This window comes from Magnolia sinica, chromosome 13 (assembly GCF_029962835.1).
Source record: "Magnolia sinica isolate HGM2019 chromosome 13, MsV1, whole genome shotgun sequence".
NCBI lineage: Eukaryota > Viridiplantae > Streptophyta > Magnoliopsida > Magnoliales > Magnoliaceae > Magnolia > Magnolia sinica.
The window spans coordinates 48,004,934-48,149,112 of NC_080585.1; the positions used below are offsets into that span (position 1 = coordinate 48,004,934).

General features: G+C 40.6%; 1 protein-coding gene across 6 annotated transcripts; it reads right to left on the reverse strand.

Moving 5' to 3' along the window:
- Window positions 1–6,749: 6,749 nt before the first annotated feature.
- LOC131223736 (uncharacterized) lies at window positions 6,750–86,184 on the reverse strand. Of its 6 annotated transcripts, none has more exons than XM_058219228.1 (15): window positions 85,886–86,184; window positions 56,893–57,020; window positions 56,477–56,609; window positions 51,606–51,762; window positions 51,393–51,471; window positions 48,008–48,048; window positions 47,753–47,869; window positions 47,517–47,597; window positions 30,203–30,265; window positions 30,056–30,107; window positions 28,652–28,726; window positions 9,138–9,185; window positions 8,860–8,895; window positions 8,637–8,686; window positions 6,750–7,176 (listed from the first exon to the last, which is right to left on the reverse strand). In XM_058219228.1, exons 1-15 carry the CDS (start codon window positions 86,046–86,048, stop codon window positions 6,765–6,767), a joined length of 1,635 nt encoding a protein of 544 aa, XP_058075211.1. In that variant the 5' UTR covers window positions 86,049–86,184; the 3' UTR covers window positions 6,750–6,764. The 6 variants fall into 6 exon arrangements, with proteins under 6 accessions (XP_058075211.1, XP_058075212.1, XP_058075214.1 ...); XM_058219230.1 differs by having other exon boundaries at window positions 6,978–7,176; window positions 8,637–8,711; XM_058219229.1 differs by lacking the exon at window positions 47,517–47,597.
- Between the last annotated feature and the right edge of the window lie 57,995 nt (window positions 86,185–144,179).

Here is a 144,179-nt window from a genome sequence, read left to right on the forward strand (position 1 = left end):
CCATTGCATATGGGCCCACCAAATTGAAAATCAACGGTGGAGATCCTTTCTCCACCAAACTAGAAGGTCTAGATGACCATATTCATGCATGAAAATAAACATCATGATGGGGTCCATGGAGAATGGCCCCATCATGGAATGATCTTAAGCATCAAGGTAGGCCATTAGCCACATCAAGGGTCCAAAGTGAGATCCACACCATTGATCGGTAGGCCTCACTTGGCCCATCATAAGAACATGAAAATCTAGCCTATAGAAACACCCACCGGTCAATCTTCTCGGTCCGTTGAAATGCCGATCTCCTTAAGCTTCACTTTGATGGTTGAAGATGAGAAGTGAAAGGCTAGGATGGAGGATTTGGGATGGGAAAGTGGGCCACACACATGCACTCTCTCACATGGAGAAGCTTGGACGTGAGCTCTTTCTTTGGTTGCTTGGAATTGAGTTGAGAAATGAGAAAGAGAGAGGGAGAGATGGGATGTAAAGAGAGAGAGAGTGATGGATGTGAGTGATGGGTGAGGTGATGTGTACTTGACTAGCATGGGTGTGTAAGAGAGAGGGTGAGAAAGGGTTGACTTTGGAGAGAGAAAGCATGGGGTGCTTATACTTGACATGAGGTGATGGATGGAATTGATTGATGGGATTGATTTTACATATTGTAGAGATTCTCTTGGGATTGCAAAGCGCTGGCGTTTTCTTGAAATAAACGCCGGCCCACATCTTCTGCCAGGGTATCGGATCGGTGCTTAAGACGTGGAACCAAGGAGGCATCCTTTGGACATGCGCCAGCTGGTGAGGTAAGAGGAAACTTAGAGATTGGACCGGGGGTGCCCCTTGCAAGGTTAACAGGGCTAGATCAGGGAGGCCCATTGGTAGAATGATGGGTTCAGAGATTAACCTGTTGGGTGATGATGTTGGATGTGCCCCTTGGGGAACGAAAGGCTGAGAGTTTGACCTATTGGATGTTGACAGTGCCCCTTGGAGGATGAGAGGTGGTGTTGTTGGTGCTACTTCGAGGAACACCTGCGGCCCAAGTGGAGGTGCCCGTCAGTATCCCCATGTCCAATTTGTTGTATCAAGCATGATTGCTTGTATGGAATGATGTGGGAAGGAGTATATAGGGTGCTCCTCTTTGATGTTGTTGACAGTAGAGGTGCTAGATGTATTGGGTCCTGCCTGATGTGATGGCAGGGGATTGTGGAGGATGTTGGCTTGAGCCGCATTGTTAGCCTGCGGGGCGATCGCAATCTTCTAACTTTCGATCAAATCTTGGACCGCGTGTTTCAAAGCGAAACAATGGTCGGTAAGATGGCTAGGAGATTGATGAAATGCACAATACTGATTTTTTTTGTAGGTTAGAGGCAGGGGATTTGGCAGAGGTTGGGGTTGGAGTGGTGTTAGGAGTTGCTTTTGCACCATATTGTCATGATTTGACTGTATATTTGTACTAAAGGGGTGAACTTCCTGCCCAACATGGCTTGTCTGTTCGAGTTTTGCGCATTGCTCCTAAGCTGTTGTGGTTGTGGTTGGGGCGGCTGTGCTTGATATCCCTATTGGGTTTGCTCTGGTTGGTATTGCCTGTTTTGTTGTGGCTCTGGTTCCGGAATTATTCACTTCTGTGGTGCATTGCGTAGGAGCAGTGCTGTTCCCATTCGCATATCTGATGGGTTTCCCCTCGACTTCATTTCTTTTGATTGAGGAGGCCTGATGTGGCCATGGGGAAATGGTTCTGGCTCGTATCCCGGCTTCTACCTGTTCTCCATCTCGAATGAGTTAGGAAAAGTTCACATATGGGTAGGAGATCACATATCCTGAGATGTTTGGATTTGCCGAATGGACAATCATGGATATCTGTTCCTCATCATCGATGGGGCTTCTCATTCAGGCTGCCATGGTTTGCCATCATCCCACGTACGCTGATAATGACTTGTTGCTCTTTTGCCTCAAGGCAGCCAAATCAGTTCTTCTTGGAGCCATATTCAGATTATAGGAAAATCTGTCAATGAATGCCTGGGAGAGTCTCTCCCAAGTCCTAATCTAATGGCTTTCCAATGAGTGTACTAATCCAGAGTGTCGCCCTTGAGGGATTTCTAGAAAAGCCGTATTAAGGCTCCATCATTCCCTACTATCGCATTGAGTTCCCCATAAAAGGCTTTCAGATGTGCTATGGGGCACCCACTACCGTCATATCTTTTAAATTTCGGTACCTCAAAATTCAGAGGTACTCGAGCATCTAGGAAGGGACATAAATCTCTGAATTTAGTGGATGGAAGATCCACTCCTTGCTGCCTCTGCAGTTGGTTTTACACATTTTGCAATTGTTCCCGCATCTCATCCATTTCTGATCTGTTGGGGTGCGGGTATCTTCCGCCTTGATGTAGGGCTTGTGCTGCTTCCTCCTTATAAGGGTCGATTTTTTCTACCCTTTGAGTTCCAAGATTGGGGGGTTGTTGGAAAGAAGATGGACTCCCAGTGGTGGGAGGTAGTTGGAATTGAACTCTACTCTCTTTTGGGGGAATGTGTGATGTACGGAAATGGCTCCCGCCTGAGGTATCTGCCAATTCCGGAATGTTACTCCCATTAGGGGGAGTGATTTGGACTCGAAACTGACCCCCTTCATGGGCATCTGCCAGTTCTTATCTGTGATTCCTATTAACGGGAACCTGTGTTGTAACCTGATTGTTGTGATGTGTTGAGTAACGATGTGCGGGAGGATTGCTCTCATTTGTTAGTTGTTGTTGATCTTGTATTGACTCCTTTGGAGAAAGGAGAGCAGGATTTGTTGTAGGAATGAGGGAGAAGGTGAAAGGAGTTTGCGAAATTGAGCTGTTCTGCATACTAGGTTGTGTTGTTTGTGTGTTTGGTATGACGCTTTGCACCAGGCGAAGCAATAGCTCTTGTATTGCTTTGAGACTTTGGGCCACCTCATTCATGATTACAGTAGTTGATGGCTTTGTTGGAGTTGCCGAAGATACTGGTTTAATGCTGGTGCCGGTATTGGTACTGATGTGCTTCTTCATGGGTAGCCAAAGTTGTTCGGGATTGAGTAGTCATAGCCCGGATTGACACCTAAACAAGTGTAAGCCAAAGATTGATTTTTTTTTTTTTTGGTATGCAATGTATGAAAAATGTCCCTTGAGATTGGAATACCACACACTTTTGAGTTGAGTCTCGGCTAGTGCATTCTAGCAAGTCTCCAGTGGAGTCGCCATTCTGTGAACGCTGGAAATCGGTGCCCACGTTGATTTGGTTCTTTTGTATTCGTAATGGGGGTGATTAGGCTGATTTGCGAATGTTGGAGTCGTCACAAGCCAATTAATCTCAAAATCCCGCAGTCTGCTAGAACCCGCGGAATACGCAAGGTTGGAGAAATCCGAAGACTTTCTTACCTTAGATTGACTCTTAGTCTACGATCTGGGATTCCGGGTAATGGACCTCGGTTACAAAGAGGAAAGGTGTTAGGTACTCTCTCTACTCGTACACATGTACGGTCTCTAATTGGTGTGGTAAGAAAATCTCAAGGGATGAATGATGTGGTCGAAGTAGGACTATGCACATGTGGATTTCTGATATGACAAGATTCGAGATTTCTGCAAACCACAGGGCATATGTCCAACGATGTGTCCAGAAGGTGGATGTGATGGTGCTTATGCAAAAAGGTAAAGAAAAGTGGACGAGCTAGCTGAGAATTTCTGATGTGATAGGATCCGATATACGGCAGGCTACAGAGTATACGTTCACTGGAGATCTAGATAAGCAGGGGGGTTGAGAAGGGAATAGATGTTATGATGAATGCTTGTATGTAAATGAGATGATCTTTGACTTGCTCTTGAGATGGCTAGAACATGGAGTACACCATGGTTAATTCGGGCTAGACTAAGGGGTTGAGATGGTTGAGGTGAGGCTAAGAGGTGGCTGGAAAATCAGAACTTTGAGGCTTGGGAGCTCACCCTCACCCTCACTCTCTCTCTCTCTCTCTCTCTCTCTCTCTCTCTCTCCCTTGGGTTGTTGTTGTTGTGAAATGTGAAAAGAAGAGGGCTATTTATAACCTTTTCTGGTGGCATTGTTATAATTACTGAGTTTGGGAGGGGTAAAAGCTAACATGGTAGCTTGGGATTGGTTGAGGAGAGATGAATGCCTTGTGGCGTGCTTTCATTGGCTCTTGAGGTTGGTAAAATGGTAAATAGTGAAGGCCGGAGGGGGGGAGGGTAAATTCATATCAAAGTTGACTTTGGGACGAGAGACAGCTGTTGCTCGGAGGACACGCGTCTTGCAAGCAGAGGTAATCCGATTACCGCCGGCGGTAGTCAGACTACCACCTGGGCCTGGTTCAGGCCGGGCTTTGACCGTGGTCTTTATCCGATTCTCCGTTTTGTCCGAAAGTCCTTTCTTCAGGCTTTTAAACTCATATGGGTGTGCTTTAGCTTGAATGAGGGATCGTGATGGCTAAGGTTAGAATTAGGGTTTGGATCAGGGTTTGGATTAGGATTTGTTTTGGATTGGATCATGGTTCTTAGATTGTTCTAACTTCCTCAAAATATCAACTTGGGTGGGGTGTTTACAAACACCTATCATTAAAAACTTCTTGGGCCCTTAAAAGTTTTGGATCAAGCTGATATTTGTGTTTTCCCCTTATCCATATCTGTGTGACCCTATGAATGGGTTAGATGATGAAAAAACCTTATTGTGGGTCTAGTGAAGAGAATAACTTTCAATGGTGGACAAATTAAGGCCACTGTTTCTTTTCGTGTGGGCCATTTGAGTGTTGGATCTGCCTCATTTTTCGGTTCATGTTCCAAAATGTTCCAATAAAATAGATGGACGGTGCGGATATCTCATATACATTACGGTGGGGTCCACATGTTTAAGTCAACACTTGTTTCAATTTTCGAGGTGGAATTACTCTCATGTTTTCAAACAAGGTGAAAAAGTAATAATTACTTATTTACCATGATTTACATGTATCATGGAAAATCAAACAGGCCCTAATGTTTTCTTAAGTTCGTGTTACATGCTTTTAGACTCCATTAGAGAGAATCTTATTATGCATGTCTTTTTTGCAATTTATTTGATTCCTAAATATGCAAATATGTGTATTTTAGCATCTTCTTAAATTCCATTACCACCACAACCTTTAAAAAAATTAGCTAATTATACTAAAAAAATCCTTCTCCTAAACAGCTAAAATGCTCACTGAATACACTCCAAGGAAGCAAAATTTCCATTTTTTGCATCATTAGAAATACTATTATTCAAATTGCAATGAGCACAAATTCTAGCAACTAGAGGCAGATCAACTTTAGGTTATATCACCAAGTGTTCGAATTATCTCTGATATTATCGAAATATCTCCGATATTATCTTTATTTCTAGCTCAGTGATACTGATAACTATAACGCTGGTAGTATCAGAAATTATAGGTATTAACAATGTATCGCTAAGTATCGCCATGTATCAATATCGCTGATGTAATCACCAGTATTTTCAACTACGTAAATTCTAGATGTTGCTTGCATTGCCAATGTATCACCAATATTTTCGACTATATAAATTATAGGTAATGCTTGCATCATAAGTGTATCGACAATATTATTGTAATATTGTCAATGTATTGATATCATCAAAATTTTGTTTATTAGAAAAAAAAATTTTCATTTTTTTTTTTCATGGGCACATTGTTGTATGTAGTGTTCAATATGTCATTGATATTACTAATAATATCTTGCTATTATCGATATCGCAAGATGCGCGGTATTAAGACCACAATCTTTCTTTTCCTATTCAATTGTTGATGATTTCTTAGTGAAATATTGTGTTATTAATATTTTGCAATATCGATAGATATTTGGCTGGAAGGTTGGATGGTTAAATAGGCCGAATGAGATGGTTGGACTAATTTCTTACAACAATACATGCTTTTAAGGCCCCTATTAAATGAAAACCTGTTAGGTATACATTCTTTTTGCCGTTTTTTTATTATTTTTTTTAATTTCTAAATATGCAAATATGTACATTTTAACATCTTCTAAAGTTTCACTAAAAATTCCACCATTTTTTTTCCATATTTCCCTGCATTTCTGATTATCAAAGATACTATTGGTGATATTGATACTGTTTCCGTATCTCCAACCAACAAAGCTTGTAGCGATACCGATACTTTGAACACTGTTATCACCACAACAAAACTGCATTGCGAATCTTCACCAACTTCTTTAGTCTAAGAACTGAGGATTGCCATTCTCCCTAATATTTCTAAACAACTCATCTGTCATGAGATTTTGAGTAAATGATTAGGTGTTCGGCTTGATTTTTGGATCAAATAACACAATCTGCAGCTCCATTGAAAAGTCTGACTTTGCTTTATTATTTTTCTTCAGTCTTCACCCTCATAAGCAGTTGCCATCTTCCAGAGGATCTCTGGGGAAAAAAAAGCACTAAACATGCTTCCAAAACTAGCAATACCTAGAACAGATGAAACTCTACTCTGCAATTAATTTCCAAAATTCGCAAGATCCATTGGGCATATGTTTGATAATGATCTTCTTGATGGTGCTGTAAGGGTTTTGGATGCAAATCGAACACAATCTCAGTGGAAGGATTGTCTGGAGAATGGGATATCACGTAACAACAGGAAGTGCTATTTGGCTTGGGATGATTTACATTTGCTTTGTAGCTAGCTGATGTTGATCACAGGTTACTGGCAGATGTTGAGCAGCACAAATGGCCAATCAAATCACTCACAAACCACCTGTGGCCACCCCTATTTACGAATGAAGGAAAAGACGATAATCTTCACTGTTTACCATGACAACAGAAAAGGATGGGTTGTTTACTACAACAGGCTTCAAGTGATCACTCCTCTTAAGATAAGAGATGGGGATGAAAATGGAACATCCCCCATGAATGATTCCATTGATTCTTGCATATTTATGAATGCACATTACATGTTCTCCCGTGAGTATATTTATAAATAACAGTACTAACTCCCAGGAATGAGCTGCATAAATCAGTAACAAGTCAAACCCAAGAGTTGAACCAATAGTACAAAGCAGGCATCGAGAAAAAAACAGCTCGACGGATCTGTGCATTCGGTTGCCAAAGGGGAGTTCTGCCTTATGCCACCGGTAGTGAGGTTTCCACGACTGGGGGTACAACATCCACTTTGTAGCGCAGACCCTGCAAAAAAACAAAAAAAAAAAAATGGGTCTAAGAAAAACACCGATAATTGGTCAGAATAATTATTCTTTTCTTGATTTCCATCTTCCGCAGCTCTCACATTTGCTGGATCACTTCAAGGCAAAGCTGAGTTATTATAGAGCCCTAGCTGCAGCACATCTACAGTTTTGAGGATCCCAATTCCATGAATGTGGGGTATACTCTTGTCATCCAGATGTTGATATGATGATGAGCCTCACCAGTGGTGGTTGATATGATGGCAGGCCCCACCAGTGGTGGTAGATGCAACAAAAGTATTCCCCTGTTGAAAGATCCTGATACTTCGATCAGCCATCTACAAATAGATGGTTAAGAAAGGTAGAAAAGGTCTCCACATAATGGAAGAAAAGGCCAAAGTTCAAAGGATGAGACGTTACAATATAAAAGAGGCCTCAAGGAAGCCCCCCATCCAGGGTCACAAGTCAGATCAACAATCTTGATCATCAAACAATGTGCCCAAAATGTATGAAATTGGGAGCCTCAGCAAACCCTACATTTGCCAAGGATGATGATAAGTCTACAATTCCTTGTGCAGACGTTCATATACCACTATTGTGCTATTTACCATGGAAGACCCAACTGTTTTGAGTACTTGTCTAAAACAAGGTTATAGCACAATAGAACCATCTTAGGGCGTGTTTGGTTACCCAGAAGGTTATGTTCGAATAGCCTTTTCTGGATTGCAACACTATCCATGGTTTGTTAACCATCTTTGGTCACCAATTCCAGTAAACTTGGAAATAGGGCTGTCCAAAATGTCGCCTCTCATCCACATAATGCAATATCTACAAAGGAGTGTCCAATTCCAATAAACTTGGAAATAGAGCTGTACAAAATGTTGCCTCTCATCCAGATAATGCAATCTCTACAAAGTAGCAGAAACACACTTATCTCGCTACATTCCCAATTAAGTACACCACAATACTTCGACCAACTGTGCTGCCATGTGCCACATGTGACACCATCCATCTCCAAGGGCCCATCTGCCACCATCAATCATTAATCATTCCATGTGCCAATTGGCCATTGTTATTGTGTGCACACACGCCACATGTGTGATCATCCACCTTGAAGCACATCACTAGTGCCACTATCAATCTTCAAGTGCCCCACATGTTCACATGTTGCTAGCATACACATCTATAAGTGCCACATGTACCTGTCCATCATCACTATCCCAAGGCATTTGATAAACAGCAGTTAGGACAGCAAAATAGCCTTTCCAGACAGGCCTTAGCTTCTTAAGTGGGGAATATGTTTATTTCATGTTCGGGTAACAGTCAGAGGCTCAGTAAGGCATCCAAGCTGGATCTGCCTTGAACAATGGATGGTCTGATGAAGAAAGAAAAAGAAAAGGCAGGTCCTGCAGTTAATGACAGAAAGTAGGACAACCAATTACTGAAGTCCTGGCATCCTTGTACCTTCTTGAAGAAGGTTGAATAGGAATTGTCCCAGATGAGCTTGTAGCGTCCTGCTAAACACGTGGAAAAGTTCCCCTGTAAGGAATTCATGAAACCAGGAGGGATTTAGAACTAACATTAAAAAACGAAAAAAAAAAAAAAAAAAAAAACCAAAACAAAACAAAAACAAAACAAAACAAAAAAGCACCATGTATATTAACCAGCACATAATGCATTAGCTTACTTGGTCAGACTCATAACGCCGGTAGGGTAAGATTAGCTGCAGGATAAACACCCATTACCATTACTTAAATAAATAAAAAGACATCATTTTCTTTATTATAAATGGAATCTCGAAGAGTCAATCGCAAACAAAATCAAAATGCACCATTGGCTGAAATGCTAGTAATGCATCAAAGGTGCATTTTCCCAAGGAAAAGGATTGAAGAGGAAAAAAAATGAATCAGATGATCTTGCTCTGAAAATCGAAACTTATGTACAATACTGCATAACAAAACTTACACGAGTTTCTCCAGAAGAGCTGATATACTCCACAGTAAATCCGATATCCTGTGAGGAAAAACGTAGGTTTTTATTATTTTTTTAAAAAAAAAAAAAAAGGTTGTGCTTGCATAAGTTAAGGAAAAGTTTCATTTCTTTTTATTTCTTTATTTTTTATTTCCTAAGGTTTCCTTCTCTTTTTTTTTCTTTCCTCTTCTTTGTTTTGTTTTTTGTTTTTTTTTTTCTTTTTTGTGTATCCATTCCATTGAAGTATGGAGCGCCTCCTTTCCCACCATTCCAACCTAGATGGGGATTTGGCCAATGCTAAAGGTAGCTTGCTTACCAAGCTACACATTAGAGAAGCTATTCCCTAGAAGAGTTAAGACAACTCATGTATGTGGTCAAAAGAGACTTGTCTCACCATCTATCTGGAAGACATGCTGGTGATTCAAGTGAACAGGCAGTATTAACAATGCAACATGCAGAAGTTAAAAAATCTTAATTATTGCAAATAAAATCATACTCTGAGAGTTTCTTCTGGGAGTATTTTTAGGGTTGCATGTGGAAGCGATGTTTTTTGCAATGATCTGATGATATTTCTTATCATCCAGTAGTCCTTTTATTTTTAATAAAACAGCTGTTATTCCTCAAAGGGGGAAAAAATCATACTGTACAATGACACTTGAAATGCAGATAAGTTGTGGTTTTGCAGGTTCAAACAAAGGGTATTAGTTAATGGTGACTCACAATGGTGGTTCCTGTGCAATATGTGATAAGTTAACAAAAAAGCATAGGCAGTCATCAGCTAAGGCAAAGCAAAAAGAATTTCTATCCAAGGAATGGAAAAAAATAAAAAATAAATTTCAATCCTAGGGACAATTTTATTTTATTTTTTTCCTTTTTTTTTTTTTTTTTGGCTTTATGGATAATGGAACTCTAAAATAAGAGAAATTACATCAGGAATGGATTCTCCATGACAAGAATGGATCATCTATCCTGCTTTAACAACTAACCATAATGTGAGCTTCACTCAAAATTGAAGAAAATGCAATGTTTAGCCTCTATGCAAGGGACTAATCTGACAAAAATGAAGTCTCCACATGTTATGCGCCATTGTTCCTAGCCCAATGAACAGTATTCTCTGAGACCCCTTCACTGTCAAGGCACCAAAGAAAGAGTCAACCAAACAACAGAGTCCTTCACAAAGAGCTTTAGCGTCCATGTCCATGTGGCTACCCACTCCCACGGGACCAGAGGCATTACTATCCCAAGGCCAATCTCTAGGGATATCCCCTACAGTCAAAACGCCCAGTCAACACAATCCTAGCTGCCACTCCTTTGCCTTGAAAGCCTTAGCCACCACCCTTATTCAACCACAAAACCCTAGTTGCCAATTACCATAGCACAACCAAATCTCTACCATACTAATGCTAGATCTGTCCTAGAACAATCACCTAAACCCTCCATGTCACTTCTAAATCATAGCGATACAGTACATAAACCCAAGCTGTCACACAATTTCACAATAGTAGCTGTTCAAATCCAGCTACTGAGATATATATTCCCTAGCCTTATTCCTAACTTGAAATCTCTTAGGTTTAACCTAAACCCTAGCTGTTTACATCCATGTGTAAAGCTGTCAATGGGTACCCGGACCTGTGGATACCCAAGGGATCTGATGCAATTTAAAAGGGTTTAGGCCAAATTTTTAGATCCGTTTAACAATAGCATTGAGTTTGGGTCCAGCCACTCCAGTCCTCGTACCCATTTGAAAAAGGGGACCAGACTGGTTGGTACACACACACATTCCCATTTGAAAACCAGGTCGGTCCAGTTGGCACAGAAACACATGTTGGGTTCGGGACCAGCCCTCCTATCTGTTAGGTGCACCCACACAAGCGCCCAAGTATGGACGGCGTGTGCATGCTAAAATGACAAAGATTGTTTGGAAATTAAAGAATTTAATGCCACAAACCATGTAACATTATGAGAGACTAGGGAAAGGATTTTGCCAAGCCCACATGTGAGTGACACCCAGCCACATACACAAGCATATATACCCATATGAAACACATGTCTGACATCCGAGCTTTCTATCTCGTGTGACACATTGTAGATCATTTGCCCTTAAAAATCAGGCTGTTTCACACCTTAGCTGTGTGTGTTCATGCATGCGCACGCATGTATATGTGAGCTTGTATGTGTGCAGGCACATGCATGTGTGTGAGCTTGTAGGCATGCGTATGTAATCGGACGCGGGAAAGCTCCAACCCGTGTTAGTCGGACTCCCCATCTTGGAAGCAAGTCAGGAAACTCCAAGACCTCGTCCAAGACAACTCTCGCATGTTGCTGGGGGATGGGAACAGTAGCTTTTGGTGTGACAACTGGACGGGGCTGGGCCCCCTAAAAGGATGGCTTCTAGTAAACGTCCCTCCCCTCCCCCACGATCTGAGGATCAAAGACGTTATGGGCCCCGAAGGAATCCTTCATGCTGCCCGTTTCCCTGATATGCTCCCTGAAATCGTTCGGCATCTCATGCAAGCTGAAGGTCTGGCGCTGAATCATGGGGAGGATAGCGTCATTTGGGCCAAGGAAAAGACGGGGATTTTCTCCACAAGATCGGCGTGGCGCCTCATCAGGTCCACTGGCCAGGTGCGCAACTGGGTCAAATGGGCATGGCACGCACACCTCCCTCCCAAAATTGTTGTTTTTACATGGAAGATCCTCAATAGTGCCGTCCCAGTCGACATCAATGTCAAGAAGAAAGGCATCCAGATGGCCTCCTCCTGCGTATGTTGTACATCTATTAGCAGGAAGGAAGAATCCCTCGACCACCTCTTGCCGAGGGGGAGATTGTGCACTCCATTTGGGCCAATTTCTCGGCCATCCTTGGTGTCTCTTTCCTTTCGAACCAATCAATAGGGGGTAGAGCATCTCAGTGGTGGGCGATTGCTAAGTATTCCACCACTTTGGGAATCCTTAGAGGGCTTACCCCGGGCCTTATTCTTTGGGAAATCTGGAAGGCTAGAAACAAGCGTCGATTTGAAGACTCCCACTCCAGGGTCGCCCACGCCATCTACCGAGTCAGGTCCTGGTTGTTCCACCTGTCTAATGCGTATCCTCTTTCAGCGTGTAAATCCCAGGAAGATGGGGAAGCGGTGGCTGACCTTCGGCTCATCCCAGGGAGAAGTTCCCCTCCCTCATTGTCCTTGGTAAAATGGATCAAACCACCCAGGGGCTGGATGAAACTTAATGTGGATGACTCGTCAAGGGGTAACCCAGGTCCTTCCAGGAGTGGGGGTGTGTGTAGAGACGATAACGCCTTCAAGTTTGCCTTCTCAAAAGGCTATGGCATGGGATTGAGTTTTCAGGCGGAGGCAAAAGCGGTTATTGATGGCCTCAATTTTTGCAAGGATATGAGCCTTTCCTACGTCAAGGTGGAAAGCGACTGCTTGCTCATGGTTGGCCTTTTCTCCATAGCAAGGAACCTCCTTGGAACGCGTACTATTGGAAAAACCATTTTCAAGCCCTTAGAGCCTCTCTGTCTATTTCAATCAAGCATATCCCCAGAGAAGCTAACTCCGTTGCGGACTGCCTAGCTTGATGGGGGTAGCTCTAACTAGCAGACCAGGATCTTCAATTCGGCATTCGACCTCCCTCTCTCTGCCAAAGGAGCGCTAGTCGCAGATAGGATAGGATTAGGGGCGGTCTGATTCTCTTAGCTTTATCCTAATTTTTTTTTCCCTTATATGATAGGAGGATCCCTTGGGGTGGGCCTCCCGAATGTGAATGCCTTGTACAACAGGGGGTCTTAGGCCCTTTTTATGGCCTGAGCCCTCCGCTCAGCTTTTGTAAGCTCAGTTCCCCATATCAATGAAATTTTGAGAATCTTTTTGGAAAAAAAAAAATAAATAAAATGTGTATGCATGCTGCATATGCCCGAATGTGAAATCGGCATTAGATGAGGCACTCCAAGATTTGATTTATTATAAATTCTTGGCACTGGCCCTTTGTTTTTAAAATTAAGATTGTTCAATATTTTTTTTCTGAAACATCCATCAGATGTCAATCAACCAGCCAGTAAATATCAAGGTATTATTCAATGACAGTAATGGTGGCCGCAACCAACATTATAGCTGTAATGGCCTTGTAACAGTCGAAAGTTTTTTAAAGAAAAATGTATCAGCTATGGCCCTGTTAAGATTGTTACAGCCATTAGAGCCCCGTGATGGGCCTTTCTTTTTTTTCAAATCAGGCATTATGGTCCCATATTGCATAATGGGCACCACCATTACGGTTACCGTTACCTAATGGCCATTAAGGCCGTGACATAACTGTTTTGTTTAATACCTCTCTTTTGTACAAGGAACCATATATAGTGGTGTCCACGATTTGCACACCTTATGTTGATAGTACAAGGTTTTAAACATTTGCCTAAGATCGCACTTGAGCAGGTGAAATGATAGAGATGGAAGAGCAATCTCCCTACAGCACACATGGTAGGGTAATGTGTCAATCAGGAGGGTCCAAATAATGCATCAAATCATGGATGGCTCATGTTTCAAAAATCACAATCATCACACAACCACACCCCTTCTTTGGGTTACTTTTTGGAACTTGGTGTTGTCCACTAGCCTTCTTCTTTTTTTCTTTTTTTTCTTTTTGGCTATTGCTTTAAAGGCCACTTAATTGAATGGCTACGATCACTTGAATCTGTGTATCTTTAATTAATTTCCATCCATATATGTCAACCTTCCACAGGTACTATGGAGAAATGACTTAACCAGATCTACACAAAGATCAAGTTCTGATATCAGAATGTAAAAACACGGATTCTCAGTGACACTCGGGTCAGGTATTTGCGGCTCACATGTGAAAATCGTCAGAAACACGTACGAGATTCAAGACAGAAACCCAAAACAAACCCAACTAACAGCCCTACTCAAAGCTAGGATGCTAGACCTCATGAGTACCCAACAGGTACTCGGATCCAGTAGTATTCTGATCTGGTTCCTTAAATGTGCTACCTGGGATCCGAACCCAAACTCCTTAGGTGTGATTCGGTATGGGTACACAAGGAGTCGACCCATTGACTACTGAAGTTGTTTAGATCTACACCCTAACAACCTATGATGTCCCTTTAGACCTTCAAATCCCAACCATACAAATCCAAAAGCAAACATCAATGTCCCAATTGGCCCCCTTCATCCCAACCTGCTCAAGCCCAAAACTCTATATCTACTTGCTGAAAACCAAATGAGCTCCTTAACAACCCCAAATCTCAGTTGTACACCCTCCAAAACCAGATATTCCCACTCCAAACCCAATTTCTAGCATTGTTTTAGCCCCTTTAACCAACCCGTAGATCAATAATCATGACCACATTTCCCACCCTCAAACAATTCCAATATTTTTCCAACAATCTATTGACCTTCGTCCCATAAACCAGCCCTCATACAGTCATACAGCTTCCAAACCTGGCCAAAAGTTGCCTACGTTCAGCCCATACCCAGCCCCAATCTGTCCAAACCCTAGTCTCCAATCCTCAGCCTATAACCCAACCCTAAAAATTCCAAGCCCAAGGACAGAGCCTCCACAACGCTCAACCTGAGGCTCCAATGCCTCCACCATGCCACTAAGGAATTTTTCAATGGAATTAGGCAAAACCCAAGCTACACCAAAGCAACTATCCCACGCTTCTCTAGAGAATGGACATTGCAAAAAAGGAAGAACTGATTCCTTGCTGCACAAACAGAGGGGGTAAACATTGACTAGAAATAAACCTGCTTCCACAAATTGTCAATCATTAGGACCCTCTCCCAACTGACTAACCAACAAAAGCCACCACATTTTAGGGAACCCCATAGGACCACAAAATTGAAGAAGGCAATCTTCCATCCCTAGCCAAAGCACTGGAAAGGGAAAAGGACAAATGATTTTACCGAAAAGAATCCCGAATTGCTTCCTTTCCACTGCTCCAAATCTGGTTCTTCTGAAAGAGTAACCCCTGCTAAAATTCACCCTCTAAAACAAGAAGTTCTGGTCCTGAAGGTATAATATCAACCACTTGGTGTCCATCCGATGCGTCAGCTATGGTTATTTCATACCCCCCTTTTTCTTTACATACTATTCTACTTCTATACCTGCTGCTGTTAGAGGTGGGCATCGAGCTGAGTCGAGTCGAGGTGGGCCAAGCTTGGCTTGGCTTGTCCATGATGTACTCGAGTTCGAGCTCGAGCTCGAGCTTGGCCTCGAGCTCAACATTGAAGCTTGGCTTGTTTGCCAAAGCTGTCGAGTCGAGCTAGTGGTTCGAGTCAAGTCGAGTTTACCTCGAGTTGAGCTCGAGCTTATTGGGTGAGAGAGTAATGGATTCTGTTCTTGATCCTCCTCCATTGATGAAAAATTCAAAAATCTTAAGAGAATCAAAGCAAAACCCGATGAAAAAAACAAACAAAGCTTCGAATCGGATGAGGAAACCTGTAAGAATTGATCTGTTCTTGATCTTCTTCCACCAGCAGAAATCCAAGTACTAGAAAAGAAACAGAGCAGAACACAGATCAAAAATCCAAGTAAAGAGCTCTAGCCAATCAGATCATTGGATTTCCTTGAAGCTCTAACAAATCTGAGAAGAACCCATCTCGAATTTCTTGGGTTTCTCGACTAAGAAGTAGATCTCAAGAGATTGAAATCATACTATTGTGGAGCTGAAATGAAAACTGGTGGTGGTGGTCGGGGCGGGCGTGCGGTTGGCAGTGGGCAGAGAAAGAGAAGAAAGGGAAAGGGAAGGGGGTACATGCGGTTGGGTAGAGACTCTAGGGTTTGTTTTTTATTTTAAAATTTTTAAGTTTAAACTTAAAACTTATATTATTATATATAAATATATATATTTAATATATTTATTAATCGAGTCGAGTTGAGCTCGAGTTCGAGCTTTGAGTTGAGTCGAGTTGAAATGCCCCTTGGTCGAACTTAGCTTGAACTCAACTCGAGCTTCAAATAATTAGCTTGGCTCGGCTCGAATCGGCCATTCAAGCTGAGTCAATCCAAGCTGACTCGAGCCGAGTCGAGCAAGCTTTTCGAGCTAGCTTGACTCGTGAATAGCCCTAGCTGCTGTAGCATTATAGACTGTATTGTTACTCTTGTTCCCATCGGGGTAAATCTGACCTCTTCCCCTGTTCTCACCTACATATATGGGATACTTTAAGAAGTGAACGTCTTTCTTAGTAGCAGGGTCCAAGGAAAGAATGGGAAAGACAATTTCACTATATTTCTAACCAGGAACAAGACCTACCACAAGAATATTTCTTTTAGTGGGGCGATAACTCTGAAAAGACCGATTGCCTATCTTTTCTTTCATCTTGGGAGAAATACGATCGGGGGGAGCTAATTTGAATCCCTCGGGTAAAATAAGAACAGCCCCCACATTCAAAGCCCCCCTTTTCCCATTAGCAAGAACTTGTTTTAGTTGCATATCATAAGGGATTCTAACAATTGCTTCAAATACAGTATCAGGAAGCATAGCTTGTGGAACCTCAATATCGACGGGCTTATTAGCTAAATGGAAATTGGCGCATACAATACGCCCAATTGCTTCTCGTGGATTTTCATAACCCTGCTGTGCAAAAATGGGAAAGATTTAGCAATAAAATCAAATCTTCAATTTCATCATCCAAAAGATTTCTACGAAATGGACACAATCAAACCCCTTGAGACCCAAGAGTCACAAAACATCTATCGACTGTGATGTCCAAAATCCACCACTACACAAGCCAAACTGAGGAATTAATCTTGCAGCTTATGCTCCCCCAACCACAAATACTTCCAAAACCAAACGCTCACACTGTTCCCTACCCCAAAGCAAACTCCCCCAATAATGGCACCTTTCATCTTCATAATAGCTTTCCACACTGCTGACGCCCTATACAAGGAAGAGTTCTTAGGCCGCCAACCCTCCTTATCCACCCCATATTTTCTCGCAATCACCTCCTTCCAGAAACTTCCCTTCTCAAAAGTGAATCTCCAAATCCACTTTCCCAAGAGAGCCATATTCATAGAATCCAAGGATAATTACCCAAGATCACAAACTTCTTTTGGTCTACAAACATCCTCCCACTTCATGAGATGAAATTTTCTTTTCTCCACTCCCCCTTGCTAAAGGAAATCTCTTCTAAGCTTTTTCAATTTGTTAAGCACACTCTTAGGGCACCAGAAGATAAACATGAAATATCAAGGAAGATTAGAAAGAGCCACCTTAATCAATGTAATTCTGCCCCCCAAGGATAGAAATTTTCTCTTCCAAACTGAAAGCTTCCACTCGAATCTTTCAATCACTGGATCCCACAAATGCTTCGCTACCTTCCCGATACAAAGAGGACGGCCCACAGATGTCGAAGGAATGCTCTTGACCTACACCCAAACACACTTGCAAGTACCACAACTTCCTCCTTGGGCATGCCTATACCCAACAATTCAAACTTTCTTGAATTCATATACAAACCTGAGACCGCTTCAAAACAAAATATGGCTTTTTGAAGATTATCTACCTTATTCGCTTTAGCCTCACAAAATAGAATTGTATCATCTGCGAACTGGAGGTGAGAGACTTGGAAGCTCCCTCCATCCACCTTAAAGTTGCTAAAAATGCCTTAAGAAACCCCTTTGGATAACATACGACTAAAAGCTTCCGCTGCCACCACAAAAAGTAAAGGGGAAGGAGGATCCCCTTGCTTAAGACCTCTTGAGGATTTAAAAAATCCTATAGGCGAGCCATTCACTAGGACCAAAAACTTAGCTGAGCTTATGCATTCATGAACCCACCTCCATTAATGCCACACCCAATCCGAGTCAACATATAGTCATTCCATGCGATCATAAGCTTTTTCTAAATCCAACTTACACACCACAACAGCCCCAAACCTCGAAGCTAAAACCTAAGCTAAGATTTTATATGAACTCCTTATCAAGCTGATTGGCCGAAAGTCTTGAATGCAAACTGCTCATTCCTTTTTTGGAATTAACGCAATGAAAGAGGCACTCAACTCTGAAGCAAGCTTCCCATTGAAAAAAAAATTCTGAAATAAACACCAACATGTCTCCTTTCACCTCCTTCCAAAAGATTTCATAAAAGACTAATGGAAAACCATTAGGACCTAGAGCTTTATCTCTACCCAAATCCTGAGCAGCATTCCAAACCTCCTTTGAAATACAACAACATATTTGCCAAGCCAATTTTAATAAGCATTCGCCGGCTTCCCAAGGATTATCAGGCTTTTCCACCCAGGCAACTTCTTTTTAACCCTTTCCACTACCTTATCCCATAGGTGTTTCGCCGATTTTCTAATACATAACAATACCCGAGGTAGGTCAAAGGGAAGGGCCCAACCCTAAACCTGAACACCTCCACCATTCTCCCCACCTCATCTTTAGGCATGTAAATCCCCAAAATGTCACTTTTTCAAGATGTTAATCTTCAATCCCGAAACTACTTCAAAACACTTGATAATCTTCCTCAAATTATCCCCCATGTCCACTTCCACATCATAAAAGAGGATGGTGTCATCTGCGAACTAAAGGCATTCTTTGACCCATCCTTTCCACCTTTATATACTTCTCTATGCAAATCATAGAATTAAACCATGAAGCACCAAGGCATATTGAATGGGCAAGTATCCAAGGGCATTTATCCCCTCAACTGACCCACCTAACATGATACAAGATGATGAACCATTGAACCACAATAAAGAAAAAGAACGGTATTGTAATATATATATATATATATATAGAGAGAGAGAGAGAGAGAGAGAGAGAGAGAGTCATGCTCCCCTGTGCACCTACGCACGTGCGCACCTTTGCACACGTGCCATGGGTGTCTAATCTGAACGGTCCATGTGATGCGGAATCCCATAAAACCTCAAATGAGAAATTTTCACCCCGATCTAATATTCTGGTGGGCCATAGAAAAGAGAAATGCAAATCAAGGGAGGAAACTGTTTTCATTTTTCATTGCCCATCAAAGTTTTAGATCAAAGTAAAACTTGGGCCTGGGAGGTTTCAGGAGGTGCTGCTTCACATGAACGGTTCAGATTTTGAATCCACATCACGTATGATGGGTTCTCAAAAAAGTTCGTACATGGTACGTACGAACTGGTTCGCAGGTGAGCGTTTCCGTGTATATATATATATATATATATATATATATATATATATATATATATATATATATATATATATATATATATAAAGACCAATCTACTCACCAACCACATACAAAGCATCACACATTGTATGGGCATAACATCAAACCTTGCTTGTATAGAGTATCATACACAATAGGAGTCATTCTCCAAAACAAGAGAATCTAATTACATGAATATGTACTCTTCCCAAAGTTAAAGAATCCCAAATCTAATCCTAGACATTTAGTAAGACTAATCCTAACATTTCACCAAGTATAATTCTAACCATCTATTTTAATAAAATATTCAAAATGATGAAATAACTCATCGATTGTAATCAATAGCACTTGATTGTACTCAACCTATGTAATAGTCTATTACATTACGCCTATGGGAGTTTATGTTCTCATTGCCGGTCCCCAACCTAGATAAAGGAGTACGGTTGTGTCAAGTTAGCAGCCGGTGTCAAACTTTTGCCATAACACTCAACATGAATATGAACAATATGACATTCCACACTCATGTTAGGGCATTCCCTATAAGAGACGCTATATCGGAATCCGGGTGCATGTGAAATGGGAAAGGGTTGGCTAGGGCGTCTCCCTAAAGTGATGTGCCCACAGCAATGCCACATTGTTGCAAGAAGTAGGCAAGGGATCCTCGTGCCATTTTGGAGAAGTGAAGGTAAAGAAGCTAGTCCGGGAGAATAGGATTCGTCTTGCTACATGGAATATAGGAGCATTGATGGATAAGCGTATGGAGTTAATAGATACAATAAAAATGAAGGAGACTAAACATAGCTTGCGTTTAGGAGACCAAGTAGAAAGGGGCCAAAATTAGAAAAATCGATGGATATAAACTTTGGTATATGGGAAAGGACAATAATGGAAATGGGGTAGGGATAGTAGAAGATAAAGATGTAAAGGATAAAGATGTAGATGTTAAGAGAGTAAGTGATAGGATTTTGTTAATAAAACTTATGTTAGGAGATGAGATAATCAATCTTACTAGCGCACATGCCCTGCAGCTATAGGTAGGGTTAGAGAATAAAATCAAGAGACAATTCTTGTAGGTTATGGATGGACTAGTGCGAGGAATTATGAATGAGGAGAGGATATTAGCTGGAGACTTAGATGATCATGTAGGAACAGAAAGTAGAGGGTATGAGAGTGTACATGGGAGATATGGTTTTGCAAGAAGAAATGAGATGAGTGATGTTATCCTTGATTTCGATATGGCATATAATCTAGCTCTAGCAAACACATACTTTAGAAAGAGAGATGAACATTTAATAATTTCCAAAAATGGATCATGTATAAGCTATAGATAGATTTCTTTATATTTAGGGAAACAAAATGATCAAAATGTAAGGATCACAAGTTATACCAAGAGAAAATTTGACTTCACAATATAAGTTAATGTTTATGGATCTTTACATTAAGATGGAAGAAACGGAGTGAAATTTAATAGGTCTCAACTCTCAACTCAAAACACTAGGTAGTGGAATTTAAAAGGACAGAGCAATGTTATTCAGAAATAAATTGATGGAAGAAGGAAAGTGGAATGTCAAGGAAGAAGTAAACGTTATGTATAGGAAAGTGGCAAAATATGTTTTTAAGAGCATATAGAGAGAAAGTCCAATGATATAAGGAAACTTGATGGTGGAACGATGATGTACAAAAAGCTATTAACAAGAAACGTTCATGTTTCAAAGCCTGGCAAGGGACTAGAAACAATGAAAATCATGAACATTATAGAAATGCCAAAAAGATTCCTAAAAAAGTAGTATATTGGGTACACAATTAGGTGAGAAAGATGAAGAGTATGGACCTAGATCATGCTCGATGCATTAAGAATGATGACCAGAGGGTACTAGGCAAGGACAATGAGATAAATGAAAGGTGGAGAAGATATTTTCAAAACTTGTTAAATAACAATTACTTTGGGAGCATAGGGATAGAAGGAGCCATAAATCTAGATGATGCTAGAATCCATAGATACTTCGTAGAAATAGGATATTTGATATCTGATGTGAAAGAAGCTTTTAGAAAGATGAAAACAGGAAAGGCCCTTGAATTAGATGGTATATTAATAGAGATTTGTATGGGAGATGCTATGTTATTTTGGTCAACAAAGTTGTCCGACAAGATTGTAAGATTGAAGAAAATGACAGACGAATTTATTTATAACAATAAAGGAGACAAAGAGTTGCACTAACTGTCTTAAGATTAAACTTATGAGCCATACTATAAAACTTTAGGAAATAGTGATTGAGTAAAGACTAAGGCATGGGATGAAAGGATTAGAAAATGAGTTTGGTTTCATGTCAAGGAGGTCCACCATTGGAGCTACTTTCCTATTTAGACAGTTAATGGAGAAATACAAGGAGAGGAGGAAGGATCCCATGAGGTCTATATTGACTTAGAGAAAGCTTACCCTAAGGTCCCTAGAGAGTTAATCTAGTAGACGTTGGAAAAGAGTTTCAAAAGGGTATATTGACATTGATTAAGTATATGTATGAGGGAGCAATAACAAATGCAAGGACCACTATTGGAGAGAAGTGAGTTCCCAATTACTGTAGGCTTGCACCAAGGGTTGGCATTGAGCATGTACCTTTTCGCTTGGTTATAGAAAAGTTGACAAGGCATTTGCAAGAAGAAATCCCATGGTGTGTGTTGTTTGTAGATGACATAGCTTTGATTGACAAGATGAGGGAGGGTGTAAACACAAAGCTAGATTTCTAGAGGTATGCTTTTCTAAAGGATATAAAATTAATCGGACTACGACAAAGCATATGGAATGCAAATTTAGTAACAATAGGAGTAGGAAAAAGGCCTTGCTAAGATTGCTTACTAAGAAGTTTCCCAAAATGACCAGTTTTGATATCTTGGGTCGATAATTCATGAGAGTAGAGAGATTGAGAAGAATGTTATCCATAGAATTCAAGTAGGGTGGAAGAAATGGAGATGTGCCTTTGGAGTTTTATGTGATTGTCATGAACCACTCAACTCAATGGGAAATTTTATAGGATGGCTATAAGACCAGCCATGCTTTATGGGACACAATGCTGGGCAGTTAAGAAACAAGCTCATAGTATGAGTGTGGTTGCCATCAATGTTTTAAATATCGATGACATCGACCGATATATCCCACGATATATCTTGTATCCCATCTATGTGATACGAAATGCACAAGTAGCACTGATATATCCCACATGTTCGATTCGGTGAGCATTTTCAATTTTCGATCCCTTTTTTTGTTGAAATTATGTTAAATCGGTGTCAAATTGTTATAAATGTATTGGTTGTTAATGTTTTGCATCAAAAATCATGGAGTTGGAGCTTTGATTTCGATATCCATTGGTTTTTCACGTTCTCCATGTTTTTTTCAATATTTTCCTTCAACCAGTTGTCAATTAAGACTAATTTCGAAGTATTTAGGAGTATTTGATGAAATAATCAACACACACTTAAATTTCAAACTTTGAGTGTAGGTGGTCCGATTTGGGAAAAAATTGAGAAAAATTCAACATTTTCTCCAATTTCTCCCAAATTCCTTGCAATTTTACACTCCAAACATGAAATCATGCACGTATGAGGGCTGATCTACTGATTTGTTAAGTCCTTGTCAATTTTCAAAAAAGAAAATTTATTTTTAATTAAAATTTAATATAAAAAATATTAAAATATTAACTTTTTTCAAAATTTCCCTTCAACCAGTTGTCAATTGAACTAATTTCGAAGTCTTTGGAAGTGTTCGATGAAATAATCATCACATACACTCTAAATGTTATGCATTCAATTTGAATATAGTTAGTTGCATTAGTTCATCAGACAACACAGCTTAGGACCCTATACAAAGAAAACCTATTATGTGCACTTCTATTTGGAGATGGGAGATGTTATGATTTAAAAGTGTGTATTAAGGTCTTTTTTAACGATCCCAAAAGTTTCATTGAAAAATTCAACCATTTTCCCAATGTTTCCGAAAAAGTGCGATAAATTACCTAATACAAATGATATATCATGTGCGATAACTAATACGTATTTGTATCCCAAGGATGCGATACATAACGCGATACCGATATTTCGAACACTGGTTGACATGAGGATGTTGAGATGGATGAGTGGCAAGACTATGAAAGATGGGATTAAAAATGAATGCATTTGAGGGAATTTAGGAGTAGAACCAATAGGTAATAAGAAGAGGGAAAGTAGACTTCGATTGTTCGATCATGTGCACCAATAGATAATAAGATGAGGGAAAGTAGACTTAGATGATTTGATCCTATGCAGTTGTGCACCAATAGGTAATATGATGAGGGAAAGTAGACTTGTAAGATCAATCATGCTTTATGGGACAGAATGTCAGGCAATTAAAGAACAACACGTTTGTAGAATGAGTGTGGTTGAAATGAGGATGTTGAGATGGATGAATGGCAAGACAAGGATAGAATTAGAAATAAATGCAATAGGGAATAAGATGAGGGAAAGTAGACGTAGATGGTTTGATAATGTGCAGCGGAGACCAAGAAGTTTGCTAGTTAATAGTGAGTGGGTACAAGTTGAAGGCTCCAAAAGAGCGAGGGAAGGCCTAAAAGAAAGTGGGAGACTTGATGACCCATGTTCTAACTAAAGTTATGGCCCTTGATAGAGTGGAATGGTGAAAAAGGATTCATGTAGCCGATCCCAATTAGTTGGGACTTGGGATAAGGCCTTTTTTTAAATTTAATGTAATTTAATTTAATTTTTTAAAGGTTAGTTGGGATAAGGCTTAGATGATGATGATTAGAAATGATGAAACATCCCTAAATCCCGCCAAAAATGTACATGCCTTTCGTAAATAGGTCACAACTTATGTGCAAGTTAGAAATCAAATAATTGTAGGCTTGATTGAAAACTAGGTCAATAGGCCTTCAAAAAAGATCAAATTCATGTTATTTGGGTAATGTTTCTTACCCATAAATTGCCCATAAATCATCTTCATGGCTGTATAAACCTTATCCTAACTAATTGGATTCGGAAACACAAATCCTATTTCGCCATTCCATTGTATCAAGGATCATATCCTCAGTTAAACATAGGGCATCAAGTCTTTTCTTACTACCTCTACTGCATCTTTTTGGGCCTTCCCCTAGCTCTTTTAGAGCCTTTAACTTAAACCAAATCACTCCTAGCGAAGAAAGGTGTCTAAAATAAGTGACAAAAATAATTAGCTTAGCTCCAAGTGACTAAACTCACTAAATTGGTAGACCTAAAAAGGTTACTAATTAAGACTAACTACATAAAGAAAAGAAAAAAAAAAAAAACCAAACTTGTGGAGCATATGGACCCATAAAACAATTGGTCAGATCAACAGCCCACAAATGATTGAGCTATTTCATCATGGGTTCCCCCATCGAACGAACAAATGCTGTGACTTTCATTAGTCAAAAGGATCATGGGGTCCACCGTAGAATATACATCATTAGGACATTTAAGGAAATCCTCCACCACTAATAGGCCAAAGAGAAGTGAAATTTTTTATGCTATAGTAACACCAGGCCCTCCGTGTGATCCGAACACGTTATGCCCAATCAGTCTGAATAGGTCAACGTGCGTGTGCATGTGTAGTGTGTGTGTGCGAGCCGAGATGGCGCAAAAGCCTACAACTCACTCAAAGACAAAAAAATAAAATAAAAATAAATAAATAAATAAATAATTAAAAAAAAAAAATCCTCTAAGGCAACTAAAGAAGAGGCTCACTCAGTTAAAGAAAACTTTGCCCTTTGAAAGACCTCTATTGCTAAGGACCTCATTCCTTTTCCCCTAAAAGTTTCACAAGCCAACCAACAACACTAACTTCCACGCAACCCTCTCTTATGACAACCATTGCTCTTTTCTGAAGATTATCTACAGTCAAAACCTTCTTCCTCCCAACTAGCTAAGCAATGTTGGTTAAAGAAAACTTTGCCCTTTGAAAGACCTCTATTGCTAAGGACCTCATTCCTTTGCCCCCAAAGTATCACAAGCCAACCAACAACACTAACTTCCACTCAACCCTCTCTTATGACAACCATTGCTCTTTTCTGAAGATTATCTACAGTCAAAACCTTCTTCCTCCCAACTAGATAAGCAATGTTGCTACTTCCGAAGGAGCCCCATAATGACACACAAAAGATGTCTGTTTGCACATGATTACCTTCCTCAAACGAAAAGAAAAGCATCTTAGAAAATGACCTAACTAATAATCAACCCGAATTGTACTTTTGCCACACTAATCTGTCCCTTTTCCCCATAGATGGAGCATATGAGTAGATTCTAGCTAGAAGTAAAATGAAGTCATCAATTTCCTCATTAGATAAAATCCTTTGGCATGGAGCTGACCACGCAATCATGTCTCTGCTTGTGGAGTAGCACCTCGAAACCTTGGATGCATTTACTAGAGACATGACTCGCTAACCCACACATTCTTCCAAAATTGGATTTTCTCCCCACTTCCAAAAGAGAACCCGATCCCCTCTTTGAATCAAGCTTTCACACATGAGATGCCTTTCCACATTCCAAAAGGTTTACAAGAAGAAGAGTCCCTTGTCCATCAACCTCCTTTCTCACACCCATATTTCATTGCCACTGTTTTCCTCCACAAAGAATCTTCCTTTGTTCTAAATCTCCACCACCATTTTCCCAAGAACACCATATTTGCCTTCCTGAAGGCCCTAATAGCCCCCCGGCAATTTAACAAATGGAATTTCTTCTTCTATGCCAAACCTTACCATAGAAAATCCCACCTTAGCATTTCTAGACAAGCCATCACCAATTTCAGGCATTTGAACAAAGATATTAAGCACAGGGGCATTTGATGCAGAGACATGTGATGGTGTAACCCTAGATGTATGTATGATTAGAAAGAAGAGATTCAAATAAATAAATTAATCAACCAACTGTTTTTAATCAAAGGAATTAGGCAAATCTCAATACATAAATGAGATCATTCCATTAGGATCATGCCCCTTAGCATAAAATCACGTAAATAGTAAAAAAATGAGGACCTAGGGATATGAGGATATCCTAGATCTAGCATAAGTCAGTCCACATTTAAGTTTGGATTTGATTCTCCTGACTAGCCATTCTTTTTTTTTACTCAAACCAAAAGGGTATATCCAGAGAGGAACGAAAGGGATGAAGAAGAGAGAGGGGTTCGAGATGAGAGGGAGTACGAAATCTAGGATATCAAAGAAAAAACGGATGGTTGATACTTACCTTTTCCCACACCTCGAAGATCTAGAAAGAAGGAAACCTGAAACCGAGGTGGAATCCTCAACACTCAAGGATCAATCCTGAAACTCTCATCTCTTGAAAAAAGAGGAAGAAAACATATGAATTTCTATTCATTCAATAATAATAAAATAGGGTTTCTCACAGCATATATATAAGTCATGAAAAAAGTAAAAATACACTAAAGCCCCTGAAAACAAGGAAATGAACCAAAAAAAATGCATAAAACTAAAAACACCCGCACAACAGGGTGTGAAATCTACCCTATGGGCCTGCAACCAGTGTAGTCATGCTGCTTCTGCACTCATAGCGCGTCAGAAAATGGGTCCAATGGACCCGACATCTATCCACATCAATTCCTCCGCTCTGGTATTCGATCGGTGACACCTCCTCTGGTACACTCTAAATGGTGCACCACTAATGCCCGCGTCACTTATTGATAAGTATCTACTTTTCCATCTTGGCAGTTTTCTTTCGAACTTTTCCACCACTTTATCTCATAAGTGCTTTGCAAGTTTCTCGATGCGAAGAGGAAGACCTGAGTAAGCATAAGGAAAGGACCTCTCATAACAACCAAAGATTCCAGCCATCCGCTTCACCTCATCAGTCGACATGCACACCCCCAACATCTCACTTTTGGCTATATTCGCTCTCAGTCCCAACACCACTTCGAAATATCTAAACACCATTCTTAGCTTGTTTACCATTTCGGCTTCCGCTTTTGTAAACAAGGATGGTGTCAGCACTCATCTGTAAATTGAAGATGTGAAATTGGGAGACTACTCTATCCACCCTTAAGCCACAACTAAGGGTTGTCTCCTGCCCTCGTCTAGCATTCTACCCAAGGCTTCTACGACTACCACAAAGCAAAAAGGGGAAAGTGGGTCCCCCTGCCAAATGCCTCTCGAGCTTCTGAAAAAACCTTTGGGAGATCCATTAATTAGAAGCAAAAACCAAGCCAAACAGATACACTCTGTCATCCACCCTCTCCACTTCACACCACATTCCAGCAAGCCTAACATATAATCCAAAAAAGCTCTAATCAATGTGATCACATGCCTTCTCTATATCCAATTTGCACACTAAGCCTTTCCTCCCTTGTAACATGAGTCCATGGATTCATGAGCAATAAGGGCATGGTCCAAAATCTATCTTCCTACTACAAATGCATATTGGCTCTTGGATATCAAACTTCTTAACACCGCCCTAAACGTTGTAGCTAATGTTTCTACAAGAATATTGTAGAACCCTTGGATCAAACTTATTGGGCAATAATTTTTTAGGCTTCCTACACCTGTTACCTTTGGGATAATGGCAATGAAAGACGCTCCTAAATCAACCAACAATCGACCCCTTTCGAAGACTTTTGCCATAAAGCTCATGATGTCACCTTTCACACCATCAGGAAGCCATCTGGCCTTGGTGCCTTGTCCTTGCCTAGTGAATCCACAACAGCTTTGACCTCTTCCTCGAAAATTGGCTTCTCAAGAGATTCAATTTCAGCATCCAATAAACTGTTGAATTACAAGTCGTCCAGCCTCAACCTTTCCCATCCTTCCCCAGTTAGCATTCTTTCATAAAATGGCACCACTTCCTCGCATAGTTGGTCTTTACCTTTTATTCTTCTACTGTCCACTAGAATTCTTTTTTACTTCTAATCTGAGCACTTACAATATTGTGGAAGGGTCTTGTGTTTTTGTCCCCCTCTTTGAGCCACACTACTCTAGAACGTTGACACCACTTGATTTCTTCCTCTCTTAAACGATTTATATATTCTTGAATTAGCTTTGCCCTTTTCACTTTTCCTTCCTCCGATAACCCCATCCCTTCTTCATTGTGTTGATTATCCTATAGCTCCCTACCAAACTAACTCTAGCAATATTGTTAACCACTTCTAATTCAGATCTTTCTTAGGGTTAAAAAATTAAGAATTATCCACTTTGACAACAATTTCCCTAGCATTTGAAATTTTAAGATGAAAAGTAGAATGGATACTAAATTAGGGGAAAAAGGAACTAAGCCTGCATCACATGCCAGGTGTAAGATTAAAGATAAACTTTTGAAATGACAATTAAGAGAAAGTTAGATGTGTCGATAACAATACCATGCTGATTGTCCCTTGCACTAGTGAGAAATCCCAAGCAATATATGAGTTCACAGATTCCACTGACAAAGAAACCTGGAAAAATAGATGCAATTGAGAGAAGGGATAATGATGAGAAAAGGGTCAAAACCAATTCAGACTTGTGAAATGTCTAGACTATAAAAGCTCATGAAACAAATGAACAAGGAAAACATGGCAAGAAGTTAAAGTCATGTAGATATATGATAAGTATGATAGATAACACCAAAAAAAAAAGTTTGTTTTTCTATTAAATTAAACATGCTAATTGCCAAAAATAAAGGTGACTTGTTAGATCTGATTTGTAATAAAGTCGGAATGCTCATCGCACAAGAATGGGGAAACCATTTGGAACATGATCCAAAAAAAAAAAGATACCCTGCACTGTAAGTCGACGTAAGAAATTGATAGTTTCATCAGAAGTTCCAACTTTTGAGAATGGCTTTTAACAGAATTGACCTCCAGCAATTTACAAGCTACTGTTCGCTTGTATCCCAACTGCTTATTAAGAGTTAGGTGTTTACAAACTTCTCATGCAGATTTTGATGGTTATAATTGGAGTTACATAAACACTGTAACAAGTCCTGAAAAAGCCTAAAGAATGCTATTTGGACGCTAACCATCACTTTGTAAAAGAGGAAATGAACCAAGGAACCACCAAGACACCTTCCATCAGAAGCAAAGAACAGCAGGAAGATGCACTCACCAAGCTCTTGGGTAACAGATTCTAGATTTTTCACTAGAACAATCTCCAACTTTGAGTGATATGAGTGTGCTATGTGATGTATTGTGATTGTACTTATCTGATTTATAAGCTTTTAAAGCAGCATGAAACTCTTCAACTATCTAAATGTTTGAAAAATTACTTTCAGTGAGTTGCATATGTGCATGCCGACCTTCTAACTAGAAGGATAGTTTATTGATAGTTCATTCTGACCTATATCTGATCTCAGAATTTCTCAACTGTTATTCTGGTGATTATCGATGCCAAATTGAGGTGGAGTGATCAAAGAGTTCCTATACAGTCATTTGAAACCAGCAGGTGCATGCTAATAAATGAACAAGAATGGAAGGGTTACTTTGAGTTTACCCATTTCACCATGAATAGAGCTCAGAATTGAAATTTAGGTCCATCAGGTTCACTGGTTCGGTCAGGCTTAAATGTCAGGCCCCACCAATAATAGGGCCAGGCTCAAGCATACCCAGGCCTAGCCCATAACTTGCCTGTTGCAACCCCCACGTGGACTGCTCAAATGATCTATGCTTCTGCTATTATGGCAATCCTTTTATCCATTCTTTAACTAGCAAACCCACCATTACTCGAAAGAGAAAACATGCATTGAACATCTTCTATCATGGAAAAGTAAATCTTGCTACGAAACCCACCTCATAAGTTTTCCCTGCAGGAATGATGGTTTCCTTGTAATCATCATTTTTCCTGTAAAAGAGATCCACAGAAGAAACTTAATGGTAGCATTCATTCAAGTCTCTCATATATTATCCAGAAATGCTATAAAATGAGACAGAACCTACCTTGTTTCAGCAGCACCAGCAACCTCTGCTGAAATTAAGAAGGGGGAATTTGCAAACACCTCACTAAAGTACATAGGTTATAAGTCAATATATTGATTGAAGCAGATGTGAATTGAATATATGAAAAATAAAAATTCTTTCACTTTCATACGGATTCATTGCCAATTATGTAAATCTTCAAATATTATTACAAGTGATGGGAGTCAATACTAGGAGTGACTGTACTTGCCAAAAGAAAAAAGAGATAAAAATGGACAGGATCATGCTGGCATGTGAGTGGTGTCAATGTGAGGCTGTGAGTCGATAGAACCAAATTCCTTTCAAACAGGAGAAATGATACCAGGTCACTTTACCATCGTATATACAAAAGAGGATACAAAGGCAGACCCCATACAATGGCTAAGCCATGACCAGGGCCTTAAAAGTATTGTTGCACGAAGCATGAAGCAAAGCAGCAACAGATTCAGGTGCGGGAGTGGAAACTGTTGGTTTCAAAATGTAAACAAGTATAAATAGGTGGGAAAATAGTTACCCGAATCGCAGTTCACTGGGTTCGGGTTCAAATAAGTAATTAGTAGTTCGACAAGTTTCGAAATTTCTTAGTTTGCTAGAGTAGGTTCATTTAGTACGATTTTTAGTTCAGCCAATTTGTAAATTCGGGTTCGCGTAGTTCAGAAATTGTTCGACCCAATTCATATGGTTCCCAAAACCAATTCATACACATATTTTATATCATAGTTGAAAAATACTACCATATTAACCAGTGTTTTAAATAGCAAATAGCGTTTACATAGCATTCACCCCTTTGAAGCATGAAGCGCAAGCTACATAACATAAGCTACATGCTACTTCTAGATTTTTAAACAAGGTTATGCTTGTTTACACCAATTCATGATATTTTGCACTAAATTAGACTGATTAGTAATGAAATCTAACAAAATTTCATGCTATTTGGTGGAACCAAATGCAAGCTAAAGTAATAAGAAAAGGCAATGATTAAGCAAAAAGGTAAAGAAAGGGCAATGAAACTGATTTAATATTGTTACTTATATTATTTTACTAGAAGCATTGAAAAGATTAACTAAAATATAAATGTATAATGCAAGGGCATTTTTACACTGGGCTTGAGTAGGGTCGCCTGTTGGATGCAGGGGCACACTCGGGGTGGGTGACTCATGTGATTTGGGGCCCACAGGGGAGGTCTCGTGTTCGAGACTCCTTACCAGGGGTGATTAATGCGCATTTCACACCGGGCTCGAGTGGGGTAGCTCGTGGGATGCGGGGACACACTCGGGGTGGGCGGCCCATGTGATTTGGGGCCCATGAAGGGGGTTCGGCCGAGGTCCTAACCCATGAGATGTGGGGCCTGGGCTATGAGATAAAGGGATTAATTCGCCATACTCTAACAGTTCGAGCTTTTAGAGCAAGTGGTTAATTGTCTTGCATCAAATTGGTATCAAAGCGGGAGGTCTCGTGTTCGAGACTCCTCACCGGGGGTGATTAATGCAGGGGCATTTTCACACTGGGCTCGAGTGGGGTCGCCTGTGGGATGCAGGGGCACACTCGGGGTGGGTGACCCATGCGATTTGGGGCCCACGGGGGAGGTCTCGTGTTCGAGACTCCTTACTAGGGGTGATTAATGCGCATTTCACACCGGGCTCGAGTGGGGTAGCTCGTGGGATGCGGGGACACACTCGGGGTGGGCGGCCCATGTGATTTGAGGCCCATGAAGGGGGTTCGGCTGAGGTCCTAACCCATGAGATGTGGGGCCTGGGCTATGAGATAAAGGGATTAATTCGCCATACTCTAACAGTTCGAGCTTTTAGAGCAAATGGTTAATTGTCCTGCATCAAATTGGTATCAAAGCGGGAGGTCTCGTGTTCGAGACTCCTCACCGGGGGTGATTAATGCAGGGGCATTTTCACACTGGGCTTGAGTGGGGTCGCCTGTTGGATGCAGGGGCACACTCGGGGTGGGTGACTCATGTGATTTGGGGCCCACAGGGGAGGTCTCGTGTTCGAGACTCCTTACCAGGGGTGATTAATGCGCATTTCACACCGGGCTCGAGTGGGGTAGCTTGTGGGATGTGGGGACACACTCGGGGTGGGCGGCCCATATGATTTAGGGCCTATGAAGGGGGTTCGGCCGAGGTCCTAACCCATGAGATGTGGGGCCTGGGCTATGAGACAAAGGGATTAATTCGCCATACTCTAACAGTTCGACCTTTTAGAGCAAATGGTTAATTGTCCTGCATCAATGTAACTATAAGATTACTTTGGTTTTTATTTCAATGAATGGCCCTTTTGTCAAAGATTAACCACTTATTTGATAGCATGTAGTAGATGGTTGATGTCCCTAAAGATGCCCAAAGATCTTGTCCCTTCTCTATGATGCCTAAAATTAGATGATTAAGAAAGAATACAACAACTATCATCATTTAACCTAGACAAACCAAAAATCAAAGGGTGCATATCTTCTGCTCTTAAAAGCTTTTATGTATGCTCCATCGAGAGTTGGGCCCATCCAGTGTTCGAATTATCTCCGATACTATCTTTATCTCTAGCTTAGCGATACCGATAACGCTGGTAGTATTAGAAATCCAGGTATTAGCAATGTAACGCTAAGTATCGCCAATGTATCAATATTGCTAATGTAATCACCAATATTTTCAACTATGTAAATTCTAGGCGTCGCTTGTATTACCAATGCATCAATATCACCAATGCATCACCAATGCATCACCAATATTACCAATGCATCAATATCGCCAATGCTTGTATCATAAGTGTATTGATGATATTTCAATAATATTGGCAACAAATTAATATCATCAAAATTGTTTATTAGAAAAAATTTTATTTCAAAATTTTTTCATGGGCACATGGTTGTATGTAGTGTTCAATTTGTCATTGATAATATTGATAATATCTCGTATTATCAATATCGCAACATGCGCGATATTGAAACCACAATCTTCCGTTTCCTTTCCAATTGTTGATGATTTCCTGGTGAAATATCATGTGATGTTGATATTTTGCAATATCGATGGATGTTTGGATGGAAGGTTGGATGGTTAAATAGGCCGGATGGGATGGTTGGACTGATTTCTAACAACAACACGTGCTTTTAAGGCCCCATTAAATGGAAACTTGTTATGTATACATTCTTTTTGCAATTTTTTTTTTAAAATTTCTAAATATGCAAATATGTACACATTTTAACAACTCCTGAAGTTTCACTGAAAATTTCACTGTTTTTCACATGTTTCCGCGCATTTCTGGTTATCAGCGATATCGATATTGTTTCTGTATCTCTGGCCAGCGAAACTTGTAACAATACCAATACTTCAAACATTAGGCCCATCATATAAAGTATTGGACCAACGAACTATGACCCCATATGTAGGCACTATTATTATCTATATCTCCAACTTGGCGATACCGATAACACTGGTAGAATCAGAAATTTCAGTTATCAGTGATGTATTGCTAAGTGTCACCAATGTATCGATGTTGCTAGTGTATCACCAATATTTTTTAACTGTGTAAATTCTAAGTGTCACTTGTATTGTCAATGTATCAATCTCGCCAATGTATCGCTAATATTTGTTACTGTGTAAATTCTAGGTATCACCGGTGTTTTAAATATCGATGATATCAACTGATATATCCCACGATATATCTTGTATCCCACCTGTGCGATACAAAACGCACAGGCAGTGCCGATATACCCCACCTATTCAATCCAGTGAGCATTTTCAATTTTCGATCTATGTTTTTATTGTAAATCATGTTAAACCAATGTCAAGTGGTTACAAATCTATGATTCTTCATGTTTTCCATAAAAAAAATCATGGATTTGGAATTTCGATTTCGAGATTTGCAGGAGATAGGTCGAGTTGCGGAAATTTTTTTTTTTTTTTAAATAAATAAAAATCAAAACTTCTCAATTTCTCACAAATCAATAGCAATCTTTGTATCCAAACACAAAATTAAACATGTATGTAACCTGATCTAGTAATTCTTCTTTTGTTTTTTAATGTATTGCTTGTGTTTCCATACATGTCTTCTTACGTTTATAAATTATATGAATAGACTTCTAATATACTTGCATCGGTTCAGTTGAAAAGCACATATATTAGGACCCCATACAAACGAAACCCCTATTATGTGTACTTTTTTTAATATTGTATTGATTTTGAAGTGTGTATGATGTCTTTTTCAACAATCCTTGAAGTTTCATTGGAAAATTCGACCAATTTCCCAATGTTCCCATGTTTCCCAACAACAACAATGCATTATGCGATACAATCGATATATCCCATGCAATAACCGATATTTATCTATATCCCAAGGGTGCAATACTTTACGCGATAACGATATTTAAAACATTGGGTATCGCTTGTATCGCTAGTGTATCGGCAATATTTCAATAATATCGCCAATGTATCAATATCACCAAAAATCTGTTTATTAAAAACAAAATTTTAAAAAAATAAGTTTAAAAAACATCCATTTCAAATTTTTTATGGGCGCATGGTTATATGCATTGTTCAATTTTTCAACGATAATATCAATAATATCGCAATGTTATCGTAATCGCAACATGGGCGATATCAAGATTATAATCTTTCATTTCCATTCCAGTTGTTGACAATTTCTCGACGAAATATTGTGTTGTCAATATTTTGAAATCTTGATGGATGTTTGGATGGAAGATTGGATGGTTGGATGGATAGATGGGATGGACGGGATGGTTGGATTGATTTCTTACAACAACACATGCTTTTAGGCCCCCATTAAATGGAAACTTATTATATATGTTTTTTTGTAATTCTTGTTATTCTAAATATGCAAATGTGTATGTTAGCATCAGTGTTTAAATTATCGACGATTTTATCGAAATATCGTTGATAATATCGGTGTCGCTACACTAGTGACACCGACGCCCCAATTTTTCGTTTCTCCAAAATATCGGCGAAACATCAGTGAAATTTTCGTTATTGTCGATAATTTGGATTATCGCCAAGAATATTGCCTGTAGCCTTGCGTAAATAAGTAAAAATTGGAAGAAAAAAATTAACAGGAAAAAAAAAGAGAGAGGATTTGATTTCAGTATTACCTAGTTTTTTTTTTTTTTGTTTTTTTTTGTTTAAGTGGCTTTTCATCAAACAAAATGACCAATTACATTTGGGGGTCCCTCAGGAGAAAAAGAACCTGGGGGATGCCTATCATAAAACCAGAAAAAATGAAAGCACTATATAGGCTGATAAAAGACCCCAGCAGCCCACTCCAGAAGAGACACAGAAAACCAGGAAAACTTAGGCACGGTCCCTCTCGGCTCTAGCTCTTTCCCGAATAGATCTGAGACCCTCTCGTATTACCTAGTTGATCGGAACTCGGAAGAAGAGGATCTGACATCCATTGATAGCTCCCTCTTCGATAGAGGTAAGAAAAATCTCAAAATTTCCCTTCGGCGTTGCAAGATGGATGATTTCGGCAAAAACTTCAAAAATTTGGGGGATTTCTTCCCGATATGGGTTGGATTTAGGGTTTTAAAACCCTCAATAAAAAAATCCCCCTTTATGAGATGAGAGAGTTTTCAATGCAAACGAAATCCTCATTTCGAAAATCTCCATTTCTTCGGCGAAATTCCCTCCCCTGCAAATCATTTTTTTTAAAGCTTCGTGGAAGCGGATTGCGTACTGATATATTCAGTACGCTTTATCGTTCTGAGTAAGCTCTCTTGGCCCACCCTGAATGTATATAGTTTGTCCACGCCGTCCATCCTATTTTCCAACTCATTTTAGGGGCTAAGCCCAAAATTGAAGCATATCCAAAGATACAGTGGACCACACCACATGAAACAGTGAAAATAATGATTTCCATCGTTGAAACCTTTTGAGGGCCCACGGTGATGTTTATTTGTCATCAAACCTTTTCATAAGGATACAAAGGCAAGGATGAAGGGATAACACAAATTTCAACTTGATTAAAAAATTGTGTGGCCTCGAAGAAGTTTCAATGGTAGGCTGATGAGGACATCGTGCACATGCACACCGGCACACCACCACCCCTACGCACGTATGTACGCAGAAGGAGGACCCCATCATCGATCTGGCTCGATGACGACGTCCAGGGAGGGCCTCCTAGTTAGAAGACAAGTTTTGGTTAAAAAAAAGTGGGCCCGATAGTCAAGAAAAGCCCATCATGGGATCTCATGATCGTGGCCCACTCGTCGGATTGATTTCATATTTTAGGTTTTGCTTATTGTTATTATTTAGAACATTGTGAACGCTTTAGATTTCTCTGTTTGGTTTTTATTTTAGTTTACTTCATTACCAAGTAATAGGTTGCGCACATGGTGCGAGTTTTGGGGTATGGGATTTTCCCTATAAATAGGCACCCCTTGTAGTTCTTTTGATTCATTGAAGTTAATAAAAAAAATTCCTGCTTTATTTTTTTGCTCTCTTCGTGAGTTGTGGAAGAATTCAAAAGCGGGTGCGAAGCCTTCCCTTTTCGAAGAGCTAACTACTGTGGTGCGAAGTCACATCGATCCCGATTCACCCCCATCCTCCTTTATCTTTTTTTTTTTCCATCTTCCCCCACATCCGTACTTCGAATTCATCCTTTTGTTGCATCAGATTTCTTCATTACAGCAGGTTTCCAGATTTCAGACCGCAGGTGAGCTGAAACTTCGGCGGAGTACCACGCACAAATCATACATCGGATCGAGCTGAAATTTGGGGGTTTTGGAGACTATTCATGGCCGACCAGGGCCAAGGTGGCCTTTTTCTGAATAGTGGGCCCTACATACGTGCGGCCGGGATCACACGCACGTCCGTCTGGGCCATTATTGCTGTTCACACGCGGGATCGTCTTTTGGCTCAGGTTTTTATCCTCTTTTATCCTCTCATAGCCGTTTTTCATGAATCCTAGCCCTAGATTACGTTTTCCCTAAGTTATTTGCCAATTTTCTTACCCCAGGGGTTTCCCGAATTGGAATTTCTGAATCCCTTGGATTAGGGACTGATTACTTTGCATGCGTGGATGATTATTTCTTATCTTTGAGTATCGTTTGGTTCATAATTTTTATTGATCCAGCCCTATCATGTGTAGGCCTGGACCCGCATAGATTCCCCTTAATTGAATGTTTGGACTTTCATGTGGGATATGGAATTTGTGTAATTGTTTCTGAACTAACGTGATCTTAAGCCTGAAATCTCGCATATCATATTTAATTTTCATGTCCTGCATCAAATTTGGTATCAGAGCTTAGGGTTCTTGTAGGAAAATTCACCACATATTTAGGGTTTAGTTTGTTTGAGTCCTTCATGCATTCAGTCCATCATATATAGCTGAATTTTAGTAACGGTGTGTAGTCTCCTTCATATAGAGTCTCGTAGGGTCATTTAGTTTTTTAGACACATATAGTTGCCATAGCAGGTCCTTAGGATTGAGTTAGCCTGTGTATGCCCACACATACGGGTCGCGGTTTTGGTTTGCACCCTACTTTAAACATGGAGCAACTACAAGAATCAATGGCCTAGTTAGCCCAACAGGTTGCGTCTATGTCTAAGCGCTTGGAACAACGCATAGATCAACGCCTTAAACCAATTTGATGATCGCGTTACTCAAATAGAGGCCTCCCTTGGGGCAAACCCCACCATTGGGGAAAATGCCCATTCTCAAGCAGGTGGTTAGGAGATTAGACCAAGGAATGGAGGCGGCCAAGGAGGTGGTCATGGGCGCGCACCTGTGCACCCACCCCGTGAGGGACATCATGACCAATATGACCCAGACGCGCAACTCCTTAAGGGAGTTAGAGTAGATGCCCCTACTTTTGATGGCCACTTAGATCCTAAAGCTTTTTTAGATTGGTTGGCGGATATGGACCACTATTTTGAGTGGTATGATATGTCGGATGCTCGACGAGTCCGATTCGCCAAGATGAAGCTTGTGGGTCAAGCAAAGAGGTTTTGGGCGACGGTTGAGCGAAAAAAAGAAAGAGCGAGGGAACTCCCAATAGTCCATTGGGGAGAAATGAAAGAAACGCTGAAAGAGAAGTACCTCCCTTTCTCTTATCGCCTGCGGTTGATTGAGGAGTGGCAATCTCTTTGACAGGGTTCCATGAGTGTTGCTGACTATATTGAGAAATTCGAAGAGTACTTGACCTGCTGTGAGGTTGATGAGGACCCCGTACTCACCCTTGCTCGTTTTAAAACGGGCCTCCGTCCTGACATTAGGAGAGAATTGCTCGCCAAAGACATAGATACTATCGAACAGTTGTACCAAGTAGTGATAGATGTCGAGCAATACCTTAAAGCATCTGTGGGAAGGCGGTTTGACTTTCGCGAATCCGGTGCTTAGGCCAACCCCTCTGGGGCTAGACCTAACACGGGATTCCAAAACAAACCTTCTCCTAATGTTCAGTCCAGACCTAAGGATGATAAGGGTAAAGAGATTGTCGGGTCTAGTTCACGTGAAAGTGGGGCCACTAAGTGTTTTAGGTGTCAGGGGTTTGGTCACTTTGTTCACTAGTGCGGCACGAGAGAGGGCACCAAAGTACTCCTTATTGATGGGCAAGTAGAAGTAGTGCCCCCAGAGAGTGATAGTGAGGAAGAATATGAGCCAGTCGGAACCCCTAGTGATAAGGAAGAGGGAGCACAAGAGTCTGTGACCCTCGCAATTGTGCTTTGCGCCCTGGCTCAAGCCAAGAACACTGATGACTGGCGCCGCAACACTATCTTCTACACTTATGCAAAATGTGGGGAAAAGAGCTGTAAGATGATCGTGGATAGTGGTAGTTGTGCCAATGTGGCATCGACTAGCACTGTGAGTTGTTTGGGCTTGAAGTTGGAAGCCCATCCTCAGCTCTATAGAGTCTCCTGGGTTGATGAAACATCCATTCCAATCTTGCACCGCTGTCTTGTCCCTATTCAGTTCGGATCTTATAAAGACACAATTTGGTGTGATGTTGTTCCTATGGATGTGGGCCATGTCATTCTGGGTAGGCCGTGGCTCTATGACAGGGATGTTACCATATTTGGTCGTTCAAATGTGTGCACATTCTGGTTTAAGGGCAAGAAGGTCAAGCTAAATCCCCTGCCACCCAAGAATACAACTGAAAAAGAGTTCACCACATAGAATGGTGTGACCGGCCCAAAAGAAGTGGAGTCGAAGTCCAAGTCCAAACCGCTTCATATTTTGAATGCCAAAGACTTTGAGCGAGAGATGGAGGCGGACTCGATGATATACGCCCTTGTGGATAAGGAGAGTATACTAGAGACTAGCGTAGAGTTACCCACTGAGGCCATTCAGGTAGTACATGTGTTTCGTGATGTTTTTCCTAATGATTTACCGAATGAGCTTCCCCCTATGAGGGATATACAACATGCCATTGATTTAATCCTTGGGGCAACTCTACCAAATCTCCCGCATTACAGAATGAACCCGAAGGAGCACGCTGAGTTGAAGAGGCAGATTGATGAACTCCTAGAGAAGGGTTTCATTTGAGAGAGCATGAGTCCGTGTGCCGTGCTCGCCCTTCTTACACTTAGGAAGGATGGCACATGGAGGATGTGTGTTGATAGTAGGGCCATCAATAAAATCACAATTAAGTATCGGTTTTCCATACTGCGTCTTGATGACATGCTAGATATAATGGCCAATGCTACTATCTTCTCAAAAATCGACCTCAAAAGTGGGTATCACCAAATTCATATACGCCCTGGTGATGAGTGGAAGACGGCCTTCAAGACGAAGGATGGGCTATATGAGTGGCTAGTTATGCCTTTTGGGTTAACTAATGCCCCAAGCACTTTCATGCGTGTGATGACCCAAGTGTTGAGACCCTTCATGGGGAAGTTCCTGGTCGTATACTTTGATGATATCTTGATTCATAGCATGACTAAGGAGCAACACCTCAACCATTTGAGGCACGTTTGTGGGATCCTTAGGGCTGAGAAGTTGTACGCCAACCTAAAGAAGTACGCGTTCTTGTCTAATAGCGTGATCTTCTTAGGTTTTATTGTGTCAGCTAAGAGCGTTTCGGCGGATCCCAAGAAGGTCAAGGCCATCATTAATTGGCCTGAACCCCGCAATATTCATGAGGTGCGCAGCTTTCATGGCTTAGCTACTTTTTATAGGCGGTTCATTCGAGGCTTCAATTCCATTGTGGCTCCCATCACGGACTGCATAAAAAAGGGAGAGTTTCAATGGATAAAGACCGCCTCGAAGGCCTTCAAGGAAATAAAGGTCAAGATGACTGAAGCTCTAGTCACGCGACTTCCAAATTTTTCAAAAGTTCTTGAAGTCGCATGTGACGCGTCATGAGTCGGCATAGGAGGGATACTTAGCCAATAAAGGCACCCTGTCGCCTTTTTTAGTGAGAAGCTGAATGAGGTGAAGCAAAGATATTCCACCTATGACAAGGAATTCTACGTGATAATGCAATCACTATGCCACTGGTGACATTACCTGTTACCGCAAGAATTCATCTTGTTCTTAGATCACGAGGCCTTGAGATACTTGAACTCTTAGAAGAAATTAAACCTCAGGCATGCTAAGTGGGTTCAATTCCTTCAAGAGTATACTTTTGCGCTTAAGCACAAAGTCGGTGTAGAGACTAAGCCTGCCGATGCGTTGAGTCGCCGAGTCGCATTACTCAACTCCATAAGCGTTGAAGTTACGGGCCTTGAGCGCATCAGAGAAGAGTATTTTGAGTGTCCAGATTTTGGAGTTGTGTATACATCTTTATTAGAGAGTCCGTCAGGAGCTAACAGTGAGTATTTGATTTTGGACGGATATTTGTTTAGGAGTGACCGCTTGTGCATACCACGCACCTCCCTTCGCGATTTTCTTGTCTGGGAGTTACATTCAGGGGAGGTCGCTGGTCATTTCAGTCGTGACAAGACCATTGCCCTAATGGAGGATAGATTTCATTGGCCAAGCCTCAAGCGGGACGTGGCCAAAATTATAGGGCAATGTCGTACTTGTCAACTGGCAAAGTAAAGGAAACAGAATACAGGATTATATACGCCTTTGCCAGTCCCACTCATCCCTTGGCAGGACATCAGTATGGACTTTGTGCTTGGACTTCCCAAGACTATTCGAAAGCATGACTCCATATTTGTTGTCGTGGACCGTTTCTCTAAAATGGCCCACTTTATTCCTTGTTCTAAGACCTCCGACGCCTCTCATGTTGCCAAGCTATTCTGTAGTGAGGTCGTCAAACTACATGGGTTACCAAAAACCATAGTGTCTAACCATGATGTGAGATTCATGAGTTACTTTTGGAAGACACTATGGCACATGATGAATACTGGGCTCCAATTTTCTTCTGCCTACCACCCTCAGACCGATGGCCAGACTGAGGTGCTTAATAGGAGCCTAGGGAGTTTACTTCGATGTTTAGTGGGGGAGCATACCAGGACATGGGACGTCGTACTACCCATAGCCGAGTTTGCATACAATAGTTCTGTCAATAGGTCCACAGGTCTAAGTCTTTTTAAAGCCGTTACTAGTTATAAGCCTAGGAAGCGTATTGATCTTATCCCAATGTCATTGTCCCATAGGCCATCAGAGTCTACAGAGTCTTTTGCGCATCACATACATTCATTACATCAAGAAATCAGGCGAAAGATCACTACTAGTCATGAACATTACAAATTTTCTACAGACCAACATAGACGTTTCAAAGAGTTCAATATTGGGGACTCTGTGATGGTCCGCATCAGGCCCGAGCGGTACCCTCCAGGGGTCGTTCGTAAGTTACACGCGCATAGAGCTGGACCCTTCAAAATTATAAAGCGAAACGGTCTCAATGAGTATGAGGTAAATCTTCCACCTTCCATGGGAATTAGTTCCACATTCAATGTGGAGGATTTAGTTGCTTTTCAGGGACCCACTGATACTTTGTCCGGCCCTTTGCCCACCCATCCTAATGCCCCAGCCTTACCCTTTGATCCATGGCCTCTTCCCGACCTTTCATCCCAGCCTCTGCCTCCCATACCTAGCCTTCACACACCCAGAGAGGAAATAGAGGATATTTTGGACCATGAGATAATTTCAACGGCGGATGGCGGGTTTCAGAAATACCTAGTTAAATGGAAGTCACGCCCAACTTCAGACAGCGTGTGACTCACTGAGGAGGAGCTTCAGAGACTTGATCCCGACATCCTAGAGCGGTTTAGGAGTTTTATTTCGCCAGTGGTGAAATCTTCGCAACCGGGGAGAGTTGATGAGGACATTGTGCACACGCACGCCTGCACACCACCACCCCTACGCACGTACGTATGCAGGAGGACCCTGCCATCGATTTGGCTCGATGACGACGTCCAGGGAGGGCCTCCTAGTTAGAAGACAAGTTTTGGTTTAAAAAGAAGTGGGCCCGATAGTCAAGAAAAGCCCATCGTGGGATCTCATGATCGTGGCCCACTCGTCGGATTGATTTCATATTTTAGGTTTTGCTTATTGTTATTATTTAGAACATTGTGAATGCTTTAGATTTCTTTGTTTGGTTTTTATTTTAGTTTACTTCATCGCCAAGTAATAGGTTGCGCACATGGTGCGAGTTTTGAAGTATAGGATTTTCCCTATAAATAGGCACCCCTTGTAGTTCTTTTGATTCATTGAAGTTAATAAAAAAAATTCCTGCTTTATTTTTCTGCTCTCTTCGTGAGTTGTGGAAGAATTGAAAAGTGGGTGCGAAGCCCTCCCTTTTCGAAGGGCTAACTACCGTGGTGGAAAGCCACATCGATCCCAATTCACCCCCATCCTCCATCATCTTTTTTTTTCCATCTTCCCCCACCATCCTTACTTCGAATTCGTCCTTTTGTTGCATTAGATTTCTTCATTACAGGAGGTTTCCAGATTTCTGCTCGTAGGCGAGCTAAAACTTCGGCGGAGCACCATGCACAAATTGTACATCAGATCGAGCTGAAATTTGGGGGTTTTGGAGACTATCCCTGGCCGACCAGGGCCAAGGTGGCCTTTTTTGAATAGTAGGCCCCACACACGTGCGGCCGGGATCACACCCACGTCCATTTGGGCCATTGTTGTTGTCCACACTCGGGATCGTTTTTTGGCTCAGGTTTTTATCTTCTTTTATCCTCTCATAGCCGTTTTTCATGAATCCTAGCCCTAGATTATGTTTTCCCTAAGTTATTTGCCAATTTTCTTACCCCAGGGGTTCCCCGAATTGGAATTTCTGAATCCCTTGGATTAGGGACTGATTACTTTGCATGCGTGGATGATTATTTCTTATCTTTGAGTATCTTTTGGTTCATAATTTTTATTGATCGAGCCCTATCATGTGATAGGCCTGGACCCGCATAGATTCCCCTTAATTGAATGTTTGGACTTTCATGTGGGATATGGAATTTGTGTAATTGTTTCTGAACTAATGTGATCTTAAGCCTGAAATCTCGCATATCATATTTAATTTTCATGTCCTGCATCACAGGCATTCAATTCACAATGTTTCCTATGGTGTGGTCCACCTAAGCTTCTGATATGCTTAGATCTTGGTAAGTTTCCATAAAATTTCTTTCTAAAAAGGATGGACGGTTTGGATAGGACATCCAAATCATGGTGGGCCCCACAAAATTTACAAAGTATGCTCTCACGTTACTTATAGTGGATTAGGTGTTATGCCAGTAATACTTTAGTGGTGTTATACCCTTAATGCGCAGGGCCATGTTGATGCATTTTTTGTATATCCACACTGTCCATTAGTTTTTGCAGGTCATTTTATGAATTGATGTGAAATCTTAAGTAGATCCAAATTTGAAAGCCCCATGAAGTTTTCAATGGTAGACGTTCAGTCCTCACTGCTTTCTGTGGTCGGGTCCACTTGAGATTAGAATCTTACTCATTTTTTAGCTAATGCCTGAAAATGATATTACAAAATGAATGGACGGTGTGGATATAACACATGCATCATGGTGGGGCCAACAGAACTTGGTAATATCAACACACCAAGTAGGTCGGTGGTCTGGCACACCACACATTCCGTATCCGATTTTGGAGCGGGACTTTGGTAAGAGGCCGGAACCAGTGGTGTGGGTGGGACCCTTGCATAGGGCTCACCTTGATGCATGCATTGTATATCCATGCAATCCATTAGTTTTTCCAAATTAAATTAGGGCATGGTCTAAAAAATGAAACATATATAATTTTCATGTTGACCACACCATATTCATCTAGGTCTGTTTGACCTTATCAATAGGTTGGATAATCAACAAACACTACGGTGTACCCTATGAAGTTTTTCACGGTGGACGTTCAATGACCACTGTTTGTTGTGGTAATTGAAATTGCTGCTTCTTCATTTATTGGGACCACACCACACCCTAATTTAAGCTGGAAAAACATATGGAAGGCATGGATATACAGTGCATACATCAAGGTAGGCTCCTAATTTTAAGGGATTTTGGGGTGCGGCTTTAATGGATCTTTGGATCCACTGTGGGTGGAATCCCTGACCATAGGGCCCACTGTGATGCACTAAGAGGGTGGTGAACCATCAGCCCACACACACACAGGCGAATGAGAGTGTATTTTTCGTCTATGATGCTGCTCTGGATCACCAGCATGTATCGTGCCATTGGGCCAACATGTTGACACAGTTTAGTGATCAGTACTGTCCACTTTCTAGATGCTATTTACATAGAACCAAAAGAAACTACAGTAAAAGGTTGACTCTAGTCATAACTATGTATGGACAAATCTGGAAGGTTGGCTTCTGTTTTCTTTTCTTTTCTTTCTTTCTTTCTTTCTTTCTTTTTACTGTCCATTAGATAATATCCACTAATCAACATAATCTTTTCAGCAGATTTTTGGGTTACAGCCCATATATGGTAGTGCCCTAGATGTGGGCTGTTCACGTGAGCTATATGTCTACCACATGTATGATTCAATCTGCAAGTGTACATTAGCGCTCCCTAAGTTCTCTCCCTCAACCCTTCGTCTTCATGAGATCCAGGAAAAACAGAGGCCATGGGTAGCCTGCTCTCCTATATCGAACTGCTAAATCCGGACTGTCCAATGAAAGCAAATCAAACTGCAATTTTGTTCGTTTGAACTAGTTCTCAGTTCAAAGGATGTTTGATCGAATTAGTTAACATAGGAAAGCAGGAGCCAGAATGAGAGTCCAAAGCATGATTCGAAGCAGGAGTGGCGCCTAGCTAGAATGATCCTGCAACTAAGCTTAAAAGCTGCAATAATTCGACCTATGGGGCCAAAGTCCAATTGAACAATCCATCACACCAACGGTGGGGCCAACTAATCCCCTTAGTCACACAGTAGCACCTTTTTCCCTTTTCTTTTGTTTAATTAGTTTCCTTTTTAGTCTAGACTTGTTTAACAAGAAATAATTGAAGTTTAAGTTCGCTTAGGAAAGGTGTGACAACGAATATAAATAGTAGACCACATGCATGACTATGAACATGATTATATTGATTCCAGTGAAGCTTTCTTTGAGATATTTTTCCCTTGTTTTTTTTTTTTCCCTCAAAGAGTGATTCTCTCTCCTAGTAATTTAAGGAACATGGAAACACCTCCATGTCCCTTTGGAGCTTTATATATCTATTGTGTAGTCTCTTAAGAAGACTTTTGGACTACAAATTTGGTACATATATTCTAGAGTTGATTTCTTCAATTTTGGGCTCAACTTTTTACTTCATACTTTGTCACCCCAATCAGTTGAGACAACGTTATGACAAAGATGATGATGATGAAACTACTGAAAATATGGTGGAGAAGATCAAACCATCTCTTTTCGAGTGGGGCTCATTGGCAAAAGAATTTCAAGAGTTCTGGGTGTAGAGGCTTCTAAGCCATTGCAGTTGGGAAAAATTTTCTTGCTCGTGTACTCTTGATAGAGATCTAGTCATTAGGGATCTCTTTGAACAATCAAAACGATTTTCCTTAGACAATATCTTGTTGCTATTTGTACTACTTTCAACCTTCTAATAAATTGTTGCTTATCTATCCTATCTTTCCAATGTATCTGTGATCACATTGACTCCCCTCCTAAGAAGAACAAACAATTACATTAGCCCCTCTCCTACATTGGCAAACAAAACATTTGGCCTGCTAGCTAACTCATGAAGCTCATCATCAATCTCTAGTTCATAATGCTTATTTGTTGCCCAAGATATGACATTACTTGAGTGCCCTTCAACAAAAAGAAATAATAATTTGAAAGGTAACACTACTAGGCATTGAACCCTGGATCACTCGCACACACTATGCTATCTCCACCAGCTCATCTAATGAGCAGGAGACGTCCCCTTCAACATTTACATCATGATATGAACAAATTTTCAACTCCTCCCTCGAAGAGCTTTCACTTTGTCCTCAATTGAAGCACCAATCTCAATGGTCCTAAGAACATTTGTATTGAATTTTAGTATTTTACATCCCTACAAATGCATCGCACCCTTGGAGGTTGTGACTTGTGCCACTTGATGCCTCATGAAAGCTAACCTTCCAATTACCCAGGACCAAGCCTTGTCTTTCACTTCTTTCTTTTTCCTTTCTTGATACTTCTATCAACAATCACCCTCAATCCCTCATTACCTCCAAGACAGAGATGCTGTTAAAGGTTCACTTGAACCATTCAAAAATAATAACAGTAAAAAATAAAGGCCCACTTGATTAGTGAAACTTGATTATTGCCTTAGTTTTGAAGTGGAATATCTATATGCTGAAGGTACAATCATTTATTTCTTTCCATTTACTCCATTTCATTGCATGGGTTTCACAAAACCTTACCTCTCTTGAAATCATCCCCACCCCAACCCTTGATGACCTCGGCTAACTTTGCCCCAAAAATCCAAAATATCACTGAAGGGCCTGAGGAACAACTCCATAAAAAATCCTTCGTAGTTCACGAGGGATGAAAAGAAAATCTACAGATTCTTGTGCATTTTTACACATAAATTAAGTGTTTGCAATCTGCACTCCCCATATGGGAGATGATTAAAGATAAGGAGTTTACTCTCCATTTCCATCCAACAAAATGCCTCAACCCCAGATGAGATTGAACAACCCACACACGAGCACAAGGAGACCTTTTCTTCTCAACAAATCAAAATAAGATATCTCTGTAAAGCTATCCCTTCCCATCCATTACCTAAAAAATGGTCCAAAGCAGCACACCACAGCATATTATAGATATAGACAGAGAAAACCAAGAGGCCAAGTGAAATGAACATAGCATCATGAAGGAATTCAAGAAGAATGAGGTAGAAGCATATCCAGCAACAAGCAGAACTCTCATAAAACTCAAGAAGACAACAATACAGTACCCAATAAATTTGAGAAATCGAACAAACTCAGATGTGTAGACATTCACTGCTTGTTCCAAGATAGCAAAGTCATCCTTCTGCCTGCTTGAAGGAATATAAAACAAAAGTAGCATTGGGCCACACACACACACACACAAAGAATAAGCCTAATAAAGAATTTCATGACCATAAAGAAAATTCAAGATCTAAGAATCTATCTTTACGAACTTAAATTCAAGTGAAGAAAGATATCTCACAGTTTTCTTGCCTCAAAACGCCTCCAAGAAAGAAGAAGAAACAACCGAATTGAAAGCACCATATTGGTAAGGCTGTACAGAGATGGCCCATAGCGCTGCCGTTGCTCATCCATGGGCCTAAAGTATAAGAAGATGTGCAGTATGCAATTAACACATGTTACCTGCATTCTATTTCTTCGATAAAAACTAAAAGGTAAAGCAACCCAATACACAGATGAGAATTGGAATAGCTACTTCCAAGAAAAGAAAATATACCCCTGATCATCATTTATTTGTCGTATAAAATCTAGTAAAACCTGCACAAGTATTGGATAAAGTCATACAGGGTGAATTACCCAAACATTGAAGCTTCAAGAAGTAAACATGTATTGAAGACAGTGCCATAGACGAGTAACTTTCACCTCAGGATATTTGAAAGCATGGAAAAGTTAATTTACTTCTCAATATGCCATAGAATACTAACAAGAAGACTGCTAGGTTATGAAAAACATTGATAGAATCACTTAGTACTTGAACTGGATCTGTTTTCAAATTTAACAATTGTGAATCTCAGAGCACATGGAATTTAATGTTCATGCAAGTAAAGTTCTATATAACCAGCACAAAACCAACATATAAAATCCAACAGTATTTCTCAGCAAGCCACAAACAGATCCCTCAGTAGAATCTTCACAAGTGGCTCAATCCATTGCAAAATCTTTGTGAACTAAAAGCAGAAAGAAACCACAGCACTGAGAGGCGCATTCTTGGGTTTCATCTTGGCCTCTTTATCAAATCTCTTAGCTCACCAATCAAAACCCTACAGGACCTTCGCTCCATCAAACAAAAAAGAAAAGGGTGGATTACCAAGTGAAATAACTACAGCAACATAGAGAGAGAGAGAGTCTCTATCACATCAAGTGAAATAACTACAGCAACATAGAGAGAGAGAGTCTCTATCACATCAAGTGAAATAACTACAGCAACATCACTGGATTCAGCAAAGAACTCAGGAAATTTAATTTGTTCACTTCATTCAGGTGCAAGGGTGTAGCAAAAAGTCGACTGGGATAACCAAGTAATGCCACAACAACAACCACAATTGTGCCACTGATCAGAGCTATAGCCATCTAAATGAAAGCATGTGAGAAAGATATCTGAAACAATTTTGAAAACTTTACTCCAAGTTGTCATGTTTAGTAAGTGGAAATTATCCCCATCCATGTTACAAAAAGCAGAGCCATTTCATGCAGGAGCCAAGAAGACCCCAGAGGTACAGAAATTGTCAAGGGCAGGAATCTCAAGTGACCAATCAAACTAAGGAAATTTCTTGGGAGCAAGAACAACCACTGGTCACATACTGGATCCAGCAAGTCCTTATCTGAGCCCAAAATGCGCCAAACCGAAATGAATGGTAATTGAAATTTTTAGATGCTCCATCATGATTCATGGTGTCACTACTCACATCTGAGGAACACAAGTTCATCTTCAACATCTGTAGAGGCTCAAAGCCTCAATAGTCACCCCCCACCATCTCCCATAACACCTCCGAATATTGAAGCCTTGGTTATCTGTTTTAGCCCTCCAGCAAAGTGATCTATCCTGGCAGTTGGAAATGGGGAAACATCTATTCAAAGAAAAGTCCCAACTGAATGTTGTCCCGTGGATACCTAAGACTGTACAAAGCTTTAAACAAGAATAAGACAAAAGGCAAAACAATATTTCCAAATATTCCAAAAAAATTGAGACCCACTGCCACCATTTGCTTTCGATGAAAGATGGGATATCCAACCATACCAACATAAGAAACTATGCATAAAAAATTGCAATCACCCAGTGACATTTGCCTGACCATTAACTTGTCCAACCACCTTTCCTCTTAGGCTCATATGATACATATCACTTGTGTCCCCAACTATGCACCAAAGGGAGACCCTCTAAACCCACTAGAGACTAGGGGGTCCATTCTTATTTGTTCTGGATAGTTGTCCAGACTTACGATTATGTTGGGCAATTGGCCTAGCCTTGGTTGAGCTAAATAATTGATTCTAACTCATTTGTATTGGACGGTTGTTCCGATGGTTCACATCACTGAAGTTGCAGAAGTGCCTGTTTGCCTGAAGTTATTGGTCATCTCATCACCTCCACTTCTCACATGCTCACTTGCCTCTCGTCACAACCTACGCTACTCATCTCCGTAGCCAGGCTACTTTCTTATTTTATTTTGTTTTATATTTTCTACTTCGAAGAAATCTTTTATATACCTCTCCAAACTCAAGTTCCTCTTTTCAGAGCACTTTAAGTTTATTTAAGTTTAAGGGGGGATGTTAGAGAAGAATTTCTTTCTTTCTTAGATTTTGATTATGTTAGAGAAGAATTTCTTTCCTTCTTAGATTTTGATTATATTAGCCCTTGTTCCCAGCTGGAGCTTCAGCTGGGCCTCATTAAGAAGCTCCAGCTTAAGGGGAAGTGTTGAAAGGTTGATAGTTGACTAAGGCCCATATTCACAAGTCCCCCCGTTCCTCCCGACCCCTCCACACACACACGCACACACACACTGTAGCTTTTCATAGGCCCTCAGGATTAGCACCATGTAGCCGTTTAACATAACAAATGCCTTCTCTACTAGCCATAGGATTTAGGCTCCTACAAAATAGTGCACTTTATGGCCCAACTATTTGACCAATAACAAATTCATGCCTAACAACACTGAATCAAAATGTTTAAGAGCATCTTTGTGTGTTTAATAATTGAGCCGTTTAACATAACGAATGCCTGCTCAACTAGCCATAGGATTTAGGCTCTTAACAAAGAGGGGCACTTTATGTCCCAACTATTAAGTGCGTCTTCGTGTGTTTAATAATTGAGGGTGGAAGAAATTGCAATAGAAAAAATGACACACTCGACTATCCCATCTGGAAACCAAATAGGATTACACCTGTGCAATGCATCAGTTCTTTTGTTTTCGTCATTAGGAAAAAATGAACAATGATTTCTTAGATGTTTCATGTAGCACCCTGATGTTTGAAACTAAAAGTTCATCTTCCTGAAACTTGAACCCTCATCACCACTTCAGTATGACCAAAGAGCCAAGAAAAATGAACTAATACAAAATGCAACCCCTACCCGAACTTTACAACACAGCAACCAAAGCAGAATGGCCCAAAAGTGGGTACTTGCTTGGAACTCAATCAAATTGAGTTGGCATTGTCAAGCTCCTGGTGCAAAGAAATTTTTAATTTAAGAAAAGAAGAAGACGCAGAAGAATTATCAGCTCCATCTAGTTACATAGCATTTGAAAGGTTTGACATTGACTTGAGTCCAAAGTTAAAATATTAGTACCAACACACATAGCAGCCAGCCCCAAAAGCCAAAATTAATATTGGTATTGTGCAAAATGATATCTTTAAAAAAAAAAAAAAAAGTTATCAGTGATACTCCTCTAAATTTTTTTCATAATACATTTTGAACCTTGCTTGAGTTACAACTTACAGGGCAATAAAATTCAGAAATTGAAATTCTGATTTCCCAGCTGATTGCAATGTTTGTACTTTTTCCCCATTAGTGATAAATACAATGCATCTTAAACTAACCGGAATTCTTCAAACCACAGCCAAAAAAGAACATACAGTAGGCCTAAACAAGTTAATGCATGACATACCTGTGGTACTCCAACCAAGTACTTTACAAGAGTCTTGTAGACACCTGTTGCGGAACCAAGCTGAGCTAATTGTCTCCGTCTGGAGTGGGAACATTCATGAAGATTTAATATCCACAACATTATTAACCCAATAAAAGGTTGATACAGAACAGCAGAACAAAAAATGAAAAGAAAAGAAGAAAAAGAAGGAAAGAAGGAAAAAAGAAACCCTACCTTCCCATTTGATGCCGCCATAGTAAAGCATATTGTTCCCGTATACTCCCACCAGAACTAACCAAAGCATCAACCTCAGCTTGCCTATTCCTCTCTGAACGCTCCCGTTGTTGTCTGATGAGGGTACCTCGGAAATCTTGAGGCATGTAGGTCATAACTGCAAATATATTTACAGATCCCCTGATCAATTGTCAAGAAAATAGCTTAGAAATGGCCTGAAGCACTAGATCCAAGTACCTAGCGAACCAAAAAATAGATCCATTCCATATAAAGCATTATTAAGAATAAGAGTATCTTAAGAAACAATGAATCTGCTATAACAGCATATATCCAATTGGCATGTCACATCCACTTATGTTTTGAAAACACTTGCCTCAAATACAAAAGCAGTATGTATTCCTTGTAAAGCAATAGTCAAAAGAATGTTTAGAAACAGTCAGTCTGCTATAAGAACATATATCAAATGGGCATATTTATGTCACACCAGCATGTGACAAGAAATATCGCCTAGCATGTATGAAAAAAAAGATTTCTTCCTTGGAAAGAATTAGCAAAAAGAATGCTCACGAACATCAAATCCATTATGAAAAATGCACCCAATGAGGACATCATGTCAACATCTGAATCAACATAGTATGAAGAAACCCGAAGGATATCTATAATCATAAAAGGAAATAGTATGAAATAGAAATATCTATGAAGCAAAAGACACCAAAAATAATCACAGCCTGAGCCAAGTAAGCATATGTACTTGGTAAATTTGATGTAATTACTTAAGAGCATGCACCCATCAACCCCATTTTTTTGTAACGAGCATTATGATACACCATGCAAAATGGCGTTGTCTCAAATAGAGTGTTCAGATCATACAATTGAATCAGGTTGCATGATCAGCATGTGAGTTGAGGACAACAATTGGTACCCAAAATCAATAATGTATCATACTATCTGTTGGTCAGGGTATGATTCACAGTAGGAGTTAACTTTGGCAGGTTTTCAAGAAAGGGAAAAAAATCTGTTTGGTTTTTACCTTCAACAGGTCTCTTCATCATCATCTAGGCCTTATCACAATTAATTAGGTCAGCTATATGAATCCTGTTCAGCCATTCCACTCTATCAAGGGCCATACCTTCAGTTAGACCCATTGTTCGAAATATCAGTACCGCGCAATGTATCGCACCCTTGGGATACAGATACGTATCGGTTATCGCACAGGATATATCGTTTGTATCGCATAATTTATCGCACTTTTGGGAAACATAGGGAAACATTGGGAAATTTGTTGAATTTTTCAATGAAACTTCAGGGATTATTTAAAAAGACCCTAATACACACTTTTAAATCATAAAATCTCAGAAAAGAAATGGACATAATAGGTTTCCTTTGTATATTGTACTAAGATATGCGCTGTGCGATTGAACTAAGACAACTATATTCAGTATCCACCCCATCCATCCGTTTTTTCATATCATTTTAGGACATTATCCAAAAAAAAATGAAGCAGATCCAATAATCAGGTGGACCATACCATAGGAAACAATGATGATTGACCATTAGTGGGCCACAAAAGGTTAGATCAAGCTGATAATTGTTTTTTCTCTTCATTCAAACTTATGTGAAGTTATCAATAAATTAAGTGCCTAATAAAATATAGAGAAAATCAAGGTGCACCCTAAAAAGTTTTTAATGGTACCGTGTTCAACCACCATTGTTTCCTTGAGTATAGTCCACTTGAGACGAAAAATAAGATAGATCTAACGATCAAGTGGACCACACTGAAAAAAAAGTAGTGGGGGGATTGAACGTCTACCATTGAAACCCTTTAGGGGTTCACGGAAGTTTTGGATCAATATAAAATTTGTTTTTCCTCTTCATCCAGGTCTTTGTGACCTTATGAACAGATTGGATGGAAAATAAACGTTATGGTGGGCCCTACAAAATTTTTAAAGGTGAAAATCATTATCTCCACTACTATTAGTGGTGTGGTCTAGTTGATCTTTGGATATGATTCAGTTTTTGGTTAGTACTCTAAAATGATCTCTAAAAATGGATAAACGGTGTGGATATAATAAATACATAATTGTGGGGCCATGTACCTTTGATCTCCTTTGAACGGTTCGTACAACTTGGAGCTAGAGGAGCGTCAGCGCTCGTCTTCGCACGAAATGTACCTACTCCAGCTACGGACGCGGATTGCGTACTACCCCTGCCATCCCTAGCTCCGAACGAGCAGGTCTGTGGGCGGGCCCACCGTGATGTATCTCTACATCCAAACCGTCTATTCCTTTTCTCGGATTATTTTAAGGCATCAAAACAAAATTGAGGCAGATCCAACGATCAAATGGACCACACCACAGATGGCTCTTGCATTTAATCCAACTGACATTTAATGCTTAGTACATTTTTATGCAACCACGCTTATTATTTGGTGTGGTCCACTTGAGCGTTGGATATGCCTCATTTTCGTGTTGCCTTAAAATAATATGAGAAAAGGGATTGACTGTTTGGATGTACAGATACATCACGGTGGGCCCGCCCACAGACCTACCCATTCGGAGCTAGGGACGAGCGGGGGTAGTACGCAATCCGCGTCCGCCAGCTGCATAGCTGATTTGTGGTACACCAGCCAATCCGCTTCCCCTTGGACAAGATTCAAAGTTATATGGGCCCACAATAATATATTTATTATATCCACACCGTTCAACCATTTGGAGAGATCATTTTAGATCATGAGCCCAAAAATAAGTAATATCCAAAGCTCAAGTGGACCACACCACAAATAGCAGTGGGACTGATTCTCACTGTTAAAACATTCGTAGGGCCCACCATAACTTTTATTTTCCATCCAATCTGTTCATGAGGTCACACAGACCTAGATGAAGAGGAAAAATAAATATCATATTTATCCAAAACTTCTGACTTCAAAAGGGTTTCAATGGTAGACGTTCAATCTCCCACTGTTGTCTGTTGTTTGCAGTGTGGTCCATTTGATCTCTGGATCTGTCTTATTTTTCAGCTAAAGCCTTACGACGAGCTTGCCAAATGGACAAACGGTTTGGATATAACGCATACCTTATGATGGGACCCACAGAACTTGATGACGTCAACACATAAGTTCGGTGGTGTGCGGTACACCACCCAACCCAAAATCACTTAAAGAGGGCTCGGACGCCCTTTTTTTCGACGCAGAGAGGGTTCCGGCCTTCCGGAACCCTAAAATCTCGCCCAAATCCAGAAAATTTCAGATCTCACGATGATTTCTCGAGATTTCAGAGAGGATTTCGCTTGGATTTCTTCGGACGTCGACAGATTTCTCTCCTGTGACCCGGAAATGTCGACCACGGCCCACCAAATTCAGTAGAAAGCTCCACTCTTAGGCATATTGAACAGGTAATAGATTTTTTTTCTATATATTTTTGGAATTTCTGGATGGGATGCGGATAAAATGTCGTGATATGTCGCGTGGATACAGTCCTACGCAAAAATCTGCCATATCAGGCATTATCGTGTAATATATCGGTGATATCTCACAATATTTTGTGTATATCGTGCGATATCGCCGATACATCGTACGATATCAACGATATATCGTGCGAGATCTAGATTTTTGGTTTTTTTTGTATCTTCTGGGGGTTATCAGACGGGTTTCATCTCGCTGGGGGTCGATAATAATAATATCGGCCGATATATCAGCCGATAGTATCGTTACTTAAAACACTGGTTAGACCATAGGTCATCAAGTCTTTTCTCACTACCTCCATCCATGTCCTTTTGGGCCTTCCCTTGTCCTTTTAGAGCCTTCATCTTATACCAACTCACTCTTAACTGGCACAGTTCTTGGTCTCTATTACACATGGCCAAACCAGGTCTATCTTGGGGGTTTAAAAGCTTTTTCATTGCCTTTCTGACTGCTACAGTTTCAGTGATGGGAACGGTATTGGATTTTTGTATTGGGAGTTGTAGTTTATTTTTAAAGATTTACTGTCAATGCAATGCAGACGCATTTAACAATACAAAAAAGAAAGTGAAAATCCTAAAACCCGCATCCACCACAAGTTCCAAACAGGAAAACTGAGCCAATGATCTCCATTATGGGGAAGCCGTTGGAGCTGCAATCAACCTTCTATTTATACATTATGCGACCTGAGCTCCAGAGGTGTAGGCCATAAAAGAAAATTAAAATTAAAAAAAATAATAATTTAAATAAACATTTAAATAAACAAGAAAACTTTAGCAATATCACAGGAATTAACTTACACAGCATATGCGATCAGAGTTTGCCAACAACGATTATCTATAGGATGTTATAAATTAAAATTCCAAAGCATGTAAAGAATTCACTGTGAACAACATAAAAGGTGGTGACCACTAACCAAAGCAACACATTGAATTCCATCAATATCTTAGCTGCAATAAGGCCTGAAATATTGCCTCATGAGTAAAAGTGTCATCAATATGCCTTGGCAATAACTCCACAGGAAACAGCACATCAAGGCTGAACTACCTACGGATGATATGCCCATCCCTCTGAAGGTACACCCAAGATCCAGGCTTACACATTGACACTGAGGCAGGCCTAGCAACACATCCTAAATGGTTCCCATGCTTGCATGATTTGGCAGGTACAGGAAAAGTTTAATCATGAGGTGTAAATCAATTCATATAAATGGTAAATACCAAAGAAGAGGAGCTTCAATAAGTATATTAGTAGAACTAAAAAAGCAACTGAAACATGCCAACATGCGATAAATCATATCCTTGGTAGTCAATAATCAGGAGCTCAGTTTACGATAACATCAATTAAATTTCTACAGCAATAAAAGTTTGCTAGTGTTCATTTCAAGTAGAGGATGAACAACTAAAGCGCCCACCTGTGTTAAATACACTGTCAGCATTCTTTGATTGGAATGACTCCAACATCCTCAAAGTATTTTTCAGTTGAACTTGGAGATCTCCAAGAGCAGCAGCAATTTCACTGTCTTCAGCTGTTGAATGTTGCTTAAGCTGCATGACAAGGGCATATGTATGACAAAGAAGTGATCACACGATCAACTCATTTTCAAGAGAATAAAACATAGCTTGTGACAACAATAAGCACTGAAAACCATGGAGAGAAGTGAATGAGTCCCTTAAGATAAATATGGGAAAAAGGTCCCAAGTAAAAAAGACAAAGGGGGAAAAACATGATTTAGAACAGAAGTATTGGACGGAGGGTAAACAATGTAATATTTCCAAGCAGAAATGTTAGACAATGAGACTTGATAATCAGAAGAAAATGGTACCATACCAGTTTTGGCCACTGACATTTGTCTAGTAAAAACAGTATTTCTTCAATATGTTCTCTATTCTTCCACAGGTTCTCATCAGTTTTATGGGGTGGAGGAGAATCTGCTTCATGCAGCAAGATACTCTCGCCTTTAAAATAGAAACAAATCCCAAGTGAATTTGCAATATTGAAAAAATTGCTGTGCAAGTTTGCAAGGAGCAATATCTTAAACTTTAACCCTTCAAATGAACTTTGGTTCCCATTAAATCAGTATCATTCTCGATACTTGATAAAAACCAAAAGTAGAAGGGAACAGCCATAAATAGAAAGAAATAGTTATTTCACAGAGATAATTTTGAAATTAATTAAATTAAGTAACCAATTAAACTGTAAGTCATGCATGTCTAGTCATTTTATTTCCCTCATGTTGAATTGAATTGCATCAGAATAACAAACCACCTCTACATCTTGAGAAACTTTCCAGCAATAGTCACTGCCAAACTTCATGCAAGAAATAATCTTCCAGATTACTAATATGGAAGATTGGGGGCAAGTCTCCTAGATTTCAATTATTAAAGCCTAATTCATTTAACAGACAAGAACAGTTATAGAAAGGAGAAACAGAAGAAGGATTCTGACCCATCAGTATATATGCTCAATCCATGAAAAAAAAAATGTGAATCAGTGAGTGTTAAGGGATGATTTGTACCATTGTACCACAATGGCATTCTCGCATTATTTTGTGATGGTATACTTATAATCATACTATTTGCCAAAATCTCAAAAATCATCCTAGGTATTCTAGTTTCTTCCAAGCGATGGTCCTAAAGGTCTATGAATACTGTGTCCAGTATTCATTCTATTGAAAAATAAAAATAAAAAACAATTTGACGTATTGTCAGCCAAACTCAACAGAAACGGGGGATTTGCATTGACCGCTAGTTATTGTAGTTATCTGTAAACTGAATTTTTTTGATGTGTATATTTGCAGATACCCTATTATTTAGATGGTGATTATGCAACTTCACCAACCACCCCCACCCTAGGGGTGGCATTGGACCAGGCCAAGGCCCAGCCCAACACTTAAAGACTAGAGGCCTGAACATAGCCCAAGCCCGGCACAGGCCTAGCAGGAAGGGCTCAAGCCTGAGCCAGAAAAAAATTGGTTGGGCCCAACCCACCCGCCCCGATAATCAATAAAATCCCTATTTTCCACTTATATATTCCTAATATATCGGTTAATCAAGTGGGCCACACATGCACAAGAAATAGACATCTTAGAGGAACGAAACCAATGGTCTATATTCAAGATGGATGGGTTGCCTAACAGATGATTGAAATGGCATATTCGTAGGATATAACACATGTGCATATAAATTTGGGTTGGGCCTGATTGAGCTAAAGTGACATGAGCCCAAGTCCAAACCAAAAATTGATCGGTCCATGTATGCAAACCCAAGCCCATCCCAAAGCCAGGTTGGGTGGGCTACCCGGCCCATTGCCACCATCAGGAGACTTGGAAGAAGTGGAGAAGCGCAGGCCAACAATCAATGTTGTCAAAAGCGATCGCATAATCGCATAATGCCATCCATATGGCATATGTGATGGTCGCATATGCCATATGGATGGCATGCGACCACATATCGCATATGTGATCGCATACTTTCCATTTTTTTCTGATTTTTTTTTAAAAATTTATTCCCCAAAAAAAAAAGTTGTGAGATCGCTTGTGCGATTGTGCAATTGCATAAGGGCCTGCTTGGATTTGTGTATAAGGGTGTATTGTATTGTATCCAACTACTGTTCATGTATACGTTCGATCAATTTCAGAATACATCCAAATCAACATGCCATAAATCAATGTTTGGATAGGAGGTATTGTTCAAGCAAGTATACAAATTCTTCAGCTGATCAATGTTTGGATACGACATATTAGAGCTGTGTATTGTATATACGTATAATATTCATAACACTTGTGCGACAGTGACTATTTTTAAGATGATGCTTGATTGACACTGGCAACCCAGGTGAGGCCCACTGTCATGTTTGTGAAAAATCCTCCTCATCCATCCATTTTGTGATACCATTTTAGTATGTGTTGGCAAAAATGAACCGTATCAAAAGCTCAAGTGAGCCAAAAAATTGAGAATTCGACGTTCACAGTTGAAATATTTGTGGGGCCACGGAAGTTTTGATGAGGGATTATATTTTCGTTTTCAGTTCATCCCAATAGGAATGACGATGTTAACGGTATGGATGGTATCTAAAATGGCAAGTCCTCTTAAAATGAACTCACAGAACTGATGGACAAGGGGGATTTGTCACAAACCGAACAGTGGGCCCCACCTGGGTTACCAGCGCAAGTTGTTTCCTGCAAAAGCCTGCGTCCTTGCTGGACTAGACTTGATTCTCGGTAGTCTGTGTGGGTCCCTCAAATAGACCGCCTTCATCCACGTTGTCCAATCGATTCCATACAAAATCAAAGAAAAAAGGACATAGAATACAGGGGGATTTACCAAAGCAAAATTGTTTTTTTTTTTTAAAAAAAGATGGAAAAAACAACTACTTCATAAACACAAAACACTTGATTGGATTGACGACCCGATCTGAAAGTCACTCAAATACTTAGTTCAAAGGTATGTTTCAAAGAAAAAAAAAAAGACCGTTCACTCTGATCCATCATTGATACTTTCGAACAGACTTCTAGATCTTCAAGAGAGAATGATTCAAACAGGAATCATTATCTCCTGATCCTCACATAAACAATGATAAAATAAACTCCCTAATAGCCGCATATAATATTAACAGACCAAGCAGCAACCAACAAGCGGATGATTGATGAGAAGTTCGTCTCTAATACCAGTAGCTGCCACTCTTTCAGGTCCGACATCTTCCGAACTCATATTATCGAATACAGTTCGCTTTGCCGAAGTAGGTACACACGTCTCAGCCTCCATTGTCGCCGGACGGTGTGATGCACGAACATTATCACCGCGAGGTGAATTTCTAGCTGGTAGCTGCTCAATCGAAGACCGTATCCTATATGATATAGTAAATAATCATAACATCTGTTAATCCCAGTCTTAGTAACATGTAAGGCTGGGATACCAAGGGACTACTTGCACTCCCGAAAGAGAATAGGAATTTCACAGATGGGGGTGTATACACCAACTGTATACACCCCATCGCCAAGGGACTACTTGCACTCCTGACTTAGAATCCACTGATAACATAAATCAGGTAATGGTTTCAGCGTAGTTGCGTATCCAAGTATGATATAGAAGGAAGAAATACGTACCTGGACGATTGGCTTTAAGGCGTCCGATCTGGTTTACAAAATCTCTACTCCGTCCAATCCAACAACTCAAGGAGAATATCAACTTATAACGAACCTCACACCTTCGGAGAAGAAACAGAGCAGTTGAATGCCCACATGCAATGGAAGGGAGATGATCTATGGCAATGCTGGTGTAGGAAATTTGTTTACTCCATAGATAGAAAAATCTTCGAAGTGATAGTTAAGCTCTCGCACGAGAATACAGCGCAATCAATAGACTGCACTGCATGATGCAATGTCATCTGAAAACAAATTACCGCCAATGTGTCCCGTATCGGTATCGGTTGGCGTAACGGTGACCTCCAAAACCGATATGGATACGGGGGCGTAACGGTGATACGGGGGTGTAACGGCCCGTAACGGCGCAAAAAAATTTTTTTGCCAAAAAAATATGAAAAAATATGGATTAAATCCGTAATATTCTAAGCATTCCAAATATACATTCATTTATAAATTGGAACATGTTTATGGTGGTGTAACGGTCCACTCTTTGGTGAGAAGTTGTATCGGACTGTCTGATGAATTTATGAACCAGATAACCTGAATTTGACTACAAAATTCATATATTTAATTTTCTAATTATCTACTATCAATGATAGATATATTAGAATGAATGTAATATGAAAATATCTTACATTTAGGTGTTTGCAATTATTTTTGAGGGCCAAAATTCATGCGTAAATAGAAAAAAATATAAAAATATATATAAAATGGCACCCCAAATATGTAAAATGCACATTAACATGTTCTACTATGATTAACACATCATATGGCATCATTAAAACAGCAAAAGAATCATTAAAAAATGATTTTTCGAATTTGCAAAAAAAGGGCTGAAATAAATGCGTAAATAGAAAAAAATATAAAAAAAATATAAAATGGCACCCCAAATATGTAAAATGCACATTAACATGTTCTACTATGATTAACACATCATATGGCATCATTAAAACAGCAAAAGAATCATTAAAAAATGATTTTTCGAATTTTCAAAAAAAGGGCCGAAATAAATGCGTAAATAGAAAAAAATATTAAAAAAAATATAAAATGGTACCCCAAATCTGTAAAATGCATATTAACTTGTTCTACTATGATTAACACATCATATGGCATCATTAAAACAGCAAAAGAATCATTAAAAAATGATTTTTCGAATTTTCAAAAAAAGGGCCAAAATAAATGCGTAAATCGAAAAAAATATAAAAAATATATAAAATGGCACCCCAAATCTGTAAAATGCACATTAACATGTTCTACTATGATTAACACATCATATGACATCATTAAAACCGCAAAAGAATCATTAAAAAACGATTTTTCGAATTTTCAAAAAAAGGGCCAAAATAAATGCGTAAATAGAAAAAAATATTAAAAAAATATAAAATGGTACCCCAAATCTGTAAAATGCACATTAACATGTTCTACTATGATTGACACATCAAATGGCATGATTAAAACAGCAAAACAACCATTAAAAATTGATTTTTCGAATTTTAAAAAAAGGGGCCAAAATTCATGCGTAAATAGAAAAAATTACAAAAAAAATTATTAAATGGCACCCCAAATCTGTAAAATACACATTAACATGTTCTACTATGATTAACATATCATATGACATGATTAAAACAGCAAAACATATTAAAAAAAAGTATAAATATAATGTGTTTTTTCCTCAAATATTCACCCAAGGTTGGTCGAAATTAGCAGTAGAAGGAGTGAGGAGGAGTTTGGAAGCAAGAAATTTCGAAAAAACATCAAAAACAGAACTTAAAATGAAAAAAAAAAAAAAAAAAAAGTTACCGTTACCGGCCCGTAACGGCCCGTTACGGCCATTACACCCTGTAACGGGCCCGTATCGGCCGATACGGGTACAAAATCGGGTATCGGCCGATACGACCCCGAAACACGTAACGGTTCCCACCGTTTCCGTTACGTATCGGCCATAACGGCCGATACGTAACCGTTTTGGCACACCTTGATTACCGCCCTTTGAAAATTTTGAGTTTCTGATGTATTCGCGCGCATGGTAACCCACAGACGCGAACTCTAATTCAAACATTGTATAATGCCAAAATCGACCTTTAATACAGTACTATACAATCCAGACTGCGAATCCAAACAGGCACTAAGCAATTAGGCATAAGCAATCACACAGGATCGCTTATGCCATTTGACAACATTGCCAACAATACACTTTGGGGCATTCGTCAAGCTGGAACACCACCATCAAGGCTACGCATGTACACTAAACTCTTATTATGAATAGATTAACCTGTTTTTTTTTTTTTTTTTTGGCCATGAAATGTCCAGCTGGGCCACACTTGATGGGTGGTCCAATCTCACACATTAGTGTGTGGGAGATTAGAATTCAGGTCCATGCCTATGTAGGAGTTAGTAGTGTGTATGTGTATTTTATGGGTTTTTAGGTGTATACATGTGCACAATGCTCATTTATCTTGAGGAGTATGTATATGTGTTATTCTTCTTCTCTCTCTCTCTTTCTCCTTCTCTATTCTCACCTAAGATTATCTAACCTCAACTTGGTATCAGAGCACACTTCGAGTTGATCGGAGCTAGAGGAACTTGCTGATGTCAGCAATGTACAATCATAAGGACCATTTTTATGGAAGAAGATTGCATCCTACCCCTGCCTAGACGAAAATCGGTCCAAGTAGGGGCTCTATGGGGTCCACTGTGATGTATTGGTTTTATCCAAGCCATTCATCCATCTTTATAGATCATTTTATTATATTAAGCCAAAAATTAGGAAGATCCAATACTCAAATGGACCACACCACAGGAAGCAGCAATGATAATGATGCCCACCGTTGAAACCTTTGTATGGCTGACCATGATGTTTATTTGTCATCCAACCTATTAATAAGGTCACATAGACCTAGATGAAGGGAGAAAACAAATATCAGCTTGATCCAAAACTTCTGCAGCTCTAAGAAATTTTTAATGGTCAACGTTCAAGCCTCACTATGTGGTCCACTTGAGCCTTGGATCTACCTCATTTTTGGGTTCATATCCTAAAATGATCTTTCAAAATGGATGGAATGCGTGGATAAAACCCATACATCACAGTGGGACCCACAAAGCCCTGCCTGGATGGATTATCGTCCAAGAGGGGGGAGGATGCAATCTGCTAACATTTTTTATCGGGAAGAACACGGTTTGATACATCTCAATTTTAGAAGATTTATGGTGATTTTTGTGGAATTTTTAGAGGTCATCTAAGGTATGTTTCAGCTTCAGCCACTTTTCTCATCCGACAGAAAAACCCCCAATCTTCATTTTTCTGCGATTCCACTCAAATCGGTGAAGATTTCTTGGAATCTTTTGTACATGATGCGTCGGTTTTTCCCCATTTGACAGCGTAAGGTGTTGTTTTGCATCAAGCGGGACATTTAGATGTGTTGTGAAGCCAAAGGTGGTCTAGTTGGGCTATTTTTGGGGCCCTAGGGAATTTGGACATACACCGGACCATCCAGTGTATGTCAAGGTAGGTGTTTTTGGTGTGTGAGATGTTTTTCACATCAAATTCAAGCATATTTCTGATTCTTGGATTAGTTTTTCAGTTTGTTGTTGGACCTCGAGCCCCCATCTAGAACTCAGATTTGTGTGGATCTAAGATTCTTATAGCCTGTGCCTTATTTGAGTTGTTGGTTGCTTCTTTTTTTCCTAATGGACCCGTATGGAGGACAAAAACTCTGTTGGACCCGGTGTGGGATCTTTAGAGTCAAATCCCTTGTGATTACCATAGTCAAGTTGAACGGTAATGATTATCTACAATGGGCCCAATTGATGAAGTTGTTTATAGGGGATAGAGATAGACTATCCTACATATTGGATGAACCTCCAGATCCAACGGATGGGAATTTCAAGACCTGGACCAACGAGAATTACCCAGTCATGGCTTGGCTCCTTAATAATATAGATTCTACTATGAGCAACTATGTTATGATCCTGACATCGGTCGAAAGAATCTAGGACACCCTCCGTGACATGTATTGAGAGGCACAAAATATATCCAGAGTGTTTAAGTTGATCTCTGATCTTGACAAGTTTCAACAAGATTCAAAATCTTTGAAGGAGTATTTTTTGGCTCTTCGAGGTATGTGGGATGAACAAGATCTCTATCAGCCCCTTCTCTCCTATTGTATACAAGATTGATCATGCATGGAAGCAACGTGAAGACACTCGAAGCATGCAATTCCTCTCTAGCCTTAACTCTGCGTATCATAGTATTCGGAACAAATTATAATTATGGATCCTCTTTCTCCTCAAACTACTATCTATGTTGTGTCACAAGGTCACTGCCCCATCCACCCCTACGTTTGTCCCTCCTAATCGATCCGCATATGCAGTTAGAGACCGTCCTTCTTTTAGCCAAGGATTTAGAGCTCCAACATAGGGTACAAAGGGACGTGGTCATGATTTTGGGCCCAATAATTAAGGTAAGGTTCGTGGAAATGGGTGTGATGGCTGTTAGTCATGGTTGCAGTGGATGAGGATGAGGTCCTGACAGACCTTGCACCTGTACGCATTGTGGGAGCACAAACCACATGGTCAATCGATGTTGGGACCTCATTGGGTGTCCATCGTGGACTAGTGCATCCTTGGCCAGCAGTGCTTCAACTGTTTTTTGAGAAGCCTCCACAGATGACTACTCCTGAAAAGCCTTCTTCAAGTGACTCAGTTCTCTTGTCACGTGAGGCCTACGAGGCCTTGATGAGACTACATGTTCATGTTGCTCCTGATACTTCCAGGGCTATTGTAGCCTAGTTAAGTACTGCCCTTTATGCGTCTTCTCCTTTTTATTCCGGGTCATTACTCTAGGGCCACATTGCATATGGCTAGTAAGTCCCACTTGTTTATCTCTTACTATCCTTCAAGTCAATCTCGCTTTGTCATTGTTGCAAATGGGAAGCAAATTCCAATATCTGCAACTAGATCCATCCATCTCTCTCCCACTATGCAGCTATCTTCAATCCTTCATGTTCCCAGCTTTCCTTTCAATCTCTTACATGTTAGTTTTCATACAAAATCTTTAAATTATTCAGTAACTTTCTTTCCTTCTAATTGTGTGATTCAGGAGCTCCAGACAAAGCAGACAATTGGTGGGGGCAATGAACATGGAAGGGTCTATTTCCTTGATGATGCAAATGTATTGGCATCCATTGCTCTGTCTATAGTCAAGAGTTAGTGTCCAGATGGCATTGTCGTCTAAGACATTCATCTCTGTCTAGGTTAAAACTTTTGTTTCCTTCAATGTTTGTAACTAAACTCTTATGTTGTGAGACTTGTGAATTCTCCAAATATCACCAAGCCGTATTTCCTCCTAGTTTGTTTGAGAGGAAATCCATACCATTTAAACTCGTTCATTCTTATGTTTGGGGCCCTATGCCTATTATCTCTCTTTTTTGATATAAATATTTTGTTATCTTTATTAATGGTTGCTCTCGAATGACTTAGGTTTATCTTCTCAAGTCTAAATGTGAGGTGTTTGATGTATGTTTTTAAAAAATTGCAATGAAGTAGTCATTCAGTTTTAGTGTCCTATTAAACTTTTACATTTTGACAATGGGGGAGAGTATATGTTGAATATTTTTGTCCTTTTTACAGGATCATGGTACATTGTCTTGTACTTCATGCCCACAAACCCCTCAACAAAATAGTGTGGCTGAGTGAAATAGTCGTCATCTTCTTGAAATAACACGTGCCCTCTTACTTGATATTCACATAAATCCTCATTGGAAATTTTGCACCCGCATGATAAACCTTTTCCCTTACCTCTAAAAGTCTTTGGGTGTGTGTGCTTTGTTCAAGTCCTTAATGGAAGCAATGACAAGTTAAGTCCTCGAGCTATTAAATGCCTCTTCTTAAAGTACTCTCAATCTTAGAAGGGGTATAAATGTTATAAGTCTCTAACTAGTAAGAGATATGTCTTAGCGGATGTAACCTTTTTTTTAAGAGATTTCTTATTTTTCCAATGAAAGGCGTTCGCTTCATGAGCCTCTTATTCGTCAGGGGGAGCTTAACTCTATACCCCTTCATGTCTCTTGTCTTGATGATCCTCCCACATCTCGTCTCCTCCAACCCCATTCTGGTGTATCATCAACAAACTAAATCCTCCACTACTCAGCCACTTATCATGCCATCCGCTTCGCCTGGTAGCTCAGGTTCTATCTCTTATTGTCTATCTCATGATGACCTGCCCATTACCTTGTGAAAACTTCTCGCTCCCATACGAAACATCCCTTTGGTAGTCCTATTTCCTATCAACGCCTTTCACCCTCCTAGTCTTTTGCAGCTTCCATGATGTGGGATGGATGAATATGATATGAATTAATACAAACTAGGAGGCGGATTTAGCATAAATAATGGAGAACATAAAATTCAAGAACTTCTACCTTAGAGTGAAGAGTAAGATAAGCAAATGAAAAAAAAAATTAAAATTAAAATCACATTGAAACAGAGATTCGGAAATTTAATGGTCATCCACCCATGCACATAAAACATTTATTCATGTAAACCTATGGATCTATGGACGTAAGGACTTCTACTTTAGCATAGGTATGAGAATCAACTCCAATTAGGGAAGGAAATCTAGGGTTTCTAGAGTTAGGGTTTAGGAAATTGGATAATTAGGGTTGTAAAGGATTAGGGAATTGGGTAATAGGTTCTAGGTAGGGGAATTAGGGTTTCAAAATTTGGGAAAAATAGGGCCTAGGGTTGGGGTTTTAGAATAGGGGAAGGGTTTCAAAAAACTCAGCACAAGGCTGTCCGTACGCTATGAGGAAGGTCGTACAGCAGTCTATACCGTCGTACAGTTTGTAAAGGTCGGTTGCCGCATTAAAGGGGTTGTTGGGTTTTGTGATGATTGAGGGATTTGAGAGCTTTTGGATGGTTAGGGTTAAGGGGAAAAGAGGAAAAGAAGAAGGAATCTAGAAGAAGGAAGAAAAATAAGATGACGGAGAAAGGAAAAAAGCAGAGAGCACTTTATGAGAGGAAGGAAAAGATGATAATGTTGAAGAATCGCACCTCTGGATGGATTCAAACCATCCAAGCTCCAAGGAATCACACCAAGGGGAGAGGTTTTCCTCTTTAAAGCTCACAGCAAAATCCATTCATTAAGCATTATGGTTGGACATCCGCCCCCTTTTATAGTCTTTGGAGGTGTAAAGAGTCCAAAATACCCTTAAGTATAAAAAAGTGTTCCATATGTGTCCCATACCTAAAATACTCAATGCAAATGTTCCAAAACACATCTAAAACAACAAATAAATCTAAAATAAGAAATAAACTAATCCTAGGGTGTCCGCAATCAAAGTGTACCAAGATGGATGGCCCGATTATATCCTCCGCGAAATCCAGTGGTTGGATCGACCCGAAATCATGATCCAACGGTTGGATGCTCCTCCAAATGTAGCCCACGTGCATCATCCCAATGTGGGGCCTTCCAAATGCACGTCCATGCACATGGGGTCTTCAACTCGTCACTCAAGAGCCCATGTAGATGTCGTCCATCCAAAGCAATGCTAGGATTGGACTGATGGCTCTCCTCTGTCTCATACATATCCTGAGTAGCGCCTGGATGTCCTCATCAGTTGTCCCTCATACCTTGAAGGAAGCCATGAGCAACCCTAATTGGACTCGAGCTATGATGGATGAAATGCAAGCTCTCAAGAAGAACAATACCTGGGAGTTGCTACCTCCACCAAGGGTAAGTATATTGTTGGATGCCGATGAGTTTATACCATCAAGTATCTCCCAGATGGTTCAATTGATTGTTATAAGGCACAGTTGGTCATCAAGGGTTATACTCAAACCTATGGCATGGATTACTTTGAAATGCGATCTCCTATGGCAAAGTTTAACTCTGTTCGAGTGGTGATATCTCTAGCAACGAATCTATCTTGGCCTTTATTCCATCTGGATATGAAAATGCTTTCTTACATAGTGACCTCACCGAGGAAGTTTATATGCATTAGCCCCCAGGTTTTTCCCAATCAAGTACTTCACTCATGTGTCGATTGAAGAAGCCCATCTATGGCCTGAAACAATCTCCACGAGCCTGGTTTGGTAAATTTAGTTATGCTCTCCTCGAGTTTGGATTTATTCGAAGCCACGCGAGTCATTCTCTTTTCATTTGTCGGCGACCCACCAAGATTATGGTGCTCATTATCTACGTTGATACAGAGGGTATGGTTGCCATTAAGTCATTTCTCAAGACTCGGTTTAAGATCAAAGACCTTGAGACTCTCCGATATTTCGTAGGGATTGAAGTTGCTTGATCAAAGACTATTGTGCTCTCTCAGAGGAAATGCGCTATTGATCTCCTTTCTGAAATTGGGATGCTTGGATGCAAGCCTGTTGCTACCCCAATGGACACTACCTGGAAAATCACCCCTAGGGGGGGGGGGGGGGGCGAGCTCCTCTCAAACCCTGGAATGTATCGCCAATTGGTTGTTCAACTTATCTATTTAACTATTACTCGGTCAGACCTATCTTATGTTGTGGGCATCGTTAGTCAATTCATACATACTGCTCGGACGACACATCTAACTACAATGTATCGTATTCTTCGGTATCTCGAATCTGCTCCAGGCAAAGATCCACAGTTTCAACCACATGGTCATCTCCATCTTTCCAGTTATTCTGATGTTGATTGTGTTGGTAGTTAACATGATAGACGATCTATATCAACGTATTATACATTCCCTGGTGGAAATCATGTCACTTGGAAGAGAAAGAAGCAATCCGTTGTAGCTCAATCTTCTGTCGAGGCTGAGTATAGGGCAATGGCTCATACAACATGTGAACTAGTTTGGCTAAGCATCCTTCTCTAGGAACTTGCCTATTCTCCTTCAAGTTCCATTCCATTGCATTGTGACAATCAAGCTGCCATTCACATTACCAGCAATCTGGCGTTTCATGAGCGCATGAAGCACATTAAAGTTGATTGTCATTTTATTCGGGAGAAAGTCATTAACAAGGAAATCGTCACCCCTTTGTTCACTCTGGCGAGCAATTAGCTGATGTACTCGCTAAATCTCTCAGTCGGGATGCTCCTCATCGTATCACTGGCAAGTTGGGCATGACCAATATATATAATCTAACTTGAGGGGAAGCATAGGAGTTAGTAGTGTGTATGTATATTTTTATGACTTTTTGGGTGCATGTGCACAATGCTCGGTTATCCTAAGGAGTATGTATATGTGTTATAGCATTATAATAAAAGAAGTGTTAGGGTTTTGGTATGTACCCAAACACACAAACCCATTTCTCCAAAACTCCTCTTTCTCCTCCTCTATTCTCACCTAAGATTATCCAACCTCAACTAACTACATGTACAATTACTTGTTGAAAGGGTCATGATCCTCAGACTGTGTGATCGTGATGAACCATCAACAATGGGCCCACACTTTACACGGTATCTAACATGGGTTATTTGATATGCTGGTAGAGTATGACCATCCATAACATACCCACTGCATAAATACCATACGGTTCCCTCAATTCAAACTGTTCAAATCGTGGTCCCATTCAATGGATAGGCTGATCACAAAATTACACTAAACAAATGATCCTAATTGTTCAATTGGTGGCATCATGTAGATTATTAAAATGAAAAAATTAATGTCCCATTTTCGATAAACAAATGTCCATTATGAAATGGGTTAGGATCATCCAATCAACTAATCTGCAGGTTACTATAACTTGTGGCACAAATCTCCAATGACCCCAATGGTTGCCAAGTAAGCCATTAAAAAGATAGGCCACACATAAAACACAAGGGGATCAAAGGTTTTATAGTGACCATTCAGTCAGTGGCCTGCCAATGTAATGGTTAAAGCATCTAATTATGTACAACCAGCAAAAAACTAGCTAAATATCGGAAGGTCACAGTTGTCCTCTCATCACCAGCCTAGACGATGTCTTCGACGTAGACTAACAAAACTATAATCCCTGAAGTACGCCGACAAGTGAAGAGAGAAAGATCTGAATGACTACAAACAAAGCCGAAGTCTAATAATGTACGGCTAAACTTGTCAAACCAGGCTCAAGGAGACTACTTAGGGCCATAGATAGACTTCTTGAGGCGACATACCCGATATGAGCCATTGGTTAAAGAAAAACCTGGTGGTGGATCCATATAGACTTCCTCAACAAGGTCACCAGGTAGAAAGGCATTCTTTACGTCCAACTGGAAAACAGCCAAGACAGATTTGCGGCAAAAGAGATGATCATGCAAACTAAGTTGAGCCTTACTATGGGTGAGAAAGTCTCAAAGTAGTCCATAGCCTTGGCTAATAATTAAGCCGTCTATTTGTCAATCAATCCATCTGGGAGGTACTTAAAAGAATAAACCCACTGGTAACCCACGATCTACTTGTCTTTACGCAAGGGAACTAGTTCCCAGGTATCATTCTGCTCAAGGGCACGCATCTCATCTCTTCTATCATAGCTTGCTTCCAATCAGGGCTACTGAGGGCCTCCCTGAGAATCATAGGAACAAAGGAAGATGAGACTGAGGTAGCAAAGGCCCTGAAGGTAGGAAACAAACACTGAAAAGAGACATAACGATTAATAGGATGACGAGTACATGCACAAGTAGACTTACGTAAAGCAATAGGGAGATCATCAAAAGATGGAAGAATTGTACATGGGTCTTCATGAGAAGTAGATGGTATGATGGGAGTTAGAGTAGTGGGGGATTTCTTCCGTTGTTGATACACACGAAATGGTTTCAGAGGTTTCAGAGGATGGGAATCTTCATCAAGAGAGAATTGGAAGCGAAATGGGGTGATTTAACAAAGTCTCCCCCTGACTTGCAAGAGGATCATGTAGCGAATTTCCTTCGAGTGAGAAGTAGGGAACATCATCAAAGAAAGTGACATCCGCTAACACATATTTCTTGCGAGTCAAGAGAATATAGCATTTATAGCCCTTCTGAGATCGAAAATATCCCAGAAATACACATTTTTCCAATCAAGGACTTACAATTACTACCATCAAGTATGTGAACAAAACAGGTGCATCCAAAAAACTCTGGGGGATAATGGAAATGCTTTGTCATGATGATGGAAGATTTCAAAAGAAGATTTATTTTGTAGAATTCAAGATGAAAGTCTATTAATAAGAAAGGGAGTCGTAAGTAAAGCATCATCCCAAAAACGTTTTGGAACATTCATACCTAAGAGAAGAGCATGAATAACTTCGAGAAGATGACGGTTCTTTCCTTCAGCAACACTATTTTGTTTGGGAGTCCTTAGGCAAGAAGTTTGAGATAGTATACCATGATCCTATAAAAAACTTAAGAAGGATTTTGATATATATTCACCCCCATTGTCAAAGCGAAGAACTTCAATGGAACATTGGAATTGGTTGGAAACTTCATTATAAAAAGCCTTGAATATATCAAGCACGTCATGTTTAAATTTCATAAGATAGATCCACGTCATTCAGGAATGGTCATCAATGAAAGACACAAACTATTTGTAACCAAAGGTAGACTCAATAGGTGTCGGACCTCAAACATTAGAATGAACTAGTTCAAAAGGACTAGGCTTCCATCTAGTTGAGCTACGAGGAAAGATAGTTCTATGATGCTTAGAAAATTCACAAAGTATCACAAAATAATGGTTTGAGAACATCAATAGAAGGAAAGATAAGTTTTCGTCTTGATAAAGATGGATGTCCTAAACAACAATGCCATTTAGATATAGTCTCTAAGGACAAAAGGCTCATAGGGCTCACTTAAGTATCATTGAGAAAGTAAATCCCAACACACTCATGGCCCCTACCAATCATCTACTTTGTATGGAGGTCCTAAAAGACACGATGAGAAGGGAAGAATGTTCTAGAGCAATTTAATGACTTGGTAAGAGAACTAACAGATAATAGGTTCAATGGAAAAGAAGGAACATGTAGAACAAAAGATAACTGCATGGAGGGAGATAGGGTAATGGACCCAATCCTAGAGATGCAAGATCCATTACCATCTACAACTGTAACAAAGCTAGGCTGACTAGAAGTTTGATCAAAGTAAAAAAAGGTGGAGTTTACTGGTCATGTGAGATGTAGCCCCAGAGTTAATGACCTAGGAAGGAGACAAAGAGGACACATATAGGGTGGTACCTGACTGGGCCAAGCTAGCGTTGAAAGTAGAACACACGTCTCGATTATGACACTGCATCAAAGTATCATACGCCTCTCTGGATATAGTGACAGAGTCGCCTGAAGTAGACATGCCGTAAGATAATGTTAAAGGCATCAAACGAATCTTCTCAGAGTCAGATGACATTGTACCAGCCATACAAGCACCTTTCCACGAAGGTCGGCCAACAATATCACAAGATCGATCAACTATATGATTAGTGCCACCGCAATGGGTGCGAGAACAAGGAGAACCATCATGACCATGGCCACGTCCACCAAAGGTGCAAATATCACGACCACCTTTGATGGGGACATCAGAGGACCTACTAAGTGTACCAGAGACAGACGACCACCCACATCAGCGTTGCTTTCTTTGTGGATGGGAGACGAGTTCCAGATGGGGCCCGCCGACCCATTTTGAAGACCCCACATGCATTGGACATGCATCAAGAAGACCCCACTTTGGGATGATGCATATGGGCTGCTTAAGAGACCATTTAGTCATAGGATTTCTATTTCGTGTCGATCCGACCATTGGATCTTGTCGATTAGGCCATCGAGCCACCAGATCTTCCTGATCTGGGCCCCTTGGACTCTAATCTTACTTTATTTATGTTTTTTGTTATTTGTAGGATTTATTTGATGGTTGAGATTAATAATAAATGTTTTAGTTTTCTTATTTTGAATTATGGGCTACTTCACTTAAGTGAGTGGCATAGTTGTAATTATACTGAATTTTTAATTTTAAAATTTTAATTATAAAACCACAGGGGGGGTGGAGTTCGAACCCTAGTGGTGTTATTGAAAAGAGAGAGAGAGAGAGAGAGAGAGAGAGAGAGAGAGAGAGAGAATCTCTCTTGTGTGAAAGAATTTTCCTCCTTGTGTTTTAAGGTTTGTTTGTGAGAAACCCTCCATTCCAATTGAATTGTGGAATGGTAGAAGTTTGTTTGGTAGTAGATTCCCCAAGGTCCATCCTTCCTCTTCCTCTTCTTCGAAAGGTATTCTTCTTCTTACATCATTCCTCTCTCTTCTTCGAAAGGCATTCTTCTTCTTCTATGGCCTTCCTCTTTTCCTTTCCATTATAACCTTCTAAACCCTGGATCCTTTGAATCCCTAAAAACCCTATTCTTAAATTTTCATCCATGAATCCATAAACCTAATCAAAATCTGAATTTTTTTTATTTTATTTTTGTGAAACTTTCCCAAAACCATAAATTTGCTTGCATCATTATCTATCCACATGGTTGTTGCACTACCCACGCTAGATTGGAAGTCCTTACTTCCAAGTGGGCCACTCTTGAACTATTTTATATTTTCGTGCACCGTGTATGTGAAAACCTACAATCTTCACGTTATAAATCTGAATTTCCGAATCTATTATGAGGATATGCTTAATTTTATATGGTTGATTGCTGAAATTAATGTGTAATTGATCTCTCGTCTTACATCCTAGGATAGTTTCCATCATCTTGCATCAACCTCAATCATGAGCTCAACCCCCGCCTCGACCACCATAACCAGGAGAACGACTACTACTTGGGGAGCTCTTGCTAGAAGCCCTAGAACTAGAACCAGGAGAAGGGCGGTCTATAGCTATGTAGGCGGATTTGTCGATGTCCACAGGAATAGTAGGAGACAGGAAATCAACTCTCTGAACATGAGCATAGACTAATGGAAGTGAAGGGGCTCCATAGCCAAGATTTGACGAAGTACACTTTGGTATATTCTGGATTCAATCCGGAGAGGAATTGCTAATGCAGGGGCATTTCACACCCAGCTCAAGTGGGGTAGCCCATGGGAAGCGGGGACACACTCGGGGTGGGTGGCCCATGTGATTTGGGGGCCACGAGCCCATGAGGGGGGTTCGGCCGAGGTCCTAACCCTTGAGTTGTGGGACCTAGGCTATGAGATAAAGGGATTAATTCACCATACTCTAACAGTTCGAGCTTTTAGAGCAAGTGGTTAATTGTCCTGCATCAAATTGGTATCAGAGCAGGAGGTCTCGTGTTCGAGACTCCTCACGAGGGGTGCTTAATGCAGGCGCATTTCACACCGGGCTTGAGTGGGGTAGCTCGTGGGATGCGGGGACACACTTGGGGTGAGTGGCCCATGTGATTTGGGGCCCACGAGCCCATGAGGGGGGTTCGGCTGAGGTCCTAACCTATGAGATGTGGGACCTGGGCTATGAGATAAAGGGATTAATTCACCATACTCTAATAGTTCGAGCTTTTAGAGCAAGTGATTAATTGTCTTGCATCAATTGCATAATTCAAGTCTATTCACTTCGTTACCAAATGACCTCATGGTCTTGAGTACAATGAGAAGGAAGAGGACGGTACATATCTAGCTCACCTCACATACCACGTAAAATAGTGAAATGCTCTTTTAGGCTTGTGGCATCCTATTGAAGCTTACATATGTCTAAGACTAGCTTATACACTCGAGATATAGTGCGATCTTCTGAATACATGTCTCGGATAGTATCACATATCTTTTTAACTGTCATCAAAAACATAAGAGAGTTGTTAATTGTAGCCTCCATTTTTAAAAGCCCAGCCATAACCAAATAATTTTCTTTGGTCAAGATTTTGAAGCTTTCATTTGTAGAGTCAGGAGACTTATCTAAGATATACGAAAGTCTCTCTCTTCTGCCTAGAAATAGCTTGATTGATTGGGCCCATTGTAAATAATTATTCCTATTCAACTTGATTCTGGTGATCGACAGGGTGTGAGACTCAAAGGGCCCCATAACAGCTCCAGAAGGGAGCTTATCCTCCATACTAGAGTAATAGAGAAGGCTCATAATGACCAGAAATATAAACTAAAAAAAAAAAAAATCAATCCAACAATCCACAGCAGGACAACATATACATCCAACTTCATGTGTATAGTCGATGGCCCAAACACTTAGATATTTGAAACCTTCATATAATGGACCTAAATCTCAACAAAGATACAGCAAAACCAGGTTTGATGTATGTTGGGCACATGGAATCCCACAAAACAACGAAACCCCATCATTTTCCTTCGCTGAGATGAAGTTAACGAGTTAAGCCAAGCTATTCTGGACCAATACAGAGCGGAAGGGGGAGCATCGTGGAGATTAACCCATTACATTATGGATTGAGATGAAAGAACTTTTTAGACAAAAATACATCCCGCTCTCCTACTGTGATCGCCTTTTGGCTCAGTAGTAGTCCTTGAGACAAGGGTCAATGCCTGTATCGGATTATATCAAGAGATTCGAGGAGTACATAATGCAGTGTGATGTCGACAAGTCCCTATTGTAACCTTGTCTCGATTTAGGACGGGCATGCGCCCTGAGATTAGGCGTGAGCTCATCCTCATGATGTTGGTACACTAGAGGAGGCCTACCTTAGGATAGAGGAGCTTGAACGATACCTAGTGCAATCGACCATGAAGCAGTTTGGGTCTCATGATTCTAGTGGCAGGGTTGCTCCTCAGGGAGCCAAACGTAACCCTGGGAGCCAGACAAAAGCCCCAACTAGAGCTCCCACCTATAACAGAGATGTTAAAGATAAGGGTCTAATCAGCACTAGTTCAAAGGGAAGTGAGCACAAGCAGTGTTTCCATTGCAATGGTTATGGTCACCTCGTAAAGGAATGCTCGAACAAATAAAGAGGTAAAGCTCTTATGATAGATAAGGCATATGAGGATGCGGGCAATTGCGATGTAGAGGAACATGAGCATGATATTGGTGCTAGTGATGAGGAGTTTGATGAGCAGGAGACCAACACTCTCGCAGTAGTCAGATGTGCCTTTGCCCAAGCTAAAGAAAATGATGATTGGCATAGGAACACGATCTTTTACACTTATTGCAAATGTGGAGAAAAGAATTGTAAAGTGATCACGGATAGTGGCAATTGTGCAAACATGGTCTGTACCAACACCGTAAGTCGACTAGGCTTGAAAGTCGATTCTCACCCTTAGCCCTACAGAGTGTCGTGGGTTTATGAGCCCTCCATTCCAGTCTCATAGCAATGTTGTATACCCATCCAGTTTGGGTCATATAAGGATTCGTTGTGGTGCGATGTGGTTACCATGGAAGTTAACCACAGCATCTTGGGTAGGCCCTGATTATTTGACTTAAACATTAAAATATTCGGTCACTCGAATATTTGTACATTCATGCTTGAGGGCAAGAAAATTAGATTAAGTCCTCTTCCACCCAAGAGCGTGCTGGAAAAAAAGGAGACCACCAAGAAGGGTGATCTTGGAAATTTGAGGAAGTCCGAGCTTAAGTCTCTTCACATCATTAATGCAAAAGAATTTGAAAGAGAGACTAAAGAGGATTCAGAGGTGTATACCCTCATGACTAGAGAGGTTACCCCCCTTGTTGGTGTAGAGTTGCCTAGTGAGGTGATTTCAGTAATGGAGGAGTTCAGTGATATCTTTCTTGACGACCTCCCGGATGAGCTATCACCTATGAGGGACATCCAGCATGCCATTGATCTTATCCCTAGGTCAACTCTCACAAACCTTCCTCATTACAGAATGAACTCCATGAAGCATGCGAAACTCAAGAAGCAAGTTGATGAGCTTGATAAGAAATGGTTCATTCAAGAGAGCATGAGTCCATGTGTCGTGCCTGCCCTTCTGACGCCCAAGAAGGATGGCACGTGGCATATATGTGTGGATAATAGAGCCATCAATAAGATTATCGTTTAAGTATCGGTTTCCTATACCGCGTCTTGATGATATGTTGGACATGATGGCTAACGCCACAATTTTCTCCAAAATAGACCTCAATAGTGGGTATCACTAAAACCGTATTCACCAAGTGATGAGTGAAAAACTCCTTTCAAGATGAAGGATGGGTTGTACAAGTGGCTAGTCATGCCTTTTGGGCTGACCAATGCCCCAAGTACATTTATGTGGGTGATGACCCAAGTGTTAAGACCCTTCATGGGGAAGTTCCTAGTCATATACTTTAATGACATCCTTATTTATAGCATGACTAAGGAACAACACCTCTACCATCTGAGGCAAGCGTGTGGGATCCATAGAGCAGAGAAGTTATATGCTAACCTCAAGAAGTGTTCATTTTTGTCTAGTAGTGTCATCGGTTTTAGGTTTTATCGTGTCATTTTAGGGCATGTCTGCGGATCCCAAGAAAGTCAATGCCATAGTCAGTTGGCTTGAGCCACATAATATTCATGGGGTGCGTAACTTTCACAACCTAACCACCTTTTATGGGCAATTCATGAGATGGTTTAGTTCCACCATGGCTCCCATTACCAATTGCATAAAAAAAGGGGAGTTCCGATGAACTAAAGTAGCCTCTAGGGCGTTCAAGGAGATCAAAGTCAAGATGACTAAAGCTCCTATCATGCAAATTCCGGATTGTTCCAAGGCTTTGGAGGTTGCTTGTGATGTGTCTGATGTGGGGTATACGTGGAATGCTTAGTCAGGAAAGGCACCATGTCGCTTTCTTTAGCAAGAAGTTGGAGGAAGCGAAACAAAAGTATTATACCTATGACAATGAATTTTATACGATAGTGCATCTTTGCACCATTGGCGACATTATTTATTACCGCATGAGGAGTTTGTCTTATTCTCTAACTATGACGCTTTGCGCTATCTCAACTTGCAAAAGAAGTTGAACTCGAGGCATGCCAAGTGGGTCTAATTTCTTCAGGAGTATACTTTTTGTGTTGAAGCACAAGGCAGAAGTTGAAAATAAACATGCTGATGTGTTGAGTCATAGGGTTGCGTTACTCCAATCCATGAACGTCGAAAGTCACTGGATTTGAACGATTAAAGGAAGATTATCCTAGTTGCCCAAATTATAGAGAGGTGTACGCATCGTTGTTAGATGGTCAATATTAGAGCTGGGCATATCAGGCCCGATCCAGTGGATCCGACCCGATCAGACCCGATCCGACCCGTTCCGAACCGAACCGACGGCCTGGATCAGTGCGGATCGGGTATGGCCATTCAGATCCGATATTTTTCGGATCCAGATCGGGTCATGGTCAGTCTAGACCGACCCGATCCGAATGGATCCGGACCAACCCGATTCGAAGTGGTTCTTATCAATGATTTTAGTTTTTCCTGTGATATGGTCCACTTGAACTTTGGATATGCATCAATTTTGGGTTCAACGACTAAAATGATCTGGAAAAACAAATGGACGGCGTGGATAAATCACATGCATTCACGGTGGGCCTCAATAGAGTTTAATATGTATGATAAGAAAGGATTCACTGGTGTACCAAACACAGCTATATAGCCTTTGTAGGGTTTTGTAGCTGCAGGAACGTGTCGTGCCAAGACGAGCACTGACGCTCCTCGAGCTCTGAGTTGTACGAACGGTTCAAAGGAGATCAAAGTTATATAGGCCCACAATGATGTATTTATTATATCTACACCGTTTATATATTTATAGAGATCATTGTAGAGCATTGTCCAAAAAATCAATCATATCCAAAGATCATCTGGACCACATAATAAATAGTAGCTGAGAATGATTTTCACTATTAAACAATTTGTAGGGCTCACCATAACGTTTCTTTTCCATCCAATTTGTTCATAAGGTCACAAAAACATAAATTAAGAGGCAAAACAAATTTCAAATTGATCCCAAAATTCTGTGAGACTGTGACCCCAAAAAGGGTTTGAATGGTAGACGTTCAATCCCCACTGCTTTTTTCAGTGTGGTCCACTTTATAGTTAGATCTATCTTATTTTTCGTCTCAAGCCTTAAAACAAGCTCGCCAAATGGATGGACGGTTTGGATATAACACATACCCTATGATCAGACCCACAGAACTTGCCAACGTCAATGGCAGCTCTTTTGTGCACAACACGTTACAGCTGTTGCACATCAATGCAGCTAGCGCCTCGAGCTCCAGAGTTGTATGAACGGCTCAAATAAGATCAATGTTACATGGGCCCCACAATGATGTATTTATTATATCCACACCGTTTATCCATTTTTTGGTGATTATTTTAGGTATTAGGAAAAAATTTGAATCATTTCAAAAGCTCAAATGGACCACACCGAAAATAGCAGTGAGGATAATGATTTTCACCGTTAAAATGATCTGAATCCTACCCAACCCAATCCGACTCGGTTTCCCTGACCGAGTCGAACTTGGTTCGGGTCAGGTCAACTGCGCGTCGAATCGGTTGAGGTTAGCCGTTCCGGACTCGGCCCCGAATCGGATCGGGTTCAGATCAGACTATCTGGTTTTTGGACCGAACCGAGTTGGACCCAATCCGATCCGACTCGGTCCGATGCCCAGCTCTAGTCAGTATAGGGGTAATAGTGAGTTTGTCCTGGTCAATAAGTTTTTATTTAGAGGTAATAGATTGTGTATACCTCGTATGTTCCTCTGCGACTTTCTTGTTTGGGAGCTTCACGCTGGAACGATAGTTGGTCATTTTGGGCGTGATAAGATTATCGCCCCTGTAGATGAGCGTTTTTATTGGCCAAGTCTCAAGCGAGACGTGGCTAACATTATAAGGCAATGTAAGACTTGTCAGCTGGCAAAGCAGACAAACCAGAACACCGGTTTATATACACCATTGCCAGTCCCCCACACCCCATGGGTTGATATTAGCATGGATTTCGTGCTTGGGCTCCCCAAGACAATTAAAAAGCACGATTCCATTTTTGTATTTGTGGATCGTTTTTCGAAAATGGTCACTTCCTACCATGTTTTAAAATGTCCGATGCCATTAACATGGCTAAGATATTCTTTAGGGAAGTAGTTCATCTGCATGGTTTGTCGAAAACCGTTATGTCAGATCGAGATGTGCGGTTTATGAGTTATTTTTGGAAAACTATATGGCACATGATGGGAACTAAGTTGCAGTTCTCTTCGGCATACCATCCTTAGACTGATGGTCAAGCAAAAGTTGTCAATCGAAGCTTAGGGAATCAACTACAATGTCAGGTGGGAGACCATATTAGGACTTGGAATACAGTTTTGCCTATAGCCGAGTTTGCATACAACAATTCCATTAATAGGTCCACAAGAATGAATCCATTTGAGAGAGGTACAAGCCTAGAACGTCTATAGATCTCATACCCATGTCCGTCTCACATAGGCCATCTAAGTCCACATAAGCATTTGTACAACATATTCATGACTTGCATAGCGAGATCAAGAGGCACATTAATGCTAGTAATCAACATTATAAAATCTCTGCAGATTCACATTGTAGGTTTAAGGAGTTTTAAGTGGGTGACTACGTCATGGTCCGCATTAAGCCCAAACGATTCCCATAGAGAACCATGAGGAAATTGCATGCCCGCAGTGTGGGTCCATATAAAATTTTGACAAGAGTAAGCCCTAATGCGTATGTGGTGAATTTTCCATTTGTTAAGTTAAGGGCATTAGCGCAACATTCAACGTGGAGGACCTTCTGCCTTATGACGGACCCACACCTCCATCTTCTAGCCCTCCTGCAGACCTTTCTCCTACCCCAGATAATGGTGTCCCTGACCCCGTCCCCAGCCCATGGCCTTTACCAGACCCTACTTCCCACCTATTGCCTTCTTTTCGTTCACTATCTGAACGGAAAGAAGAGATCGGGGATGCTCTGGACCACTAAGCGGTCTTACCCACCATGGAGGGTATTAGAAATACCCCGTCAAGTGGAAGAACAGGCTGAAGTCAAACAACACTTAGACTACAGAAGCAGAGTTCCAATGCATTGATCCTGACCTCCTCGAGCATTACCACAGCTTTATTTTGCAGGTGGCAAATTCTTCTCAGCCAAGGAGAGTAGATGGAGACGTCAGAGGACCTACTCAGGTATACCAGAGTTATAGGCGACCGCCCACATTAGCACAACTCTCTTTGTGGATGAGAAATGAGTTCCAGATGGGTCTCACGGGCCACTTTAAAGACCCCACATGCATTGAACGCGCATCAGGAAGACCCCCACTTAGGGTGATGTATGTGGGGTGCTTAGGAGACAATTTTAGTCATAGAACATTTATTTCGTGTTGATCCAACTATTGGATCTTGTTGATCAGGCCATCAGGCCACCAGAACTTCCAGATTTGGGCCCTTTGGACCCCGATCTTGTTTTATTTATGTTTTTTGTTAGTTTTAGGATTTATTTGACGGTTAAGATTGATGGTAAGTGTTTTAATTTACTTATTTTAGACGATGGGCCATATCACTTAAGTGAGTGGCGTGTTTGTAATTTTAAAGTTTTAATATAAAAGCCGGGGGGCGGGGGGGGGGGGGACATCCAACCAAGGTGTTCCGTATCCGTTATGTTACGCCCATAAAAGCCGATACGTATAGATAACGGCCATGACCGTTACGTGATATGGGAGTGAAACAGGGTAGTTGGTTTTTTGGGACTGTATCGGCCATTATGGTAGCCGTAAAGGCCGTTACGGGGCATAAACAAGGTGTTCCGTATCCATTACGGTACGCCCGTAAAGGCTGATACGTATAGGTAACGACCATGACCGTTACGTGATATGGGGTGAAAAGGGGCAGTTATTTTTTGAGACAATATCAGCCGTTACGGTGGCCATAAAGGCCGTTACAGGGCATAATGACCATTACTCCCATAACGGTCGAAAAATGATCATTTTTTTTTTTCCTATTTAAATTCATTTTTCTCCACTTTTTCACTTTTCTCATTCCAAAAACTCTCCTATATCATTTTACAACAGATTTCGAACACTCTTACTATAGCTTTTAAGATTAAAATTGTGGATTGAAGTAATTTGAGCGAATAGAATCTCCAAAGGCCTTTTTTTCAAAAAAACAAATAATAATAAAAATTGAAAAAGCAGTATTTATGCCTTTTTATGATTTCTAATTCTAATGCTTGATTGTGATGTGTAAACATTAGAGACATAATCATATTAAAGAATTCACTACATTGCCCGATACAACACTCTCACCAAAGAGTGGACCGTTACACTACCATAAACATGTTCAAAACAAAAAATGAATACATATTTGAAATATTTACATTATTATTGATTTTCTAGATATTTTTTCAAAATTTTTTGGGCAAAAGAAAATTTTCAACCGTTACAGGGGTCGTAACGGTCGTTACACCCCCATATTAGCCGTTATGGCCAATACCCGTATCGGTAATGGTGGTGACCGTTACGGCTACCATTACCGATACGAAATACCTTGGGCATAATGGTCACTTTTTTCTATTTAAATCAAAATTTCTCCTCATTTTTTCACATTTCTCATTCCAAAAGCTCTCCTAGATAATTTCACAACAGATTTTGACCACTCTTACTATAGTTTTTAATATTAAAACCGTAGATTGAAGTGATTTGAGCGAATAGAAGCTCCAAGGGCCAATTTTTCAAAAAATTGAAGAAGTATCATTTATGACTTTTTTCCTGATTTCTAGTTCAAGTGCTTGATTGTGATGTGTAAACATTAGATATATATATAATCATGTTCACAAATTCATTAGACAACCCAATACAACACTCTCACCAAAGAGTGGACCATTACACTACCATAAACATGTTCAAAACAAAAAAGAATACATATTTGGAATGTTTATATTATTCTGGTTTTTCTGTATATTTTTTCAGAATTTTTTGTGCAAAAGAAAATTTTCAATGGTTACGGGGGTCATAATGGTCGTTACGCCCCCCATATTAGTAACGGTGGCGACGGTGGTGACCGTAACAGCCACCATTACTGATACGGAATACCCTGCGTCCAACCCTATTTGAGCTTGAGAAAAGGAAAAAAAAAAGTCTTTCTTGTGTTAAAGAAGTATTTTTTCCTCTTTGTTTTTAGGGTTTGTGAGAAACTCTCCCTTCCAATCAAATTGTAAAATGGTATAAGCTTGCATGGTGGTGGATTCCTCTAAAGTGTTTTCTTCCTCTTTCTCTTCTCCAACAAGGTACTCCACTTCTTATCTTTTTCTTCTTCTCCTTCCTTTACATCTCTTCTAAACCCCTCAAAACGCAACCTAATCCACCTCCTCTCTCTTTTCCCCAACCCATCCATACATGGACACGCACGTGCGTCTGTACAAGCTACCACGTGTGGGCCCCCATTTGGTACCTTCCCACCTTGATTCCCTTCCAAACCCTATCTAATCCCTAGATTCCTAATTCCCAAATCTCAATCCCTAAATCCCAAAACCCTAACGGAAATCTGATTTTTTTTTTTTTTTTTTTTTATCCATTCCCCAAACCTGATTTTATTGGCATCATTGTTTTCTTACGTGGTTGTTGCACTACCCATGATAGATTGGAAGTCTCTACTTCCAAGTAGGCCACTCTCGTAATAATTTATATTTTTGTGCACCACGTATGTGATAGCCTAGGCCCTTTGCGTCACAAATCTGAATTTTCTAAATTTATTATATGGATATGTTTGGTTTTACATGTTGAATGCTGAAATTTATGCGTATTTGATCTCACATCTTGCATCCTAGGTTAGTTTCACTCATCCTACAACGGCGGTCTGGATTGATTCCCTTATTTGCGTTTTCGAGAACAATAATACATCCTTTCAGAGGATTCATTCTGGCTGTGGAATGGACCTTTAGAACATCCACCCGTTTTGTGATCAAATCGACCACTTGTTGCAAGGTTGTAACAGTCCCATCTTGAGGTTGTGTAGCCACATCAGGATTGTAAATCGTCCCTCTTCTAGTGCGGGGCATAAGACAACAGGCTTTCGCAAAGCATGCAAGAAGGTTTTTTTTTTTTTCTTTTCCTTTCTTTTCTTTTCTTTTGCTTTCTTCTTCTTCTTCTTCTTTTTTTTTCTTTTTTTTTCTTTTTTTTTTTTTTTTTTTTGATGTAGTGAATGGGAAAAGTTTTCAGAAGGTTGGATGTGGGATACGGTATAGGTTGTTTACTAGTGAAACTTGGGGAAAAGATAGGGTGATGGTTTAGTTGAGATGGAGATGGAGACAAAATTAGAGGAAAAAGAAGAGAGGAGAAATCCCAAGAGCAGAACTTGCTTTGATACCAATTTAATGAAAACCCCGAAAGGGGAAGCAAATAAATCAATAAGAAAAGAAAGGGATTGCGGGAAGGACCCAACAATCCTCTAGCCGAATGCTAGAGATCATGAATGCAAAACTGTGAGCAAGCTCAATAGTCCTCTACTGTAGAGATAAGAGAGAGAGAGAGAGAGAGAGAGAGAGAGAGAGTGTGTGTCTGTCATCCAACTGGTCTTATTCCGTAAGCCATAGGCCTTATTTATAATCAAACCTTACAGTCTGTAATAAAATTTATGGAATCTACAGATAGAATTCCTAGCTAGCCAATATCTAAGAAAATAGGAAAGCACTTAAATAACAAAGCATTGTAATTGAGAAAGTACCTAAATAGGAAAATAAATAAGAAAAATCTAAAATTACTCCGTGCCCAATATAAAGATATGAAAGAAAAAAAAAATTCTTAATCTAGAGATTTAAAAGAAAAGTAAAGTAGCGATGGGCTAAAAAGGGAAGGTGGTACTTTTCTTGTACATACGTTTGGAGCATCCACATGTGGGATGTGGGGCGATTGCATCACATGTCCATGGGATGAGTTCAGCTTAAATGAGGATGTTGAGATGGATGAGTGGCAAGGCAAGGAAGGATAAAATTAGAAGAACAAAAAATCAAAAAAAAAAAAAAAAAAAGTATTCAAATGAACTTAGGAGTCGCACCAATAGGTAGTGGGATGAGGGAAAGTAAACTTAAGATGGTTTGGTCATCTGCAACAGACCAAGAACCGTGCCATCTAGAAAGAATGAGTCAGTACAAGTTGAAGGCTCTAAAAGGGTGAGGGGAATGCCCAAAAGGATGTGGACCGAGCTACTAAGAAAAGAATTGATGACCTATAGTGTAACTGAAGTTATGGCCCTTGATAGAGTGGAATGGCATAATAGGATTTATGTAGCTGACCCTAATTAATTGTTATAAGGCTTTGATGATGATGTTGTGCTTGTGTGTCCGTGCATGTGTTGAAAGGATATATTAATATGATGAAGGAAATGTATCAGGGAGACGTAACAATGTGAGGACTGCTAGTGAAGAGATGAGTTTCCAATTACTGTAGGCTTGCACTAGAGCTCAGCATTGAGCAAGTACCCTCTGCATTGGTTTATAGACTAGTTAACATGGCATTTTACATCCTATGCATACATGTCACCACAGTTTGGTGATTGTGGTGATGGACCACTCAAAAAAAAAAAAAAAAAAATCTTTTGCTAGGATTCAGCAACTGTGATTATCGAATTGGCAGACTTTTTCCAATTTAATGCTGACCAATGCCAATATTATTGTCGCAAATCTAACAGTCAAAACCGTCCAATTAGCTAGGTTTTCTCCACCACGGCGCTTCATGGAATGGCCCACACGATGAAGGGCCCCACACTATCATACCAGTTGTCCAATGTGTGTAGCATGCAGTGCTGACAAACTAGAATTCCCACAAAAAATTAAAATACAACGTAATACACTAAACCAAACACGAAGAAGAATTAAAGAGAGTGAGAGAGAGACAGAGAGAGACAGATGGAGAATTACTGGGAGTGGCAGCGGATTCTTTCAGCAAATCTTCTGACATTGATCGAAGCAAGGCCGAAAGCCGGGAGACATCATCCGAGAGAGGGGGGAAAGGGTATTTATCGTAATATCGAGCAAGATAAGCCCTGGTTATGGGCACCAAACCCTCGGTGGAAGAAGCCATTGCAGAGAAGGAGACGAAGATCTCTCGAGAGTTGGGAGCAGAAACTGAAACAAGGAGACTTGAGGGGTTTTCAAGAGGGGATAGAATCCCGCCGCGCACACGGCGCAATTTAAGAAGAAAGCGCACTGTCGAACGTGGGAAATTGCATATAAACCTTTATGGAGATGAAGGACTTGGTGGTTCTATGACGTTCGTGGGGCGTAATGCGCACAGTCGAACGACGACGCAATTGCGTGGTGTGGCAATAACGACCCCTGTGGCGTATGTTGACGAGGATGCAAATGCGTGGTGCGGCACCACCGAACCTCGGTGAAGTACGTGGCAAAGTTATGTAGGCCCACCATTATCTATGTATTATATCCGCGCCGTTCATCAATTTTTTTAAGATCATTTTATGATATTAGCCAAAAACAGAAAAAAAAAGTCAAATCAAAAGTTCAAATAAACCACGGTAGAAAGCAACGTGGAATATGACTCCTATTGTTGAAACCTTCTTAAACCTATCCTAATATTTATTTTCTATCAAACCTATTCATAACAAAGACAGAATCATGCCACAGAGGGAGAATATAAAAATAACTCTATCCAATAACTCTATCCAAAGTTTTATGGTCATGAGAAGTTTTCAACGAGCAATCTCACAATTTTTGTGGAGTGTGGTTCACTTAAAATTTGTATCTAATTCATTTTTAGTTTCATCTATTAAAATATTCTCAAAAAATAGATGAATGGTACGTATATAACACATGTATGACAATGGGTCGAAAGAACTTTGCCCCCATCAACACACCACCGATGACGGTGTGTGCACTCCACGTTATCAGCGTCCGTCGAATGAACGGAAGAGAAAAACTTTGATGGTAGAGAAGTGTGTACTAGATGATACGCACGCTCTTAAAAATTGCACACTTATCATATAATAAATCAAATTAAACCGTTCAGATTATGAATACAAAAACTTTTATTGGACCCTTAAAAATGAAAGAAAAAAAAAAAAAAAATTTAATCCAAGTGCCCTATCTTCACAAACAAGTTTTCCAGAAGTTAGGATTGTTCAACTAATCTGATCTTTGTATTTTGGCTTGGCGAAAGTGGCTGCATAATCTTCTTGGTTTTATTTTATTTTATTTATGCCACGTGTACAAATTTTGTGCCTGCGTATGAAGAGTCGCACGCAGCCCGAGCATCATGTTACGCCTCTAAACGGAATGGTGCGGACTTTAGAGGAAGCATAACTCCATCGCTCTATATCCAAGCGCTGATCACAGACGCAACAAACATCCTGCTGTGACTAATGCGTGCGGGATCTGGGGCGTTCATAAGGTAGTACGCACGGTGGATTCCCTTTCCGATGGAATCAAACTGATTCCTTTATGCAATGATATGGGCAATTTCAAAACTGTGGCCGACGGTCTTAATTTAACGGACCATGTTTCTCTTGCCTTGTGAGTGAGACGGCTTGACTTTTAGATGAACGGTACCGGATCCATCTAACATGTTACACATCGGCACGTGCGTTACGTTCCTGATTAGCGCTTGAAGATGATGAGTGAAGAATTAGAATCGCTCGTTGTTCGATTCGCTTGCGGAAACTTGCACGGCTCTTCTACAGTGGATGCGAAACTGCTGTCGGTTGTACTCGGTCACGAGTTACATACATATCTCCCGGTTTTCGGTGAGGAGCCATGGTTCACTGATCAGGACCATTGATCTGATAGCCCCTCCTTGCATGGACCCTTCTCCTAAAATCATCCGGATTGGAAGATCTTAGCGACCAACGTTGGACATCATTTCAGTTTACTGTAGACAGTAGCTGTGTTTCCCCAAGTCCGTTTGTAAGTAAGGGAAAAAGATAAGATTATCCTAGCCACAAGATGGTTGGATAATAGTCCATCTACTGGGGGCCCAACAATCAATGGTTTGGATTACTGAAACATTCCCCTGCTTAAACAGACTGAAAACCTGAGTATAGTGTACATATCCTCAGGTTGGGATCATAAAACTCCTTGTGAATACCGTTTTAAACTCAGTATTTAAAAATGGAAATCGGATTACCCAGTACGCAATCCGCTTCCTTAAAAAAGGTATGTGCAGTTGCTTTGCTTACGTTTTAAACTTTGAATATATCAGAAGATTAACTAAAGACTCTTTTTTAAAGGCGCACCGAACCCTAAATAAGCAATTTAATGGTCGGTTGCATTGACTGACGCAAGTGGCCCCACCGTGATGTGATGTGCAGGTGAACTCCATTCCATGACTTGGTGAAAATAGTGTCAAGGCGATGCCCGCCTTTGAAAGTGTTTCTCTTCATGTGGCCACCCTCAATTAGGGATATTGCTGATTTTTACATCATTGGCTTAAATTTCGGTGTTTTATGTGATGGTTAGAGTAGATTGCATATAATCGTCGTGGACAGTGAAAAAATAACTTTCTTTTAAACATCATGGTAGGGCCCACTTCAGCCAGGATGACTTAAGTCGGTGGAGAAGGCCCGGTACTTTTTTTAAGGTATGGTTAAACTCGTTTTTTAATTTTATTTAGAAATGTTGTTTAGATGACACTGCATATTTTTTCTCTTTTTTATAACCATTGATCTGGTGATGAGGATTCTCCATAGCCCTTGATCTTGTGATGAGGATCTTCCGTTTAAAAACCTTTTTGGCATTGTCTTAGTATTTTTTATCTGCCTAATTTATGCATCTTTTCTTAAAGTGGTGACAGTTTGGGTGTGAAAATGCTCATGCCCAAGCATTAATTAATTCATTTTATCTCAAGCTTGGTGAAAACACAAGACCTTTCGCTCTGACATTATTTTTGATGCATGACAACTAATCACTTGCTCTAAAAGATTGAATTGATAGAGCATGATGAATTAATTCATTTATCTCAAGCCTCGGTCAGGCACTCAACCAAACCCCCTCATGGGCCCTACTTCACATGAGTGTCAACTCACAGCTCGCCCACCCCGAATGTGCCCTCGCTTCACATAGGTCACCTCACATGAGCACTGTATAAAAATGCTCATGTATTATGTTCAAGTTAATCACATGCTTTGTATAGGCTCTTATAATGTCCGCGTGACATTCACTCCGTCCATCAGTCTTGCCAAATTTATGTTGGGAGAGAGCCCAAAAATGAGAGGATGCAAAACTCAAGTTACACAACAAGAAACAAGCAACAGTGGAGGGAAACGATATGATTGAAATGTTCTTAGTTCCAACTTGACGTTTATATGTAAGCCAACCCATTCACAAGATGGTTCCCATTAAGATGGAGGGAAAACACAAATACATGCCTTATTCAAAACTTTTATGGCCCTAAAAAGATTTCAATGGTGGGCATTTAATTTCCATTATTTCTTATGGTGGCAGAAATCATACTCGCACCTGGGAGTATATTCATTTAATCTTGCTTCAACGTTACGCATATGCGTGCGTAAACCCATATGCGTGCCTTTAGAAGAGCAAATCAGCATATGCCATGTGGTCACAATTAACGTGATAATTAATAAGGCAGTGTGCCCAACATGTCTATAAAAGACCTGTCAAGAGAACGTATTCTATCACAGATATGGCTATAATACACTCGGCGAGGCTATCTCTAACAATCCTTCCAAAATAGGAGATCTTTCCATAGACGTTCGGAGAACCTGTAACATTCAAGAAGGTTTTGAATATCCTAATATTAAACCTTTATCCAAGCAAATCCGGTTATGGTTCATACCTAAATAAGGACAGAACGGACATCAACCAGAACGGGTCCCAAGCCGTACATTAATCGGAATTAAGAGAATGAGAGAACTTTATGAAATATCTGATCTAACCCATCTCCGATAACAATTCTATATCAGGTGGATCTGGGCCATCTAACACCTCGATCAAAAGGGACCTAAGATCAAATGTAAGAGGTGGTTTGATTCGGTCATGTGGATGCATAGCCATGATCGATTTGAGATCTGAGATTAGCCTTAAAAGTTTCCTTAATTGATCATGAATTCAATTAGCAAGCCAAAAATATCTCTATAAAGGGATCAACTACGAGAAGAAAATCTGAAAAGTTAGTAGTTCTGGATCTATTTGGAGTCATTCATATTCAGAATTTGCGTCGTACGCGCAGAAGATCAAAGATCAACAAGCCGATGAGGGTTTTGCTACCTTGACAAGCTATGAAAGGAGCATGCGAAGAAGAGCTCCAGCCCTACACCAAATACTTTTCAATTTATCTTTCATTTATCATCTTTTACCTCAACCCAACCTAACTTTGGCATAAATCACTATTGTCCAAGGTCCACTGCTACAATATCATAGGATTAGATTAAATGTTCATAATCCTAAGTCGTTGGATCCCAATCAATTGAGTTCCTACTTAAGTGATCACACTTATTTAGTCACATCCTATTGACCATTCACCTCAACAGTCTTCTCTGATAGACGAGTCAGGTATTTATTTCTTAATTGCTTATTTCTTTAAGTTGCTTCCAATACTTTGTCGATTGTAATGAGCCACATTCAATTAATGAAATCAACATTGTTCGACCATTTTTATTTATTCGGTCATCTTCATTCTTTTAAGAAGTGTATTGCAAATGTACTGGTGAAAGAACAAGTCTTAGACACGGTTAAAAAGAATCCATTTAGAAGGGCTAGCCCCTACCCTTTCACAAGTCGCCTGATCGTTGATCACAGCCAATGGTTGGGAGGATAGCCAGATCTTGCGTCCAGTCTGACTCAAAGAGGGAGAACATTGAGTCAAGTAGACTCTAACACACTTGCGCATCATAATCACACACGAAATTCGAATACATGCCCTTGATCACATGCGTGGCCTTGTATTTGATTGAATTGCCAACAAAACTTTTTGGCACGCCCGATGAGACCAAGTAAAGATTCATACTTCTTAACAGAATAGCATGCTTATATATATATGAAAAAGGTTCTATGCGGTCGAGCTCATGGGAACTTCCCATGAGGTCGAGCTGTGTGGGCCCCACTGTGATGTGTGTTAAACATCAACACCATCAGTCAGATGCACCATTCCATGGTGGGCCTAGGGCTTAAAAATCAAGTCAATCCATGACTTGTGTGGACCACACCATATACAGAAGTTGAGAGGGGCTACCCTCCATTAAGACATTCATAATCATTTGTTGGGCCCATCGAGATGTGGTTCACAAATCCAGCCCATCCATTATGTGTGTCCCACTTGGATGAGGGGTCAGACCAAGTTTCAAATGCATCCAAATTTTAGGTGGGCCCCACCAAGTGCTTTTATATGTTTTAGGCATGTCTTCACATGATTTTAGTTGCTATGGCCCACCAGAGTTCCTTATACGGCTGATTTTTGGGATATCCCATAATTTAAAGGGGACCCATCAAATGCACGGTGTTGATGTTTGACACACATCATGGTGGGACCCCCACCGCTCGACCTCATGGGGAGTTCCCATGAGCTCCACCGTATAGAACCTTTTCCCACACACACACACCTTTGCACACGTGTCATGTGCGTCTATACACACACACACACACACACACACACACACACACACACACACACACACATATAAATAGAGAGAGAGGGAGAGAGTCATGCACACCTACACACCTACGCACATGTGCACCTTTGTACATGTGTCATGTGCATTTAATCCAAACGGTCCATGTGATGCAGAATCCCATGAAATCCCAAGGAAAAAATTTCACCCTAATCTAAAATTCCGATGGGCCATAAAAAAGGGAAATGCAAATCAAGGGAGCAAACTGTTTTCAATTTTCATGGCACACCAAAGTTTTTGATCGAGGTAAAATTTGGGATCAGGGGTTTCATGAGGTTCTGCTTCACGTGGACCGTTCAGATTTTGGAGTCACATCACATATGATGAGTTCTCCAAAAAGTTCAGATGGGTTCCGTGCAATATGTGTGTGTAACAAGTTCTGTTGCTGACGTTATAAAAGAACAATAAGACTTAGGTCCACGAACGATTCAATGGATATATGCAGCATGTCACTAGGGTATCGAAGTCACAATTAGAGATATTCGAGAGAACGGCCAAGAGTCTTCTTTTGAGACTCAATGCCATCGATGTAACACACCTGATTTTTTAGCCACATAAGATCACTGGTTAATCGAATTAAGAAATTAATTTTGTGATTTATAATATAAACCAAGCACTTTGGTTAGTGGGAAGAGGTACTTTTGATCGCAACTTCGAATATGGAATTCAAAGGGGTGGAATGATAGGTTAGGAGATTGACTCCTAACACCACAAGATTTTATTTTATTACTAAATTGTCCATCGTTTTGATATATGAAAAAGTTTTTGAAGAAAGAAGACAACTTTTTATTTTAAATTATGCATTCACTTCGAGAAATCCAGTCATATCAGGAAGATTCATATTGGAGGATCCTAAAGCCAAATCATGTTAGGACATTGAATCCTAAAGTGATCCGACTAAGGAATTTTCCACAACGATTTGTGAATTTTACAAATGACCAGAGTTTATGTCAAAAAATCATTTTCAACCAATAGTTTTAGATTCTGAATATTTTGGATCCAAGTGATCCATTGGTTTCTCTGAATTTGACAATGAGAAAAATTATCGAATGGGTTGGAACCAATTTTGAAATCAATGGAATACACCAAAGTTAAGGTAATAGAGAACAAACCCTAGGATTTTTGAGAAATCGGATTGTGTAACAAAACTAGCTGACTTCAGTCGATCGATCAAAGTAGATGGTTGATCGATCGAATGTGTCAATTTTCATCCAGCAACCCAAGCTGAAAAATCTATTATGGTCAGATTGATCTAAGTCCAAGTTCAATCGATCGAGGGTCTCCTCGAATGGTCTCAATTGATCGAAGTTACCAAATGAGAATGGACGAGAACAAAATTGAATTAAATCTGACCGATTTTGATATATCCATGGGTAGGTTTGATTGATCAAAGGTGGCCTATTTTGCCTAGAGTCTTAAGATGTGAAATCTCAAATTTCATCAATCTATAGCTGATTAATTGGAAGATCGATCGAGGGCCATTAAGCTGGCTCGATTGATCGACTGCATTGATCGATAATTTCCTTTTTTGGTTTTCAAATTTATTTAAAGGAGTAATGGTAGGTTATATTAACTTGATCAAAGGTAGACCCCACTTGTTGGAATAGTTTGATTGAATTATAATATGTTAAATTATCTTAATAGGGATTTGAAGTTTAGATTTCAAAGCATCTAATTATTTGAAGGATTCGATCACACCATGAACATGTGAGTGAATCCCTACGTGTCTCATACCTATATGATTAAGGTATATGATATGATTGTTGTGATTGTTATGATTGATATGTTTGTCATGTTATTATTATTGTGCTAGTATGATTCTTAGTTATGATACATGTCCTGAAAGATTTTTTGTGTACATTGAATAAACAAGCATGCTAATTATTAATATCATGAATTCCTCTCAGAGAAAGATGTATATATTCACTACACATGTTGACGCATAGACATTCAACATACACTATAGGCATCCATTGCAAATGCATGGACACCTCGTGCTTGGGTTTCTGGGGGCTATCCCTAGATGGTTATACCTAGTAGATTCATTGTTAGATGCCCACGTTAATGGAAGCCTACTCATAGAGTAGATGTGTATATTGCCAATGCCTACCTAGGTGGATGTCTGAAGATGGGTACAAATTACCCATGCCTGCCTATGGTGGATGTCTGAAGGGTACAGGTTCAGGTTGATGGATATCCAACCTAAGGAAGTGACGATCATCCCATTTAACATGCCTCTCATGGCATCTCAACACCCATACTCATATTTGCATACATGCCATTCCATTTTGTTTTGCTATCTTATATTATGTCAGGTATGAACCATACTGGGTTCACTCATTAGCCTAGCCAGCTAACCTTGTGGATTGGCAATCGTATAAGGACAAATGAGACAGGTAAACTGAACCAAATACCAAAAAATGAGGCTCAGTTGGCGGATGATCCACTGGACCAATGGCCATACTTATTTGAAGATGAATTCGCTGCGATGTACTAATTAAATGGATTGCTAAATCTCATACGATGTTACGGTTCTCGGTCACTACAAAGGGCTCGTCATCTAATCAGTGTAGGCCTAGTTTATACTCTAGTTGCTATGAAAAGGCTCGTCGCCTCAACGCAGGCTCAGAGTACACTCGAAGACACTACAAAGGGCTTGTCACCTGATTAGTGTAGGCCGACAGCTCGAATACAGTGTCCCATACCATCGTATTCGGCTCACGAGGTGGTGTTATTCACTGGTTACTATGGGGAGGCTCATCGCCCCAACGTAGGTTGACAGCTCGACCACGGTGTCCCATACCACCATGCCCGGCTAATGAGTCGTAGTGGATCGATGTACCAAGGTTAAACGGGCTTTTCACTGGTAAGTTTGGTACCTTAGGTTCAAGCAGTAGCGTCCATACATGATGAACATACATTGGGTCAATCGGGTTACTTGACAAGCTCGACTGGTACGAGCGTACATTGAATTAATCGATATGGAGCGCATATGCACTCCTCATGGCCTAGCCACTGTCTATAATCAGCGTACGACTCAGATTCCTCGAACGTATCCATTGTGGCTAAAATAGTTCGGCCACCTATTATAAATCATTACTGATTGCCTGGACTACATCGTAGCCCCAATCACACTTTAAATACAATATGCATTCGCATGTGCTAGTCACAACAGCATGTAACAACCAATTCTAATATAAATCTCATATAAGCATTTTTAACGAACACATAGAGTACATGTTATCATACATAGACATTCATCCATAAATCACGTAGTAGCAAGATAGATTACATAAAGAAAATAATTCGTATGACTAAGGAAATTAAAAATCCTATCTTAATACACTTAGCAAGTACATTCCATCAACAAAATCTCATTCAGGCATTTTAACAAGCACTTAGACTATGTAATACTACATATATAGACTAAATTAACTATAGCACATATTATGGTGGATCCTTCCATAAAGGAGGTGTTATACTTACAACAATCATGTATTCTAGATTAATAGTCATGGCAAGCATAAATCATAATTACACTTTCATTCAAATATTTCATCAAACACTTAGGCTACACTTTACTTCATACATAGACTAAATTAGTTACCGCATATATTATGGCAAATCCTTTCACAAAGGAGTTGTCATACATACAATAAACATATATTCTCAATTACTAGTCATGGCAAGCACAAATCAAGATTTCATGTTCATTCAAACATTTCAACAAACACATGGAATGCATTATGTATACACATAGTTCATATACATGTATAATCTATCGAATACATCATAACTAAGATCATATGGCAGCAATCAAGTCAAACATAAATCATTACTAACATTGAAAGCCTTGAAAACCATAACCTAAATGTTTATAGTCCGTGCCTTTCGCCGGTAAACCCGTACCGAGCTCAGTTTGAACACTACATCTTTGTCTACGACACAACGGCTACCTGAATAACAAAATAGATTAGCTATTTCATCGATATCTCTATTTGAATTTCTAAAATGAGATTATGGTTAGGATTTCTTACCCAAATCAAAACCGAAACAAGTTGAGTAGCGTAGTAGAGAAGCGAAACGGCGTGTGGAGTTGTGGGAAAAGATCCCAACAATAATCCCCAAGAATCTCTCCTCCCTTCTTCTTTTCTCTCCTTTTCTTTCTCTCTCACCTAGGGTTTCTAAAAAATTCGTATGGATTGGGAGTGAGGGGGTTTAAGGGCTATTTATAAGCCCAGAATCGATGTCAATGGCCCCAGGGCCATGGTATACATAAATTATAGCCAAAATGCGTTTGTTTCGATCCAAAGGAGCTGATCTAGAGGCCTCTTTTCTGCGTGCGATCGGACTTAAGCTCCCTGACATTGGATCTAGGTCGAGTTCGATTTTCGGTCCAATCAGATTTACAGATCGACCGTGGTGGACCAGTTTCAGTTCAATGGTCACCGTCACTCGATCAGGGCCACAAGTACCCTGACATGTGTTGAAATTTTTTCTTGATTCGAGGGTATAATTGGGTCATAATCTGACGATCTGAATCCTTAGATTTAGCCTGCAAGCGAACGACTCAATTTACTTAAGTTCCAGTTTACGTTCTAAAGGTATTTGCGTTTCTCACACACTTCGCTCCAGGCTCAAGTTGTGCGTTTCTGGGTACCTTTAGGACTTGATTTCTGAGATGGTTGTCATGTCTAGTAAGGCGGTCATAACCGTATAGTTCTTCCATCATCGGACTTTCGACACGCGGTCTAGGTCTGATACGGAGTTTCAAGGTGCTCCTGAAAGCAAACGGGTTTAGAGATTGATTCTAGATTTCAAAGTAAAGTAGCGTTCATGATTCTACAAGTTTTGGGTCTTACCGATCGTATTTAACACGATTAGTGCTAATTTCACAAGAAATCTGGTTTAACACTTAGCTATTTCTCGTCTAATTTCTAAAGGATTTGGTCCTTGGTGATTTCTACCTGATGTGGTACTCGGGTCTTTGTACGAATTTTCTGAGACGTTACACAAATATAGAAAACTGAAAACAATACTTATCTAATGAATGTTCTTCGATGTAGCCAGTAGAACTGCTTCTTTATAGATGAAGATGTTCAATGTTCAATCTCATAAATGAAGAGTTTCTAGGTCTAAATGAATTTTAAATTAAATCCAACCTTTGGCTACTTGGATTTAATTTCTTGGATCTTAAAAAGGGTTAAAACAAAATCTTCTTTATATCAATTAGAATGGAATGAAGAGATCAAGAAATTAAGAAACCGAAAAGCTATATAAAATAATTTTAAATACCTCACAATAACTTCACAATAGTGGGGACTAATCTCTCAGAGTGGTGGCTTGAATTGGTTTGGAATGAATGATAAAATCTAAGAAATGTCCTTTATTTATAGGTTACAATTCGGTTCCCTCAACTGGCCTAAGGTTTGGCTCGACTGGTCCTGACAGAACCAATTTTCAAATTTTCTGGTGCAATCGGATAAAACAAACCCTCGACTGGTCGAGTGGGCAAACTTCGCATTGCTGGAGTTCGAGTCGAGTCCTGCTCGACTGGCCGAGGTAGACTTCATGATCGGTCAAGCAGGGTACTCGACTGGTCAAAGACCAAATAACCTTATCCGATTTTCTAAGTAAAATCCTGGACTGGTTGAGTCAGTGCCTTGACTAGTCGAACAATGACTAGGACTATTCAAAGCAAAGCCTAAATTAAGTATTATGACCCAAATTAAATATGCAATATTAATGATCTAAACCTAAGGTCTTTCTAGGGTCATGTATACCTTAAATGTGAGTATTGAACTTGTAACATTGGTCGCTTCGGTAGATAGGTTACTTTGAATTACATGAAGCTTGAACTCGTTTACTTGAACTTGCATCTTGAAATTGTGTTCTTGAGACTTAAGCTTGAGCTAGTGTATTTAAACTTGAGCTTGAGCTTGAGATGCACTTGAACTTTAACTTCAGTTTGAGCTTAAGATGCACTTGAACTTTAACTTTAGTTTGAGCTTGAGATGCACTTGAACACTTGGACTTGGTGAACCTGAACTTGATCTTGAAGTTGAACATCCACATTTACTTGAAGTAGACATATCATTTGATGTTGATGTAGATGACTTGAAACTCATCTTCGAATGAAGGTGAACTTTCCATCTATCAAAACAAGTCAATCACTCCAAAGTGGTTTGACACAACAAAATTTGACAATACAGGGTACTAGATTTACAACATAGCACTTACACTACGTTTCTCAGTCATAAATTTTCTTTTATTTTTCTCATTTAAAACATGTGTAAGAATATGTCTAGCTTACACTAACGTGTGTTGCATGTGTGTCCAATATGTGCCATGTGTGTGCATGTGTATGGACATGAGGTGCATATGATGCATGCATGCCACATGTGTGAAAGGTGTGTGTACATGTAATGGGTGTACATGGTGTGTAATATTTGATGCATGAATGATGAATGGTGTGGATGGATGGATGATAGATATATGGTTAGATGGACTAATAGATGTATGGCTAGGTGGACTTTTGTGTGATCGATGACTAGACTTCAAATGTACATGCGGATTGAAGATGAGATGGACGGGTAGGATATGAGGATGGGTTAAATAAAATGATGATGAATGGTGGTTTCTAGAAGTAATGTGCACACCTTTGGTATAGACCCCACATTGGATATGTGGTCAGGTAGATGGGTAGAATTATAGGTGGCCACATGACCAGCAAGATGGACGGTCGGTTTAGATGGATGGATAAGTGTTCTACTAATTTTAACATATGTATGGTTGGATTTATTAATTAATGAACAGTTGGATTGGATAAGTCCAAATCAATGGTTAAGATTGTACCAGTTGATTTTGTAGATCAATGTTCATATCGGACTAATTGGGTATGTTGATCAATGGTTCAAATTAGACAGTCAGAATTTACTCAAGTTATTACACAACCAAAATTATGAGTTTCTTAGAAGATTCAGGTTCCCTGAGTTCATCTTGTCCTCGGGAGATAAAGAGACCTCCACAATTGAATACATCGGCTCATGCTATGCAGTGAGTCATTACATAATGACTTCTTAAAGCTCGTATTGTTTGGGAATTCTTTAAGAATGACTGCTTTTCACATGGTACATAAAACTACCAACTAACTCGGTCCAGACCTGGGCAGAGATGCAAGAAAAATTCTATATGCAGTTCCACCGTATTGAACCAAAAGTATCTATGGTTGACCTTTCCAGTCTAAGGCAATTATTGGAAGAGTCAACAAAGTAATTTATCGCTTAGATCAGGGGTGCCAAAAATTGTTTTCCAATCATTCTTCCTGAGGTTAAGTTCGCCAGGTTGGCCATAGATGGCATGGGTTTCAAGCTTGGCAAGAAGTTTGAAGACTTGTACTTTGGAGACTTGTTTGAGTTATCAACCAGGGCACCAGATACAAGTGAATCCTCCGAGAGGAGCAGCGACAAATGAACGGGTCCAAGGGCAGGTTTTTTCATGACCCAAATGACGAGTTGGCCATTGTGGATATATTACCCTCATGGTCGGGCAAAGATTATGATGTTACGAGGCGGCCGTGGTCGAGCTAATCGATACATGGACATGCGAATGCTCAACCATTAAAAAGTTCGAGTGCACGACCCCGGTCGTGATAAACCTGAGAAAGGGTGTGCCCGAGGTTATCGAGTGGTATGCCTTAAGCATCTCCAACACTAAGGAGATATTCGATACTCTGCTTAAGAGCAAATTCGTCAAACTCCCTACCCATTAGAAAATTCCCTCAACCACAGAGCTCAAAAGGGGGTAAATTGTAAATGAGACAACACAAGGAAGCACTCTACTAAGAATTGTGTTATGTTTAGAAACTTAGTGCAAGAAAACATTGACAAAGGGTTGCTTAAGTTCCTTAGGATGGAAGGACAGGTATTGGAGGCTGATGTCACTTCCACCCCGAAGACAGTCGCCATCGACATAGTCCAAGTCGACGTCATGGTAATTGATTGTCTTAAGAAAAAGCACTCAGAAGTACTCCACCACACATCTAAACAAGACAGTCTGTGCTTGAGCGCTTGACCATTTGCACCTCAAATAGAAGAACTGCCTGTTCCCGCTGAAGAGACTCCCAACGTGCTTATGGTCACTATGACCTACAAGACTACGAGCTCAACCCCATCATCGATTGGGAAGGGTGGACCCACTAAGAGCACAATAAGTCCTTTAAAAGGGGTAGCTAACGACAAGGGAAAGGCCCCAATGGTGTGTCAGGACACCAAGAGTTTGAACGCTCAAAAACCTAAGCACAAGCCTTGGACCTTCATCTATCATGAATGCCATAAAATGATGTATTGGGGACGAAATCAGGAACCTTAGCAAGTACCACATAGGCCTAAACTCTGATGAAATAGGGAAGGACTGCTCCTTGACACATAGGTAAGCATCAATTGAATCAGCCTATCACAAAGTTCACAAACTCCAACAGAATTCATGGGATGGAGACTAACAAGGAGAAAGGCGGTTCACTCGCCAATCCCCTAATGGCTAAAAGGACGACTACCACAACACCATGACCTTATCATGCCCGACTGATAATAGACACACAAAGATGCCTAGTCAGATACACAAGGGATGAATTATTAAGAGGCCCAAGCAACAAGGGTTTGAAGCGTACCCCACCAAGAGGAACACTAACTTGACTAAAATGAAGCATATAGCTAGCCTCGGTCGATGGGTGACTGAAGGAAAATTACCGACTGGTCAAATAGAAGTTTATACAGACCAAAAGTATGTGGACTACATTCGCTGCATCATGAACCTCATAAAAAATGGTCTGCAAGGTGACATCCAAACTATCTGCATGTTTCCTCTCACACGCATCCTTTTCAACTTGAGCTTGATCACAACGTCTCTTCAAACCTTCAATCTCTGTTTTTAGGAGCGTTACTTCCCATTACAATTTGTTGATCATGTTATTGAGAAGGGGGACTCGGTTATCAATCTCCGCAATTTCATCAACCAACTCGCGACGATGACGACCCTGAGTTTTGAAGTCATTTCTTAAAGATAGAGAAGCAGCAACCGACTGCTCTTGTCGGTGAAAATGGGTGACCACTTTCGTGTATGCGTCCTGGGCACTTTCATAATCAAAAGTTGTCAATACAATGATCTAATTATGGTTCAACTGAGGGGCCCATTCATCATCGAAATTAATCATTCCCCGAAGTTCTTTAAGGACATTAGGAAGTAAAGGGAGCTCTTCAACAAATAGTTGTTCACGAAGGTTGAGTTTGAGAAGTCTGTCCATAAATTCCTTCCAACTCATAACATCCTTAATATGGATGGGGATTTGTCGAGAAAGGATTACTTCTTCCAAGTGGTCGAAGATATCTGCACTCGATGAGGAAGATGCTGCTCCAACGGTCACGGTAACCACTTCTGAATTCAACGTTGAGGAGTGACTCATCCTTTTCTCTACATCCAGGGAGAAGAATCAATGATCATGGGAGTGGAAGTAACATTTGTAGGAATTAGTTGAGCACCCACATATCCTGTCTCAGCAACAACTAGCCCCATTTCTGAGCGGTCCTTAGAATGAGGTAAGGTCATTGTCGGGTAAGTATTTACATCAACATGATGATCGTCATGGGCTAACCTTGGTGATGGATCCACCCCTAGAATTCGACAGCCATTTCATCAAGATTTCTTGGTCATGGGATGGCTATGAAAGCGATTGTGCCACTTTTCGCTAGCAGACCCTGAAGAATCCTTATCAGATATAATAATCATTACTTCCTTACCCAAAGTCAGCGTCACAACAATTGTAAGGTCCTACCAATAGGATTTTTATGGGTGCTTTCTTTATTAACCCTAGCAAAGGAACCTGACGCAGGGGGAGAAGCGCGAGTTCCCGGATCCATGAACTTTTTTCCTAAAGTTCCACCCTCTTTTGAAGGGGTGGTTGAAATAGCGAAAGAGCCATTTATCGACCGAGAGATGGTACTTTTCAAAGAATATGATAGTTTTCGGAACTCTGCTTTGTTCAACAAATGAGAAAACTTGATGAATTTATGGAAGATTAATTTGTAAAACCCACTGCCATTTGACTTCTCCTCCTCCTTCCATTCTGTTTAAAAGTAAAAACAAACAAAGAGATTTAATGGAAAGATATAGAAGTAGAGGAAGGAGAGTTGGTGAATTTGTTAACTTTAATAGAGAAAAAATAAGCCTCTTGAGCCCGTGATAACATGAAAGGGAGAAGTGGTTGTTCGATAACCTCTAGATCAGAGTTGAATTGATTCGACTGTCCTCTAATAGAAACCCCATCCAAAGAGTGAACTACTCTAACAACTTTTTTATCGGGCCGAGATGAAATCGGTTTGATCAATTGTTTTCCCTTATCAACCTTCTCTTATGAGACAGGAGTCATCGAGGGATCCCAGTCACATGAAGGGCGAATACCTCTGATAATTGGGCCTTGAAATGCTGATTGAGGAGCTTGAAGTGACCGGATCATGCCTAGGTGCGAGGAAGCCAACCCAATACGAGGGTGAGAATTTTTTGCCTATCTTAATAATAGAGCCACATCCTTAAACAACCAGTTAAGGAATTAAACCTCAACTAAGGGAAGCAGTCAGTTTCATTGGCTAAGGAAGTCATGGAAACAAGCAGGTACACTTGTCTGTGATTAAGGATGCCTTTTCCAATATACCCTTACCAATTCCTTAACTAGTAAATAGTGTTTGGACAACTACAAGTGCAAGGTTGTGATGTAGTAATAACTCGGTGAGACCGAAGTCGTACCCAGAAGGACTTATGATTGTATGATTTTTAGAATACTTTAAAATTAGAACTTAAACTAAAGTAACTACTAGAATTTGAATTAAGAAGTAATTGTGAAATAAATTATTAAAGAAAAAATACTAGAGCGCCAAGGATCCACTTATAGCTATATATTAATATTTAATTCACTTAATTCAATCTTATAACTTAATTGGATTCGAAGTCCTATATTATCCAGCTGAATAATAGAGCGGTTAAATCATCATTCATAAACCTAAACATTTTGAACTTCAATTGTATTAGTTCCGACATCATGCACCAAAGTATTGATCATAGGGAATTCAAAGCATCTATCGTGCCTGGAGTCTACGATACATCAATGGATTTTATAAATCAATCCCTTGCAAAATAAATAAGAAATCACCTTTAGCCTTTCTAAGCATCCAATGTGCCCAGAGTCAATAATGGATCAAAATAAACTAGAAATAATCTTCATTTAAACCAAATATTAATGAATTGTTCAACAATTATCCCAAATATATGAATCAAAGTAAACTAATCATTATTCTTAACTACAAGCTTCACCTCTTATCCCTAGCTGAGGATTGACTAATCAAAGATATGATTGAACTAAAACTCGAAGAGAAAAACATAAAAATTGAATAGAACAGAAGGATTGAAGGACTCCACGGAGGCTCCACAACTCATTGTTCCATCCTTTCTACCCTACTTCGTCTCTAAGAAAGCCTAAAACATCCCTTTAAATAGGAAAAATCCGCATCGACTTGGAATTATGCTTCACCTGCAACCGAATGTAGCCTTTGGTTGCACCAAATGTAGCCTTCGGTCGCACCGAATGTAGCCTTCGGTCGCACCAAATTAACTCTCGGTTGCAGCCAAAATTCTTTGTTTTGCATCTGAAGTCTCTGTCTTCCTTAAGTCGCACTGAACCTTTCTTCAATGACACCGAACCTGGCTTCAGTTAGACTGAATATCGAGCTGAATTATCTCAAAAAATACAGTTTCTTACTACACTGTTCTGTGTACATTCGGTCGTATTAAACAAACCTTAGGTGGGATCGAACAGTCCGTTAATTCTATTGTAGGACTTTGTGATTCAGCCAGTCTTTTTTCTCTCTTGTGTACTTGGTTTTCTTAGATTTTTAGTACTTAAATTCTTCATTAATCACCTTGAATCTCTAAATCTTTACTTGATCATTATTTGAATATTAAATCTTCTCTTTAATCGTTCTTTTCACCTTAGCTCTCCAAATCAACTCGCATAAGAAAACATATGTAATTGGATCAATTAAGCGTATCCATGCTTATAAAACCAATGCATAATAAAGGAAAAATATATAATATTTCATAGTCAACAAATAGCATATACATTAAAAGAGAGATTGAAAGTGAAAGATATGCGAAGGAACTCATCCTTAAAATTAGCCTAAATAGGTTTTATCTCTTCGATAAGTGGAAATTCTCCCTCGACAGTGGAAGTATATTTTTTGAAAAAAAAAAGGCAAGGGGAATGCGAAAGACCTCGAATCAACTCATACTAATAAGTGCATAAAAAGAATGGATAAAATTTTACCCTAGGTTTTGCATTAAGTCTATAGACCAGTAAGGCACCGTTGTTTGGAAGATCACGAGAAATCTAGAAATGGGACCACATGTCGTATAGGAATTGGGGACACTTTTTCAGGGTTTAGAAATGGGACCACATGTCGTATAGTAAGAAAAGAGATCAGTGCGACTTGCCGGACGAAAGATAATGCCTCAGCTAAGGCATTATATTCCTTAGTTACCTAGCCAACTTTGATGCAGAAGACAAAGCGATAAAGCCATAATAGAAGGAAAACACAGTTTTCATGATGGGTAACACGACCCTCACCTATTTATGCCTAAATGAACGTGTTGTAAGTAGCACCATTGGCTTTTTGATTGTTGAAGTCGATCAAAGACCAAGAACTTGATTGTTCAACTCATTCACCCTTGGTCGATAATCTAGTGAGAGTGTAAATACCAAGAATAGTAGGACTCCTGAACCCACAAGGGAAATGAAAGGTATTGATCGATCGACTCCAAAAGAAAATGGTCGCGGCAAGTAAAAGAGACAACATGATAGTAGTAAAATGAAAAAGTTGAATGCAGTAAAAAATCTCAATTCATTGCCAAAGATGACCAAATGTGGTTTGGACTCTCTCTAGCTAGTCAAGAGAGGGGTTAAGCAAGAGCCTAGGTTTTAAACCAGCTGTCGTTCATTAATTCCATGAAAAGGAATGACTTTGGAGTAAGAGTTGTTCTTCAAAGAATAGAGGAAAGAAAGGAGAGAGATGGAAGAGAGGCCCAAGGTTAGTAGTGGGAATGAAAGAGGGGCTGAGAATTTAGACTTCTGATAGACAAGGAAGTAAAAGGAGTTAAAATATCTAGACGAATAGAGTCTCCAAGGTGAGCAAGAATAGGCTCAACATGTCAAGAGCTAGAATTTCCATAGCAGTTGACCCAAGTATAGGTTTAATAGCCTTAGAAGAAAAAGCTATCGCAGCACTGGTTGAGGCGACATAATTGAAGAAGAAGAATTAAATCGGCTAAAGAATAGCGGAAGAATGCTGAGATGGAAATGCAATTGTATAAAAGCAAAATTAAAAATTGTGTTTCACATCTACAATTAAAGATGGCTATCATGCTAGGAGAAATCCAACGCTCGCATTAACTTGCACGATGATCGAGCACTAACCCCGTACTACTAAATGTCACATATTAGAATGGTTGTCGAAACCCAAACGTCAAATGTCCCATCACATCTCTTGATATATGAAGAGGGCATTGTTTACACCTATTTTCGGTGCCATGACATGGACTAACAAAAAGACACCACATGTTAACGCGATGGGAATAATACTGGGGGAAATCATAACGCACCCAAGAGTATCTTTGTTTGATCTTCCTTCTACGTTATGTGTTCAGATATCAATGTGGAGGCACAAACCCATACGTGTGCCTTTAGAAGAGCAAATCAACATATGCCACATGGTCACGATTGACTTGCTAATTAATGAAGAGTGTGCCCAGCATGTCTATAAAAGACATGTTGAAAGAATGTACCCTATCATAGATCTAGCTATGAACATTCTGTGATTCTGTATCTCATAGTCCTTCCAAAATAGAAGATCCTCCCAAAGATGATCAGAGAGTCTGTGACGTTTGACAAGGTTTTGAATATCCGATGATTGGACCTTTATCCAAGCAAATCTGATTATGGTCTAGACTCAAATCAAGAGAGAATGGAAATTGGGGAGATCAGTCTGAAGCTGTACATTAATTGGAATTAAGAGCATGGAGAGTGCTTATTGAAAGATCTAATCTAACATATCTCCGATAACATATCGATATCAAGTGGATCCAGACTATCCAACACCTCGATTGAAAGGGACCCAAGGTTAAATGTAAGAGGTTGTTTGATTAGGTCATGTGGATGCATGACCATAATAAACTTGAGGCTTGGGATTAGCCTTAAAGGTTTCCTTGATTGATCCCAAATTTGATTAGCGAGCCATAAAGATCTCCGTAAAGGGATCAACAATGAGAAGAAGATATGAGAAATTAATAGTTCTAAATGTATCTGGATTCCTTATTCAGAATGCAAGTCCTAAACGCAGAAGATCCAGGATTAGCAAGGAAACCTAACGAGGGTTTTGTTGCCTCAACAAGCTATAAATGGAGCATGCAAAGAAGATATTAGGACCCTACGCCAAACACATCTATCAACTTTTTAATTTATCTTTCATTTATCATCTTTTATCTTAGCCTAACCTAACTTTAGCATATATCGCTACTGTCCATCATCTTTTGCTATAGTACTGTATGATTAAATTAAATGTCAGCAACCCTAAGTTGTCGGATCTCAATCAACTGAGTTCTTACTTAGGCAATCACACCTATTTGGTCCAATCCTATTGACTATTCACCTCGATCGTCTGTTCCAATAAACTGGTTAAATATTTATCTTTCCATTGCTTATTTCTCTAGGTTGTTTTCAATACTTTATCGATTTTAATGGACCACATATTCAATTAATGAAATCGGCATTGTTCAACCATTTTTGTTTATTCATTTATCTTTATTCTTTTAAAAAGTGTATTGCGAATGTACTGGTAAAAGAACAAGTTGTTAGACACAAGGCAAAAAGAATCCATTTGGAAGGGCTAACTCCTGTCCTTTCACAAGTCACCTAATTGCTAATCACAACCGATGGTTGAGAGGATAGTTGGATCCCGCATCCAGTTTCTAATCAATCTAACTCAATGCAAGAGGCACCAACGTTTGATAAAACATTGAGTTGAGTAGACTTTGGCATGCCCGCACATCATAATCACACACGAAATCCAAATATAAGCCCTCAATCACATGTGTGGCCTTGTGTTTGACTGAATTAATTGAATTGCTATCATTCAATTAAACTTAAGTCGAGTACAACTCTAGCATGGCTATATCTATACTAATCGCACATGTTAACTATCTTCATCAACACGTGTGGCCTCATGTTTGATTAAATTGTGCAGACATTAAATTATTCAACCAATCTAATTTTCTTAGCATGGAGGGTTTCATAATTTAGTCAATTTAAGTGAGTGAGCATATGCCACTTGAACAATTTTTAATACATGAGAATCAAATCTACTAGAGTATAAAATAAGTGCCCAATTTCAATATCACCGTCCAACAAAAGTGATCCACTGCATACGACTTCAATAAATTTTATTCTCTTTCCCACCATCAACTAAAGTGATATTTTATTCTCATAACAAACTTGTATGGCATTTATACCTTTTTTTTTAAAGAAAAAAGACTACTTGCTTTTCTTCTCTCTTTCTTTTCATCGTAATTTGGTGAGGGGCCACTCATATGTGGGGCGGAAATGTGTTAGACATCTGGGTGTAGAGCACATATGCAAGGCATCCATGACATTTATCAAGTGTGGCCACAATGAAAATCCTACGTATAATAGGTCAGAGAAGTACACTCAAGTGGGCTACTGGACAACGGCTTTTAGGTTTTAAGGTGGGCCCTACAGAAACTAACGGTGGATGTGACCATCCCAACCATTTTCTACCGTGTGGCCTACCAATCACCATGCTTTTTGGTTTTAAGGTGAACATGAGTCAGCATAACTGATAACTGATGGACGGGGTGGGTCTCATGAAAGTTCGACCCATGAAGCTCTTGGTCAGCGAAAGTGAGCTAGAGAGGCATCTAGTGCAAGGCAGGCCAGGCATATTCCCTTTAAAAAGGATTCCTACTCATCCTTTCTTTTCAAGTTGTCTCCTCAAATATATTCTCATCAAAACAATGTTCAAAGAATCCGGATCCTCTGCTTGCCACGAGCACGAAAATCCTTCTTTCCTGTATCGTGGTTCTTTTCGGCTGAAATGATCTCACCTAGGCTTGTTTTCTCAAGTTGTCAAGTCGAATTTATTCTCAGCAAATCAATGTTTAAAACATGCACTGACTCTTATGTTAGTTTAGTAAAATTTCGTGCCATCTTTTAAATGGCAGTGTCTTTTCAAACATACACATGGTATAGATGTAAGGTAATCTGGACCAACTAAATCACTGACCCAACCATGGATGGAGCACAATTAAAATCTTTCACCAAGAAGATAATATTCACCATCCGACTTCTGCCTTCAAATTTAAAGTCATTACTGTTTTTCTTCTGACTACCCATTTGAGAGCAATCAATCTGATTGTTAAGAGTTTTTGATAAACGTGGATTTAAACATATAATTCACAACGGAACTCACAATTTGGATGGTCTTTTAAATGGTGCCATATGTGAGGAGGATGAGTCAATGTCATCTATTAAATGGTGTGAAACAAAGAGAGGAGGCTAGCGCTTTATTCAAATGATAAGAAGCCTACTTATAAACTCTTTGGCAAGGGTCAATGGGTGGGGCGGCTAGGTAGCCTGCCCTGTAAGGCGGAGGCTTGAGCTCCTAAACTGGGCCCAATGATCGGCCCGACTCGAAATCTAGGCCCATTTTGGACTATTTAAAGATATTTGTGAGCGGCTCCCATTGAGTACATGTGTAGTTTGAAAGCAATCAAAACCATTGATGGGACCTGTCATGGATGAAGGGGTTGTTTGAAATTTAAACTTTTTCAAAATTTCAGATTTTAAGTCATGAGGATCTCCATCTTTGATCATTTTAGTTTTCTAAAACAAAAAATCCAAATGATGAGTGGTTTACATTTTACCTAAATGAAAATTGTGTCATGTGAAAACTCAATCTGTTATTAATGGAGACCTTCTAAGTAGAAAATCTCTCCACGATCTATCCCAATTGAGGAGAGTAGGAGCTCTCATGTCAGCCCACGATGTAGGGTGATGGTGATGCGCACTCACACACAAGCAGATCCCACACACATAGACATGTGATGGTGGAGATGGAGGGAGAGATGAAGATCTCTCTCTCTCTCTCTCTCTCTATATATATATATATATATATATGTGTGTGTGTGTGTGTGTGTGTGTGTGTGTGTGTCTTGTACACACTCCTCCCTGGAATAAGATCTGTTTATAAGGAATTATTAGGGTTACAGGGTGTACCACTTATGGTACTCTGTCATCCCGGTATGCTTTAATATCATTGAAATCTTGTGTTTGTGCTATATTTGGTCCATCCCTCCGTTCCTATGGCCATCCACTAAAAATCATAAGCTCCTGCTTGCCAAGTGATAGACCATCATATTAAGACTATTAGATTATCATCAACGGCAATCAAAATATTTTTAATACAAAAATCAATGGTGTGAAAACCTTTGTAAAGTCTCTTAAAATCTTTTGAGTTTTGGGCCCAATAAAAAAATAACTTAATAAACCTTTAATCCTGCCAATCAAAACCATAAACAGGTCCGTAAGAAACCAATGGATCCCTATTAGCACATGCAAGGATCAACGGACTATAATAGATGTATCCAACCACACCTACTTTTATTTACCATGCAATGACTTTTTAAAGCAAGCTAAAGTGTATATAATCAAGACCTTGCCCTCATATGTCTTCAAGTCTACGGATTAATTAAAATACTATAAAACCTAAAGTCAGTTATACATAATCCAGGCAAATGACCCCTAACCTAATGACTTGTCCTCAATCCACCAATGCAAATGCCTAAAATTCTAAACTTGGATCCCTCACACTCCCATGTGGGTCAAGGGTAAACCAACTCTAAGTCATGCTTGATGATGGAGACTTTTCATCATAACCCAAGTCAGTCCCCTTATATGAGATGACCATGTGCATTATCATGTGATGATAATAAATTACAAGTTTGTCCTAAAACATGTGATGAACATAGTATAACAAATTCATGATATCTGTGGAACACAGCTCTCCCTTGGTTAGTGACCGTCGTGTCCAATTTCAAGTTCCCAAAGGATAACTAAAAAAGTCCCTCCTATACTTAACTCTTGTTCATGTATGTTTAAGGTATCGCCTTATACTAAGGCATGGCCATCTATCCACCAAGGAAACCTGGTCATCGTAATCTAGATTATCAACATCACATCCACATAGCCACTAGATTGGGCTCACATTAGTTTTCCAGGGCACACCTCTAATAGGGTAGCCTAAAATTTTCTTAAATTGAACTATTTTAAACATTAATCAACTAAGTCTTTTCCTAAAATGGCCAACGTTATGGGACCAAGTCTTAGGAGACAAGGGCCAACCTAGTCAAACATTTTTCCAAGACATTGCATATGCCTAGAGATTAACTGGGATTTCTGGTTCCTATATTTGATAGTCAGACAAATTTTTTGGGAAATCATAATATGACATTGATTGTTTATTGCTTACAATGAAGTAGTCAGGGAGTTAACAAATGATGGATATTTATGGCCGTCATGGGGCTCATTTAACTGCACTTTTGACGAGAACGTCCAGTGCACAAGCCGACATGCCACATCTTGATCAGGCCATCTTCGAAATTCGGGTTTATTATAGCTAGAAATTACTGATCATCAATCTGAGCCATCCACCACGTGGGGTCCACCTTTAATCGCATGTGTCTCTAAAAAATGGGCGCAGATTGCCTATAGCACCCAACTGTAGGAATCTCCTTATAGCATGACATGGCCCAATGGCATCGTGCCACGAGCACTGGTCCAAGATGGGGCCCACAATCTCTTTACAAAGTACACCATTAGGGTCGAGCACGTACTCAGCCATTAAAAAGAATTTCAAATCCAAACCACTTATTTGCTAGCGTTTTCCATTGCAACCTATCCTACCCTCTACCCCTCTTCTCATTTTCTACTAGCCTGGCGCTGGCGCCATCTAGTTGGCGTAGTGGATTCTTTGACGAAGGTGCACCTAACTTCTCTCTCTCTAGATCTAAGTTATGGAAAAATCCGTACAAAGACCTGAGTACCACCTCAAACAAAAATCACTAAGGATCGAATTCTTTAGAAATTATACGAAAATTAATTAAGTATTAAACTAAATAATCAGTAGAATTAGCTTGAACTACTATCTATACGAACTGCATGACCCAAAACCACTAGAATCGCTAACTCAAAATTACCCAAGAACCTAGGAGCAATCTCAAAACCAAGTTGCTCTCGGGAGCACATTAAAACTCCATATCGGACCTGGACCGCGCGTCGAAAGTCCGATTACCGTGAAACTATAAAGTTATGACCACCTTACTGGGCTTGACAACCATCATGGGAATCGAGCCTGAATAGTACCCAGAAATGCACAACTAGAGCCCTAATTAAAATGTGTGAGAAACACAAATATCTTTAGAAAGGGAATTCAAACTTAAGCAAATTGGACCATTCACTTGCGGGCGAAATTGAAGATTTCAAACCATCAGATTCTGACCAAATTATATCCTTGGATTAGGAAAATTTTCTTACACATGTCAATATACTTGTGACCCTGATCGAGTAACGATGACTGTTGAACTGAAACAGGTCCTCCACGGTCGATCTACAAATCCGATCAGACCGAAATCTTAACTCGGCTTAGATCCATGGTCAGAGAACTTACTGTCGTATGCAAGTAATGGACCTGCAGATGAATCCTAGTTGCCTGAAGCAAACATCTTTTGGCTATAACTTAAGTATACCATGGCCCTGCGGCCATTTACATCACTTCTGGGCTTATATAATGCCCTCAACCCACCCCTCTCATTCCATACGAATTTTCTCTAACCCTAGGAGAGAGAAGAGAGAAAAGAGGAGAAAAGAGTGGAGATCGAAGGGAAACCTTTGGGGTTTGTTGCAGTACTCCTGTTCTGATATTCCACTCATCGAATCACCTTTACGTGTAGCTACTCAACTCGTTTCAACTCTGTTTTTGGGTAAGAAATCCTAACCCCTAATCTGTTTTAGGGATCCAAATAGAGAAACCGGTGAAATAGCTAATCTATTTCAATGTTTAGGTAGTCGTTGTACCGTAGACAAAGACGTAGTGTACGAACCGAGTTAGTGACGAGCGTACCGACGAAAGGTGTAGACTATAAACATTCAAGTTATAGTTTTTAAGGTTTTCAATGTCAGCAATGATTTATTTCTGACTTGATTGCGACCATATAATCTTAGTTACGACTTTTTCAATATATCATGTATGTGTAAACTAGGTTGTATACTAAATGCATTCCATGTGTTTGTTGAAATGTTTGAACGAATAGGAAATTATGATTTATGCTTACCATGGCTATTAATCTAGAATTCATGTTTGTTGTACGTATGACAACTCCTTTGTAAAAGGATTTGCCATAATATATGTTATAACTAATTTATTATATGTATATTGAAATGTGTAGTCTAAGTGTTTGATAAAACGTTTGAATGAGAAATTATTTGTTGAAATGTATTTAATGAGGGTGTTGAGATAGGATTTTCAATTACCTTATCTATAGTTATAGTTTTCTTCATGTAACCTATCTTGCTACTACATGATTTATGTATGAAATGCCTATGTATGATAACATGTGCAATATAGTTGTTAAAATGCCCGAATGAGAATTGTATTTAAATTAGTTGTTAAATGCTATTTTGACTATTACATATGAATGCCTATTGTATTTGAGTATGATTGGGGCTAACACGTAGTCCAGGCAATTGGTAACATTTCCAATCAAGTGGCTGAACTAGTTTCACCACAATTGATACGTTCGATGAATCCTAGTCGTACGATGATTATCGGCAGTGGTTAGGCCACGAGGAGTGCGTATGTACTCCATGTCGATTAATTTGGCGTATGCTCAAACCAATCGAACTTGTCAAGTAACCCGATTGGCCTAATGTGTGTTTACCATGTATGGATGCTACTGCTTGAATCTAAGGTATCACTTACCAATGTAAAACCCGTTTAACCTTGGTACCACGATCCGCTAAGATTCATTAGCCGGGCATGGTGGTATGGGACACCGTGGTCAAGCTATCGGCTTACACTAGGGTGACGAGCCTCCCCGTAGTGACCAGTGAGCAACCCAAACTCATGAGCCGAATATGGTGGTATGTGACACAATATTCGAGTTGTCGGCCTATGATCAGGTGACGAGCCTCTCATAGTGACCTCGAGTATAAAATAGGCCTATGTGGATGGTGATGAGCCTCCCGTAGTGACCTCGAGTGTAAACTCGTGAACTTACCTATTCACTGCTTTTAAATTAAGGGTGATGTTGCCCTATAACTTGTCTATCGTATGTGATTAACTAGGATTGAAGACCCTTGATGGATCATCGTTTGGGTAAGTGAGATAAAGGGAGGTACCTTAGCTTCCTGAATATGTTGTATGAATAGGCCTAATTAAGAACTCGGCTAACACGTGCATGCACTGCATTGCATGTGCTTTGGCAATGAAAGCACAATGGGAGTAGCATGTGCTACTGTGAGATAGTGTCACTAAGGGAGTGCAGGCGAGGGCATACATCATTACCACATATCATCCTTGCATTAACTAGAGTAATTAGGGAATGTTTGTTGTATTGCTTTATCATTACTGCTTAACTGAATTGATGACATGTTAACCTTTGTGTAAGATCCGTATCTTAGCCCGTACCGTTCCATAGGCTTTCGCGGTCCTTCCGGTCGAATTCCGATGACTTGCGATCTATTATCGGCGTTTGTGCGCGATCCTAAGTCATGTCTTGTATATCAGAGTCGACTCAACCTGAGACTTGCACCCCTGCGACCGCGCCGTTGCTGCGTCTCGTGCACCGAGGCGATACCCAGGCCAGGACATGTGGGCCCGCGTTCAGTTTGAGAAAACGCCACGCGTTTGTAATCCCAAGAGAATCTCTACAACATGTCTCATCAATCAAGTGCACATCAATCACCTCATGTCAAGTACAAGAGCAACCTCAAAGTCAACTCTCTCTCTCCACCCATACCTAGTCAAGTACACCCATCACTCCATCACTCACTCACACCCATCACACCCATCTCCCTCTCTCTTACATCCCATTCTCTCTCTCTCATTTCTTCATTTTTCAAGCAAACCATGAGACTTCAACGTCCAAGCCTCTCTATGAGAAGCCATGTATGGCCCACCTTCCTACTTCCCATCTCCACCATCCAAAGTCCATCTCAACCATCGGAATCATTCCCTAGGAGTTCTAGATCGTGTGGCGCAAGAAGGAAGAGGAGATCGACGGTGGGTGATTCTATTATTTGATTTTGTGATTTGAGGTCCCACTTGTAGTAGGACCCATCATGATGTATGCATTGTATTGAGGGGCCCACTGTGACGGGGCCCCTCCTCCAACCGTTTTTCTCTCTCTATCTCTCTCTCTTTCTCACTCTCTCTCTCCTCTTCTTGATTTTTTTTTGGCCCACCTGACATGTATTAATCCGGGTCGTCCAGACGATGCTGGACGCACCTTGCTGGAGTGTGGTGTCCTCACCGTCCAACATCATGGGACGGTGGGACCCACTAGATATATCTCTACTGTCCATCTGTCCACCGCATGTGGACCTCACCTGATGAGGGTGTTGTGGTCAGACCGTCCACAAGGACGGGACCCACCTTGATGTGAAATCTGCACCGTCCAACAGGTTTGGACGGTGGGACTTGCTTGATGGATGTGTAGTATTCACACCATCTGTCCATCCTGCTGCACACGTGGGACCCACCCACGCACATTTATCCCAACCGTCCATTTGGACACTGGTGCATGGGCCACCACCGTGATGTGTGTCATCCACACTGTCCGTCCGTCCGTCCAGCGTCCAAGGACGTTGGATGTAGACTATCAGGATAGTGTGAACTGACAGTGGGGTGTACTCTCCAGCTTTTAAAAAAATAAAAAGTATATAATAAATATATAATAAAATATTATTTTATATATTATATTATAATATATATATATATATATATAATGGTGGGCCCTACTTGGGACCCACCGTGATATATGTCTTATACATGCTGCCAGCAGCGTGGGGCCTCACCTTGATGGATGTGTTTCATCCGCACCGTCCATTGGACTTGGGGTGCCCTTGCTGTGGCCTCTGCACCAACCAACAATGCCACACGTGTGGCTCACCTTGATGATGGGATGATCCACACCATCCGTCCAGCAGGACGGTGGGTCCCTCACAGCAGCAGGTTGCTGTAGTGATGCAGCATGTGTTGTGGGGCAAGCAAATGTATGTGTTTTATACTCCATCCCTGGACGTGGGATCCACTCCACACGTGTGACACGTGTGGAGGTGGGACCCCACCTTGATGCATCTGTTGTATATCCCAACCGTCTGTCCGTTTGGGAAGGGTGGACGATTGTATTGACGTCAGCAAGTGGCCCATCAAGACGTTGTGTTATATCCAAACCCTTCATCCGTTTGAAGCAGCCGTGTAGGGCCCACCCCACATATGCTGCACGTGTGGGATGGGACCCCACCTTGATGTATTTATTTGATATCCACACCGTCATTTGGACGGTGCTGTTACGGTACCCACTTGGTCCAATGCTACCTCTAGTACGTGGGCCCTTGTATGATGTATGTGTTGTGTCCACGCGTCCACCAGGATGGTGGACCACCTTGTTATATGTATTCTATCGGCACCGTCCATTTGTCTGGAATGCAGGCCCTACTATGATGTATGTTTTGATCCCACACTGTCCATCTGGACATGGGACGGTGGGACACCACTGTGATGTAGATGTTTCTCCCGCACAGTCCAGTGTTGTCATGTGAGCCACACCTTGATGTATTTAATGTATCCACATCGCCCATCCCTGGACATGGGGCCCACCTTAGTGATGTATCTGCTGCACCGTCCAGCATGGGATGGTGGGCCTGCCATGATGTATGTGTTTCATTCCACGTTGCCCGTCTAGTGGAGGCCATCTGCTACGTATACGGGGCCCACCTATTATATAAATTAGGCCCATGTGATGGGGCCCACCTTGGTGTATGTATTCTATAATCGCACCGTCCAAGGGCCCACCATTGATGCATGTATTGCATATCTACACCGTCTATTTGTGCGGCCCGCCATGATGAATGTATTGTATATCTATGTCGTCCATTGATGCAGCCCACTTGATGTGTATGAGGCCCATGTGCAGGGCCCACCTGTGATGTATATTAGGCTCATGAGTGGGGACCACCTATTATGTATTTGAAGCCCATGGGTTGTGATCCATTATGGTGTAATCGAGGCCCATGGGCAAGGCCTGATGTGTTATATATGAGGCCCATGGGCGAGGCCCATTGTGATGTATTCGAGGCCCATGGTTGAGGCCCAATGCGATGTATGTATGGCCCGTTACGTTGTGTATGAATCCCTTATATGGGCCACTCCTTGGGAGCGGTGTTGGTTAAAAGACCACACTGATGGGCAATGATGGTTGAAAGTCTTCATTGTAACCTTCCCTTAGGCCGATTTTATAGGCCGATGGTGATTGTCGAGGCCGAGTCCAATTTCGTTAATGAGGCCGAGTGACAAGACCAATTCCGATTGTTGATTCTAATTGTCGATTTTGATCGTCGATTCCGATTATCGAGGCTGATTTGTCAAGGCCGAGACAGATTGTCAAGGCCGATTCTGGTTGTCGATTACCGATTCTGATTGACGTGACCGATTTGCCGACTCTGATTATCGATCGATTCTGATTTTCGTGACTGATTGCCGATTCCGATTGATGTAACCGATTTGCCGATTCTGATTATTGATCGATTCCGATTGTCGTAACCGATTGGCAATTCCGATTGACGTGACTGATTTGCCGATTCTGATTATCGATCAATCCCAATTGTCGTGACCGATTGTCGACTCCGATTGACGTGACCGATTTGCCGACTTTGATTATCGATCGATTTCGATTGTCGTGACCGATCGCTGATTCCGATTGATGTGACCGATTTGCCGATTCTGATTATCGATCGATCCCAATTGTTGTGACCGATTGCCGATTCCAATTAACGTGACCGATTTGCCGACTCTGATTATCGATCGATTCTGATTGTCGTGACCGATTGCTGATTTCAATTGACGTGACCGATTTGCCAATTCCAATTATTGATCGACTCCGATTGTTGAGGCCGATTCCTATTTGTTGAGGCCAATTGTATAGGCCGATCCCTATTGTCGAGGCCGAGTATCGAGGCTGATTCCGATTTGTCGAAGTCGATTATATAGGCCAATCCCGATTGTCGAGGCTGAGTATCGAGACCGATTGTATAGGCTGATTCCGATTGTTGAGGCCGATTTCTATTGTCGAGGCCGATTGTCAAGACCTATATGATGTATATGCAGCCCGTGTTTGAGGCCCAATGTGATGTATATGCAGCCCGTATTTGAGGCCCATTGTAATGTGTATTCAGCCCATGTTTAAGGCCTAATTGGATGAATATGATGCCTATGTGATGAGGCCATTGTGATGCATTTGAGGGCCAGGCGATGGAGTCCATTACGATGTATATTAGGCCCATGTGGGAGGCTCATTGTGATGTGTATTAAACTCTTGAGTGAGGCTCATGATGTTGTATATTTGGCCCTTGTGTGAGGCCATGGGTCCACTATATGTTAGGCTCTATGTGGGGCCATTCCTTGGGGGCAATGTTGGTTAAATGTCCACATTGTCGAGGCCGATTGTTGATGCCTGTTATTGATACTGATTATGATTATGTGACAGCATAACTCCAATACATGCCCATACGTATCATCTGTATGTTTGTTACGAGATGTGGTTGATCATTGCATATGTCATTAGGCAGATTGTTATGAGACTCCCTGATCGGCGGAGGTTATCTCACATGAGTACACGGTATGCGCAGGATTGATGCATGACTGGATTGTATGACTCATACATCACGCATTTTGTGATATGACTATTATATGCCCTAGCGATATCAAGGCCGTAGCCTTTACAGACATATCATGGATGGCTGGGATACTGAAAATATTTGGTTCTAGCATACGGGCGCCATAAATGTCCCTAGGTGAAAATTCATAAACCTCCGTTGCCAGGAGACGACCCAACATTGAGACCGAGTGGATGTATATGAGCGCATGAGGGCCATATACTAGTAAGTCGCGTCTCCTACTGTATCGTGGTCGGTTGGGAGGGGGTGTGACCTTATCCGCCTGAGTGAGGGGGCGATATCTAGGTTGAGTCTGACCAGTTTGAGGAATGGGTCCGCTATCGACGAGCCGGGCCCAATATTGGCAGTTAGATAGTGAGATCTCTTCTACTTACCTAGTTGTGCACTCGGATAGGGGCGGCAAGCTGGCGTAGAGTGTAATGGACCTCGGTGATGATCTCAGAGATGAACCGTACTAATATGTGGACTTATTGAGTAAGAGTTGCATACTCATGCATTCATTTCATTCACTATCCACTCGAGCTAGTGGTGAGCAATTAATTTTGTGTACCTTCGTATGGCCACGATTTCAGTTGGGCGCGCGACTAATCTGAGATCAGGAGTTTACCATGTTGAGTCTGACTATCCAAATTTAGGTATGGGACTGGTTTGAATAAAAGTCCTTTGTGGTGGACGTCGTAGCCTTCTATACTACGTATTATCATCCCGACTTCACACTCTAACTTAGTCATTTCATTCGCATCGCATATTGCATTGCATCATCAGCACATAGTATTTAGCTTACTATATCCGCATTGCATAGCTGATCTATATTGCTTCCTCACTATATGATATTAGTTTATTATATTTTTGCATCGCATAGCCTGAATAAGGCTAATGGTATTTATGAGCCTATCAGCATGTCTTCGCATTACTCTGATATTATATGATTTATGAAGTTGCCAGTATTTCTGATATTGTATGATTTATGGGCTTGTCAGTATTTCCACTTACTCTGATTACTCTGACATTGCTTACTTGACACTTACCTTATGCACGCACTTTCACCACTCACTAAGCTTTCTATAAGCTTATACACGATAGATGCGTGCAGGTAGCGTTAGGTAACAGCAGCGTTAAGCTTAGAGCGTGCAGCGGTCTTCTGGAGCTTGATTTTCAATTTATGTATTCCCCTTTCAACATTGTACTCAAATGATTATATTAGTGAATATGTGATGATGATGTTGCCTTTGTAATTTGGGTAATCTTGTGGTTATGCTTATTATGAGATAAATGTACGTTGGAAAATCCTCCTTGTAGGATTCCAGGATCAGAATCTGGTGTATGTACGCTTAGAGCCGAGAATGGGGTACTACGGAGGCTGTCAACACCGAATTCGGCGATCAGAAATTTTGTGAGCCCGGTTTTCGAGTTTGGGGCGTGACACTTTGCCTTATAGTACCATTGAGTTGATCACTCACTCCCACTCTGGGACGGTGTTTTAAAACACCAACCAGACTCTTTTGTAGATGCAGGTGGCGACGATGTCTATGTCGCTGATTGGGATTTGATAAACAAGGGGGAAGAATTCTCCTACGTTCAGCTATCAGGTGGGTCTATATAAACCACGTATTGATCGATGGGATTACAGGGACTACAAGGATTAGTTGGACATTTACATTTTTATATTTTGTAAATTTTAAATCAACACATGCATATATTCAGCCTTGTAACATCCTCATACTCTAGGGATTGAGAAACACTTCTATACATTATATACCGATCTCAGTCTACCATTTACTTGACTTAATTATCTCTGGAGTATGATATGTTGTTTTAGTATAATCCCACTGATGTTTAATGCACTAATATGGACAACATTTAAACATCATTATCTATGTTGCATAAGTGATGCGTTGGAACTCGAGATTTGAGTTTTTGCTCGACCTCCAATTTTTGGGGCGTTACAAGTTGGTATCAAAACATGATTTAGATTAAACTGGACCTGGGTTATGATAACACGATGCACATTGACGTACTTTAACTTAGGAGGGGGCGATGAAATGTAGAAATAGACGTAGGATCCCAAGTTTCACCAACAGGTGAAAAGTGACCATTGCATATAGCCTGTACGTGACCGAGACCATGTAAAATGATCTCAATTCCTCCTTAGGCTATTAAACGATGGGTTTAGAATATTACCTGGTAAATTCCCAACTCGAAACATGCCAAAAGGCGTGAATATGTGCGAGATGGGGAGAGAAAACACACTTCATGGCCATAAGGGCCCAAACCGCAAAATACGGGGGGAACCAGAGTGGCCCCTGCACATTTTCAGAACCCTGGGGGGGGAGGCCACCGCCCCCAGGAGGTGGCACCGCCCACGGTCCAGCGGCCCGCCGCCCCTCCCACACACATGTGAGGCTTGTTTGCATGTGGGTCCACAGTATTTAGGGTCCTTTTATCCTTCTTTGCTCATTTCACTCCTCCCCTAGCTTTAAAATTCGTCCAAACTTAGAATTTCTCTTTCAAATCTCTCCTCCATACATCACAAACTTCATCTTCTTCCTTTTCTTATACTCACCTCCACCATTCTCTCAAACCCATCTCCTACTACCTTCAATCCCCTTTATTTCTTCTCATTTGAGTGCATAAACCCACCTTTATGTCTCATAAACCTCAACATCCACCAACCCATCTTATCCTTCAATCTTGCTTCACTCTCATGGCTCTTTTTGAGCTAGTGGCTACCATCTTTTCCCTTTCCACACTCCTTTCCCTTATGGGAAAGAAGAGGGCACCCGCGGATGAAGCCAGGCCTAGCCGCCCTACCCGTCCAAGGAAGCAGAAAGGTGCCGAGGCTAGCACTAGCATTGAGCGGGAGCGAAGGACGAAGCGGGATCTCGATCCCCAAATTCCTCTCGAAAGAGCTCTGTCAGCGGGTGTCAAATATGGTAGGTTTCAAGGCCGTAGATTTATCTTTGAAGCACACGTGGATGAAAGACTATTTAAGCTTTATCCGGTGATGGACCTCCTGTTGGACGCCGGGTGGGGTCCCATATTTGAAGGCAAGTCACGTGTGAGTGGGAACACTATCCGAGCCTTCTACACCCACATATAAGATCCATTGTTGCAGCCTCTATAGTTCACTATCCCCGTGGGAAGGCGGGAAGCCATTGTCGATGTTGGTGTGATGGCCCGAATCATGGGGATTCCACGTGGTGAGGTGCATGCTAGTGAATTGCATCTCAAGAGTGCACGAGAAAGAGATCGTCACACGCGGTTTCTTTACGGCGGACTGGTCCATTGGAAGTGGGGCAATTGCCTCCCAGCGATCGAGATGACTCATGACTTCCACTTACTCTACCACATATTCACATACAATATGTATCTTAGGTAGAGCAACCGCACTGAATGCACATGTTTAATGGTGGACTTCCTATACAGAGCTGGGTAGGGAGACAAGCTGTGTCTGCCTATGTACGTACTACACAGATAGTCCAAACCGCACGCGACATTATGATAGATATTTCACTCCCATTCAGCCGACTTATATGCAAGCTTGCTAGTGAATTCCGCTACAGACTTAACATGGATGAGCTTGCCCCGATCCACTTCATAAATGACACTACGCTTAACAAAATGGGCATTGGGCCGCGTCAACGTCAAGCCCGACTTGATGAGTATGGTGACGAGATAGAGGAAGATGAAGGAAGCAGTGAAGAGGAGGCTCAAGACTCTAATGGGGGCCATCCTCCTGCTACACAGGAGCACCACCTTGATCGAGCTGCCTTAGAAGCCCTCTTGGCTCAGATTGAGGAGAGCCAGGCCGCCCTAAGACAGAAGGTCAGAGAGACCCGGGCCGAAATGAAGCAAGAGCTTGAGGAGAATAAGGCCTATATGAAACAAAAGTTCAAGAAGATGTCCTGCACTCTGAAGACCCTCCTGTGCTGCATGCAAGACAAGGGTGCTCCTCCTCCATCACCAGAGTCGGACGACTAGCCATATGTTGTAGTCGTCTTTGGGTTTTCTTTGTTTTCCTGTTTTCTATGTGATAGCCTTAATAGTTTTAATAGTATGTTAGAGTTGTTGGTGTATTTTAGTGTTTAAAGCCTTGTTTAGATTAGCTCACATGCATCTTCTGTCATGATCCATGTAAGACTATATCTCATGTATTGTGACAATTTTGGTTAAATGAAATGCATGAAGCCTCCTTTGTTATGGACTGTGTGGAATTTTTGGCAAATTAAGTAACCTTGTTCTGAATCTCACACATGTTGCACCCTATGTTGTATATAGGGAATACCACCTAAGGCCACTCGGAGTACGACACGTCTTGCACTTGGTGAATTGAGTGACGGGGCACCTCCCCTAAGCGATAGCTATACGAACCCATGTTTGGGCCTGAATCACGAAACTATTCCAGATTCTCTACCGGCCACTGGCCACATAAATGGGCCAACACCTAGTGCACCACCGGTTCCGAAACAGAAGGGTTCGTCTACCTCGATGCCACACATACCTCAGACGGCTTCTCCTCCTGATAAGTTAGAGCAGATGATGCTCATGATGCAGCAGCAGTAGCAGATTTAGACCACTGTCGTGGGGGGCCCTTACCTAGAACATGAGAGTGGCCCCACCTGCGCCACATGCGCACCCTGCTAGGAACATAAATGTCAGTAGTTTATTTGAGCGCTTCCAGCGCTTCCGACCTCCTACTTTTGTAAGTACTCACAGACCTGAGGAGGCTGAGTACTGGCTTGATCGCATCTTTAAGATGCTGAAGCCACTGCACTGCACCAAGGCAAAGCGGGTTGAGTTGGTTACATACATGTTCGAGAAGGAGGCTAGTCTATGATGGGACAGCATCCTACGGACAGTTGTTGCTGGGTATGTATGGATATAGGAAACTTTTGAGACCCACTTCCATGGGAAGTACTTTTCCCTCAGCTACCACAATGAAAAGGAGGGAGAGTTTCTTCACCTTCGACAGGGAGGGATGACCGTGTTGGAATATAAGAACAAGTTCACGGAGTTGGCCAGATACGCTCCTTTAATACTAGCAGACGAGCCGATGCGAATGCGATGATTTTCTGAGGGTCTATGACCTAAAATACGTACGATGATGTGTTGGGCTAGCATTCCCAACTATGTTGAGCTAATGAACATGTCCCTGCGAGCTGAGCAGGATGGGGATAGACTATCCTTTACATGTGTACCTATGGGTCTGAGGCCTCGACCTGATTTGCCAAGCAGACCGTTCCTCGGCAAGAGGCCACATGTAGATTCGCCTCCCAAACTTATAGCTCCACCGGCCCAGTTGAGGTGATCAGATGTGTGGTGCACCTACTGCAAGAGGTTGGGCCATACTGACACTTATTACTTTACCAAGATGAGGGACAACGGCTTCGCCCCTCCTTAGAAGACCAACCGTCAGATGCCGCAACCTATCTTAGCTCCACTTCTACGATCAGCACCGCCTACACAGCCGTCTTACTGGCCACCTGCACTTCGATCTAGGCTGCCTCAACGACCTATGGCAGCATAGCTGAATCGTCCTCAACAAGCTCAGTTGCACTCATTTGCAGCTGAGGCTTCTGAGACAGCAACCGCAGCACCATTAGCTTTCGAAGTCATAACACATATCCAAGGTATACCGGTCTTCTTATTGGTGGATACCGGGTCCACTATTTCAATAATATCATGCGCAGCAGTCAAATGACTAGTATTGGAAACTACTTCTATGGTTAGGATGAGACTCCTTATCACCACATGGACCTTCTCAGACACTACCAAGATTTGTAAGGGTTGCTCGATAGACTTAGGAAGTAGAACAGTACTTGTTGACCTGATTGTCACCTCGTTGTGTCATTACGATGTCATCCTCGGTATGAATTGGCTCACCAAAATGAAGGTAAAGATCAATTGTGATACTAGAGTGGTGACAGCCCAAGGACCTGAGGGCATGACCTTTACTTTTCCAATTCAGGTTAGTTGGTACTACCGCATTAGTTGTTATGCTACCTTGCTAGAGAATGTTGATGGTTTGACACTTGGGAACACGCCTATACTCTGAGATTTTACGGACGTGTTCAAGACGATACCTGGACTACCTCCTCGGCACGAGATCGACTTTACTATCAACCTTGTACCTGATGTGACACCCATTTCACTACCAACGTATCGCATGCCTCCATGTGAAATGGAGGAATTAAGGAGATAGATCGACGGTCTGTTGGAATCAGGCTTCATACGACCGAGTGTATCTCCTTGGGGAACACCTGTGTTGTTTGTGAAGAAGAAGGATGGATCACTGCGATTGTCTATTGATTATCACAGGTTGAACCAAGTGATAGTGAAGAACAAGTATCCTCTGCCCAAGATTGATGATCTGTTCGACCAGTTGAAAAGAGTACAATATTTTTCAAAGATCAACTTACAGTTAGGGTATCACCAGTTACATGTCAGGGATGAGGACATGTAGAAAACAATGTTCAGAACCAGCTTTGGGCACTACAAGTTCCTTGTAATGTCGTTTGGACTCACAAATGCACCAGCAGTGTTCATGGACCTTATGAACCGGGTGTTTCAGCCATACCTATATCGATTCGTCATCGTATTATAGATGACATGTTGATATACTCTAAGAGTCAGAAAGATCACGAGGAACACGTACAAGCAGTCTTTGATACTCTCAGGAAGAACCAGTTGTTTGCTCAGTACAAGTGATGCGACTTCTGGAAAGAAAAAGTCAAGTTCCTGGGACATATGGTGTCCGAGGAAGGAATAGCTGTGAACCTTGCTAAGGTGACCGCAGTTCAGGACTCGGAGCAACCTGGTTCGGTTATTGAAGTGAGGAGTGTCCTCGGCCTGGCAGGTTACTATCATCGATTCATTAGGGACTTTTCCAAGATAGCCAGACCATTGTCTCAGCTCACTCGGAAAGATCTTAAGTTTGCGTGGAACGAGAACGCAGAAGCAGTCTTTCAGGAATTGAAGGACAAGCTGATGTTCGCCCCTCTGCTAGTATTGCTAGAGCAAGAGGTCAGATATACCATATACACTGACGCCTCTCGTGTTGGTTTAGGTTGTGTTCTTATGCAGAAGGACAGAATGATTACCTATACATCGTGACAGTTGAGGAAACACTAGGAGAACTATCCTATGCACGACCTGGAGTTGGCGGCCGTCATCTTTGCATTAAAGCTCTGAAGACATTACCTCTATGGGGAGGAGTTCGAGCTCTTTTGCGACCACAAGAGCCCCAGGTACATATTCACGTAGAGAGACTTGCATAGGATGCAATGACGATGGATGAAAACCTTGAAGGACTTCAAGTTTGAGATCTCCTACCATCCCGGCAAGGCCAACCTTGTGGCAGACGCGTTGAGCCGCAAGAAGACGACATCATTTGCGGCTTCGCTAATGATACAAGAATGGAATATGGTCGAGTTTGTGCAAGACTTCGAACAGAAGCTTACAGTAAAGGAGTCGTTCATGAGTGTCGCACGTATTCGCGTCCAGCCACTTATCGATGACCGAATCATTGTGGCTTAAAGGGAAGATGAATGGTTGCCGGAGTTGAGAAAACGAGCTAATGATGATGAAGACTCTGAATGGAGAATTGGTTCGGATGAGGGTTTATGTTATCGTGGCCGCCTATACGTCCCAAATCTTCATGACTTGAGAAGGGAAGTTCTCGAAGCTGCTCACAATTCGAAGATGGCGATGCATCCTGGTAGTACAAACATGTATCGAGATATGAAGTGTTCGTACTGGTGGGACAACATGAAGGCCCACATAGCAGACTTTGTGTCCTGTTGTCTTACGTACTAGCAGGTAAAGGCCGATCATCGTTGACCTCCTGGATTGCTTCAGCCCATGCCCATAGCTGAATGAAAGTGGGATTTCATATTATGGATTTCATTGCCGGGTTACCAAAGACAATAAAGGGACACTACTCCATATGGGTGATTGTGGACCGATTGATGAAATCGGCTCATTTTCTCCCTATTAGAGTTTTAAACTCAGAAGATGATTTGGTCAAGCTGTACATCAAGGAGATAGTACGTCTGCATAGAGTGCCTATGGAGATTGTGTCAGATCGAGACACGCGATTCACATCTATCTTCTGGACTCGTATCCAAGAAGCAATGGGTGTGAAATTGAAGTTCAGTACCGCATTCCACCCACAAACTGATGGGCAGACGGAACAGGTAAATCAGGTGTTAGAAGACATGTTGCGGGCATGTATGCTCGATTTCAAAGACAGTTGGATTGACTGTCTTCCCTATGCAAAGTTCACTTATAACAACAGCTTTCAAACGAGCATTGGCATGGCTCCCTACGAGGCACTATATGGGCGTCCGTGTTAAGCACCACATTGTTGGGCAGAAGTTGGTGAGAGAAGCCTGATTGGCCCAAATTTAGTACAGGAGACCTCTAAGAAGATTGACATTAGCAGGCATCGACTTCTTGCAGTACAGAGCAAACAGAAGTGTTACGCGGATACACGATGGCGACAGCTAGAGTTTGAGGTTGGGGACCACGTGTTTCTGAAAGTTTTCCCAATGAAGGGAGTCCTTCGCTTTGGTAAGAAAGGGAAGCTTACACCGAGATTCATTGGCTCATTCCAAATACTAGATTGAGTGGGTGTGGTGGCATACCGTCTCGCTTTGCCGACACCACTTGCAGGCGTGCATAATGTATTTCATGTATCGATGCTGAAGAAATACGTTCTTCATCCTTCCCATATTATCAAATGAGAGCAAGTACAATTAAGTGAAGATGCTACTTATGTACTGCGACTAACACGTATCCTTGATAGGAAGGAACAAGTGCTACGCAGCAAAGTTATTCCGCTCGTAAAAGTATTGTGGACCCACCACACTGAGGAAGAGGCGACTTCGGAAACAAAAGCCGAAGTCTATAAGAACTACCCTCAAATTCTCGAGGAGTACGAAAAGGTACTAATTTCGAGGATGAAATTTTTCTTTAAGGGGGGTAGATTGTAACATCTTGGGAAAATCTATACAAAGACCTGAGTACCACCTCAGGCAGAAATCACGAAGGACCGAATTCTTTAAAAATTAGACAAAAATTAATTAAGTATTAAACTAAATAATCAGTGGAATTAGCTTGAACCACTATCTATACAAACTACAAGACCCAAAACTACTAGAATCGCTAACTCAACACTACCCAAGAACCTAGGAGCAATCTCAAAACCCAGTTGCTCTCGAGAGCACATTGAAACTCCGTATCGGACCTAGACCGCACGTCGAAAGTCCGATTACTATGAAACTATAAGGCTATGACCACTTTACTGGCTTGACAACCATCGTAGGAATGGAGCCCGAATAGTACCCAGAAACACACAACTAGAACCCTAAGCAAAATGTGTGAGAAACGCGAATATCTTTTGAAAGGGAACTCAAACTTAAGTAAATTGGACCATTCACTTGCGGGTAAAATTGAAGAATTCAGACCGTCAGATTCTGACCAAATTATACCCTTGAATCAAGAAAATTTTTCTACACATCTCAGTATGCTTGTGGCCCTGATCGAGTGACGATGACCGTTGAACTAAAACAGGTCCTCCACGGTCGATCTACAAATTCAATCGGACTGAAACCTTAACCTAGCTTAGATCCATGGTTAGGGAACTTACTCCATACCGTATGCGAGTAATAGACCTCCAGATGAGTCTTGGTTGCCCGAAGTAGACATCCTTTGGCTATAACCTAAGTATACCATGGCCCTGGGGCCATTTACATCACTTCTGGGCCTATATAATGCCCTTAACCCACCCCTCTCTCATTCCATACGAATTTTCTCTAACCCTAGGAGAGAGAAGAGAGAAAAGAGGAGAAAAGAGTGGAGATCAAAGGGAAACCTTTGGGGTTGCTACAGTACTCTAGTTCTGCTACTCCACTCATCGAATCGCCTTTACGTGTAGTTACTTAACTCATTTGAACTCCATTTTTGGGTAATAAATCCTAAACCTAATCTATTTTAGGGATGCAAATAGAGAAATCGGTGAAATAGCTAACTTATTTCAATGTTTAGGTAGCCGTTGTGCCGTAGACAAAGACGTGGTGTACGAACCGAGTTCGTAACGAGCGTACCGACGAAAGGCGAGGACTATAAACGTTTAGGTTATTGTTTTCAAGATTTTCAATGTCAGCAATGATTTATGTCTGACTTGATTGCTGCCATATGATCTTAGTTACGACTTTTTCGATATATCATATATATGTAAACTAGGTTGTATACTAAATGCATGCCATGTTTTTGTCGAAATGTTTGAATGAATAGGAAATTATGATTTATGATTGCCATGACTATTAATTTAGAATTTATGTTTGTTGTACGTATGACAACTCCTTTGTGAAAGGATTTGCTATAATATATGTTATAACTAATTTATTACATGTATGTTGAAATGTGTAGTCTAAGTGTTTGATAAAATGTCTGAATGAGAAATTGCTTGTTAAAATGTATTTAATGAGGGTGTTAAGATAGAATTCTCAATTACCTTATCTATAGTTATGGTTTCCTTCATGTAACCTATCTTGCTACTACGTGATTTATGGATGAAACGCCTATGTATGATAACATGTGCAATATGGTTGTTAAAATGTCCGAATGAGAATTGTATTTGAATTGGTTATTAAATATTGTTTTGACTATCACATATGAATGCCTATTGTATTTGAGTATGATTGGGACTAATACGTAGTCCAGGCAATCAGTAACAGTTTCCGATCAAGTGGTTGAACTAGTTTTGCCACAATGGATACGTTCAATGAATCCAAATCGTACGATGATTATCGGCGATGGTTAGGCCACGAGGAGTGCATATGCGCTCTATGTCGATTAATTTAGCATACGCTCATACCAATCGAACTTGTCAAGTAACCTAATTGGCCTAATTTGTGTTTACCATGTATGAATGCTACTGCTTGAATCTAAGGTATCACTTACCAATGTAAAGCTCGTTTAACCTTGGTACTATGACCCGCTAAGACTCATGAGCTGGGCATGGTGGTATGGGACACTGTGGTCAAGCTGTTGGCCTACGCTGGGGTGACGAGACTCCTTGTTGTGACCAGTGAGCAACCCAAACTCGTAAGCCGAATACGATGGTATGGGACACTGTATTCGAGCTGTTAGCCTACGATCAGGTGACAAGCCTCTCGTAGTGACCTTGAGTATAAAATAGGCCTACGCGGATGGTGACGAGCTTCCCGTAGTGACCTCGAGTGTAAACTCGTGAACTTGCCTATCCACTGCTTTTAAATTAGGGGTGATGTTGCCCTATAACTTGTCTGTCGTATGTGATTAACTAGGATTGACGACCCTAGATGGATCATCGTTTGGGTAAGTGATATAAAGGGAGGTACCTTAGCTTCCCGAATATGTTGTATGAATAGGCCTAATCAAGAACTCGGCTAACACGTGCATGCACCACTCTGCATGTGCTTTGGCGATGTAGGCACAGTGGGAGTAGCATGTGCGACCGTGAGATGGTGTCGCTGAGGGAGTGCAAGTGAGGGCATGCATCATTACCATATATCATCCTTGCATTAACCATAGTTAGGGAATGTTTGTTGTATTGCTTTATCATTACTGCTTGACTAAATTGATGACATGTTAACCTTTGCCTTATAGTACCACTGAGTTGATCACTCACTCCCACTCTGGGGCGGTGTTTTGAAACACCAACCAGACTCTTTTGTAGATGCAGGTGGCGACGATGTCTATGCTACTGATTGGGATTTCATAGACGAGGAGGAAGAATTCTCCTACGTTGAGCTATCATGCGGGTCTATGTAGACCACGTAGTGATCGATGGGATTACAGGGACTATAAGGATTAGTTGGACATTTACATTTTTGTATTTTATAAATTTTATATCAACACATGTATATATTCGGCCTGGTAACATACTCATACTCTAGGGATTGAGAAACACTTCTATACATTATATACTGATCTCAATCTACCGCTTACTTAACTTAATTATCTCTGGAGTATGATATGTTGTTTTAGTATAATCCCACTGATGTTTAATGCACTAATATGGACAACATTTAAACATCATTATCTATATTGCATAAGTGATGCGTTGGAACTCGGGATTTGAGCTTCTGCTCGACCCCCAATTTTCGGGGCGTTACAGAGCTTACATTAATTTAAGCCGTTAAAAACATCCTACTTTTATATGTGCCTTCATGAATATGATATTGCCTTTACATGTAATTTATCTGGCCTTTTTGCATATCACTTTAAATCTTCCATGCTATTATATATTTCACCATCAATTATGGCCTCTTTCGTGCCTTTTACAATGTGAAATAATATTTTTCTGGGAATTATCCTATCAATTGATTCAATTATTATCATTACAATTATTGACCCTGCTGGGATTATAACATCATGTCAATTATAAGGGATTTCTCTAAATTTATGTAAGGCCATGGATACATGCCTTGCCCTGCCTTATCAAATTTATTGAGTTGGCCTTACCACTCGTCTCTGTATTTGAGTTGAATAATACCACTCTCCATATTATAGAGTTGACCATTGTCAGTCTTCTCTGATTATGATTGGCCATTGCCACTTGTGTTGAGTTAACCATCGTCGCCCTTCTCTTTATTATTTTGGCCTCGTGCCGTTTATCTTTATAGCTTGGGCATGTGTTTTGCTATTCCAGAACCTCCATAATTTAGTTGATATTCTTTATGATTCAGATTCAGTTATATTCGTTATGATTTAGTTTATATTCTCTATAAGTGCAAGTGATGTGTAAGATGTATCACAACTAGTAATTCAAATATTCTATCATGGACGTAATGCGCTCTGGGTAGAGACCCTCTTGGGGCACGTAAGTCCTTGAGCCTTCGGGTAGTGGTGTACAAATCGATGTGTGTAATTTGCAAATGTAGTATCACATCACTTCAGGTTTAAATATCACAAATAATCGCTCCATAAACAAATCATTGCGTGTAATTCACCCAAGTCATGTGTTGTGCGCTCTAAGGAGTTCTCGTAAATCCACGGTAGCGTTGGCCATGCTGGCGAATATCCATAATTATGAGATGCGGGTCGAGTCGGTTATTTATAAATTGTATTCCACATTGTGATGATCACTACGTATGATGAGCCTCACTCACTTTGCTAGGCATATATCTCATGTAGGTTGTTTGCGCATGCTAATACCCTCGTGTTAGTGGAGCACAGGACGTATTAGACCCTTACTTTTTTCCTCATGGATTCGAGAAGTATCTGTGAGGAGTCCAAAGAAGCTCTGTGGATTCGAAGTAGTTATCCTTGAGGATGACGGTGATCGACCTCATCACATTCATCCCTACGTCAATTGGTATCAAAGCGAGGATTTTCCTCAGGCCGATGGCAAACAATGAAGGTATGAACCAAAATCTCATGGACAGTGATCTAGAGATTCATTATTTATTGGAAAGAATTGAAGCTTTCCACCAAGAGAGTCAGTTGACCATGCAAGGGCTGCAAGCAATCCTCGACCGTCTTGCGGATACATTACTTCCACCCTGAGCCCTAAGTGATGCTCCATCACCTATGGTTACTGTACGACATAACCCCAATTTTCGTAGAGCAGTACCAATGATAAATTGTAGGGCTACTATACTAGATGATTTAAGTTCTAGCGACGAGGACCTTAATGAAGGCTTTGCCCGACAACTAATTCCTGAAAGCGATCATCTAGATCATGCTGAAAGAGATTATCAAGGCAAGGTTGAACTTCCTAGTTTTAACAGTTTATTATGCACAGAAGATTTCCTCGACCAGCTATTCGAAGTAAAATGATATTTTGATTACATGGACGTGCCAGAGCATAAAAAGGTGAAATTAGTAGCCTTTAAATTAAAATTTGGTTCTTCTGCATGGTGGGAGTAATTATAAGTCTCACGTGCCCAATAGAATAAGGCACCCATCTCATCATAGCCACGAATGAGACACCTTCTTCAATCACGATTCCATCCTAGAGATTATGAGCAAGTACTATTCTAGCAATACCAAAACTGCCGACAAGGGAATTAAACCACCACCGACTACACTGAAGAATTCTAGTGGTTGACAACGTGAAACGACCTATCAGAAACTGAATCATAGAAGGTAGTACGATTTATAGGTGGGCTACGATCGACGATTGAGGACCAAGTTCGGATACACTCAGTCGGGACCGTGCATGAAGCAGTTTAACTTGCAAGAGTTCCTACTCGGCCTTATCCTTCAACTCGACCCCCTATAACGGATCCCACGCAGGATCCAGTGCTGCACGAGGAAAAGAACCAGTAAGAGAACGTCCTTAACCTCCTGCAACCGCAAACCGTGATACGAGAAGCGACTCATCTAGACCTCAACGTGTAGCACCCACAACAACAGGCCCAAGTAGGATTCCAAATCCTTATGTTCGGCCAAGGTCAAACAATTATTACCGATGTGGCCAACTGGGCTATTTATCAAACACATATCCTCAACGTCCTATAGCACACTTAACCATAAATAAAGTGGGCACTGAAGGTGAGACCGCATAAGAAGACCTTAGCTTTGATGAACATGAACAAGCCACTGAGGAAGGAGCAGATGGCGATGATTGGATGAGCAAGCATGGCGAATCTCTAGTTATGAGGCGATTATTGTACACCCATGGAAGGAATTACATCCACAATGACACAATATATTCCGTACGCGGTGCACTGTTAACGAAAAAGTCTGTGATGTAATCATAGACAGTGGCAGTAATGAGAACATCGTCTCAAGAGTGATGACAAACAAGTTGTAGCTACCAACGACACAAATCCTTCTCCATACTCAATTGGCTGGATAAAAAAGGGGAATGAGACCAAGGTAACTGAACAATGCACTATCTCATTTTCAATTGGTAAAAATTATAAGGATCAAATACTTTGTGAGGTTGTCAACCGTGATGTAACCCACCAAGGATGAGATAATGTTTACATCTTCATCAAGAATAGTCGAAAAATAATCATTGCTCCTATGGCAACAAAGAACCACCATGAAGCCTCTAAAGTAGAGGGGAGTTCCCTCCTAACCATTTGGGATTTCATGGAGGAGTCTAAGAAAATCGGCGAGGTATACGCCATAGTGGTGAAGGGCAAGGAATCAGAGCCCTCAAACATTCCTCCAAGTTTAAGGTTATTGCTAAACGAATTTAAAAAATTATGACCTGAAGATTTACCCAGTGGATTACCCCTCATGAGGGACATCCAACATCACATAGACTTCATCCCTAGGGCTAGCCTACCCAGTCGCCTTCATTGTCGGATGAATCCAAAGGAGTGTGAGATACTTCAGAGGCAAGTGGAGAAATTAATTCGTAAGGGTCTTTTGAGAGAGTGCATAGCCCATGTACCATACCAGCATTATTAACATAAAAAAAGATGGGATCTGGCGCATGTGTGTCGACAGCCGAGCAATCAACAAAATTACCATCAAATATCGGTTCCCAATACCGTGGTTGAATGATATGCTCGATATGTTAGAAGGGCCAAGGTATTCTCTAAGCTAGACCTGACAAGCGAGTACCATCAGATTCGTATCTGACCCGGTGATGAGTAGAAAACAACATTCAAGACCAAGAAGGGGTTGTATGAGTGGCTAGTCATACCCTTCGGCCTATTGAACGCACCAAACACTTTTTTGCATTTAATGAATCAAGTGCTAAAATCGTTCACTAGCTGATTTGTGGTAGTATATTTTGATGATATCCTGATATATAGCTAGAATGAGATAGATCGCAAGGAACATCTCAGGCAGGTGCTGCAGGTCCTACAAGTTAACAAGTTGTACCTCAACTTGAAGAAGTGTAGTTTTTTAACGGACAGCCTATTGTTCTCAGGATTTTTTGTAACATCAATGGGCATCCATGTAGATGATGAAAAGGTGCAAGCCATTATGGAATGGCTAATCCCGATAAACATTCATAAAGTAAGGAGTTTCCACGGGTTGGCGACCTTCTATCGTCGATTTATGCAAAATTTTAGTATGATAATCACACTTATTAAAGATTGCATGAAAAAGAGACCATTTTAGTGAATCGATGAGGCTGACAAGATCTTTCATAAGATCAAGCATCGGTTGTCCACAACACCGGTCTTGGTTCTTCTTAATTTCGACAAGCTGTTTGAGGTTGAGTGTGACACTTCATATGTCGAAATTGGAAGAGTATTATTATAAGAAGGTGGGCCGGTAGCCTTCTACAATGAGAAGCTCAGCAAAGCCCGAAAAAAGTGGTTAACGTATAAGCTTGAGTTGTACACAGTTGTTCATGCGGTGCAACATTGGCTGCATTATCTGATTCAAAGAGAGTTTGTTATGTACACTGACCATCAAGCATTAAAGTTTATTAATAGTCAGACTGATGTGAATCATGTGCATGTTAGATGGGTTGCATTTTAAAAAAAATTCATGTTCATCATGAAGTATAAGTCAGGGCAACAGAACAAGGTGACTAATACACTTAGCCATCGTGCATCACCACTTGTTATAATGAGCAATGAAGTGGTCGGCTTCGACTATCACAAAGAGCTATATACCAAGGATGATGACTTCAAATATTCTTGGATGAAGTGCTAAGAAGGTCATCCCAATGACCTACATATGTAGGATGATTTTCTCTTCAAAGGGAATCAATTGCACATCTCCCAAAGTTCTCTAATGGAGTAGATTATTCAGGAGTTATATGGAGGTGGCCTTGGTGGACACCTCGGGCAAGATAAGATGTGAGCTCTTGTGGAGGAGCGGTATTATTGGCCACAATTGGTATGTGATATGGGAAAAGCAGTACAATGTTATCATGTTTGTCAGATTTCTAAGGAGCAATCTCAGAATACGGGCCTTTACAACGCGCTACCTATACCTACGACCCTTGGGAGAATTTATCTATAGACTTCATCCTTGGCCTCCCATAAACACAATGTAGCATGGATTCAGTGTTCGTGGTGGTAGATCGTTTCTCCAAGATGGCACACTTTATCCCATACAAGAAGACTATCAATGTAACATACATGGCGAATCTATCCTTCAGAGAGGTTGTGCGGCTACACAGGGTCCCTAAGACCATTACTTCTGATTGTGACACGAAATTCATTAACCACTTTTGGAGGACTTTATGGACTCGATTCGATACACGACTTTGGTTCAGCAGTGCCTACCATCTGCAGACTGATAGGCAGACTGATATTATGAATCACACGTTGGGAACCTCCTTCGATGTATTTCAGGAGAAAAACTGAAGTAGTGGGATTTGGCCTTATCTTAAGCAGAGTTTTTATTCAACAACATGGTGAACCACTCGACAAAAAAATCCTCGTTCTAGATTATTTACAGACGATTGCCTCGCCACACACTTGACTTGGTCTCTCTGCCCAAGCTTCCAGGCATGAGTATTGCAGCAGAATATATGGCAAACAGGATCATGGGCATTCATGTAGAGGTGCAGATCAAGTTACATGCCTCGAACGAGAAGTACAAGGAGCAACGGAAGGCATCGACGATAAAAAATGTTCAAGGTAGGCAACCAAATTATGGTCCATCTGCGCAAAGAGAGATTTCCACACATACTTTGCTAGGTATGCATTTCATATAGAATATTTTGTGCATATTGATACTACTTGTATTTGCGGAGTATGAGATGTATCGGTACCCTTTTCTTATTCTTTTAAATTACTAAAATTATTGTAAACTTTAAAGGATAACCACCACTATGAGTAGGGCATTGACCTTCTCCAACCATACAAACATTGTAGGAGAAGCACAAACCAAAGATGTGGACGTTAATCACTCTATAGAAGATTATTTAGAATAAATGAGAAGGATAACATTACATTTAAATATATTTTTCGATGCAGACTTTAATAATGTAATAAGCTCCCACTGAGAGTGCATTAAAGAATTATTTGTACGCTTTTTATTCTAATAGATTAAGAAATACAATTGATTTTATTCTTATGAATGGTTACCTTCGTGAATGTAACTAGATGTGATTTAAATGGAAAAAAAAAAAAACAAGGTATGATTTTAATACTTTCAATTTTCACAATATTTACACCCGGAATTCTCAAGCACGAGTATGTACTCGGGCCATGAAATTTTGGGATGTTACATTTCTGACCGAGACATATAAAAAATTAAAAAATAAGAAGATTGGACTAGTACCAATCATCCAAAAGATCAATGACAACACTTACGTTGTTGATCTTCTAGATGACATGGCAATCTCATGGACTTTCAACGTCACAGACCTAAGCGAGTATCATGAACCAAAGCAGGATGAGAATTCGAGGACAAGTTCTTTTAAAGTGGAGGGGACTAATGTAGAGCAGGTCATGGACAGTTTCAGGGCCAAGATGGATCAGAAAAGGCCCGGTCGACGACAGAAGTGATCCGAACCATCAGACCTTAAATTAGGCATATCTCGCAGTCCAGAATGAGTTATCGGATGTAACATATATGATTTTGGGGTAAGACGAGCTACTTTAGCCACCCAACCTTGTTATGTCGGGTTTTACAAGCCATATTTGTGAAATACCATCAGATCGACGACCGTTTCCCTATTTTAATTTCATTTTTACTATAAATAGTAGTTTTTGTTTGCTTATAACTCTTCATCTGTTGGGCTTTAGGAGTTGCGCCCAACATGAAAAGTGCTTAGAATAATAAGGAGAACATCGTGGTAAAGCCAAATAGGATACTTACTATTTTTGGCCGAAAACCTTTCGCACTAGTAGACATCACGACTGTCTATAAATAGTAATTTTACTATTTATAGTAAGTTGTAAATTCTAAGAGTTTTAGTTATAGTTTGATTTTGAAATTTCTCACATTACTTAGTATCCCTATTTAAAGGGTTGTGAACTCATTTATTTCTTTCATCAATCAAATTACAAATTTTATAGAATTTATTTCTATTTTTCTTGCTTTTTTCCTCATGGATTCGAGAAGTCTCTATGAGCAGTCCAAAGAAGCTCCATGGATTTGGAGTAGTTATCCTTAAGGAAGATGGTGATCGACCTCATCACGTTCATCCCTGCGTCGGTATCTCCTTACATACCTTTCCCCCTCTCCTCCTTCCTTGCGTGTTGCAAAGAGGGAATAATTTGATCCTTTGGCATGGTGTATGCGAGGCACTCTAAAATTGAATTTTCTGAATTTTAGAACCCATTCTTATTGAACGATATTCCAAAAATTAGATTTGCTAAGTAATGATAACCTCTTAGTTGTGCACATTTGTTTATTGAAACAAGAATATTATATATGCTTTTTTATTTTTAACCATCCATTTCATGTCCATCAACCAGATGGTCATATAATCAAATAAGCGTAGGGGTCATTTGGCAACGTGGATTTAAAATCATACGGACGTAAAACTTTTATTAGGTGGGACCCATGTGATCAATGAAATGGATAATCTGACTGTTGGATATTTGGATTGAGCATATCGGTGGGCCCCATGATAGATGTGATTGATTTAGATACATAAGGGGCTGTGCACTTGGATCGTGCATCGTATACATAGTATTTCAAATAAACTTGAATTCTACACAATATTTTTGATAGACTTGGATTCTACCTAGTGGAGAGTCTTTTAGAGGAGGATTTGTGAAGGGTTAAGCTACTCCGGGCCTCATTCTTATTAATAAAGGTCTTGGCCCCCTCACCCACATGTACAAAAAATCCAAGATCCATTGAAGGATTTTGAAAAGTGAGTAAGGTGTGGAAGATCAAGTTCATCGATCCTCAGCCAAAAAATCTACTACCATTTAGGCAAGCAATTTAGATTAAGTTTTTCATTGTCTCCATAATTTATATACCGACGATCTTATATTTTGCAAATTGAGTGTTGCATTTGGTATCAAAGCCTCCTATGCATCAATTATGGAAAATTTTCGGCAAGTTTTTTTGTGAAATCTTATGCCATCATCCATGAGGATGCCTGTTGGGGTGGTGCCTTATAAAACTAATTTGCATGTTGATCCATTGGCCATGTGGATAAGATAAGGTCGATCTCAACTATTATTTTTTATGACTATTGGTCATTTTAGACATGTGCTATGTGCCTTAGAATAAATAATGTTATATTAATTTTATTCTTTATGGGTTGTATGAGGAGTATGCACTACATCCTCTGGTCCTTTGAAACTTGAGATTGGACACACTTGTCATTGACTAGGGAGAGTTATATTCCATATATTTTAGTACCTTGATGAACCATAACTAGGAAAGATGCATAGGACAAATTTATGGACATCATTCTTTGAGACATACAATCATCCTATGTGAGGGTACTAACTTGGGTCCAGATGGAAGGTCTACACCATCAGGAATGACTTAGTGTTGATTGTGCCTTTAGCCCTTACCATATGTGGGAGTGCAGCTGTGTCATGGAGATGAAATTCTGGTATGGACCTTTGGACACTTACATTAGTGGATCAAAGTTCAAGTCAATACTTTAGGGACCCATTAGCCTGGACTGTGATCATGTGATGAAGGAGGTACACATTAGTTGATAAATTCTTAGACTTGAGGATATGTAAGGGTTTTGGATCTTGAATAGATGGCTTTAGCTCACTTTACAAGTTTCCTATATGCCATCGAAAGTAGTTGATGTTATGTAAATCAATCAGGATTCATTAATTCTTGCACGGGCCATTAAGGAATACATTGTTTATCATGAGACTTATTTAGAGCAATATCTAAATAGGTTAGGGACTTATTAAGCAGTTTTTCCACAAGGCCCAACACATGAAAGGATTTAATCGGTTTAAGAAGGTTACCAACTGTTAAAATTTTATTTTAACTGTTAAATCATTTTGATCACACTTGATGATATTTATGTCCTATATATGATGATTCACATGATGATCAACATGAGATCTAGATCATGAGTGAATGACCATGACAATGGAAGGATTAGATTATAGGCATGTTCATGTTTAAGATGAATTAATGAGTTTTATTCATAGTAGGATACATGTATGTAAGGTGGTGGTGCATCATACTAAGTGTACTCATGAAACCCTAATCTCTAATCTATTTAATTATCCTATTGTAGAGGAGATTCCATCACGAGAGTAAGAGAGGAGCTGAAACGACCCCCCCCCCCCAATTGGACGTCTGACGTAGGGAAGGATGTGAGGTTGAGCACCGTCTTCCTCAAGGGGATAACTATTCCGAATCCACGGAACTTCTTTGGACTCCTCACAGAGACTCCTCGAATCCACGAGGAACAGAATAAGAAAATAGAAAATAAATTCTATAAAATTTGAAATTGATTGATGAATGAATTAAACAAGTTCACAACCCTTTAAATAGGGTTACTAAGCAATGGAAGAAATTTCAAAATCAAACTACAACTAAAACTCCTAGAATTTGCAACTTATTATAAATATTAAACTTACTATTTATAAATGGTCATGATGTCTACTAGTGTGCAAGGTTTTCCGCCAAAATTATTAAGTGTCCTATTTAGCTTCACCAAGCTGTTCTCCTAATTATTCTAAGCACTTTTCATGTTGGGCGCAACTCCTAAAGCCTAATGGATGAAGAGTTATAATCAAACTAAAACTTACTATTTTTAGTAAAAATGGAATTAAAACAGGGGAACAACCATCGATCTAATGGTATTTCGCAAATCTAGTTTGTGCAACCCAACATAGCAGGGTTGGGTGGCTAAAGTAGCTCATCCTACCCCAAATCATATATTTTACGTTTGATAACTCATTCTAGTCTACGAGATACGTCCGTTTTAAGTTTTGACTGTCCGGATCATCTCCGTCTTCGATTGGGCCTTTACTGGTCCATCTTGGCCAAGAAATTATTTGTGACCTGCTCTACATCATCTCCTCCACTTCAAAAGAACTCGTTCTTGACTTCTCATCCTACTTCGGTTCATGATACTCGATCAGGTCTACAACGTTGGAAGTCCGCGAGATCTCCATGTCACCCAAAAGATCAATAACGTAAGTGTTATCATTGATCTTTCGGAGCATCAGCAACAGTCCAATCTTCGTGTTCTTCAAATTTTTGTACGTCCCAGTCAAAAATCTCTCCATGCATAGATGGATCATAACTTGGTCGCCTACCTCGAACACCTTTCATCGCTGATGCTTGTTGGCTTGCTCCTTGTACTTGTCGTTCAAGGCGTGTAATTTGTCTTATACCTAAGCATGAATGCCCATGATCCTGTCTGCCATATGTTTTACTGCAACACTCATACCTGGGAGTTTGGGCAAAGGAACTAAGTCTAGTGTGTGGCGAGGCACTTGGCAAAAATAACCTAGAATGGGGACTTCTAAAATACATCGAAGGAGGTTCCCCAACGTGTTATTCATAACTTCAGTTTGCCCGTCGGTCTGTGGGTGGTAGGTACTACTGAACTGAAGTCGTGTCGCAAACCGATTCCACAAAGTCCGCCAAAAGTGGCTAATGAACTTCGTATCACAGTCAGAAGTGATAATCTTGGGGACACCGTGTAGCCACATGACCTCTCTGAAGAACAAATTTGCCATGTGTGTCACGTTGAGGGTCTTCTTGTATGGTATGAAGTGAGCTATCTTTGAGAAACGATTTACCACTACTAAGACCGAATCGATGCCACGCTGTATTCGTGGGAGACCCAACACGAAGTCCATTGATAGGTCCTCCAAAGGGTCGTCGGGTACATGTCACGGCATGTAGAGGCCTGTATTCTGAGACTGCCCCTTGGAGATTTGGCAAACATGACAACACTACACCGCTCTACCCACATCACGTACTAATTGTGGCCACTAGTACCATTCTTCAACAAGTGCTCGCATTTTGTCCTGTCCACGGTGTCTACTAAGGCCACCTCCATGTAGCTCTTGAATAATCTGCTCCTTTAACGAACTTTTGGGATTGCATGGTCAATTCCCATTAAAAAGGAACCCATCTTGCATATATAGGTCACCAGGGAGACCTTCTTGGCATGCGGCATATAGGTCCTTGAGGTGCTCGAACCTAACAACCTCACTACTCATAGTGACTAACAAAGTTGCATGGCGACTCAGTGCATCCGCTACTTTGTTCTGTTTCATCATAAACATGAATTCCTGCAAAAACGAAATCTACCCAACATGCACATGGTTAATGTTAGCTTGGCTATTAATGAATTTGAGGGCTTGATGGTCTGTGTAAGGTATGAATTCCCTTTGAATCAAATAGTGTCACCAATATTGCAGTGCCTGGACCACTTCGTACAATTCGATCTCATATGTAGACCACTTCTTGCGTGTATCGCTAAGTTTCTCACTGTAGAAGGCTACCAACATACCTTCTTGAGAAAAAACTCCCTCAATTCCAACATATGAGGCATCACATTCGACTTCAAATAGTTTGTCGAAGTTGGGAAGTATAAGAACCGGGGTTATGGACAACATGTACTTAATTTAAGCAAAGCTCCTGTTGGCTTCATTAGTTCACTGAAACTGCACCTTCTTCATGCAATCTGTGATTGGAGACATAATGGTACTAAAATTCTTCACGAACCGACAATAGAATGTCGTCAATTAGTGAAAGCTCTATACCTCGTGAATGTTTGTAAGAACTAGCCATTCTCTGATTGCCTTCACCTTTTTCTCTTCCACCCAAATGCCAATAGATGTCATGACAAAGCCCAAAAACAATAGGCTATCGGTCATAAAGCTGCAATTTTATAAATTGAGATACAATTTATTTTCAGTGAGCACTTGAAGTACCTTCTTGAGGTGTTCCATATGGGTGGCTCTGTCTTAATTGTATATCAAAATATCATCAAAATATATCACAATGAACTGCCCAATGAATGGTTTTAGAACTTGGTTCACCAACCTCATGAACGTTTTAGGTGCGTTCGAAAGACCAAAGGACATAACCATCCATTCGTACAACCCTTCATTGGTCTTAAAGGTCGTCTTCCACTTATCACCTGACCATATTCAAATCTGATAGTAGCAGCTCCTTAGATCCAATTTAGAGAATAATTTCACACCCTCAAGCATGTCCAACATATTGTCCAGCCGTGGTATGGGAAACCTGTATTTTATGGTGATTTTGTTGACGGCTCATATGTCGACACACATGTGCCAACTCCTATCTTTCTTACGAGTTTATAAAGCAGGTATGGCGCATAGGCTCATGCTTTCTCGGATAAGATCCTTACGAATCAGTTCCTCCACTTGCCCCTACAGAATTTTATACTCCTTCGAACTTATCCAATAGTGAGGACGATTGGGTAAGCTGGACCCAAGGATAAGGTCAATATGGTGTTGGATGTCTCGCATGGGAGGTAATTCATCGGGAAGGTCATCAGGCCAAATTTCTTTAAACTCTTGTAGTAAGAGTTTTAATTCATCAGGGATATTAGTGGGATCGAGTTCTTTTCCTTTTACAATTAGTGCATAGACCTATCTTGTTTCTTTGGATTCCTCCATGAAGTCTTATATGGTTAAGATGAAATAACCCTCCACTTTAGAACTTTCTAGATCCATAGGGGCCAATATAGTTTTCTGACAATCCTTAACAAAAATATACACATTATCTCGCCCTTTATGAGCGGCGTAAAGGCCAGATTGCCAAGGTCGACCGAGTTGTATGTGACATGCCTCTATGTCAACCACATTGCATACTACATCATCTTTATAATGCCTGCCAATTGAAAAGGATATGGTGCACTGTTCAGTTACCTTTGTTTCACTGTCCTTCTTGATTCAACCAATTGTATATGGGGACGGATGGCACTCTGTTTTTAATTGTAATTTTTCTACCATTACCATGGATGTAATGTTCTCCTGCTCCCATTGTCGATGATCACATCGCAGACTTTTCGATTCACCTATACCCAGTTCAGAAGATGTTATGTTGTTGCAGGTGTACTTCTTTCCTTCATGCATACAATAGTCGCCTCACAACGAGCGATTCTCTATGATCCTACTGAACCCAACCTAACTCATCTGTCTCGTCTTCTACTGTGGCGTGCTTTGGTTCTTCAATACCTAGATCCTCATTGGCATTTTCAGCACTACCATCATTGATGGCGAGGTTTGCTACTTATTGTTGGGGACAATTATTTGATAGGTGACCCGACTGGCCATAATGAAAGCAATGGTCTGACTTTGGACAAGCATAAGGGTTCAGGATCCTACTTGAGCTAATAGTAATCGATACGCTCCTTTGGGGCCTAGCTTGCCTACTTCCTTAATCTTGGTTCATGGGTGTAGGAGGTTGAGTGCGTACTCCTAAGGGCTCCTCCCCCCTGGGTTGTGGAGCTCCTTGGGATGGATCTGCCGTGGCAACCCTAGTGGTAGGATACGTATGGGTGTTGGGAAGTTCAAGTTGCACTTCTGCTCAAGTAGCCAACTTGATTGCATCATTCATCGTCTAAATAGATTGTATCTGGACCTGATCCTGTATCACCATACGCAACCCACCGTAGAATCGAGCAACTTACTACGATTAAGTTCAGCCAAATTGTTAAGCACCGCCAAGAGGTAGAATTCTTATGCATAATCTCTCACCGTTTGATTACCCTGCTAACAATTTTGTTATTGTTGGAATAGTACCTGATCGTAGTTGCTTCATCCGCTGTCATGCATGGATTGGTACTTTCGTATGTCTCGTCTATGTGAGTTGTAGTTGCTCCCATCAAGTTGAAGCTCCGCCTTTCAACTTGTAGGCTACAAGCTTAACCTTTTTTACTTTAGGGATGTCCATATAGGCGAAGAATCGCTCAACTTCAGAAAGCCAATCAAGGAAATCCTCAATGTGTAGTTGGTCATTGAAGCTAGGAATATCAACCCTCATCTTGAACTCCTGATCTGTCCGATCTACTTGATTGCTACCTTGTCTGGGATATTGGAGGACTATGTTGTTGACCTCCTCATCGTTGGATCCTCCTTCCTCGGGAATGTTCCTTTGGTTCATTGCTAGCACTATTCCATGATCAGGGTGATTACGAGTTCCAGTAATAGCTGGTGGTGGATTATCACCATGAATATAGAGTTACCCTACAGCCTCCATTTGCGATCTGCCATGCCATCAATGGAAGCCTGCAGCCCTTGCATGGCTTGCCGATTCTTTCGTTATGCTGCTTCAAAAGTTGTTAAAAGATTATCACATAGAGCACCGTCCACAGGATTGTTGCCCAACCTGTCGTTAGAAGCCATCGATCCGAGGAAAAGCCTCGCTCTGATACCAAACTGACGCGGGGAAGGACGTGAGGTCAAGCACCATCTTCCTCAAGGGGATAACTATTCCGAATCCATGGAACTTCTCTAAACTCCTCACAGAGACTCCTTGAATCCATGAGGAAAAGAACAAGAAAATAGAAAATAAATTCTATAAAATTTGAAATTGATTGATGAATGAAATAAACAAGTTCACAACCCTTTAAATATGGTTACTAAGCAATTGA

What these genes read in the sequence shown, in the direction of transcription:
- LOC131223736 (XM_058219228.1), bottom strand. Translation starts at nt 86,048, where the DNA reads ATGGCTTCTTCCACCGAGGGTTTGGTGCCCATAACCAGGGCTTATCTT. An exon ending in TGACAGTGTATTTAACACAG is followed by an intron (nt 51,763 to 56,476) that starts GTGGGCGCTTTA and finishes ATATATTTGCAG; the next exon opens with TTATGACCTACATGCCTCAA. An exon ending in TGGCGGCATCAAATGGGAAG is followed by an intron (nt 51,472 to 51,605) that starts GTAGGGTTTCTT and finishes TTCCCACTCCAG; the next exon opens with ACGGAGACAATTAGCTCAGC.